At 41.5% G+C, this 125,272-nt stretch overlaps 3 protein-coding genes and 3 long non-coding RNA genes across 6 annotated transcripts; 2 read left to right on the forward strand and 4 right to left on the reverse strand.

Annotated features, from left to right (window-relative positions):
* The first annotated feature begins 25,868 nt into the window (after positions 1-25,868).
* LOC142776765 (uncharacterized) lies at positions 25,869-31,779 on the forward strand. The gene is made up of 2 exons (XR_012887792.1): positions 25,869-26,244; positions 30,429-31,779. It is a non-coding gene; the product is annotated as an uncharacterized LOC142776765 (long non-coding RNA).
* Positions 31,780-33,731: 1,952 nt separating this feature from the next.
* LOC142776766 (uncharacterized) lies at positions 33,732-48,004 on the reverse strand. Its single transcript, XR_012887793.1, has 3 exons — positions 47,784-48,004; positions 35,658-35,798; positions 33,732-34,938 (listed from the first exon to the last, which is right to left on the reverse strand). It is a non-coding gene; the product is annotated as an uncharacterized LOC142776766 (long non-coding RNA).
* Positions 48,005-57,707: 9,703 nt separating this feature from the next.
* LOC119162410 (uncharacterized) lies at positions 57,708-90,421 on the forward strand. The gene is made up of 3 exons (XR_012887791.1): positions 57,708-59,477; positions 63,539-63,752; positions 90,237-90,421. It is a non-coding gene; the product is annotated as an uncharacterized LOC119162410 (long non-coding RNA).
* On the reverse strand, positions 63,763-66,328 carry LOC142776764 (uncharacterized). The gene is made up of 2 exons (XM_075881064.1): positions 64,256-66,328; positions 63,763-63,830 (listed from the first exon to the last, which is right to left on the reverse strand). The coding sequence occupies exon 1, from the start codon at positions 65,048-65,050 to the stop codon at positions 64,463-64,465; it is 588 nt and encodes a 195-aa protein (XP_075737179.1). The 5' UTR covers positions 65,051-66,328; the 3' UTR covers positions 63,763-63,830; positions 64,256-64,462.
* LOC142776763 (uncharacterized) lies at positions 70,575-83,886 on the reverse strand. Its single transcript, XM_075881063.1, has 3 exons — positions 83,721-83,886; positions 74,912-75,399; positions 70,575-71,041 (listed from the first exon to the last, which is right to left on the reverse strand). The coding sequence occupies exons 1-3, from the start codon at positions 83,741-83,743 to the stop codon at positions 70,719-70,721; spliced, it is 834 nt and encodes a 277-aa protein (XP_075737178.1). The 5' UTR covers positions 83,744-83,886; the 3' UTR covers positions 70,575-70,718.
* LOC142776762 (uncharacterized) lies at positions 86,328-88,874 on the reverse strand. The gene is made up of 2 exons (XM_075881062.1): positions 88,312-88,874; positions 86,328-87,614 (listed from the first exon to the last, which is right to left on the reverse strand). Exons 1-2 carry the CDS (start codon positions 88,434-88,436, stop codon positions 86,741-86,743), a joined length of 999 nt encoding a protein of 332 aa, XP_075737177.1. The 5' UTR covers positions 88,437-88,874; the 3' UTR covers positions 86,328-86,740.
* Positions 90,422-125,272: the final 34,851 nt, after the last annotated feature.

Genomic DNA, 125,272 nt, shown 5'->3' on the forward strand with positions numbered 1-125,272 from the left:
CTATATTGCTGCTATTTTTCTGTCATACAAGCATCCAGAAATCTTGCCGAAATGTTCTGTTTGCATTTCTTCCAGGTAGCGGCGCAAGGGGTGGGCTCGGTGGAGCTGGAGCTCCCCCCCCCCCCTCAATTTTCACCCGCCCCCGTTGCCCCTCTCAAGAGGGAACATAGTCACAACACAATGGCTAAGTTCCCTGCCTCCCTGCCCACCCTAAAGGAACTCACTTATTATGGGTGCCCCACCGGTAAAGTAATCTTGACGCTTCCCCTGATTTATTTCTTTGTGTTGTTGCGCTATGCATAAATACTGTAAGAAAATGCTTGCTCTGGGGAGGGTATAATATGCCTATATTTTTCGAGGACTAAAGTTTTTTTTTTACTTTTTATGAGAAAAAACACGGCCTTAAGAAAATCGGAATTTGGGTTCACATTGAGACGCTATTTACACTACGTGGGTCTCCAAGTGAAAATTAACTTTACGGTATACCTCAATCTGGAGCAAACAAACAGCTTTATGTGGCAAGTGTTATCACTGGGCTATTCCATGCCATCTCTTCAAACCTTGGCGCTAGACCATTAGAGATTAGCTTTAAAACAACGGAGGATCATCTATTTATAAAGCAAGAGGTTTTCACCTGAAATGTTTCTTGACATACATTTTTCAGTACCGTAAGACGCATGTTTTCGCAAAGCTTCAAGCTTGTTTTCGCAAAGCTTGAAGCTTGACTCGTAAAATGTATTGCCAAAAAATCCATTCTACATTCTCAATAAAATTTTTGCTATCTCACTGCTATATTATAATAGACAAAAGTTTGTCCAAGTGAACAGGGGTGTCTTTTTAACTTGAAATAATTTTACGAACCCTTTCACGGGTGTTTATAGCTGGCTTAAGGAAGAGAAATATGGCCCATATGGCAGATTTTTTTCATAGACAGATAATAGTGAAATGAAATAGATTGTATTAACGAATTGTCAAGTAGTTTTTTGGTAGATGAAAAATAATTTTAAACGTACGTAATACAAAATAGTGTGTACAACTGGCGACAAAATTTGCTAAAAAATCTTTTCGCAAGTTTAACATTGACGTGGTCCAAGTAAAACTATACTGAACAGTCGATCTAGTAGTGATTTTTATTGCGTACTGACTGACAGTTTTGTTTACATTTTGTTTCAGGTGAGAAAATTATTTACTTATTATCTTCGGCTTATCTTAGTTATCTATGTGCTTGCACGTGTTCATACCTTGTAACAATGGAACCTAGCATTGAGTACACGCTGCGTGGAAATGAGGAGCATTTAGAGGACATATTGACTTTGTTCGGGCTGATTGGAGTGATTTATTAGAGAGTATTAGCTTGGGTTCCTATCAAAATGCCGAAAATCAAGACACCAATTTATTAAAAGGTCGAATGTGAGAAAGTTGGAAAATTTAAATGCCATAAAATCGAAACACCCAAACAGTGAATGCTGGAAAATCAAAGTGCTCAAAAGACATATCGCCGAAAATTCCTTGAATCATGCACGCGAATACCCCCGATTCGGAGGGAAATGGACGAAGATGTGGCGGAGTGTGTTCCCAAAAAGGAAAACCAATACTTTGTTGCAGTTGTGGTTATGTTTATGTGTTTGACAAGAAGGTGTATTCTAGGCACTATTGGAGGTGCGAGAAGTGAGGAGACTGCAACTGCAGAGTGGCTACCGACCTTCCTGTAGAAGGTACTCGCATGGCAATCTCGAATAAAGTGATCTACGACAGCCATGCACTTTCGGCCTGTTGCTAACATGAAGAGGAAGCAAGCCAGACTCGAAGACATCGTCAAGGGAGTGACAAACCCACCGTTTACAGAGCAAGAAACAAGCGTTACCCAAAATCGCTTGATGCTGCTCTGGGCAACCCGGACAATGACGACGTTTCAAGTTTTCGGCAACGAATTGCACACAAGCTGTTTGCGATCAGCAAGAAATCACTCTGATGTGCGATTGGAGGTGGAAAAGTATATAGTTTGCAAATAGCAAAGTATGAAGTATTGAGATAAATGTAAAGGGACAACTGGAAATGAGGGCGAAAGAGTGGGCTGGCGTAACCTCTAATTTATCTAGATACTTCATCTGCCAGTGTAGCTAGGTGACGCAGACATTTTGATATTTCGGTGTTTGAATGGTTCGGTGTTTAGATTTTTTGACATTTTACACTTTCGGTATCTTGTATAACCGGCTTTTTTATTTTTCGATGTTCTAAATTCCGGCATTCTAATAGTTCGTCCTTTTGATTTTCGGCGTTGCGAGCGCCACATTATCTAGCTTTAGTCAACAAAAAATACGAACCCTACCCGGGTGCATTTAAACCACGTGCAGCTCTCCGCTTACTGGGAAGTGATACCAACCTGTGCGACAAAAGCAAAGAATCCGTAAAAATAAAAAAAAAAAAGTGTTGCATGGCAGAGAAGCCACAGTTATGAACTAACTCAATAGTATTTGAGTGACCATGTTTAATTACCCAGTAATAATGTGTTGGTTTATAATTGCAACTTATCCGTCGCGAAGCATACCTTTTTTATTTTCGTGGATTCTTTGCTTGATCGATGTTCTCCATCAATTTTTAAATCTTCTGGTGTAATTAACGAGGTGCTTGACACGTATCCTTTCACGGTGTTAGGAGTGGTTCACGTGGTGCTCTCTAAAAGTATTCGAATTCCTCGTTGACGAAAGCTAATACTTGCACGAAAATAATTTAAATAAGTACTTTAGAGAGCTGGATATGCTGTCTAGATTATTCTCGCGTCCGCTGAGCTTGCATCTAATGCTAGGATGCATTGCTTAAAGTATAAACTAACCCCTTTCATGTAAACACATGCGAGGACTCAGATCAGCAAAACGCCAATTCAAAATTGCCAATTCCCTAAAAACAAAAAAAACAAAAGCTTTTTGAAAAAAACTTGCAGTCGGTACACAGGGCAGGCTGCTATTTCTGTCTGGACACATCTATGTTAACTTTAGAGCCTAACGCGGCGCGTCATTGGCTCAACACCTTTCTGCAGAACACCACAGTCTAGATGGTCATGGTCTACACGTCCTTCAATTAGCATAAGTGGTCTCTTACAATGTGCTTTACTTTTCCAAGTGTGTCAGGTGTATATAGTCTTCTATGCAGCCCCTAGAATAGGTTTAATTAATGGACTCATTGAAGAAGAGATACAAGAAGGTTTTCTTTTTGTACCAGCACCGAACAGCAGATCGGCACTACTGCCGTGTGTTCGTTCCACATAGCACCACTCAGTGAATAGACAAACGCCATGATAAAAAATACCAATGGGCAAAGTGGTTTAACCCAACACCCTCAAAACTAGAGGGTTTCGTTTGACTCACTTTGACGTGACTAGTGTTACTATAGGTTCAGCCAACAGCAGCCGTACAGACAATAGCATAGAGGCTTTTACGTGCCGTCTTCGCGCTCGCGATGGTCAAAAGTTATATGCAACATCTGTGCACCGGGCCCCAGTGCATAGACAGGGGTTTCAGCAAAAATATGTCACATCTTTTAATCAAAATATGCCGGAGGGAAAATGTCTGGTGATCGAATGCTTGGTAGTATTTCGAAAATCCTGTCACTGCGTTTATATGGCCTATTGTACGCCATTCTATAGAAGCGGCAGTGGGGCTTACCATTCATGAACCATGGAAAAACACCGACAGAGAACAAGTACTCCCACGTGCGAGCTTAGTTTAAAAAAAATGTTGGAGCGATTTCCTTTTTCTTGGCGCATCATTCAGGAGTATCAATTCCAGAAGTCATGCGCGGCGAATAAATATTTGTAGTACTTTAACCCAAAGATATGCGACTAACAACCGCCTCATGCCTCAGCTATATATTGAAAATTTACTAGAATTACAAGACTTTAAAAGAAAACAAGCTGTCGCATACACTGCACGCCTTTTTATAGTCGATGCACGTTACGTACGACATTGCGACCACTACCAATTCTCTCTCGGAGTGAAACTGTGCGTGTTTGTGCGCGTGTGTCTGTAGAAGATGTTGAGATCGGCCTTCATGACTCGGTGCCGCTTGGATGCGGGGGACGATTGCAGCTAAGCCTACCCTGATTTGTTTCGGGTCAACGCTCTCGAGGTGCGCCACAACAGTCATACTTCGACAGTCACACTTCGAATTCTTCAACACAACACGACAGTCATACTTCGAATTCTTTAGGGTTGTTGGCTCCCCTCATCAAAAACTCTTTGGACACGCCTGACTGACTGACGGCCTAGAAAGAGCTGTTGGAAATCGAGGCTGCTTGATTTGTTCGACGTGCCAAGAGATGCGCTGAACAATTAGCCATAGCCAAGAGCTTGAGATCCGTCGTCAGGTATGTTGCCCACACTCTGTGGTGCTTTCAAGTCTTCCATTCCCAGAGGCCGTAGCCTACCTAGCACTGCAGACCCTATTCTGCACGTGCGATGCAACGTTATTGCACTCTGCTGTGCTGTGCGTATTGTCGCATTGTGACCTATGTTGTGCTTCTCTCTCGCCGTGTGACAATGTGAGTGGGCCCGGCGAAACCGCAGTCGGCAGAGCTCTGAACATGCGTTCTTTATTGTGCTTTCAGGCACTACTGCTATCCGTCGTATCGGCGGCACCAACTTCGGACACGCAACGACCAGCTACAGAGGCTATCACGACAGCGACTGACAGTGCAGATTACAGCTACCGCCGCATAACACTGGATCCAGTCAGCGCCACCACGGGAGCCTGGGGAGTGACGTCACCAGTGAAGCTGCTTATATACCCGACGCTGATGACCGAAAACTTCAGTGGGCCCGGCGAAACCGCAGTCGGCAGAGCTCTGAACATGCGTTCTTTATTGTGCTTTCAGGCACTACTGCTATCCGTCGTATCGGCGGCACCAACTTCGGACACGCAACGACCAGCTACAGAGGCTATCACGACAGCGACTGACAGTGCAGATTACAGCTACCGCCGCATAACACTGGATCCAGTCAGCGCCACCACGGGAGCCTGGGGAGTGACGTCACCAGTGAAGCTGCTTATATACCCGACGCTGATGACCGAAAACTTCAGTGGGCCCGGCGAAACCGCAGTCGGCAGAGCTCTGAACATGCGTTCTTTATTGTGCTTTCAGGCACTACTGCTATCCGTCGTATCGGCGGCACCAACTTCGGACACGCAACGACCAGCTACAGAGGCTATCACGACAGCGACTGACAGTGCAGATTACAGCTACCGCCGCATAACACTGGATCCAGTCAGCGCCACCACGGGAGCCTGGGGAGTGACGTCACCAGTGAAGCTGCTTATATACCCGACGCTGATGACCGAAAACTTCAGTGGGCCCGGCGAAACCGCAGTCGGCAGAGCTCTGAACATGCGTTCTTTATTGTACTTTCAGGTTAGTTATTACTGTTCATACAAGAGTGACGATCGATGCATTTTGATTGTGCCGTGCCCACATAGACTTCTGAGAATTTTATTGCAGTGTTTTCATGTCTGTAAACTTTTGCTCTGCGGGGACGTTGAAGAAAACCCTGGTCCTGATGTCGCTAAGATGCTTCAAACGCTTATAGACGGACAGAAGGCTATACGAAACGACTTGGCTGACGTCATAAAAATACTAGATGAAACTGATAAAAACATAGTCCCTGACGGACAGACTATCGCAAGTGGAAAAAGAAATTAAGGAAGTAACAAAGAAGACTAATGCTATGGCTAGCTCCAATGTAAACCTAGGGGAAATTCAAGAAACTATGAGAGCGCACCAAAAAAAGTTGGTGGAACTGGAAGACCGGAGTAGAAGATCTAATCTTGTAGTGTTTGGAATTAAAGAAACCAAAGACGAAACACCCGAGACGCTCAGGCAGAAAGTTGTTAAGGAAATAATTGAAGACAAGCTTGGGGTTTGCTGTTCGTCTGTCGCGCGAATACATAGACTAGGAAAGACGTCATCAAACCGTCCAGTCATCTTGTACTTTCAAAATTACTTGGAAAAACAAGAAGTCTTACGTAAATCAGGGAAGTCGAAAGGAAGTCGTACATTCCTTCAAAACGACTTCTCTGTTGAAACGCGAAGGAAACGAAAGAACTTGTGGCAAAGTGCTAAAACAGATAAAGAGAACGGAAAGAAGGTTTCCTTAGTGAACGACAGGCCGCGTATTGATAATTCATTCTATGTTTGGAGCGATGCCTCAAACGGACGTGTTTTGTTAAAGCAAATGGCTGATGTACAGGATGACAGATATCTATGCCAGGTGCCACAGCAACTGCGCATCCTCTCTCTGAATGCAAGAAGTATTGTAAATAAAATAGATGAACTAGAATTGCTGCTGCTTAGTTACAATGCACAACTTGTTGTAATCTCTGAAACGTGGCTTTCAGACAAAATAAGTAGTGACGAAATTGTACCACCAGGTTACAAGTTGTACAGACGAGATCGAGTTTCAAGAGGTGGTGGTGTTGCGGTTGTAGCGAAAGAAAATATAGCTGTTACTTTCATGGACCAGATTCCAAACCATGAAAGTTTATTTTTAAATGTAAAAATATTGGGTTTCACATTCCTGCTTTGCGCAGTTTATCGGCCACCTGATGCCGCTGATTCGTATCTTGAAGAATTGTATGATTTCCTGTTGCCGCATCGAAATCGTAATGTTATTATTACTGGTGATTTTAATCTGCCCGACATAGATTGGAAGCAATTTAGATCGGAAAAATATGCAACCTGCAATGTTGTATTAGATATACTTTTAGCAATGAACCTCGACCAAGTTGTACAGGAACCAACTCGAGAAAACGCAGTACTAGATCTTTTCTTTATTAGTCAAAAGTTTTCAAACGGAACACTTACCATAGAGCCCGGCATTTCAGACCATAGGTTACTGTTATTTTCCTGGAGTGCTCCACATGCTGCTAGTGCTAGAATTGCCTCATTAGCGTACATACGTGACTATGTACGTGCTGATGATGAAAGTATTATTGATTATATGGAAAGAAAATTAGTATACCATGACTTTGAAGATGTTCATTTTTTGTGGCAGAGGTTTAAGGAAGTTGTAAATCATTGTACGGAACACTTTGTACCCATGAAAAGAGTCAGAAAAGGGCGTCGCAACCCTTGGATCAGCCGCGAGATCATTCAGATCAAACGAAAATTAAAAAGACTCTGTAAGCAGCATAAGACCGGAACACAAACATTTCGAGAGCTTAAACATTCCTTAACCGCTAAGATTGCCCTAGCAAAGGGAAAGTATTTCAAGACCACACTTCCAGAGTACATTAAGAACGATCCACAGAAGTTCTGGCGTTTTCTTTCCAACCGTAAAGATTGCATAAAAGAAGTTAAACTTGATGGAGAACTAGTGACGGATGAGGCGGTAATAGCCAAGTGCTTTAACGAATATTTTCAGAGCGTATTTATTAACGATAGCGACACTACAGCGACATCTGTGTCCAATTCTTCTATCGGAGATGTTCCCGTGGTGTCGGTGGAGGGTGTTCTGAAAATGCTACGTAATCTAAAAATTAGAAAAAGTGCTGGACCAGATGGTCTTTCTAATGTATTTCTAAACCGTTATGCTGAACAAATAGCAGAATACATGACGAGAATATTCCAAGTGTCATTACAGTCTGGGGATGTACCAGAGGATTGGCACAATGCCAGAGTAGTGCCTATCCACAAAAAAGATGACAAATGCATTGTAGGAAACTATCTACCAGTGTCTGTCACATGTACATCATGCAAGTTTCTTGAGCACATTGTAGCCGGTGAAATTCTTGATTTTTTAACAATGAATAACATTCTGTCTCAGCATCAGCACAGTTTTAGGCGAGGAATGTCGACTGTTACTCAGCTCGTAACTACAGTCCACGAATTCGCAGCAATACTAGACAGATCTGGACAGGTAGATGTGCTCCTACTAGATTTCTGTAAGGCATTCGATAAAGTTTCACATGCGAAGTTGCTTCACAAACTAAGTGTTCTTGGGCTTCCTCAATACCTTGTTAATTGGATTACTGCATATCTGCGAAAAAGATCACAATTTGTAGACATAAATGGCTGTTTATCACCTACTTTGGCAGTTCTGTCTGGAGTACCACAGGGCAGTGTGCTCGGTCCGTTGCTATTTATTATTTTCATAAACGATATAACAGAAATATTACCGGAATCAGTTAGCATAAGGTTATTTGCAGATGACTGCATTATATTCAAAGAAATAAATTCAATTAACGATCACGAAGTTCTCCAGGAATCACTTTTGAAAATAGATCAGTGGTGTGGGGACTCTAAAATGCAATTAAATGCTTCAAAGTCAGTGCTACTCCGCATCTCAAGAAAACAGCAACCAAGCGTATTCGAATACCGCCTAAATCAGTCAGTGATTCCGCAGGTTACGCAATACCGGTATTTAGGCGTCACACTGACCAACGATTTAACGTGGACGGCTCATATAACAGATATTAGCTCCTCGGCGTTTCGTAAACTATGCGTTCTTAGACGCAAAATTAAGGACACGCCTTCTAATATCAAGCTTTTGGCGTATTTAGCGTTAGTAAGGCCAAAACTGGAATACGCATGTGCGCTTTGGGACCCATATACAAAAAAAGACATTCACCAGCTCGAGAGAATTCAAAGGAAAGCAGTTCGCTTTATTTTTGGAAAGTATAGGAGACACGAGGCTATCTCAGAGCTAATGCAGAATAATCAGATTACGCCCCTGGAAACACGTAGGAAGATAGCACGTTTATTTTTCCTGCAGAGCATTCTGTGCAAAAGGATGAATATAACGCCACCGTCATTTCTAGGGCAGTTGACATCAAGAAGAACGCGTCACACGTCGACCCATGCATTGAAGCCTATATTTGCTCGTACTGTTGCTTTTTATAATAGTTTTTTTCCGAGAACTATATCGGAATGGAATAGTCTACCAGAGTTCGTCGTTCAAGCACACGATTTTCATCACTGTCTAGAGGAATATTTGTTAGTGAACATATGATTCCAGGGTTTTTTTTTATGCGCCTTTTCATTTGCGTTTACTTTGTAACCTTACCTATGAACGCGTTATTGTAGTGCCGCTTGCACATGCAATTGTTCGTCTGTCTATTCAACCTTTTTTTGAGTGTGTAAATTCTGGATACGCTTGTTCACGTTGATGTCGGTGATATGTATGCCCCTCCTGCTTTGGGCCGGCACTCGGCCCGCAGTATGATGAAATAATGAAATAAATAAAAAAATTAAACGTGCATCCTCTCCCTTTCCTTGGTTGAAAAGAAGGCAGTGTTTGAATTTCTCTCTCTTTTTCCCTCTCTCGTTTTTTTTTATCCTTATACGCTGCGCCTTGCTCCCTGCTGGGCTGCAGAAATTAGGCGCCTTCTTCTAACCACTACCTCCCCCCCACCTCCCCTTTGGCGCACGGAGATGAAGACGACAATTTCTTTGGACTGCCTTCAGGCACTGCGCTGTGCTGGACTGAATGGATACGCAGTCTATCAGTTTACAGTAATCTGCAAGGCGGCTTTCCTGTAAGACTTGTTTTCCAAACTCTCGTTCACAGACTACCTTTCTCCCTCATTGTGCCTTTACCTCTCCGAATTCCAGCGAATGCACGCGAGTACAACAAAATGTTACCTCTCCAAATTCCAGCGAAGGCAAGCGAGCACAGCAAGATTTCAAAAAGGGGAATGGCAAAAACCAATTGCGCGAGAAAAGTAGTGTGTGAACAAGAGTTTTTGGTTGAAAAACTAACATTACAGAAAATATGCCTTGCAGATTATTGCAAACTGTCCATTGTTTTCTCCTGCAGAGAATTTTAGGAAGACCAGGGATTAAAACGTGAGCACCGAGACGCTCTGAATCAGCTCTCAGAAGCTCCCATCAAGCTTCCATGATGCTACCATCAACATATAGTATTACGCTACCTTTAGTGTGTAAATAGTGTATATAAACGTTCCTCTTATCAGCCCCGGCTAGTCTGCTCGACTTCTACTCGGGACTTGGCTAGCTCCTTCGAATACATCACGAGCAAGCAAAGCAAAAGGGCACGGAGTTGAACAGGCGAAAATGTGCGACATCCCATCGCTTTATTACGTGACATATTCGTTCTCCGCTGCATTCGCCCACTCGTGTCCGCCAATAACGCTCCAGTTTTTATAGCGACGACACACCGTTGATTGCGGTCACGTCATTGAATATCAATTAAACACCGGTTGCATTATTTATTTGCAAAATACTTCACCATAAAGTATGGTGAAGTAATTTATTACTTGGCCACCTGAGGAGCTTTCTAACTTGACTTACTTTTTTATCAAGACCTGAATATAATGTTAAGATTTATTTGGTTTATTCTGAGCCTTACCTTCGCAACAAAAGTACATCACCACTGTCCGCGACAATTATTCTTCATCTCTCCCAGTGCCAGTAGGTCCGTTCAAGTTATGTAATGAAAACCTGTTTGCTGGGCTATGGCATATATGACATGTCGCTCAAGTGTCTGTCTCCGCATTAATTGACGAATACAGCCGTCTTTTGTAAACTTTCTACTGGCAAGTTTTTTTATTTTATTTTGTTCTTTTTAAAACTGGGGGTCTCAAACAAGCTTATTACGCCGCTCACCACTGGATAGTTGTTGTTACGCGTGGCGCCTGGGCCGACGGGGGACAGCGGCGTTCTTTGTTCATCAAACAAGTCACCGAAGGGCTGCCAGCCTGCTGTCCGCCGTGTATTGCCCTTCTTAGCCGGGAAGTGAGGTGGCAATCCGACAACAGAATACGTTCGACGAGACGATCACAATGGTTTCTTGGTGTCACAGGTGCAGTCACGGCGCAATCAAAGACGTTGACTCACTTGAGCGAGTGTGAGCGGCACCGTCAGAAATGGTGTGTGTGTCCCGTGATTCAACAGCGCATTCTGGACCCATCCCCTCAGATTTAGTCAAAACGCACACTTTATAATGAGCCACCCAGCTCATTCACAAGAGATCTCACGCCCTGTCTGTACATAATGTAATAAATTCTCTGTTAAGTTTGCCATCCTACTCCTGAGTGCACATACGTTTTCTTTTTTGTCTCTCAACACCTCCTTTCTTGCCCCTGTTTCCTCACCCCCAGTGCGGGGCAGCAAACCGGATGCCAAGATCTGGATAATCCCCCACCCTTCTTTCTCTTTCTCTCTCTTGCCATCTTACTGCCTTTGCATCTTCATCCCGGATATCCGATGACTGGAAAGGGTAATACCAACAGAGGTTAAAGAATAAAACATATATGGTGAATATTTTCTGCAGCATGTTCAGACGCTGCATATGAGTGATTATCCGCGAAAATTATTAACTTTAACACCGCGGACAGGTGATGATATGCCCTGAGTAGGTTCAAGCATATATTATGCCTCGACGCTTTTAATCTTCATTAAACTTCTCCCTTTCGATTTCATCCTTCGGGGCTTTGTGTAGTTCTTCTAACGCGCTGCAATCGTGCTGCACTGCTAGCACTTAATTTCTTCTGTATATACGCCCTGTTTCGGGCCCGATCATAGACTGTCATCTTGAACTGATAATAATGCCGTTTTGCATCCGTATGAATATTCGAATAGTGCTACGGTGAACTCGCACGCATCAAAACGCTGGGCCAGTACATTCAACGTCGTATGACCATAATCATTGCTAATTACGACATAGAAAACCAGCGAAAATTGCTTTTAAGCCTAAAATGGTAGCGTCTATGCTTTACTGTAACTGTTACATTTATTTTTTGACAATTTGTCCAATATGTAATTTCATGCAGCTGCCGTCGAACTTGTGCCGATGTTTATAGTTGTACTCTCGGTCTCTGAAGCTAGGTGAAGATAACTAACAAGTAACAAGCCTGGTTTTTACCGGCTACATAAAATGTGAAACAAAGCTATATATCAAGATGAAAAAGAAAAAGGCAAATCTGTGAAAAGTCAGTACTGGCGCATAAATGGCGCGCTGATTGCGCCGATGAAAAACGTAGGCGGCAGCGGCGCGCCGATCAGTTCACGTAGAGGTGTGCGCCGACTGGTCGGCGCGCCGCCGCCGAGAGTTTTCGCCACGCCGCCGCCGCCGACGTTTTTCATCGGCGCGCCATTTATGCGCCAGCACTGACTTTTCACAGATTTGTCTTCTTTTTCATCTTGATTCATAGCTTCGTTTCACATTTTATGTAGCCAGTAAAAATCAGGCTTCTTAGTTATCTTCATCCAGCTTCAGAAACCGAGAGTACCACTATGAACAGCGGCACAAGTTCAGCGGCCGCTGCATGAAATGACATATTGGACAAATTGACAAAAAATAAGTGTAACAGTCACAGTAAAGCATATACACTGCCATCTTAAGCTTAAAAGCAATTTTTGCTGTTTTTTGTGTCGTAATTAGCTATGATTATGGTCATACGACGTTGAATGTAGTGGCCCAGCGTTTTGATGCGTTAGAGTTCACCATAGCCCTATTCGAATATTCATACGGATGCAAATTGGCATCATTATCAATCCAAGGTGGCAGCCTGTTATTGTGCCCGAAACAGTTCGTATATACAGAAGAAATGAAGTGGTAGCAGTGCAGCGCGTTAGATGAAGAACTACATAAAGCCCCGAAGGATGAAATCGAAAGGTAGAAGTTTAATGAAGATTAAAAGCGTCGAGTCTAAATACATGCTCGAAGCTACTCAGGGTACATCAGCACCTGTCCGCGGTGTTAAAGTTGATAATTTTCGAGGGTGACCACTTATATGCAGCGTCTGAACATGCAGAAAATATTCACCATCTGTTTTATTCTTTAACTTATCTATTTGTACCGGCCTTTTAAGACACTGGATATCCGGGATGAAGATACCAAGGCAGTAAGATGGCAAGAGAGAGAAAGGAAGACTGGGGGATTAACCATATCTTGGCATCCGGTTTGCTGCCCAGCACTGTGGGGGGGGGGGGGGGGTGAGAAATAGGGGCAAGAAAGAGCGTGTAGAGAGACAGAAAGGAAAACGCATGTGCACTCAGGAGTAAGACAGCAAACTTAACAGAGGATTTATTACATTCTGTACAGACAGGGCGAGAGATCTCTTGCGAATGAGCTGGGTGGCTCACTACAAAGTGTGCGTTTTGACTGAATGAGGGAATGGGTGAATGCGCTGTTGAATCACGAGACATACACACCATTTCTGACGGTGCCGCTCACGCTCGCTCAAGTCAAGATCTTTGGGGAGTGGCCACCACACTGCACCTGTGACACCAAAAAACCATTGTGGTCGTCTCGTCGAACGTCTTATGGTGTCGGAATGCCACCTCACTTCCCGGCTAAGATGGACAGTACACGGCGGACAGCAGGCTGGCAGCCCTTCGGTGACTTGTTTGATGAACAAAGAACGCGGCCCTCCCCCGTCGGCCCAAGCGCCGCGTGTAACAACGGTGATCTAGTGGTGAGAAGCGGCTAATAAGCTTGTCTGAGAGCACCAGTTTTAAATATAACAAAACGAAATTAAAAAAAAAACTTGCCAGTAGAGACTTTACAAAAGACGGCTGGATTCATCAAAAACGCAGAGACCGAAATCTGAGTGACATGTCATATATGACATAGTCCAGCAAACTGGTTTTCATCACGTAACTTGAACGGACCTACTGGCACTGGGAGAGGTTAAGAATGATTGTCACTGACAGATGCACTTCTGTTGCGAAGGTAATGCTCAAAATCAACCAAATAAAACTTAACATTACATTCAAGTCTTGATAAAAAAAGTAAGTCAAGTTCGAAAGCTCCTTAGGGGGCCAAATAATAAATTACTTCACCATACTTTATGAAGAAGTAATTTGCAAATAAATAATGCAACTGCTGTTTAATTTACATTCAATGACGTGACCGCAATCAACGGTGTGTCGTCGCTATAAAAACTGGAAAGTTATATGTGGGCATGATCGGACGAATGCGGCGGAGAACGAATAGTTCACGTAATAAAAGCGATGTGATGTTGCACATTTTCATCTTAACAACTCCGTGCCCTTTTGCTTGCTCGTGATGTATTCGAAGGAGCTAGCCAAGTGTCAAGTAGAAGTCAAGCAGAGTAGCCGGTGCTGATTAGAGCAACGTTTATATACACTATTTACACACTAAAGGTAGCGTAATACTATATGTTGATGGCAGCATCATGGAAGCTTGATGAGAGCTTCCGAGAGCTGGTTCAGAACGTCTCGGGGCTCGCGTTTAAAGCCGCGGTCTTCCTAAAATTCTCTGCTGGAGAAAACAATGGACAGTTTGCAATAATCTGCAAGGCAGCTTTTCTGTAAGGTTAGTTTTCCAACCAAAAACTCTCGTTCACAGACTGCTTTTCTCGCTCATTTTGTTTTTGCCATTCACCTTTTTGAGATATTGTTGTGCTCGCGTGCCTTCGCTGGAATTTGGAGAGGTGACATTTTGTTGTACTCGCGTGCTCGCGTGCATTCGCTAGAATTCGAAAAGGTAAAGGCACAATGAGGGAGAAAAGCAGTCTGTGAACGAGAGTTTTTGGTTGGAAAATAAACCTTATAGAAAAGCCGCCTTGCATATCACTGTAAACGGACAGACTGCATGTCCATTCAGTCCAGGGCAGTTCAAAGAAATGGCCGTCTTCATCTCCGTCCCCCACATGGTGGGGGTAGTGGTTAGAAGAAGGCGCTTAATTTCTGCAGCCCAGCAGGGAGCACGGTGCAGCGAATAAGGGTAAAAAAAAAACGAGAGGGAGAAAGAGAGAGAAAGTCAAAGACTGCCTTCTTTTCAACCCAGGAAAGGGAGATTGTGCACGTTCAGTTCGTTACATGGTGAGGGAGAAGCACAACGTAGGTCACAGCAGAGTGCAATAACGTTGCATCGCACGTACAGAATAGGGTCTGTAGCGCTAGGCAGGCTATGGGCTCTGGGAATGGAAGACTTGAACAAGTACTCCCGTAACGTTGCGAAATAGTAACGTTGGTTAAACCAACGTTACTAGATAGCTTCAGTTGTAAAACTCTCCCCATGCGCCGTGCGCCGCCGGCGTCTCCGTTTCTCGGCGTGCCGCGAGAGGGCGGGACCGCCGCATTTTGCTCTACCCGGCCGCTGCTCATCGCGTGCAACCGCTCATTTTGTTTCCAGCCAAAGAAGCAAGGTCACCATTGTAGCTACGTCATTTAGTGGCTCTAGTAATTATGGCCACTCGAAGACGAAACTTCCCAATTGTCTCGACGTCCTTTTTGGAATGGTACCTTTTCCATGTCTTGCCCTGACAACAGTTAGCTTTACCAAACGCCACCAAGAAGCGACATTTCTGCAAAAGGCGAAATAGCTTTAATTGAAAGAATTATTGAGTCAATTGACTGACGAAGTTAAACCAGCTTACATGTCAATAAGCATAATGTTCTTTTCAGCAATTTATTGGTTTTCACAGTGCACACTTTACGGCAGACACAAAGTAGAAAAATATATGCAACGTTTTTTTTTTTTAAATTTACAATCAACTCCACACCTTTTTTGCTTGAGGTGAATATTGCTACAATATACCAAAGCATGTTAAGAGAAACAAAGTAAGTAATGAATAGATACATGCAAGCATTTTTATTTACAAATCAACTCCACATCTTTTTTGCTTACGGTGAATATGGCTACGGAATACGAAATCATGTTGACAGAAAAAAAGTAATGAATAGATACATGTATGCAAGGTTGTTTTTTTTTTTCATTTACAACAAACTCTACAACTTTGCCAGCGTACTTACAGCAGCTTAGCGCGTTTGCGCGCCGACTTGACCTGCACATTCAAGGCACGCTCTCGCTGAAGGAATCTATAATAGAAATGCATGCGCGTCACCAAAAAAAAAAAAAGCTCCTTATCCGCACGCGGGATGGCCTTATTCCAAAGCGAGCGAAGCGTCGCATTTTTGGGAGCCGAGAAGAAGTGCCTGTCCGTGTTGTTCTTGTTGCTGCTGTAGCCACTGGTACACCCGGGAACGAAGCAGGTCGGCATTGTCGGCCTCAGCCTCACATGCAGAGGCCCACAGCAATAAAATACAGTCGCTGGAAAATCACTAAATGTGCCACTCGAACGGCATCACTCATTCAGCACTTCTGAAAACGACCACGCGAACAAGAAACGCCGGAGACCGGGGCACCGAATGCGCCGGCTACTGCGGCGCATAAGCGAAACCGCCTGCGAGCGCCCCGGCAACCGAGCCGGTTGCGACTGCAGCGCCACAGAGAGAAAGATCGGTGGCGGTTCCGGGCAGTACCGGCCAGTTTTACAACTGAAAATAATCTAGTAACGTTGGGTTAAACCATGCACTTTGCTCATTGCTATTTTTCATCATGGCGTTTGTCTGTTCACTGAGTGGTGCTATGTGGAGCACGCGGCAGTAGTGCCGATGTGCTTTTTGGTGCTGGTACAAAAAGAAAACTAGCTAGCTTGTATCTCTTCTTCAATGAGTCCTTCAATTAAACCTATTCTAGGGGGCTGCATAGAAGACTATACGCATGACGCAGTTGGAAAAATAAAGCACGTTGTAAGAGACCGCTTCTGCTAATTGAAGGACTTGTAGACCATCAGCATCTAGACTGTGGTGTTCTGCAGAAAGATGTTGAGCCAATGACACGCCGCATTAGGTTCTAAATTCAACATTGATGTGTCCAGAGCGCATTTGCTAGCAGCCTGCCCTGTGTACCGACTGTAAGTTTTTTTTTTTTCAAAAAAGCTTTTTTTGTTTTTAGTCAGCTAGACAATATTGAATTGGCGTTCAACTAATATCAGTCCTCGCATGTGTTTATATTAAGGTGGTTGGTTGTGGTGGTTCCTAGCATTAAGTGGAATCCTAGCATCAAGTACAAGCTGAGTGGACGCGAGAAACATCTAGACAGTATATAGAGCTCTCTAAGTACTTATTCAAATTATTTCCGCGCAAGTATTAGCTTTGGTCATCGAGGAATTCGAATACTTTTAGAGTGCACCACGTGGATCTCTTGTCACACTGTGAAGGAATACTGACGTGTAAAGCACCTCGTCAATTACACCCAAAGATTTATAAATTGATAGAGCACAACGATGAAGCAAAGAATCCACGAAAATAAAAAGGTATGCTTCGCGGCGGATAAGTTGAAATTATAAACCAACACATGATTACTGGTTAATTAAACATGGTCCCTCAAATACTATTCAGTTAATTCATAATTGTGACTTTGCTATGCAACAATTTTTTTCATGGATTATTTGCTTTTGTCGCGCAGGTTGGTATCACTTATCGGTAAGCGGAGCGCCGCACGTGGTTTAAATGCACCTGGGTAGAGTTCGCATTTTGTGTTGACTAAAGCTATAATAATGTGGCACTCGAAACGCCGAAAATCGAAATGAAGAACTATTGGAATGCCGAAAGTTAGTACACCAAAAAATCGAAAAGCCGATTAAACAAGATACCGAAAGTGTAATATGTCAATGGCGCTGTTCTCTCTTCTCTTCTGCTCTTCCTGCTTCACGATATGTTTTTTGCGCCTCAGTCTTCTGCACCAAGTCAAAAAATCAAAACACCTAACTACCGAAACGCCGAAATATCAAAATGTCTGCGCCACCTAGCTATACAGGAAGATGAGGTACGTATACCTAAATTAGAGGTTACGCCAGCACACTCTTTCACCCTCATTTCCAGTTGTCCCTTTACACTTATCTCAAGCCTTCATACAAATAGCAAACTATATATTTTCCACCTCCAATCGCACATCAGAGTGATTTCTTGCTTATCGCAAACAGCTTGTGTGCAATTCGTTGTCGAAAAATTGAAACGTCGTCAGGGTTGCCCAGAGCAGCATCAAGCGATTTTGCAAAAAGAACGCAAACAGAGAATTTCGGCAAGATTTCTGGATGCTTGTATGACAGAAAATTAGCAGCAATATTGTTCAGCTTTTAACACCTGGAACAAACGATTTTGCTAAACATGAAAACCAAATTCGCCATTCAAACGAGCAAGGTTATAGTAAATTTTGCAAACAACACTCAGACTACACCCTGCGGAATACGGAAAGATCCCATGTACGGCATAGGTTGGCAAAATAAATGGAACTCACTCAGACAAACTCAATAACCATATATAAAAATATTTTGCTTTGGACTCACTCGGACTAAAAATGAGTGATATTCGACGTGGTCCGACTCATACAATAAACGTCGAAGGAGCACCATTAAAAAACACATGTGAAAGAATTGCGATTGCCAAGCAACTTATTTATATATATATATATATATATATATATATATATATATATATATATATATATAATCTTTCAACATACAAAAACAAGTTATTTCCGTGCCTCTACATATTAATATTAAAGAGAAACCTAACATAACATGCAATTTCCGCGACAGGCACATGCGCGCTGATAGCACTATATACAATGAGTACCACATGAATTGGCTGCTGTAAATACCTGTGCTGTTTTGAAATTTGTTGATACTATGCTGGTCAATATATTCGCCTACGCTTGTAATTTGGTCATTGTGGGGAATGGTGTAATATAAAATTTTTGCAGCATAAAATCTGAGAACCATGACTTGACAGGGTCGCGTTCTTTAAAAAGTCTGTTACCTGTCCCGAGTTTCAAATCAGGTAAGGTGCATTTATGGTTCATCATTCATCAAGTCTTCCTGCAAAACACTGCACGAAAAACTTGTCTTCATTGTATGCTCTGGTGTTAGTGCACATGTAAGTGTTATCCTACATAAGCTGAGTCTTTCGACAATACCTCATCACTTGCAATACAACGCCTGTGTTTGCGTCTTTTTAGGTGGGCATGATTGTGTTGTATTGTATGCAGCTTCCTCAAAAGGAAAATAATGCCCAGGTCGTTAGCTACCTGCTGCAAGAAATAAAAAACAAGATGCAACATTTTTTTTTCGTTCAGTACTCCTCCTTCCCCCCCCCCCCCCCACACACACACGCACACAGGAGCTATAAGCGTCCAAGAAGGAACAGGGGCTGTTAACGGTTGCGCACCTGTCATTGCTCTAAATCTTTCGGTGTGAGGGAAGTTGTCGGAGCAGCGAGGATATAATGTACGACAGGAATCAAAGGTGAACATTCGGCATAAGCCTGTCTGTTTTGGATAGAAACTGAAGGAAAGACAACTTCAACCAAAATATATTTAAGGAAAAAAAAAACCCGATGTTTCGAAGCTGGTCCGGCTTCTTCTTTAGGGGTGAGGGATTGGCTTCAAAAGGTCGTTTTTTTTAATATGTTTTGGTTGGACTTTTCTCATTACTTCTATGTACGAATAGAAGTGGGGATGGTGGTAAAGGAAAGGGTTGCCCCAGTGGCTTTCGCAATACTTCATTAGGCAAAATATCTTCTCTTTTCAACTTGCTGTGTAATCTCCTTGCCTTCTCATGACTCTCGGCTAAGCTTTGTTTTGTGCTCGGCAGCTCAGGGTGAGGTGACTTTCCGCGAACCTTACCTTCTTTCCAAACCAGTTACTGCATGCAAGCTTCCCCTGAATGGATGAATATGTGGTTGAAGAAAAGGAAAAAAAGACACTATCTTTCCTTGCGAGACCACGGCTCACTCGCTTCAAGGAAAAGGGAGAGTAGAGAAAAGAGTTTAGAAGTAGGTAGGAGGAGAAGGTTTAGAAGAACGTGACGGCCATGGCTGCTAGAGCAGAGAGAGAATAGGGGCCGTAGGCAGGGATGTCCGAGTCTTACGACTCGGAAATGTGGAGCTGCAACCCCATACGCACATACCTATGGTCATTCCCACGAGAAAAAAATGTTCTGAATCACCTTTCTTGGGCAAGAATACAGAAAAGTAGCTAAACGAAAAAACTAAAATAAATAAAGAAATAACCGATAATCTAACCACCAATTGTCACCACAGCTGCGGAAGGAAAGAAGGAAAAACGTAATCCGTGACCTTGGCACCAGCGGCTAAAGAGAGGCATTTATTCGCAGAACACTGCGTATAAGAAAAGACACAAGAAACACGACACCATTGCACCGCAACGACGCCGCGTGTTGACCCAACTTGAGCTCTGGGAACAGCGAACGGAGTGCAACGGCGGAACACTGCGAGACCACTCGCCACAAGTTTGCGCCATGCATACCAGTCCCAACGGCATGGTGTACAGCTCGTTGGGTTGTATTGTAGTCTTTCTGAATTCCTTGAAGTGCACAAAGAGCGCAAAAGGTTGAGTACGAGGAACTTGAACATAGAAAACGACTTTGCCATCAAGCTTTGTGCAGTGTCGATAGTTATAGCGCGAGAACAAAACGACGACACAGAGACAAGAAGGACACGAAGGGCTCGTGTCTTTCGTGTCCTTCTTGTCTCTGTGTCGTCGTTTTGTTCTCGCGCTATAACTATCGTCATGCCATACCAACTAGCCCAAGCTGTCACACTTCTAAATTTTGCAGTGTGTAGGGGACGAACGCAGCGACGGGTGACGAACGACAGGAATTCAGTTCTTGTGGGCTTCAGAAATGACTATGAATGGAAACGTTTTTGAATGGGAATGAAAAAAAAAATCTTCAAAAACATGGGTGTTGCTATGTCGGTACAACAGAACTGCAGGCCTGTTGGAAAAAGATGGCAGCAATATCTCATAAAGAGACTGGAGAATTAAAAGCCTCTCTGATTGCCGAGAAATAACAGAATTCTTCAATCACGTTACAGCTTGAATAAATTTATTTCCACGAGTGATGAAGGATCACGTATGGCATGAACAGTGCGTTTCTGCCTCCTTCCTTCTTGAAATATGGCCGCGACAATTTTCATGGTAACCTAAATTACGCAGCCACTGTTTATTTGGTAGCAAATGACATGACAAAAACCCATGATCTGCGTCATCGCTACATTTTAACAAAACTTGAAATCCTGCCAGATGGCGCATTGCTATCGGGAAATTTCGAGCGCTATAACTAATGGTTCCACACGACGTTCACAAGCATCCGTCCTGTCTCTCTCGGTCTTGTTAACGTCTCGTTTGGCGCTCAAAACTTTCCCAATCGCCACAATTATTCAAAAAAAAAACTGAAGTGGCATCTGAGGGCACAAGCAGTTCAACGCAATAGAAAAACAGAACGGGTGCTCGATTGCTTGCGAATTGTGCTGCTTTCTCGTCTTTGAAGCCACAATAATAATTAAACCGGAGCTTAGCACTCATTCTTCGTTGATTAGGTACATAATCATAGATCAAGCTCAGTGTGGATTCCAATGTTACGTAATAAAGGTGACCTGAAGTCGCACTATGCGTCACAACATGCTGCAGAACCCTATTCCATGCCTTCGTACCGTCATGCTCGTTTAATACGAACGTTTGTAGATTGGACTACAGAAACAACATTAAAGACCGAGAATCATTTAATTCTTCCGTTCGTTAGTAACGCCCTTCGTTATGCATTCTTCTGTTCTTTGGGAGCAGGTCACGTGAGTTTTGTAGCATGAATCAACATAAATTGCTGTTTCTATTTTACCACAGTCACCGAACGGTGTACTCCATAATCATCACCTGCATTAAACTTCGTTCCAGCACAATGTATACAATCCTCAATTACGTCGAAAAAAAAAATACGGGTTTCACGCAAAGAATTTCCTAATGCTTCGTTAGATATTCAACCGTTAAATTTAAAAATAGCACCACTGTGAACGGGATTAACTCCATGACCAAATTTCACTGCAAAAAGGGCTCGAATAACTGCACTTTGCAGGTATGCAATATACATTGCATGAGGTTTTAGATGTGTGGTGACATCATTAGTTCAGGTTACATTGTGTAGAATTAGCATATTAGTCACGTTTACTATGCTTTTTAATGTTAATATTTCACCTCATCAGTTATTTAGTGATGGCCATTTCATTTCCACATCTTTAATGAGAGTTATGAATAGTTGATATCCAAGCATTTTTTTTAAGATGTAAGACTGGTTTTTATCAAACGACCAAGCCTAGAACGAGTTCCGGGGAGGGGGGAGATATGAACAGTCTTATAATTTGAAAAATAAAATTTCCGGCTTTACAAGCCGGAACGTCAATACGACAACAAGGCACGCCATCTTGGGTGGTTTTAAATATTCGGAACCATAGGTCAGCAAAATTAATGGAGCCCACATAGACTCACTCAGTAAATGTTCTTTTATCTTAGGACTCGTTATAGGGCCCAGCCTATTGCCGGAACTTCAGTCACATATAGGTGACCAAAAAAATTTTTCTCTGCAAAACATTTTCGCAATAGACTGCTTTCAATAGAGTAAATCAGCCCGACATTTTTCGAATACACCTGAGATAGTCGCCAGAACGCCTTGGACGTTTGGCGTGGAATGACCGATCAAACTTCACGTCAATACCTATCACTTTTCGTCTCCACTGTCTCTTTCCAAGTTCGCGTTCTTCCTTTCTTGACATTCAACTTCACAGTAATTTAACAAATCCGCATCATATAGAAGAAAATAGCTTGTGGTATACGCATCTCAAATCAAACTTGGGCGTGCACTTACGCCCCATCTCACTGTTTTGTATCGAACATTTCATCGTTCTCATTTCACTTACGGTATTGCCACGTGGTTGCTACGTCAAAGAATATGGTACGTGGGTTGCTCAAGACGACACTTTAATGAGTGAACATGTGCATAGTAAAGTGCAAAGTACTAGAAATTCGTGCTTTACACAGATAGTGGTAATCAGAGCATTGGTCGTTGCTAATATGATCTGCGCGAAGGTACGTCGCCATTTATACACGTAGCATCCATATCGTAGGTGTCTCAAGCTTATCAGAAGATTCTAAAATAATCTAGAGTTTTCGCCGACAGCCAAGCGTCCTTTGCGCAAGGCAATTGATTAATATGTGGTGTTTAACGTTTCAAAACCACCACATGATTATGAGAGATGCTGTATCGTGAAGGACTCCAGAAATTTTGGCAACCTGGGGTTCTTTAACGTGCACCCAAATCGCAGCGCATGAACCTACAGCATTTTCGCCTCTATCGAAAATAAAGCAGCCGCAGGTGGGACTTGATCCCGCGACCTGCGGGTCAGCAGCCGAGTACCTTAGCTACTGCACCACTACGGCAGTGCCTTTGCGCAAGACAGTGACATAAAAATACAAGCGAGCGTGGCAGTATAATAATGTTGCGATAAAATTTCAGCAGATGCAACATGTTTCACTGTGGATGCCATTTTCATACAGAACCGTCAGCGGGTGGCCACGCGTTGCAAGGTGGATCGACGTCTTTGGGTATTTTGAGTAGGCTAAATTTCTACCTAAAACATACGGCGTGACGACAGCCCACACGTTGACTGTAAACTTTAACGAAACGAAGTGCACGCTTCGGTGGGATGATATGCATATCATTAAGAAGCTGTTGTGTATTTTTCAAAGGTCGAGACCATCAATGGTCAAGCAAACCTTCACTATCACGTGCTGGATGAAAGGAATATATTCATGTAATGTTTACAGCCAGCTTATAGACCGCAATAACAACTAACGGTGTGGGCCGACATCACTCGTGTAAGTCTATTTAGTGATGTATCCGTTACAGTAAAAATAACTAAATACCTCACTCGTTACTCTAATAAGAAAAAGGGGAACGTTTCACGGCTCCACGTTATATAAATACATAAAAAAGGTAACGCATTACCGTTACCGTAACCGAAAAAAACATAACGAATGTTACCTCTGCCGTAGCTCCGAAGTCATCAGTTTTAATCAATGTGTCTTTGCTGCTGAAACCCACAAGGAGAATTTTTAAAACTCAACTTTATGTTTCACACATACTAACCCAAGCAAGGATTATACTCAAAATGTTCAATTAACGAGAATTATTTGTTCAAATGTACTGAATCTTAGCAATGTTATATATAAGCTTAATGATGCCTGCACATGTGATGGCTTCTGACTCTGCAGGGACACAGGATGAAACCATTTTTTTTTTTTCATTGGAGGATTACACTCAAAGTGAGGTTCAATAATCCACGGTATTCAAAAAGAAACTATTACTGAACTCTCAAGAAATTTACAAATATCGGCCTTTTTTTGATCCTTCAGCACCTGCAATAAAGCAAGTCGAAATCGGCACTGTTGGTCCTAGCCACCGGAATGGCCCGCCACGCACCAGTATGCAATCACGGAGGCCTACGGAGGCCTACATTGGTGTCTTTTTATTAGAGAGGTGGGGGGGGGGGATCGGGAAATGTCATGGGGAAAAGGGGGGACACTTGCAAGTTTGTGACACCAGATGTGCCTTGCAGAGATGTAAGTCTAGAAAAATCACGTCTTGCAACACACATCTTGCAATAGCAGCCTTTTTTTTTAATATGTTGCAGGTTTTATTTTTGTTTATATAAGAATTTAAATCATGCCTAGAAATCAAATATACAAACGAACATAGGTTCCAGCACTCGTAATTGCATTCTTCTATTGAGTCTTTTCCGGAACAAGTCGAGAGTGGCAGTTGCTATTTCGATTGTCTCACACATCTGATGGGTATTGAGCACGTGTACACGCTATGAAAAAGCATTGGAAAGTTGAATGTTTTATACATACTTATCAAGCATTTTTATTTGTGACGTTTTTAAGAGAAATTTTAATGGGGCCCACTTGCAGGGGGTGTCCCCCTCCCCTGACCAAACACCAAAGGTCGGGGAGTCAACGTTGTCTGCAGGCGTGGTCAACGGACGCCCAGCTCGTGACCAGTATGGGCTGTGTATCTGAGCAAATATTGCATTTGCTCTCATCTGCACATATGACCATCGACAGGTTTTTGTCTTGGGGGGATGCAAACCCTTCTTTCAACTTGCATCACGACTGAGGGAGCGGGTCGTGTTGGTGTCGCTAGAGTGGGTAGCAAGTGCTGGTGGAGCTTGAAGGGTTCAAGTGTCCATGTTGCATCACCCGCCTCGCCCACGCCCATGTCTCCACTTCATTCATTGAACACCGCACTGAGAAATAGTTGAATAAATGCGCAGATTTGTTTCCTTCCGCATCCTATACCACTGCATAAAAGATTCTGACATTGTGAAAAAAAGGTATTTTGATTCGTTTCAAGGAAAGTTACATTTAAAGCATGACAGATACTCAGAAAAGTGGTTTCATGCAATCGCAACAAGAAAACTCGAAGCAGAGGTGCTTCTTTTTTTTGCAGCGTACAGTGTAAATGTAAGATCGGATTCGGAAAAAGTGAAATGAGTGACGTGTGTCACTGCTTGCTCATTGTTCAATGAAAGAAGGTTTCATAAAGTATGACGTAGCCAACAACAGCAACAAACTGCTGCATCTTAAATTTAAAAAAAAAGCAAAGTGCTGCACACTTACGGTAGAACATAGACACAGATTGAAATACGCGTTATTTTTTATGAAGGCAAAATAAAAACTACTTTACAAAACGCTTTGCATTCATCGGGATGTCGACACATCTGTGTAGTGTCATTTATGCTATTTGGATGAAAATCTCTGAATTTCAACGAATTCAGTAACCTGTGGCAGAAGAGTCTTTTGAATTTTCAGTTTAGGTTTCTGCGCCGCCGACGCCGCCGCCGACGACGAAAATTGTCCGCACGCCGCCGCCGATGAAAAAACCGGCGTGCGCCGACAACGCCGCCGCCGCCGACTCTGGACGACCCCCACGCCGCCGCCGGTCGAAATCGCCTCGGCGCACACCTCTAGGTTCACGTTGGCGGCAGCAGCGCGCCGACCAGTCGGCGCACACCTCTAACCCTGACGCGAGTTTACAAAAACGAGCAAATAGAGCCCCCCCCCCCCACAATGCACCGCGGCTCAGCGCTCTTGGAGGCTATGCATTTCCGCCGGCCTAACTGTGTCATCGCGCTGTCGCTCCCCGCACTTTCGCACTTTCATTCGCTCGCAGGATTGCCGCGTTTGCTGCCACCGGGTGGCACGAACCTTTTCGAGGCAAAACGGTTCGGTTCACCCAATAGCCGCTTAAAACCGGCTTGACTTGGTTGAAAACGTATGAATAGACGGCGACAGAATCGCCGTGTTGGACATTTTTTGGGGGACGTTTAGGTGGTGGGAACGAAAGGTCTAAGGTTCCTCACTAGCTTGTGAGGATCTTTACCGTGCGGTGGTTATTTATGCGTGGTCTTTGCTTGGCCGGGAGCCTCATGCATTCGTGAGAACCGCCTCTGCGCATGAATACGTGGTCTCGTTCTGTAATACTGTCTATAAGCAATGTGGTAACGACTTGCCCGATCATGAACACCGTGTGTTATGCTATTTGTGGATGTATGCCGTACGTGTATGTCTGGTAAGTGCGTGTGTAGCGTAAGGATCGATGTGTCGCTTCGGTGAAGTGTATGCTTGCGCCAAAACTTTCATTGAAGCTTCTTCTTGCGTAACTGCGTGAGACAGATACGAAATGCACAAGTTGGAAGCGATGGACTATTACCAGGCGTTCACACGACGTTATTTTCCAAGTGGCTTAAATATGTTGTCGCCGAATACGATAATCGGTTTTCTAAGCTATGTCTTTTCTTGTGGGTGTATACAAAGAAAAAAAAAAGAAATAAAGTTGGAGATATGCTGGGAGCACTATAAATATTCGCTCAAAATTGCCACCTTAAGCGTCTTCTTAAAATTAAACAGTGCCGCAAGGCAGTCGTGCCTTGCGGTGAAGTGCACGCTGTGTATTGCGGTAAAGCATACATATTGCGCGCGCTCGTGTTTAAATTGGATATGTAGCACTGACATTGGGCCTCGTGTGTGCACCTAAATTGTACACGCGCTATCCTCTGCCTCATCAGTGACGATGCGGCAGTCAGTATCGTCATCATCTTCAGCTTGTGTAACAAGCCCAGAACAATTTACCTAGTAAAATACATTTTGTGGCAGGCAATTCGCAAGGCATTCAAATTTTAGTTCATTGCAGGATTAATTCAAGATTGTTAAATGGCACCTTCAAATAAACGAAACATGCATATGAGAGGCTTCAGTCGTACTTCAAAATTTGTGCCATGCCTCAAATTGAAAATGATTATAAAGGAAATATATGCTAAGTCTGGGTGTAGATTACCATTCACATTTCAATTGCCATTCATATTTTAGAAACTTAGAAAATTTGTAGCTCATGTCTTCTTATTGAGTAAGCACGAAAATAACTGTTGAAGGCCGTACGACGTAGGTGTTGAAGAATGGTCTACAATTACTCACACAGTTTGCAAGAAATAAATCTTTGAAACCTATGTCGTGCCAAAACTAAGTGAAGGGTGGTTAGAGGAAACTGGTTATGACCCGACATAATAACGCATGTTCGAACGTCTTATATGGGCTGCTTGTTGGCAAAACGGGGTGGTAATTAGGTAAGTGCCTGCAGGGATCTGCGCCAAGAGATGAAACTTGCTACATCTTTTTCATAAATTTCATTATTTGTGTCAAGCATGCATGCACTCTTCGTTGTTGTGTTCTCTCAGGGTGCAAGTATATGGCATACGCTTGAAATCCATACGTTACCCCTGCGATTTGAAGATGTTATCACAGTGGACATGAACGTGCAATGTAGTTGAAAACGTTGCTGGGCACCAACTTTCTTAACAATCTGAACCCGCTTATACTACAAAAGTTACCATGTGACTTCAGCCAAATAGTTTCTAACTGTTGTGGTTACTGTCAGATAAAAGTAATAATGAGCTAGTTGTGCTTGGACAATAGTCTTGCTTTACTGTATTAAAATACACTAATTTAGTACCTGCATATAGAACTGACCACTTATTTTTTTTTATTTGTGGTCCTATTTGTTACAGTTTACTTTCAAAATATTTCATACAAGGTGGTTAAGTTTTAAGTCCATACAGTGGGCAAATTTTATCAGCAGTACCGCATGCTGTACAATCACTTTTACTTCTCCTAGAAAGCATGGTGTTCCACTATTCCGGTATGTCTCGGCTGGGCTTCTCGACCTCGACGACTGTACATGTCAAACAGTTTGCCAAGTGTAACTACTTACTCCCCCCATAACTCTAAATTTTGTCGAGCCATAATAAATAGTTGGCAGTAAGAACCAGTTACAAAACCCTTTTTTTATGAAGTGCTCTTTAATCAGGGACCTAACAATTCTGTACATAAACGATGACAGCAACCACTTCTCCACAGATTGAACGATTAGGTTGTACTCATAAAAGCATTAATATAATCAGACTCTTTTTTTTTTTTGGAAAGTCAATACAATGCATAAATAGTCTTACCAGTCTGTGATTCAATATTCTAGCTAAACTATCGTTGAAAGCCAGAGTCATTTACAAATGCCATGTGAATTCCCGGAAAGCGCTAGGTAGCTTTATATAAATTGGGGATGTCTGCAAAAAAGCAAAAAGCCTACGTTTATGTTGAGCAGAAGTCCAAGTGAAGATGCATGCATATGTTCATGAACTAGTTCCCTGTAACATGTGGTGCAACAGCTCTAGCTTAAAAGCTTCAGGCAGCTTTTATGCTGCTCCAAAAAAATTTTAGTTGCACCACAAGCTCCGGATATGCCTTTCATGAGTCACGTCACTGTGCCTGTTGAGTCTTTAAAAAAACAGGTTTGAAAGGGATGCTAAAAACTTTTTTTGAAGGGGTGAGTAGCAGAGAGCATTAATTTATTAAAGTCTTCAATTTTATTATGTTAGCTCTGAGGCTTGCAGGTATGTTAAATCAGCATGGTCATATGAGTAACACCTCATAGGTCAATAATTTTTGGGTTGACAGCAAGGTATGAAGAGACAGGATTATGAAAATTGCAGAAGTAGAAGTAATGAAGTTGTCGAGAAGACTTTGTTAACAGTACAATTACAGGCTTCACGCACAATTGGCTTTCCAGCAGGGTGAATTTACTTTTGCTGATGCTTCCGATGGCATCATTGCACTTATAAGCACTGGTTTTATGCACTGCACGTGACGATCTTGTTTTTTCAAGGTTTATGTACTGATTAAAAAGTATAAAATCAAGAAACTTACATGCTGTCTTAAGGCATAATCAGGCTCACCATAGAGGTAATTGGTGACATTTTAGTGAGTTGTATGTGGGAGGTCTGTGTACATAACATCATAGTAATCTTGCAATGCTGTAGCTTTATTTGTGTAACGAGTGAAGCTCCTTTTCCTGTTAAAAATTTCTGCCAAGCAAACAAGTTCCAACAGTAGCATTTGCTTTGGGTAAAGCAGGTGGCAAGAGTGAGCTTATTCAGAAGCCCTTCAAGAGTACCCACTAAAGAAATTAGTACCTATAGGGCAAAAATTCCAGTGCACCAAGAAGGGCAAGGGAGGACGGTGCAGGTTAACATTTCAGGAGGGCATCTTCTGGACATCATCCTTCTCTAGCCACAAGCTTGTATGGCCAATGTTTAGCAGACTCCTACTAACATAAACTAGGTATAAATGTTGCTTCTCTATTGCAAGATGACACACCATATACCTATTGAGAGTCTCCTCACCACAAGCCCTTACATTAGCCTAAAAATATTTTTTTCTACGGTGCCCTTTTTTTTGTCGTAAACAGTTTTCTGAAGCAACAATATGCACATTGTGACAGTCTAGCTGGTGACCACAGAGATGGCTCCCGCCATCACGATGTATACTCCACTCAAAATGTAAGACACTGCAAAATCATAGTCCGGTGTGCGTGCATACGACCTTGAACATGCAAGCAGTGACCACTTCTCTTGTGTTCTCTGCACTGGCGCATGCTTGTTGCACACCAGTTCAAGATTGTGACAGTGAAATTAGTTCTGGCAATGCTGTCTCAGAGGTACACCCTTAGGAACACCATGGTGGAGCGAGCAGAGATTCATATCAAATGTAGTAATAAACTGGCAACACCATGGTGATATAAGCACACTTGCATTAATTTATTACATTTTTATTGAGGCAGACATCACACAGCTAAGCCTAGTTGTGATCTCTTTTCATTATTGTCTACATAGTTTTCCCGTTGGTCACAGCACAGGAAGAAAAATTTCTCTGTGGGAGCACCATATTTTAAGCTTGCATGACTCCAATGAAGCACTGTGTGAACAGATATATTGAAAATGTCAATACTTCGGGTCCTATAAATGGTGAATTGGTTGTCACATTCAGCCGGTGATCCTGCAGGAGCTTTAGCATATACTCTAAGGTCATTTTGCATCAACAATGCCACATACAATAGTTTAAAAATGGTTGTTAATGGGCAAGATGATGCATAGCTTCAGGGAGGTAATTAAGCTAAGGGGGAAAATTATAGATGCCTAAGCACCACTGGAAAAATGAAAAAGCACAGAAAAAGAGCATCGGTCGCAGCTGAACTACAGAAAATATTTACACTGCATCACACATTCGCATCGTCTAGAATTTCCCCTAATAATGTTATACCAACCTGCCTAGCAGCAAGTACTTCCAAGGTAATAAAGTGCAGAATGACACTTGCATAAGACAGGGAACAGGACGCGAGTTAACTGCCATCTATCTTTGTTTGTGCAGGGTGTCTACCAACCTGGGAAAGTCGGGGAATTGGGGCCTTGCTGGAAAACTGCAGGAACTTTGGTAAAACCTGGCTAATTCATGGAAACTGGCGGCAGTCTGTGCCACCATCACAAAAATAAGCATTACCATTGATCAATAATCAAAAAGTCACTCCTTCGACTGCAACTACAGTGAACAGCTAGAAGAGGCCTAAAAAAAGGCAATGCATAACTGTTTCTTCTTAGTGTACAAACAAAAGGATACACCGACCAAAATAACACAAAGTTTACAGATGTTTAGGCACCTGATATTGTTCTGAATGACAGCCATAAGAAAGGTACATCGTATTTAAGTATGACTAGGTGCGTGATGTAAGCACCAAAAGTATATGGTCAGCGTTCCATAAATCTTATTGAGTATATGTGCAGCTGTGTGAATGTGCAGGGATTCCAGGTGCTGGCATGATGCAAGCTTGTTTTCTTCGACCAGAACACGGTTGCTTGACCAGTCAATTTGAAAGCCTGTATATTCCGCATGTTCAGCGAAGGCATCCAAGGCCACCCATCATTTGGTGACTTCATTTTGAACTGTTGTGTTGTTTAACTCTTTCATTGAAATCACAGGTCTCATAGACTGACATGTTGTCACACTCGTGGCAGATTACAGTGTAAAGAAGACTACAGAAAGTTCGCTCGGCAGCTTATTCTTCCCATTGACTAAAACATTCCTTAGCTTCCACGTTGGTACATGCACTATTTTGATGTATGTTCCTTCTACATATCACATATCATATCTGACTTTCCAAGCACAGCATTTCTCACATCGGTAAATTTGTGCATATTTGTCGTGGCCACAAATTTGGCTTGGCTTGAAGGCCTTTTAGTTTGGTGCTTATGTTAGAACTGCCATCACTAGAGGTTTGGTGGGCTATGTCTTGCCTAGTATAATATTATTGCTATTATTATTATTATTGGCGATGCAGCTGCAAACGTCCTCTGCTATGCACTTATTGCAGATATTTCAAGAGTAGCACACTGTCTTCTCATTTCATTTCCTTGAGATGGTGTTATTAAATCCATGAGTATTTTTTATCATTATGTTCATAGAAGAGTACGTAAATGAAGGTAACCAAAACACGCAACTTAGCTTCACAAAAAAAGCCTACTGGCTTTTTCAGCTTGCCTTTGTTGTACATAGCCTAGTTACTCCTCACAACGGTGTTCATGCTGTCTGAGACGCATCTGGAAGCTAAGTTGCATGTTTTGGTTGCTGACAAGGAAGGCTTCTTTTAAACTCTAGATGGCTCTATGTATAATGATAAGGTAGCCACTGGTTTGGAAAAAAGCTGAATAAATCATTTTCTGAGCAACTGCAGCCAATCAATTTATGTGGATGGACATGCATCTTCACTTTCACATGCAAAGTCTGGTGTTCCCCAGGGATCAATCATGGGACCAGTTTTGTTTCTCATTTACATCAACGACATTGGACATGGTTTGTCATCTACTATCAAATTATTTACATACAACTACATCATTTATAGAAAAATTGACAGTACCCAAGCTAACGAGTCATTATATTTGGACCCTAATAAACTCGCATTTTGGTGTCACCATGGCAAATTAACACTTCCAAAACGAAGACCATGACGTTTACAAGAGCACATAAAACAGAAATGAGTCAATATGAAATTCAAGCTCTCCCCATTGAAAAAGTATCCCTATTTAAGTATCTTGGAATTCATTTATCTTCTGACCTGCCTTAGAATAAGCGCATCGATATCATAACTAGTGAGGGGTCAAAAGCACTTGGATTTATTCAAAGAAACCTTTACTTGGTGAACTATACCTCTAGAATGCTAGCATACACTACACTTGTCCGTTCAAAGATAGAATGTGCATCCATTATCTAGAACCCACATCAATCATATCTCATCGATTAACTAGAATTAAAATAAAATGAAGCAGCAGGATTTATCACCAAGTGGTATTCTCGCAACTGCAGCACTACATATATTACGCACTCACTTTCATTACCCCTTCTTGAAAAACGCAGACTGTCGTCACTGTTGTTGCATTTTCGTACATTTTATCATAGTAAATGTGCCTTCATGAAGCTTGTACAAACACACCTCATAATATTTTGAAACATATTGATCACCAATTCAAAATACACCCTTTTTTGGCACGCACAATTATGTATCAACACTCACCATTACTTCGAAGCACACATTACTGGAACACACTGCCAAGCAACATCGCTTGATTCATTGATCGTGCCACCTTTGTAAACCAATTCAATATTTTCTTGGACATATGACTTACCTATCTGTGTGAGTTTGTAAGTGCATGTATGTGCTTATTTTTACTCTTCTTTCATTGTAAATATATTTCCTCCTTAAAGATGATAGTCTTGCTTGAGATACTCCAATGCAAAAATTTTGGTCAGTCAGCAAAAAGGCTCAAGTACGACCACATCCACAGCATCCACCAGTATTGCTCAAGTTTCTGCGTTCATACTTGTACGATTGTCAATAAAAAGCAAATTTTGAGCATATTTGAGGCACAATATCAACACGTCGATATTGTGCACTGTGTTTATTTACACTAGAAAAGGTATAAATAAGTAATTCTAAGCGCTGCAGCTGACAATGCGACGCTTCGCATGGAAAGGCGAGTCTCCTACGCTTTGCTAAGACGATACTGTGCTGCTACCTGTCTTGAAATCTACAAAATATGGCCTCCAAGATTGCACGCATGCTGCGTGCTGCGTGCTCGCTATAACAAAGGCCATCCTTTCGTTTTCTGAAATTACCGCCAGATGGCACTCATGTCTCACGCAACACCTCTAGGATCCCATTCACCAGTTTTCTCGTGCAAAACATCAAATAAATATTTCTGTCTATTCACTCTTTTCAGGCGGAATACAATAGTCTTTCGACGACATTTTTGGTCAAATATGCAGATAGGGGGCAATTTTTTTCATGGCAATTTTCTGTATATATATATTTTTTGCACTATAGCTGTGTCTCTCTTATTGAGTTTTCATTCCTGCCACAATTTTTTTTTCCTTTTGCATCTTTGTCTATGGAACTGTATTTTACATTGTTTACCACTTTAATTTTATAATGGCAATGTTCTGATTATCAAATTTATTGTATAACTAAAACCCCCTGCGTAATGCCTGAATGGGCCTTTAGGGTATATATTAATAAAAAAAAGTGTTGATGCACAAAGCGGGTGACTGAACGAATAAGTTTATGCCCTGTCACTAACGCTTAATCAGGAACATGTAGCGGCAAGTGTGAAAAAAGCAAAAAGGTAAAAACTATCAGTTTTTATTCCAGTGAAGATTCATGTTGCCACTAAGAGCTGTTGTTTCAGAAAAAGACACTTGGTAAATAAATGTTTCAGAGTATATTCAAAGAAATTCGGAGCGTTTGAAGACTTGTGATCCGCTAAGAATTACTAACTCAGAATCTATCATCTTATCACTAAGGGAACAACCTTCTTTGTGCCGTAATGCATGCGGTATAGACGTAAAAAATTTATATTATTGTTTGCCCCAATGTGAAGATTTGAAGTGTATAAAGCAGTGCATGAGAGAAGATAATGATGAGTTGTTGTTTCAGTGCCAGTGTGGCATCTCTATTGCGTCGTTTTTAGAGCTCATGCAGGCCACCTAAATTCTACCGTTGTGTCTTGGAAGGGAAATAATTTTGTCCAAAAATCTGATATCTGCATTGAATCATAAATATACCTGTAATTAGTTATATTTTTTTTGGGTATGTAGACGGGCAGCTGCAAAAGCATTTGAATTGGTTATCATCACACGCTGTTTGATATGTCCATGACTTCTTAGTTCTACTGGACATTAACAATTGCTCTTTACTGGTTGCTAATATAAAGGAAGATGTTAAGGAAAACGAAATGTCAGCATTTCACTTTGGAGTTTCAAAAAATTGATGAGCTACAGTTTCTTGATTTAAGACAGGCTTTCGTCAAAGATCACATATATAGCAATACCAACCTAGATTCATAAAGCCAATTCTAAATTTCAATTCTGGCCACTCAAAACCATACAGGGAGTCATTGCATCAACTGTGCTGGGTGCCGCTCTTCAGAAGTTACGCGAGCACCTTATGGCGCATGCATTTTTTATGCACAAGTTGCTCGCCTTGCAAATTCTGGCTTTCTGGGTGAAGGATTTGCTCCTTGTCGGAAAAACTTATTTCAAAGATCGAGAAGTTTTATCATTGTGATTCAAGTGCACTAGAAATTAGCAAGAAGAAGAGGCAGGCAGTTATCCTATACCTACACAGGATAGCACATGGTTTGAAAAATGTTGGTGCTCGTTATTGCATAAACATGTCATTCTCAGCACGTAATAAAGTGCATAATGTGTGTACTTTGGTGGATAGAGCATTGTGTCAGCAGCCAGGGAAAGGGAACAAATGTGTCTCCAGTCATGTCCACAGATATGCTCCTTGCACTACTGGCGTGGTTCATGGGATTCCACTGTCTTGCAGCTGCAAATATTTAGGTGAAATGGGGCATTACATAAGCGTGTGCTTAAGAGAGCATGGGCTAATGCTATCAGATGCTAAAATCACGCCTAATTTGGCAGCTCGTTGTAGGCCATGTGGATGTGTGCTCAGGGCTGGGCAGAGATGCCCGAAAAAGTATTCTGGAATGCAGATATCGAAATGCGTGGTTTGGAAGCATAAAATACAGATACTGAGATAAATTTGTAATTCATGTGACAGGATATTTCAGAGATACGTTTGCAAAAAGACAAAAAAGTATTCCAGAATACATATACTAAAATACTTTTGTCTATGTCGGGGATAGTTATACTCCATACAAACATTTGTTATGTGCAGCACATTGAAACTTGCAAATGAAATTGATTTATTATATTTTCGGCATTCTCCGAGTGTCAATAAGGCACTACAAAGGATGCTTACACTGCACATAATTGTTAATAACCACATATTTACAGATATCAGTTGCAATAAAAAACTATGCCATATGAGAGCATCAGTCACACGCATTGTACACTGAAATCCGGAACTCAACAGCAACACTATTAGTTATGCTAGAAGGAGCATAGTTCAAGCGAAGTGCTGGAACCATAAACAAACGAACTTCCAGTTGAAGGTGTAGTGTTTTCTAGAAACATCTTAGAAAAGGCAGAAAGAATTAAGAACGGACAAAACAAGGAATGCGAAAGGAAACTCAAAAAGACCTTTTTCAAATCGCTGTTTGGCCATGCTGGCGTTTTTCAGAAATGCTCTGCAGAAAGAAGTATCGTAGATGGCACATGGCACCAAATTCTCTTTGGGTGGTTTGTGGCTTCCGCAATAAGCTCCAGTTTTTCAAATGGGTGCTGCAAAAGAAAAGTGGAAAAAAGAGAAAAACAAACACTACTCATTCGATTGGCATGAGGAAATACATTTAAAAAATGGCGCCCATTGTGCAGTATACAATACTCCTCACAATGAAAATATCTGTGCTAGAATTCAATATAGCAGTATAACATTGTTGTCACGCTGAAGCAGGCCATCATTCAAACACATCATGGGATGCGAGTAGCAAAGCAACTAGCTCGCTTTCAAGAAGGTAGGAGTCAGTTTCGCCCTCAGCAGAAATGTAGAAATGGTGGGTGCATATCTTGCCGTGGACTGCCAAGGTCACAGCAGAAATTTTTTTCCCCATTGTCAACACTTCTCAGCTCATTTACAAAAAAAAAAAAAGTAACAAGATACTCGTGTCCTGGATAGTATCGCGATACATGCGATACGCCGTGAAAGTATTTCACTACTGAGATACAAATACATTTTTTAAAAGTGCCTCGATACAGCAATACAGACACTCAAAAGTATCTCTTAAGTACTATTGCGATACTACCCAGCCCTGTGTGTGCCCCACTTGTAGAAAACAAATATCAAATATTGACATGTTGATTAGCGCATGTGTGAAGTAGCCAAAGCATTTTCATTAGATCTAACAACAAGTGCACAAGTATTTCATGTAACACTCGTCTAGATGAAGAACATAAGGTCTTAGAGAAGACATGAATCATTCTGTGTTGTAACAAATGTGTACATGTGCATAGTTTTGATGAGTCAATATTTTCTATATATGTTCTTTCCTTTTCCAAATAAATTTCAGTTGTGAAATCAGCACTGTGACCCTCTCTGACTGCTTCTAACCCGTTCCTTTGTAAAATATTCTACAGTGAACACTCAGCAATTTGCCTAACTCACGATTCTGCATCTTTTATTTACCTATGGAATCGGGGAAGCAGTTGCGGTCTGACAGATTCCTTTTTTCCACACCATATTCAAACATCAGCGCTTCAAACGCTACCGCAGCTTTTATTGCAGGTGTCTGAGTACTTTGATTGTGCTCCACGTGTCAGAACCCAGAGAAATAAAACACCAACAAGCATGTGTGCATTGTGTAAAAAAGAAAAAGAGAGTGAAAGAAAGGATAAAGTAAATTTTGCTGTACAGTTTCGTTGTTGCGACATTGTTGTTAGTCGTTGTCAAGACAAGGTCGCATAAAATACGTAAGTACTCCTTTTTGCTGAAAAGTATATTTTAGACATGTACAAATGAGACGGGGATGCAAATCATTAGTAAATACAGCAGTCTAGATCAAGGTAATCTAATCCAATCCTAAATTGCCTGCAGGCTATAACCATTATAATGAACTAGAATGTGCTCCAGTAAGCCAACTGGCCGGGCTGTTGCATCCTTGTTTTATACGCATGCCACGAGATAGCGCCACCTTTACGTTTCATAGCAGCATTGGCTGCACTGTTGGACTATCGCAGGCTCCTTCAAACTTGCAGCTACAGTTGATTTTATTTGTGTGGTTGTGTTCTGGTTGTTCCAAAAAACCAAACAGCCAACTTCCTCAGTGCCTGGGTCGCAAGTTTTGTTTTGACCAGATACACACATTTTTTCATATTTACCACATACACTCACAACATTATGAGTGTGTGTGTAAAAATGTGTTCATTTGTTTTATATGAGTGCCTCTTATTTTATTTTTTTTACTGCTAAAGTGTTCTTTCCACCGCACATTTTCCAAGAAGACATTATGGTCATGGAGTTTGCTTTTAATCTATGTGAAAAACCTGGAAAAATCACTACATTTGAAAAAAATTAAATTGATAAATACCCTGTTGCTTTGCTAGCAAGTATGTTAGGAAACAGACACATGTGCAGTATGGAAGTGTGCAATGTCACAGTCATGTATTGTCAAGAAACGTCACATACTTACGCTTGAAATACTTTTCTGACCTTCCAAGTTTCAACAGATGTGTCAATGACACATCACTTCTTTCCTAGGATGAAATGCTTTCAAGAGTCCTATCAGGACCCCTGCCTGTGATCTTTTTCAGGTATTTAATATGAACTGACATGCCCTAATGCTTGCATACTTACACAACAATCTGTCAAATTTTCCATACACTCTTAACAGCCTGTAAATTCCCTCCTAACAACACCCCCTCCACTCTTCCAGTATAGGCCAAAAGGGTCATTAGGTATTTACAATACCATGCTTGTGGAACATTACTATCTATGAGTCTTACAATTGTTTGGTGAAAAAAATTAGGGGACCCTCAAGGTTTGAGTAGAACACAACAGTGATATCCTATCCCTAGTGCATACTCCAACCACCTAGTGCATACTTTTTGCAGGGTAACATTGCTTGAAAAGTTCATACTGCAGATTATTACTACGTAATCAATGTTTAAAGTGGCTTGTGCTAGTAAGGGTTTCGCATATAGTTGCAGTCTGCGTAATGGATTTCTAAATGGTGGCTAAGCGAGCTTGTTGATACGTACACATAGTTACTTCGAAGAGCGCAGAGATGGGACACAGGATAGACCACGCAATACAAGTACTGTGTAGTATGCTTTAAACCACGAGCAACTATGTGCATGAAATGTTTTTAAACTTGATATGCACCCAGTACATGGTCCTAGGAGAATACTCCAGTAGCACTTGTGCCTTTTGTTTTTTGTGGCTGCTTTAAACAACGAAGTCATTATGATAATCACACGTTCTGATGGCCAGTGGCAATGCACATTTGTACCATGAAATACTGCGATATTACATATTGTATTGTGAAGCGTGTATACTAGACGCGTGTATTTGTAAAGCATGAAAATTATTTTTGAGCAGGCACGTGGCTTTGTGGTAGAATGCCTGCTTGCCACACAAGCAGCTTGGCTTCTATTCTCACTCAGACCTAGAAGGTTTTATTTGCTATTCTTTTTATTTCCACGTTTTTATATAATAGACCAGATGTAAAGTGAACATGGAGAATTTCATGCACCAAAAAAATGCCAACACTGCAGCTGTACAGGTGGAATCACACTTGTCCAGAGCAGTGGAGCGCATGGCTCTTGTTAGTGACGGCTTCTACGTCACCTTAGCTACATGCTTCTGTTCACGCTTAAATTATCGCACAAAGGCCTAGCACGCCGTATGCCATGTTAGATATTCATACGACGTCGGCATTAACATATTTCTGCAGAAAACAGCAACTGAAGCGGTCGGCTGGGTGTTTTAGACAAGTGTGATTCGATCTCCAGAAATATTAAGTGATTTAACACTCCAAATTTAATTTTGTTGTGTTCAATTCAACAGTCATGATTTGTAAAACTGTACATGCCCAGAGTGTTTCAGTGCTATAGCTATGTTTGTGCAGGATTTCGCATGTGCTTTGTTGATTCTTTGCGGTGATATAGAATCAAACCCAGGTCCTACCACCGAAGAATTGCTCACTGAGATTCTAGCGGGGCAAAAGGTGATACAGAAAAGGCTCGATGAAATTGAACAGAAATTTAAGGTTGTCGACTCGACAGCCTCTCTTATTAAAGAGGTCTCCTCAGTCACCCACCTTCTGGACAAGAAAGTGAAGGACATGGAAAAAAAGTTAGTCGACCTTGAGGACCGCGGGAGAAGAAACAACCTTTTGGTGTTCGGCGTTCCAGAAAAACAGAATGAAACACAAGCAGACCTTGAGCAAAGTGTTGTGAAAGGTATTTTCGAAGAGGTACTAGGCACAAAAATAACGTCTATCGAAAGGATTCATAGGATAGGCCGTAGTCATAGTCGCAAACCTCGGCCTGTAATCCTAAAGTTATTTGACTACCGCGAAAAGATTAATGTTTTGAAAAACGGCTATAAGTTAAAAGGACAGCGAACTTCTATAGCAGAGGATTTTTCCGCGTGCACTAGACAGAAAAGAAGAAACCTGTGGGAGAGCACAACTGACATCAGAAAGTCTGGTAAAAAAGTTAAGCTGATTCACGATAAAATTAAAATTGAAAACAATCTTTTTGAATGGGATGACAGCCAAAAAATGAGAGTTCTTGTTCAGCGCAAGAATACTAGAAACGAACAGTGACCAGCGGTCGTTAATAAACCATTCCTTTGCCTCCAGTTTAATGCTCGCAGTATTGTGAATAAAGTTGACGTGCTGGAAAGTGTTATTCTCTCGTATAAACCTCAGGTAGTCGTAATTACGGAAACTTGGTTGCACAATGATATATCCGATTCTGAAATCGTCCCGCCAGGCTACGCTATCCTTCGTAATGATAGAAGCTCCCGAGGGGGAGGAGTTGCCATTCTTTACCAAGATACGTTACATATAAACAGACTTTCCCCTATAGCTGGTGTTGAATGTGTCATCGCTAAAATATGCCTGAATGAATGCAGCTTAGTAGTAGGTGGATTTTACCGCCCCCCAAATGACAACAGTACATTCTTCGAGAAACTAAACCAATTCTTATGTGACAACGTCGTCCACATCAATAATTTTTTGATAGCTGGTGACTTCAATCTGCCATCCATTGATTGGAGTAACGAAATTCCGGAGCCTCTTAGCACTGTTGCAGAACAGTTAACTGATCTAGTTTTCTTTCATAACCTTTCTCAGTTAGTCAAAGAGCCAACTCGCATCAGCAACTCAGCGAATTCTATCCTAGACCTTTTTCTCGTTAGCAGAAACCTGCTTAGTAAAGAACCCGTAGTTGCCGTTCTCGATGAAATATCGGATCATAAGTTGATTACATTGACACTGAATCTTGGCCATGTGCCTAAAAAGAAAAACGAAGTGCGTGTTGTCCCGGTTTTCGCACGTGCAAATGACGTGGGCATTTTGGATGCAATGGATGAATCGTTCTCAAATTTTCTTTCTTTCTATCAATCAAGTGATTGCAGTATCGATGAGTTATGGCTATTTTTCAAAAATCTCGTTCTTAAGTGTATCAAAGATTTTGTCCCTATGAAAAGTAAAAGCATAAAAAAATTTTCAAAACCATGGCTTACTAAGGAAGTTGTTCGCCTTGAGCGCAAAGCGAAAAGGATAAGAAAAACGTGCCGGCAACGCCCCTCTCCTGCGAATGTATCGAAACTGTGTGCCATACGCTTGGCTCTTAGGGACAGTATCGCTGAAGCTAAAAATTACTACTTCAACGTGACATTAAAAAACTTTCTCTACACGGCTCCGGCTAAATTCTGGAGACATTTTTCCTCAAAGCAAAAATCGCAGTTAAACCTTACTGTGAACGGTGGCAACGTGTCGGATAAACTACAATTAGCATCGACTTTTAACCGCTTTTTCTGCTCCGTATTTGTACAGGATGATGCTAGTGACCCATCTTTCATTCCTGCAAAAGATGCTCCGTCTATAAGTGATATTTTTGTGTCCGAAGAAGGTGTGCTGTCACTGTTGTTAAAATTGGACACAAAGAAAACTCCTGGAATTGACGGCATACCCAACACCTTTTTAGTCAGGTACGCTGAATGGTGCTCCAAGTACTTATGTTTAATATTTAAAAAATCGATCTCAGAAGCTCAACTACCAACAGAATGGAAGTACAGTAAAATTATTCCGATACCGAAAGGTGGGGACTCGCGCCAAGTAACTTGTTACAGGCCAATCTCCCTACTGTGCTCCTGCTCAAAGACGCTAGAGCACATAATTTTCGCGCACATATCGTCGTTTCTGGAAAAGAACAACCTTATTGATAATAGGCAACATGGTTTTCGCAAAGGTAAATCTACAGTGACGGCACTCCTTGAAACCGTGCATGATTTTGCTGCTGCTATTGATGCTCAATCTCAAATAGACGTGATTTTTTTGGATTTCCAAAAAGCTTTTGATTGTGTTTCGCATTCAAAACTAATAATAAAGGTTAGGGCAATTCTAAAGAATACTGCATTAGTATCGTGGATAGAGGCCTACTTGCGCCACAGACAGCAATGTGTTTCAATTGATAATGTTTGCTCAACTCCTGCAGCTGTCGGGTCGGGCGTTCCACAAGGGTCGGTGTTGGGGCCGTTATTCTTCCTAATATTTATAAATGACATAGTTGACCAGGTACCGGTCAAAATTAAACTATTCGCAGATGACTGCGTAATTTATCACAGAATTGACAACCTTCATGACCACGTCCAACTAAAAGAAGCTCTTCAGCACGTTGAGAAATGGTGTGAAACCTGGCAAATGAAAATTAACCCCCAAAAGACCGTTCTCATGAGGATAACTAGAAAGAATTCACCGCTACAGCTTAGCTACAGCTTAAATGGAAGCGTATTATCCAAAGTAAAATCTTTTAAATACCTAGGTGTCATACTCACATCGGATCTTCGGTGGAATGAGCACATTTCTTACATAAAGAAAAAAGCAGTAACTAAACTAGGATACTTAAGACGAACTTTGCGCCAAGCTCCTCAAGATATGAAGCTATTAGCCTATAAAACGTTTATCCGACCAATAATCGAATACGCATCGATAGTATGGGACCCTCACACGAAAAGGAACATTGTCCACTTGGAAAGTGTTCAAAGAAAATCGGTACGCTTTATTTTTAATATGTACAGCTGGCGGACATCGGCAAGTACGTTAGTGGAAAGGGCTGAATTGGAACCCCTGGAATTACGACGCCACACGGAAAGACTAGGGTACCTATACAAAATTTATCATAATAAAATAGGAATAGAAAGGGATCATTTCATTCAACCTGTAAGTAAGCGAATCACACGTTCTCATCACTCAAAAAAACTACGAGACTATAACTGCCGAACAGATGTATTTCACAACACATTTTTCCCACGAACAGTAAGGGAATGGAACGAGCTCCCAGCCGATGTCGTGGAACGCATGACCACAGCAGATTTCATTTCAACACTTCAGGCTCATTTGACGACTGTGTAAATGTACGAGTTTACTAATCTTCTTTGTATATGTTCACTTGTGTGTTTCTACTTTTATGTATCGTCACCTTATATGTAAGGAAATACATATATTCTTTTATTCCATGTATGTATTACTGGCATTTAGAATATAATGGTTACAGTGTAGTTACCTACTGCTGTGATGATCGATATAACTGATGATATTATTGCTGTAGAAGAGTACCTAGTGTGAAGCATGCCGTTATCGCTTTCTTTTGCGCAGTATGTATATATATCATCTTTGTATTCCCACTCCTGCTTACAGCCTTTTTTAGGCTAGCAGTATTTTGCAAATAAATAAATAAATAAATAAATATGTTTTAAAAGTTTACTAATGTTTTAAAATGTTAAGTACACCAAAATAAAAGAAAACTTGTGCAACAGTATGATACACAGCATCCGCCCTGGCACATTAAAAGAAAAAAGACTTGAGAAGTTGTGTAGCGCAGCTCCAGGAATGTGCTTGTACCAATGAATACTTACCCTTTCTTAACGGTTCTGTGGATTTCGAGGGCCTGATTATTTCCTACGGCCAATCAATTTTTTTAATGTACATTTCTTTTATGTCACTGGAAAGCTCGTAATTCAGAATATCTAATCACGCATTGGCAACACAAAAAAGGCAATGAAACAGTTTTCACCAACCGTTGTTGCTGATGGAGTCTTATATGCAACACATGTTGAAAACAGTGGCCTACAGCTGTTCACTGCATTGGTACCAAATTCTGCCATGACAGAGTGCATGAGCAAAGTGCTGGAGAAATGGTGTGTGCATGCACTGTGGTTCAATGCAGGTTTTTTGTTGCTGTGGAGGAAGCTCCACTGCTGAGCATCAATTTCTTAACCTTTTGATGGTTAATAGGATGAATGCATCCCACTTTTTCCTCAGTAAAACTTTCTCTGCCACTTTAAGTTGCCATCAGCACAATGCCTTCCAGTTGTGGTGTACCAGAAACATTAAGGAAACTGAGAAACTATATATTGCACATTTACAATGCATGTATCAGTGATACGTTCAGTTTAAAATCTTTCATTCTGTTAATATTTTTTTTCAGCCGGTGTCATATTGCGTACCAGGTAGCTAAAGTTTCAAATTTATGGTATTCTTCTGCTCAGATTTTTTAAAGAATTTTAGCATGCAACTATAGATTTTCTTTCTAAATTGCAAAAATTATATCTGCCTAAAATCATTGTGGAAGTGCACTCGAATGAAAAATGATGAAGCAATTCCTTGCATAGCCTAACAACATAGCATACATGCATAACTGTTTTTTCATGTTTGATGGATGCCACAAAACAGCACATTCTTTGATATTTTTTATCATTATGAGGAGAGGCGATGAGACCAAAAGCTGTGGCTAAGACACTGTTGCTAAAATTTCGTGCCAAAGGAAAAATATGGCAAAATTGCTGCTTCACACAGCCAGGAAGCCAAAGAGAACACGAATTTTCAAGATCATCAAATCATGCAAGATATATGAGAAAAGCAAATATGTCACACCTGAATAGAGTTCACGAATATGATGCAGCATTTGTTAACACACTTACAGCATTCAGTGCATTGACACCACGTCAAAGTGGCTTGCCATGATTCATTACCACAATTTTAATTATTTGCGAAAATGCAGGCTTAACTAAGATGTTCGCCCTTATTCATTGCAGATACAAGACAAGACATGCGTAGACACAGCTTCGTTAAATGTGAATGAAAAGCAATATTCTCCTTTTTCTTTATTTTCATATGAATGCGTGCACTCATCTATGCCTGCTGTTTTCTCCTTGTTTTCGACGAGTTTCAATATTATCGCCACCTACCGACAAGACAGACACAAGCTGAAAGGGTACGTGTATGTGAAGACCTTGGGACAGAGCCGCTAGACTCAATGCCACAGGCAGAGGCGCAGAATTGCGTAGAAAATCTGAAATTAAGGTTCACTGGAATTTTTCTCCCACAGTTTTAGAAGTGTTCCTCTGTACTGCTTTCATTGGGCCTTTTTGGGCAAGAAATTTGGCAGCAGAATTACAGCTTAGTGCCCTTATGAGACAATGTGACATGTGTTGCCCCACTTATTCAAAGATGCTTCATGGGTCGATGAGCCACATGCGTCCCACTTTTTTCTCATAAACTGATGGCCATATTTTAGTGAAGATTGTGTCACACTATTTTTAGGCATGAAGTTCTGCAAATTTCTGTTATTATGTGAAAAATATCGATGAATTCACAAAGGGTAAGTTAAATTGCATAATAAGCAAAATTGAAAGTGAGAATGCAATATATATACTATATAATTTTAAGCCAGACTAACGATTGTCTGAGCTGCAGCAGGCAACGTGCAGAAATTCTCCAGAACTCGATACTAAGCTTTTGCCACGAAGCGGTGTAATGGCACAGCTGCTGTGATTTTCAAACACTATTTCAAAATACATATACAACTCAAATTACTCAAGAGAAAGGAAGCTTGACTTTATCATACTTCTGCATGTTTCCAAATAAAGATCTATTTACACTTCCTGGCCACTTAATTGCTGTACCCCTAAACAGACATAAAAGTGAAAACCATGACATTTGGTAGTCTAACAATGGACCTAGGGATTTCAACATCACACCAATGTGATTTGGAATAAGCTGCAAAAGCTTATTCAATCAGTCGTACATTGTTACGCTTTTATGCCAGTTTTAACGCGATAGTTTTAAAAATCTCGTGGGCATCGTTGATTGTGAGTGATGAACCTTGTGAGCAACCGGAAAAATCAAGAAAGATGCAAATAAAATAAGTAATAAAAAATTTCCCAGTTTGCGGGAGGATTAAGCCCAGGCCATTTGCATGGCAAGCAGGCGTTCTACCGCACAGCCACACATCTGCTTGGAAATTAAGGAAAATAACTTCATCTGCTTGAAAATGCAGTGAAAATAATGTTAGGCTTTACAAACACATGTGTCCTGTATACTGCCTTCACAATTCAATATATAATATCACAGTAATATTTCTTGATACAAGTGTGCATTGTAATCAGGCATCAGAACATGTGATTATCTTAAGGACATCATAGTTAAAAGGTGGCCAGCCATAACAAAACGCACACATTTTGCTGCACACATTTTCTTCAGACCACATAGTGAGTGCATACCAAGTTCGAAAATATTTCATGCACCAAGTGCTTGAAGTACGCACTAGGGCCAGGGTATCATTATCGTGTTCAATTCTTGAAAGCGAACCTTAAGGGTCGCCCAATTTCCTATGATGCAGCTGTGATATCGGGTTGACGTCAACTGTTGCTAGGTGCCATGCACTGAAGTTGATTTATGCAGCAGCGTCCAGGACTACCATCCTCACTAGCACCAGCACTTCATACCAGCTTATTGATTCTGGTGTTCCTAATGCTCAAGTTCATGTTTGCATCATTGCACAAGTGCAAACAACTGGTTATATAAACACTTGGAATTCTTCAATGTATGTCTGTGTGTGGAACATTTGGACGTATATTTGGCATAATTTCATGACGTGCCGCTATAAAAAAATCACAACATGGTCACGCTAAGCATGTCTCCGCATGCTTCGCATAATGTCGATTCCGGAGCTACGTGGAATATGCTGAATTTTTCAGAAATATCCTTGGGCAAGACGTACTTTCGGCACGAATCTTGACATAAGTATGTGTCAGTTTTTTACAAGAAAATGTAACTCTTAGAAATGCCGATTACCATATTTTTAATTGTATAGTCAGTGTACTTAACATTTTAAGCAGTACTTTCTTTTATATTCACACAAAACACAGCTGTAGTGTATGCCTCATAGTTGAGGAAAATGCTGGCAAAGCACAACTTGCACTTTTGCAGTTAAGACAACATAACTTAAAGGCCCACTGAACGTTTGTGTTATGCATGGTGTACTACTAAGTTATTACCGTTACTTCGTGCGATCAGGCTGACATTATGATCTGTGCATGATACAGCTCCTCAGCTGCACGGTAGTGATTTTCATTGCAAAGCTGTTTTCTGGCACGACAGGCATGAGAATTTTGGGACAGAATGTGACAACGAGCATGTACGCTAAATCTGAGTGTGCCGTCGATTCAGTCGATCTGTGTATAGGAGCGAAAATTTAGCCAGGTAACGGTAAAAAAGTGACACAGGGAAAAAACGAGGAGCCCTCAAAAATGAGGGCGAGAGAAGTTCAATGTGCGTGTGCCTCCTTCTTTCTCTCTTTTCTTCTCTCTTTCTCTTTGAGAGCTCGCCTTTTTTTTCTTGCTCTGTTTCCTGTTTTATCTTTCCTCTTTGTTTTCTTTTCTGCCTTTGGATGCATCACTTTCTACATTCTTTCCTTTCCAGGTGAAAATACTCCACGGTTTCAGTTCACTTTAACTGAAACCATGGCTCTATACAGCTGGGACTAAGTACAAGCCAACACATTAGCAACATGTTCCAGTTGGTCCAAGCATGAACCACTCGAGACTGAAAATGAAACCAGCTGGCCTGGAAATGGAATCAGCTGGAATCATTTGTTATAATGAAACCAGTTGGTGTGAATTATTATTATTATTATTATTATTATTATTATTATTATTATTATTATTATTATTATTATTATTATTATTATTATTATTATTATTATTATTATTATTATTATTATTATTATTATCATCATCTTCCTTATGGCCATTCTATTCATCCCAGAATAGCTGTAGTGCAAGGCAAATAAGTGATAAGGCACATTGCCTTCATGATGGTTTTTTTTTTGTGCATCTAATGCTGACAACATTTACAGTTAATTGTATGCCAGTACAAGTTTCATTTCAAAAAGGCACAGGGTATTTCAAGCATTGCAAACAACTAAAAAACAGTTTGTGTAAAGCACCGGACATATGCACAACCAAATATTGCGGTGTGTTGCATCGAAGTTTAAACGGGCGGGCACTCCCTTACCTCCTATTGCCTAGCACCTCTCTGCCAGAGGAGGACATGGCACTGCAATTTATAGAAAGGCATAAAGCTACTCTGAAAAGGTCTAACTCCTTTGCCTCATACTGCCATCACCTGATCTTTTGGAGATAAGGTAAGGTTGCATAAAAAACAGGTAGCCGTGCATCAGTCATTCCCTAATACGTACCTCCTTCAAAAATCCAAAACATCCCCGGGATGTCCTGTAATGACGAAAATATTCTTGTCTTGTAGGGTGTGCCACAAGACTGGCTGATATATCTGAGTCCATTAAATGCAGTTAAAATATGTAGGTCTTTGTAAGGACATTATAAATACTGCCTTGAACAGTGTAACAGTGAAATACAGATTTAATGAGTAAACTGCAAATCAAGTGCAATGTTATCAATGCAATAATAATAATAATGAATGAATGAATATATTACAGTGCAGTCCACTTATAACGATACCACATATAACGATATATCGGTTATAACGATGGGTCGACTTAACAGTCTCATTTTATGCATTGGGGCTATGGGGAAAAAAACCATATATAACGATATGTTATCCACCGCATATCGGATACAACGATGAAAAGTTTGCCGTGGACGGCATGTTTCATTCAGAATAATCGTAACATTTAGATTGATAAGTTCCTCTGAAACGAACTATGCCGAGACAAGACGAAAAGTTAGCGTAGGCGAGTACGTATCTGCCGCCACTGCAGCACAGCGCCGGCAGCGCGTCCCGGCCGTTCAAAAAGCCGAGGAGAGCATCGCGAGTTGGCGCGACGCGCTACAGATGGCGCCAGCTGTGTCACGTTTTGCGCCTCGCCGCGCGTCGACCGCGGAGAGGCTGAGAGAATTAAAAAAAAAAATGCGAAAAGCAAAGCGCCGCGCTCCGCGGCTCCCCGCCTTCTACAACGGCAAGCCGGCAAGCTACTCGTAGCTTGCCGAACGAAAGCGGGAAAGAGAGAGAAAAAAAAAAAAGCGAAAAGCAAAGCGGCGTGGCGGCATCGGTACCTCTGGCTGTGCTTTCTTCCTCCCACTGCTCCCACCCCGCCGTCGGTCAGTCTCTCTTCCTCAGCGAACCCGTGATGCGTTCTTCGGAGTAAGAAATAAAGTCTTGTTTTTGACATCCTACTATCTACAATATTTATTAATTGGTGAAAATAGCGAAATGAAGCCTGGAGCTACAAAAGGTACGTCCGGCGACGAGTTTTTGGCGGCAGTCCAGATATAACGATCACCGGTTATAACGATCATATTTTTAGGTTTTCTCGATATCGTTATAAGTGGACTGCACTGTACTAACATGATTATAATAGTATTGTGGGGTTTACACATACAATGTAACTAATTGCAAGGATTAAAAGGGGGTGCACAGGAAGGCAATGAGGTATATTTATAACAAATTCAATCTAACGAATTCTCCTACTGAGTTGCAAACGAAAGCTGGTCTATTAACACTACAAGGTAGGGCAAAAATAGCGAAACTAAAGATTTTGTCTCAACTAATTCATAGTGACATAAACATCGACACGTCAAAAGTAATTTTTTTGTGTCATTTTAAGTTAACACCTTACAGGAACTCACAAACACATAATAAATACACTTTTAAATCAAGTTGCTATAAATATTCATACTTCCCCCAAACTATAAAAGAATGTAAACCAAATAAGTCCTTTTGGTACTGATGCCTCATCTTTCACTGTGTCCTTAGATATGGTACAAGCATCACGCATAACCGAGAGGAGAGAAAACAAAGAAAGAAAGGCAGTATTTGCTGAACAGTATATTAGACAGCGCTTTCTTAAGAATTACATAGAAACTGCAGTTGGGTAAAGATAACTAGATGGCGCTGTACCCCTACTCTCAGATTGGCTGCATGGGGGGCTGTGCCTGGATATGCATAGAATGAGCGGATCTCTCAGTGTCCTTTATAGTCACCATACGTAGTGGATCGTTGGTGGGGCATGAACGAAGCAGAGTGGCGGGCACGTTAAAGACGCTTGCGCTCGGCTCCTTTGGCACGCGTCTCATCGGTGTTACCCATGCGTCATCTGCATTCTCAAACGCGATCGAACGCATAGACGCATGCATGGACGGACGCTTCACCCCACTCATCATCAATCACTCCATGAATATGCTGTAATTTTTTTAACTTTCTTTTTTTCTTCTGGAATTTAAAAATTTATTATTATTTTTCCTCATTTTAGCTTGCACATATGTTGTAATACCACTACTAATATTATATTCTAACAAAGCTTATTCAGCAGCTAAGTACCTCTAAATCACCCTACATTTCATACAACACTACGCAGTATAGATTTAAAACTACGCTTCAAAGTTAGACTCCACTTATTTACTCATAAATTGTGCCATTCTCTTGATGGAGTGATTCATAGACTGAATTATTTTAGAATTTTCCAACACATTTGACAAGGTCAGTCATAAACATTTACTTTAAAATTAAGTCATCTGGACCTTGGCACTACCGAACAAAGTTTAGTACTTTGAATGCTTCGCATGAAATTGAACTCACTTTGTGCTCAGCTAAGCCCAGCTTATTTCTCATTTTAACTGCCAATGCCCTTTTCTTGCTATCATCTAAATTTCGTCATGATTTGCTGATAATAGTGTTGTCATTTGTGAAATTACTAACAGAAACTATTTGTACCACATGTTATAGATATATTGCTAAAAAAATAGGCTGGAATTAATCTGAAACTCCAGCCCTAACTATAAAGTTAGTGCGGGATAAATACCATATTCTTTCGTCACGATCGTAAAAATTCACGTGGCGGAGGCATACTCATCGCCACTAAAAAAGAACTATCATGCTCTCTAATCAACACATCTTCACAACTAGAATCATTATGGGTAATATGCCGTGCCCCTCCCGAAGCAATAATACTTGGCGTATGCTATAGGCCCCCTCGAACTGACCCAGACTTCTCCCGCAAACTTAACGAAATCTTATCCCAGCTAACTAATAAACACCCTAACGCACGTGTTCTGCTTTATGGGGATTTTAACTTTCCCTCCATTAATTGGCTCAATCAGGATTCACCAACCTTGGGGAAATACTGAAGCAAGAGAATTCGTCGATGTTTGCCTCAATTTTAACCTCCAACAGGTAACCGAACTAACGCACGTCACTAGTGAATCCTCAAACATTTTAGACCTGGTATTAACAAATAGCCTCGAAAGCTTAAAATCTATTGCATACTTACGTGAAATTAGCGATCACAAAGTCATCCATACCATATTTAACTTCACCCCAAAAATACGCTCCATTTTCCGCAAAACGATTCACTTGTATGATAAGGGTAATTATGAATTAATTAATCGTGAATTACGAGATTTCCTACCATACTTCGAACTCAATCTCGGTTCCTGTTCTCTCAATGACAGCTGGCTAATGCTTAAGGACAAGATAACTGACTTGACTGATAAATTCATCCCCACAGTGAGCTTTACTGCCAATAAAAATAAACCATGGTTTTCCACAAGTTTGAAAACATTTGAAAATAAAAAAAGCGCCTCTTCCGAGCTGCGAAGTTTAATGGTAATGCGTGCGCATGGGGCAAGTACTATGCTGCGGAAGATGCTTATTATGCTGAAATTAGAAAAGCGAAACAGACATTCTATCACAATGATTTAACTAAAATTCTGAAATCTAACCCTAGAAAATTCTCGGAAATCATAAACCTGCAACTAACACGAGACATCAGACAGTTACTAACATTTCTGATCAAACTACACTCCAACAGGATCTGGATCTCGTGCAACAGTGGTGTGATCTTTAGTTAATGAAGCTTAACCCTACTAAATGCAAACTCGCCTCATTTCAACGCCAGCGTAATCCTTTATCATTCTCATACCTAATCTCTAATTCCGCTATCGAACAAGTTCAGTCATAAATACCTAGGCGTCACCTTAACATCTGACCTTTCCTGGAACACTCACATAAACAACATCATATCATCCGCAAACAGACCCCTCGGTTTCCTAAAGCGTCATTTGCGTCACGCACCACTAGACATAAAACTTATGGCTTACAAATCGCTCATCAGACCTAAACTAGAATATGCAGCGCCCATCTGGAGCCCGCACCAGATATACCTAATAAACGAAATAGAATCTGTACAAAATCGCGCCACTAGGTTCATTCACTCTTCATATTCATACGAAATAAGCATATCATCCCTAAAACATGACAATGATATTGATAATCTTTCTGTGCATCACCGCATCGTTAGCCTCTGTTTGTTTCACAAGTTCTTTCACAGTTCCCTCAATCAAGCACCTTACATTATCCCACCAACGCGCATATCTCACCGCACAACTCATTCTTATTCAATTGCATGCGCACGCGCTCGCACTACTACTTTTGCTGCCTCATTTTTTCTTCGCACAGCAGTGGACTGGAATGGCCTTCCCCATGACATTGCAGCCATCACGTGTTCATCAACGTTTGCGCAAAACATAAATACATATTGCTTGTCAGAAGATCACTCTCTGTAACCTCCATTTGTTAACCTACCCCTTATGTAATACCCCCTCACCGGGGTCTTTAAGGTAATAAAGTGAAGTGAAGTGAAAGTTAGCACTTAATGTTAACGTACAATCAAACCAAAACATGTGCACGCATGTGCCTTTAACACATTTTGTAAACAGATTTGTCCAATGCCTATGAACAAGCCTTACCAATGCCTTTTGGCCTGTTTGACACTTCAGGGCCTTCGATGCACTGTAAGGGCACAAGAAAACTTGTGGGTCTTAAAAGTGACTTGTTTCAAGACTTTGCAATATGATGGTTAATTGAAAGTGATAAAATACTGAAGTTGATAAATGAGTTAGTTGTGGTGTCTTGTATAATAATATGCATACTCTTAAAAAAAGAAGCAAGCATGCAAATTACTAAATTCATAATGAAAACATAATGACATTAGTGGAAGATTGGTTGTTGTGGTAACTCACCTGTAGTTCGATCGTAATTATGGAATATGAATGTTTAACTATCTTGAGTTTTAATGAACTGGCATTTAGTTTGTGAATAACAGTATGCTAAAGAGCATGTACATATTCTTGTTTGGTTGTACAACAACAGCGTTAGGAAATATTTTTAAAGAATGAGTGGTACAAAATTTGTGGCACAAGCAAGAACATTATTAGCATTGCTCATTTTGTAGCCAGCCTGGACATTCGAGAATAATTTTTACAGACATCTGCCCAGCCAAGTATTTAAAATTACCAAGGATGTTTCAATGGATGACTACATAATAATTGCACCTGCATGCATGAGCTTTTGTCTCTCAAGTTTCATGCACGTGCTTCGTCATGGCAGAGCATGGTGCAAATACACCCAATGGTTGTCAGTCACTGTTTGGTACACAAGTTGCGCAGCAAAACGAATTTGAAATAATATTTAATACAAAATGTTTCATTGCTATTTCACAGTTGATGTATTATTTCCCTTGCAATATAAAAACAAGTACATCAAATACTGGCTGTATCTCCCTTTGCAGCTATGATAAGGGCTCCTAGAAATCTTAAAAGTAGGAATCGAGTATCTGGCGAAAACATCAAGCCCTTAAAATCTACAGAAGTGTTAAGAAAGGGTAAGTGACAATTGTATAGGTAGCAAAATTACTTTCCTAGAGCGAAGCAGCCAGCTGCACTAGATAAGCTGTCATGTTTAATGCGTATAACCTGCCAGGGATGAAACTTATGATACTTTTACACATTTTCGCTTTATTTCAGTGCACTTAACATTTTAAATTTTATTAAACTAGTAAAAAATGTTTAGTTCTACAAATAATGGCGACTGAATCAAATAGAACAGTATTCAACTTGGTATGTGAAATCGTAAAATATTTTGCACACTCTTCGAATTTGGCAGTTGCAGAATTTCCCTGGGACACATACTTCTCCATATGGGCTTTACATGTTTTATAGAGAAAGCTTATGGGCCATCATCGTGAAATAATTTTTTCAATTAAGCCATCATAGCAAGTGTGGTACTTCATTTGTTTTTTGCAAAGCAGTTGTAGGGTTCACATATCTCTATTTTCAAGAAATATGAAGTGAATGAATGAAAGTATAGTTAGGCAGCTAACTGAATGATATAATGACCCTTATGGACTATGACCACTGGAAGCGTGGAGCGTGTGTTGTTACACGTGAACTTACAGGCTGTTAAGGATAGATAGACGAATATGGCTGACTGTGTGTAAGTATTAGGGCATATCAGTTGAGATTAAATACCAGACAAAGATTATAGCCAGCAGTCCTGATAGATGTGAACTATTGGAAGCAGTTCAAGCTGGAAAAGAAGTGGTGTATTTAATTGTGACACATTTGTTGAAACTTTGAAAACCAGGAAAATTTCTCGAGCAGGCAATGTTAAGTGATGTTTTTGATGACTGTGACATTGCACACTGTCACTCTTCACATGTGTCTGTTTCCTTATATATTTTCTACCAAAGCCACAAACAAAGATAGATGGCAGTTAACTCGCGTCCTGTTCCCTGCCTTATGCAAGTGTCATTCTGCACTTTATTACCTTAGAAGTACTTGCTGCTAGGCAGGTTGGTATGACATTATTAGGGAAAATTCTAGATGATGCGAATGTGTGGTGCAGTGTAAATATTTTCTGTAGTTCAGCTGCAACCGATGCTCTTCTTCTGTGCTTTTTCATTTTTCCAGTGGTGCTTAGGCATCTATAATTTTCCCCCTTAGCTTAATTACCTCCCTGAAGCTATGCATCATCTTGCCCATTAACAACCATAGTTAAACTATTGTATGTGGCATTGTTGATGCAAAATGACCTTAGAGTATATGCTAAAGCTCCTGCAGGATCACCGGCTGAATGTGACAACCAATTCACCATTTATAGGACCCGAAGTATTGACATTTTCAATATATCTGTTCGCACAGTGCTTCATTGGAGTCATGCAAGCTTAAAATATGGTGCTCCCACAGAGAAATTTTTCTTCCTGTGCTGTGACCAACGGGAAAACTATGTAGACAATAATGAAAAGAGATCACAACTAGGCTTATAGATGGCAGTTAACTCGCGTCCTGTTCCCTGCCTTATGCAAGTGTCATTCTGCACTTTATTACCTTAGAAGTACTTGCTGCTAGGCAGGTTGGTATAACATTATTAGGGAAAATTCTAGATGATGCGAATGTGTGGTGCAGTGTAAATATTTTCTGTAGTTCAGCTGCAACCGATGCTCTTTTTCTGTGCTTTTTCATTTTTCCAGTGGTGCTTAGGCATCTATAATTTTCCCCCTTAGCTTAATTACCTCCCTGAAGCTATGCATCATCTTGCCCATTAACAACCATAGTTAAACTATTGTATGTGGCATTGTTGATGCAAAATGACCTTAGAGTATATGCTAAAGCTCCTGCAGGATCACCGGCTGAATGTGACAACCAATTCACCATTTATAGGACCCGAAGTATTGACATTTTCAATATATCTGTTCGCACAGTGCTTCATTGGAGTCATGCAAGCTTAAAATATGGTGCTCCCACAGAGAAATTTTTCTTCCTGTGCTGTGACCAACGGGAAAACTATGTAGACAATAATGAAAAGAGATCACAACTAGGCTTAGCTGTGTGATGTCTGCCTCAATAAAAATGTAATAAATTAATGCAAGTGTGCTTATATCACCATGGTGTTGCCAGTTTATTACTACATTTGATATGAATCTCTGCTCGCTCCACCATGGTGTTCCTAAGGGTGTACCTCTGAGACAGCATTGCCAGAACTAATTTCACTGTCACAATCTTGAACTGGTGTGCAACAAGCATGCGCCAGTGCAGAGAACACAAGAGAAGTGGTCACTGCTTGCATGTTCAAGGTCGTATGCACGCACACCGGACTATGATTTTGCAGTGTCTTACATTTTGAGTGGAGTATACATCGTGATGGCGGGAGCCATCTCTGTGGTCACCAGCTAGACTGTCACAATGTGCATATTGTTGCTTCAGAAAACTGTTTACGACAAAAAAAGGGCACCGTAGAAAAAAATATTTTTAGGCTATTGTAAGGGCTTGTGGTGAGGAGACTCTCAATAGGTATATGGTGTGTCATCTTGCAATAGAGAAGCAACATTTTTACCTAGTTTATGTTAGTAGTAGTCTGCTAAACATTGGCCATACAAGCTTGTGGCTAGAGAAGGATGATGTCCAGAAGATGCCCTCCTGAAATGTTAACCTGCACCATCCTCCCTTGCCCTTCTTGGTGCACTGGAATTTTTGCCCTATAGGTACTAATTCCTTTAGTGGGTACTCTTGAAGGGCTTCTGAATAAGCTCACTCTTACCACCAGCTTTACCCAAGGGCAAATCCTACTGTTGGAACTTGTTTGCTTGGCAGAAATTTTTGACAGGAAAAGAAGCTTCACTCGTTACACAAATAAAGCTACAGCATTGCAAGATTACTATGATGTTATGTACACAGACCTCCCACATACAACTAACTAAAATCTCACCACTTACCTCTATGGTGAGCCTGATTATGCCTTAAGACAGCATGTAAGTTTCTTGATTCTATACCTTTTAATCAGTACATGAACCTTGAAAAAACAAGATCATCACGTGCAGTCCGTAAAACCAGTGCTTATGAACTGCAATGATGCCATCGAAAGCATCAGCGAAAGTAAATGCACCCTGCTGGAAAACAAATTCTGCATGAAGCCTGTAATTGTACTGTTAACAAAGTCTTCTCGACAACTTCATTATGTCTATTTCTGCAATTTGCATAATCCTGTTTCATACATGCCTTGCTGTTCACCCTATAATTATTGACCTCTGAGTGTTACTCAAGTGACCATGCTCATTTAACATACCTGCAAGCCTCAGTGCTAACCTAATGAAATTGGAGACTTTAATAAAGTAATGCTCTCTAATGCTCACCCCTTCAAAAAAAGTTTTTAGCATCCCCTGAAAACCTATTCTTTAAAAATTTGATCATCAGAGATGCGATGTATCTCCACACCTGATGACAGACATTTGTTCAATTACAGCCACATTATAACAACAAGCAGCCTTTGTAAGATGCGTGAACACGTGCCATCATCCCAGGTCAACATGTTTCCTGAAACCAGCTTGCTCTTAGTTATGCGACAGAATGGTTTTCATAAATCATTTTCTTGCTAAGCTCAACTTGCCCCATGACAAACTGTGTGTTTAATTTTAGACCATTCTTGGGGAGCTATTTTTCTTAATAACTAAAGAAAGCCCGATAAAGTGAAGCATGAGCTTTTAAAAGGAAATTTGCAAAACATGCACAATCGTCTCCAATACCTAGCCTGAGTATATATTTCACTAATAATGATCATTTTCATTTTAGAGCACATATCTGATGGCACAAAATCTGGAGTACCAAGGAGTCTGTCACAGGTATCTCTCACTTCTTTATTAGAGGTCATGCAACAATTTTAAATTATTCATGCAATATACTAGAAGTTTACTGCAGTGTGAATCACTTGCCACAATTAAAAAAAATAATTATGGGGGGAACATATGGACTCTTTACAAAGGTTGAAGTTGGTGCTGATGCCGTCTGTCGCATGACCAGTAATGAGACAAAGCACGGCGCATCGTATTAGGCCTAATAGCAGTGCTACGATTCCATTCCACACACACACGCGCGCATAATGTGTGCTTTACTGCAATACACTGCAAGCACTTCACCCCATGACACTGGTGTATTGCGGCAATGTTAACTTTTAAAAAGACCTTTACGGGTTAGCAATTGAAGCTCGACAATGCTCCCAGCAATTAAATTTCTATTTTATTACATTTTTTCATTGTTATACACTTGCCTAAACTAGTGTTGCCAGCCGTCCCGAATTTCGCAGTCGAATTCCGAATTTCGCAGTCGGGACAAATGTCCCCGATTTTTTCCGGACTGTTCAGTAAATGAAAAAAAAAAAGAAACGTTTTGCGTTATAAAAGGCATGCCAAGTAACGAGCGTCCGTCTGATCACATAGACAAAGAAATGTTGCTGTGGTTAGCTGCAAGGAACTTTAAACACTTCAGCTGAACTTTAGCGTCAACTTTTACTAGAGCATTCTAGAGGGAGAGGAAGTGTCACGAAGAGCACATAGCAAAATTTAGTGCCACATCAAGAGACCGACGCAATGAAGAGAAGAAATAACGGATTTGTTTGGAAGGCACCGCAACAAAGAAAACTAATTTCCTCACCCACACACAACTACCTTCACTGTTGGTTACCCCAATCTAAACACACACTGCTAAGCAAACAAATTGCCATCATCTGCGACTGCTTAATAAAGCCACTCGGACAAGAACGTTCTCTAATTCCAACTTGTGCATTCCGTATCTCTCTCGCGCATTTACGCAAGAACAAGCTTCAATGAAAGCGTTGGCACAGTATATACTTCCTCCCAAGTGACACGTCCAGCTGTTTGATCGGTCCTCAAGCAACACGCATGCACCTACCATACATCCGCGTAGTACATGCATCAGACAAATATTCACAAATCGCGTTCCAAAGGCCTTTATTTTATGCTCATTGTCATTGCTTGTAGATTTGGTGGCAAACACTTCGGGCTGGTAGGTGTTAATTCTGTGCTTCGGGCGAATGACGTTCACTACTCGATAAGCACGGCGACATCACAGGAATTAAGAAAAGCGGCAGCGACTTGCGTATGAATCACTTTCTAACAACAGAAAGCGACCACGACCCCACGGGCATAGGCGCTTCTCGCCATTTCAAACAGATTACAGTCCAATCCAACACCAACATCGGAGAAAAAAACATCACGACTAGAATACGATGAACCCGCCACAGACTGTGTGTCACAAGCTAGTGAGGAACTCTACCTGAACCACAGAATAAAGAACGCCCAAATCGCCTGAAAAATGTTTTTTAACACACCGATTCTAACGCCATCTATTCATACACTTTAAGCCAAGTCAAGCCGGTTTTAAGCGGCTATTGGGTGAACCGAACCGTTTTGCCTCGAAAAGGTTCGTGCCACCGGGGGAACCGAAACACTTCCACGGTTGTGCCTTCGCGATCTCCGACATCAGCGTAGCTCCCGCCGACTGGTTTGCCCTCCGCGGGCTCCTGACGCCGTGCAGCTCTCGCATTGTGGCACCCCGCCCTTGGACTGCTTCGACCGGATCCCCACTTTCCTATCTCCTTCTTTTTCTCTCGCTTGGCTGTCTTCTTCTCCGTCTATTTTCCTTCTATTCTTTTTATCCCTCCTTCCCCCTTCCCCTATAAGGCACTGCGCCGTGTCGCCCGAAGGCAGACAGAAATTAGGTGCCTTTTTCCTCTTCATTCTAACCACTACCACCACCACTTTCGCATAGTGTTGCCGGAGGCTGCTGCAGCAGCTAGCGTGGGGTCGCGCTCGCGGGAAGGAAGCCCTGCCAAGGCATATGGCCTTGCAATCGGATGCTCGCGAAGTAATCGTGTGCGGCTCGTCTGACCGAACGCGCTGCGCTAAGTTAGATACTCGTGAATAAAGCGGGTGCCCCCACCTCTCACTGCCGAAAAGCCGCGCCATTCAGGACGCAGTGAAGCCGAGTCGCCGCTACGCCTGTTGCCAAAGTGCTCGGAAGGAAACCTTGCGCCGAGTAGGATACTCGCGAAAGAAGCGTGTGCGCCCACATCCCACTGAACGAACGCCCTACGCCGAGTTGGATACTCATGAAGAAAGCGTGTGCCCCTCCTTTCACTGCCGAGTCGCAAAGCCGCGCCGTTCAGGATGCATTGAAGCCGAGTCGACTGACTACGCCCAGTGCCACCTGTATAAAAATCTGCTACGCCTGATACACCTAGGCCTGCTGCGAAAAACGCCACACCGGAGATTACTGCACTCCACTTGGTGAGTTTTTGTTGATTCTCAGCATGCGGTTATTGAAAGCGGGTTTCTGATACTGTCGTTTTTAATAAGGCTACGAACTGTGCTCGGGCAGCAAGGACAGAAATGTAGTGGTGATACATGCGTGCGATCGTAAAATCCTTGAAAGCCTGCGCGCAAACTTTGTCGTGCGTCACTACCACACTGTTGAAGCTGAAAGGAAAGCATGGAGCCTCAAGATATTGTCTTTAGTCGAACTAATTTAACACAAGAGAATTAAACTTATTAAAGAGCTCTTCGCGGATGTTTTTTTTTTTTTCATGGCTTCACTGCAATACGGCCCCGTGTTCAGGTGAAGGCAAGTTAGACTCGCAGTTATCCTCGCCCGTTTGTGGTTGTCGCTTTTTTTTCGCCCCCTGTGTATTATGTGACCTGAAAATAATCTGCCACCCTTCTCTATGAAACTGTCGAGTGCACTCCATGCGGCTCTACTCTGCGTGATGTCTCCTTTGAGAGGTTTCAATAAAAGAATGTATTAGGGCGAAGCTTACTAAAATCACAGCTGCCAACTGTTGTAACCACTATACCCATGCAAAAATAAATATGCAATACATGAGATAACAATTTATTAACATGAAAACTGTCCCATGAGAGAACACTGAAGGTATTTACAGGAGAATGGCACAACAAAGATAGCACTTTATGCGTCAAGCACAGACGTACGTGGATGTATACATTGGTGAGTTCATGTATGAGCAGACATGGTAATAACTTTGAAAAACAAAATGAACTCTGCTTGCAGTGCAAGCTGAAGGAAAAATGAGAAGGGAGACAGGAAAGAGCGTACTCTTTCCTGTCCCCCTTCTCGTTTTTCCTTCAGCTTGCACTGCAAGCAGAGTTTTCAAGTATGAAACCAACTAGTCTGTAAAGAAGTATTGATACAAAAAACACAAAGTCTTTGTTAGAATTTTAGTGGAAGCGGCATGGCAGGCACGTATATTAAATGGACACTGTCGACACGATGCTGTCATGCCAATATGTGTAAAGCACACAGATGCAGCATGGTGCACACACAGGCAATATCAATTTGACTTTCTGTTGACCAGAAAGCACTATACTGCACTTAGGCTCAGTCATCTTGAGACTAGAGTAGGGCGCTGTTGTTTTGAGCTAAAATTGAAAATGCAAGTGGCACATCGGTACTAAAAATGTGGGCTCGGTAGTTAGCCATCATATAATGGTGCACTGGATGATGTGGTGTTCACAGAAGGGCATACTATTGCTGACAGCACAGGTAGTTTGCCAGGTTAACACATAAGTGTGCATTGCAGGGAACTTGGTGGTGACAAGTGGTGTTCTGGTACCGTTTTTTACATTGAGTGATGTGGGCCGACAGCACTGAGGACCAACCCACCACATCTAGTGGCGACCTGCAGGTTGCGTCATTGAAATCCCGGCCGCGGTGCCAGTCTCGATGCAGCACATTGGAATGGAAGAAAAAGGATGAGCGCACTATACAATGGGACGGCGTGTCATAACACAAAATAGCTCAATCGGCCGCTATCAAGCAAGGTATCGAATAAGAATAAACAGCAATCAACAAAATGGAGAGGGTGAAATAAAGGAAACAATGCTAAGTTGTCAAAACACTGTAATGTTGCTAATTAGACGAGTAGGAGCAAGAAAAGTACGGTTAAAGTCTAGAAACGCACGGGACTACACTTTCTGGAAGCTGATAGCAGTTTCTTGAGGTGCCTTCTGGGAGAACCTCATAGGGTACTTCAGTGATTCGCTGTAAAACCTTGTAAGGCCCGAAATAGAATCATAGCCCAAAAACCTTCTCCAAAAATATGTATGTGCCCCAACGGGTGTTTCATAAGTGATATTGTTACTGGTAGATGACAGAAAACAGGTATATTTACAATATTTACAGTCACAGTAATGCGGGTAAAAACAACTAAGATAGCGAGAGCAGGCACCACCTAGTCCTTCACTTTTTCGTCCTCTCTATGTGAGCGGCACATAACGTTACCCTCCGGGGGTGAAGGCACTGATTCGGTGCAGTCAGAGAAAGACGGTATAGTGGTGGTTATTATACATGTGCGTTGCGGCAGCCCGGTGTATGACATGGCTTCAGACGTACAACGTAAACAATGTTGGTATGGGGTTGAGTCGAGGAGGACAAAGACAATTCAATTTCTTATCTCACGTCGGTCACTTGGCGGCACACAGGGTACGGTTCGGAGGGCGGGAACAGTAGCTTTGTAAAAAGCTCAATACAGCGTGCTGGAGACCACAGCACAGGAATCCTGGAGAAAAGTGGGTGTTTGTATGACTGCTCTCGTAACGAAATTGTTGGCCCGTTTGCGAGTCGGTTAGCCGAACGCACACAAGTTGACGTGTATGGTCGGCATGGGCTTTAGCTTATTGAGCATATTCAGTGGGTGGGCATGTTGAAGGAGGCATCATTGGTGTCCATAGGCAACATTGGATTTCAGCCAAATAAAATAAAGGCGAACAGCCAGCTGCCTCGTGTTACGACATATATGTTGCACAAGACTAAGACATCTTGTGTGTAAACCATGTACGGCTCCGTTGAGGTTCGGGCACGGCACGAGAGTTCTTTATGTTGGCGTGCAGAGGGCTTTCCGAAAAGGTGTTTCATTTTTTTGTCTACATACGTCTTTTTTTTTTTGTTACGTACGTTTACATTCTCCTCGTGTGTGTCGAACTACACACTGGCCCTACCCCTGACGTTTGCAAGCATCAAAGTCGAATCCCAGCAATTGGTCTTGCTGCTGCACTCTTAGTTGGCCAGCCACTTCTCCACGTGACCGTTATCAGTCCCGCAGAAGGGGCCTGGGTCTCGGAGGTGGGTCACGACAACGTGACTGGGTGCATTCGGCATAGCGAGGGCTGGATCAGCAGAATTGTCTGCCGGCGTGATGGACCGTCCAAGAATACGTCCGCTGCGAAGTTCTGTTGTGTGCTCCTGATGTGCCCAGCACCTCCACCAAAGGTGTTACGGAGAGATGACAGAAAACGAGTGTACTTACAATATTCACAGTAACAGTACTGCGGGTAAAAACAACCACGGTGGCCAGGACAGGCACCACCTAGTCTTCTCACTTCTTCGTTTTCTAGGTAAGCGGTACATAACAATACTGTCAGTGTCGTGGTTTTAGGACATTAACCCGCCCGCCCCTCAAAAAAACACAATTGAAGACCTCATAACTCCTGACGGTAAGGCGAAACAAAAGTCACTCATGGTGGAATAGCACAATGTTACTGCATAACATTGATGAGTATCTGATTGTGACTTGTAAGGGCCACACCTGGTGGATCCAAGGGACTAGTGGGATTAGTGGGCACCATTCTTTAACATCAGCTTTGACAAGGCTGTATGCATGATACTGAGGTAGTAGTGCAGAGCCAAATGCATATGCTTGTGGCTAAGGTGACCAATTCTAAGGTTATGATATTACAGCTAATGCGAGGAGTCGTTCTCGCTTCGGTTCAATGAAAGATGAAGCATCAAGTGCAGCGGTGGCGGTGAGCTACTCCTCCGCTTAGATTTAGGTACACTTTAAAGAATCCCACATGGCCTAATTTGATCCCAAGTCTCACCCACTGTGGGCCCCGTCGCGGTGGTCTAGTGGCTAAAATACTTGGCTGCTGACCCGCAGGCCGTGGGATTGAATCCCGGCTGCGGTGACTACATTTCCGATGGAGGCGGAAATAATGTAGGCCACTGTGCCCAGATTTGGGAGCCCGTTAAACAACCCCAGGTGGTCGAAATTTCCGGAGCCCTCCACTACGGCGTCTCTCATAATCATATGGTGGTTTTGGGATGTTAAACCCCACATATCATCAGTCGCCCACTGCGGTGTGCTTCACAATCATATCATCGTTTCGCCACTTAAAACGCTAGAAATTATGTTTGAAACTAAGTTGGCTCTGTGCCTAGAACTGTCGTGCGCCCAGTTGGTGGGAGGCAGCTGCCATTCAGTGCAGCCTTGCACCAGGCACATTTTTCTCTATGTTGTGGCTCAAAGAATTGGGCCTCTTCTTTGCTTTCTTGGCAGCTGGCTCAACTGCTGGGTGCCCTGTAGGGACCCTCTTGGACCCCCTTGTAAGCCCTGGCCGATGCCTAGCAGTGCTGGTCGGTTGCAACCTTATGTGACGGGCCCGGCGACGTCTTGCTGAAGCGGTAGCCTTGAGTGCCAGCATCAGTCCTGTCCCATCGCTGCTGTTCTGAACACGAGCAAGCTCCTCTCCAAGGCCCTTCACGATATCAAGGTAAGCTGGATTGTGTGCATTCATAGAATGCACACGCCACAACTGGACCTCGAGGAACTCTTATGCATGCTCTTGGGCCTGCACCAAAAGTGGTGAAAGAAATATACTTCACGTGTACCGCACAACAACAAGAACTGCACAATTATTTTGCTCCTCTCTAACTGGAGACAACTGCTCGGGAATAAAGTTCAAGCTGAGGAGTCAGTTTAAGTCAAGTTTTTCCTGTCACCTGTTTTGACTATTCTGCTAGTGGAAGTGCTGCTAATACCAACAATTGGTGACCTGTAGTCCCAAACATGGAACAATACGACACCGGTAGTGTTAAAATCTTGAAATCGCCCTCAGAATGATGACATCCACCAATATGAAATTGTAAATTCGTTAGTGCGGTGGAGCACAATAATAAGCTTACAAGAATAAAAGAAGCCTTGACTACTGTTCAGTAGCATTCCCTATGTTTAATTGAAAAGTATTTCAGGGCCCTTTCAAGGGGCTTGTCCTACCTGAGCAAGTTGGGCCGCATCAGGCACCGACGGTACAGGTGCGACGTGTGTGGCCTCTTGCGTGCTGGTGCCTTGCATTGGTTGGAGTTTGTCTGGCTCCTCCTGCTGGGCACTGGTATCTTCCGTGGTTCTGGCACTACTGCTGGGCTCCTCCTCTTGGAAGGGTTCGAAAAATATCCTGGGGGGACACTTTTCGCCCAGGGCCAGCTATCCCAGTTGGTAGCGGTTGTCAGTACTCGGTGCCGGAGCATTTGGAAACAGTCCTCTGTACTTTTTCTGCACCAAAGCCTGGTGCTGACAAAATGCACCTTGCTTACCAAAAAGACACGTGCATAATCCTATTTCTGCATAGTCTTCATAACTGGAGCTGGGGTGGGTGGCACTAGGCACAATGTACTGTCCCTGGCCTACCACTTGTATGGCCTCTGCTGCGTCTTTTGGCATTCTAGACAGCAGCCGCTTGCACAGCTGTTGATGGGCTGGAACACGGCTATAGGCGTGGCGGAGGATATGGCTTTCAAAGTATTTCTCCCACACCAGAGCCACCAAGTCTACGAGTGCGACTGCGTTAAATGCTTTGACTCTGTTCAGTATAATGTCTTTGAGCACGCGTATGGTTGCCTCCGCAAAATTGTTGGTGTTGTGGCCCCTTGCCAACACGTCCAAACGGTAGAGCTGCACCCACTCTTCTTGTTGGCACAAGAATGTCAGAACTCTAGACACGAAGGCCTCGTGTTGTAGGGACTTCAGTTCGGCAGTGGCAGCTTCAAGTTTTTCTGCTGTGTCTGCATACATGACCTGTAGATAGCAGGAAATTTTTCAATGAGGTGCTCGTATTTGCATATTTTCACTTTTTTTAAACTGCACCATAATGGAGATTCATTAGCCTGCTTCACTGTCTGCATTGAAGTCACTTTGTGATCTGCACATGCTTGCCCCAGTTCAAAGGGTCAGTAAACAACCCCCAAGGACCAAAAATCAAAAATATGTGCACCTTTGCTCCGTGAACATGCTGCCTCAAGGATTTTGCGAATGCTCTATTAAGGAATTCACAAGGGTTAGAACATTGGTTTCAGCTAGTTTCAAATATTCGCGCGGTCTCGCCACCCTTCTCTTTCAAAGGGAGGAAAAAGCGTAGCCTGCCGTCGTGACTGGTTTAACCCAATCGATGAGCTGCGTGCTTAGTCAAGTCGCCAGTCGGCGAATTTGTGTCACTGCGCATGAAAGGAGGATTGGTCAGGTGTAGGAAAGGAGCGCGGGAATCGTTTTTCAAGATAGAGGCTGTGCACGGTGCGCAGCGCTGTAATCTGGAAATTGATTGCCGCGGTCTGCTCTACGAATTGCCAAGCGGTGGTCCATAAAAGTTGATGCTGCTGACATTTTCTGTACGCTTGTGCGAATAGGGAATTTTAGGTTCGAAGTGAATTCGAAGCGAATAGTGATTTTAGTCAAATAATTTCTAATTGAATTGTAGTAGTATATATATTGCGTATTATAAACAAAAACGGGCATATTTGTCATGGCCAAACAAACTTGCACAGATCTTTAAAACTTGAAACAGGGCCTATGCAAACGCCATTTTTTTTTATCAAAGAAAGTGGCAACAACTTTGAATTGTACAGCATTCGACTTTTGGTACAGTCCAAGTAATAGCCAGTAAAATATGCTGCGTTTTTTTTTTTTTTACTTAGTGCATATAAGTCTGTGTAACGAGCTTTTCAACTGAAAACAAAAAAAGCAGAATCGATGTCAGGGTAATTCTTTATTAAAACTTTGAAGTGGGGCTTTGCTGCAGCGCGAATTTCTCTTGATTACGTGTTTTGACTGCTTAGCACCAATTCACTGCAGTGAAACCACTTTTACATGTGGTCTATATGCTTGGGTAAATGTTTTCATGGTTTAGCATCCCTCCACTGCCGTGAAACCACCTTTACAGAGTGTTACATGTGGACTAATATGCACCTATTTGTTCGTTTCGAATAATTCAAAATTTTCAACAATTTAACTTCGATTCAAAGCAAATTTGATTACTGCAGTATTCATTTGAATATTCGAAGCATTTGAATATTTGTACAAGCCTAATTTTATGGCATTTGAAATCATTTGAACCCACCAGACGTTTACTGGTGTACTTTTTGAATGTGATTAAAATGGACACAAATGCTGTCAGCATTGTCATCTGCAAATTAGGGCATCTTGTGCGCCATACACTCCAAATTATGTCACGAGGAAGTGAAGGTAATTCATGAACTAGCTTTGCACTTGCATGACAGCTGTGCTTTTTATACACCTATGCTGCAATGCCAGTGCCATCATGTTGGAAACACGAAACGAATGCCAGAATAGCAGACCATTGTGAATTTGTTCACTAAGTGCAGATGCAACAAATGCACCTCGTATCTTAGAGCTAGAGTTACAGCTAGATAGCAAAAAAGCTTGCCAGCTGGAAGGCAGGCATGAATCGTCTCCTCTGATCTTTGTCGACAGAGTTGTGAGATGTCGTCAGCCAGCGCCACTCCGCTTGTGCCACATGAAAATGGCACAAAAGCTGCCTTGCTGACGGGCATGTCTGCTGCAGGGCGGCCTTCTTGGCACTTGAATTGTCACTCATGAGTACCTGTGGGGCCTGGCAGACAATGCAATAAAGTTGAAAGCTGTTCATAGTTATAAAGGCATAGAAAAGTCGTGGATGTTGTGAGAACATTTTTGGTGGGTGAATCTAAAAATATAAATAGCCTTGGCTAATAATTTTCTATTGAATTTGAGTTCTCTATTTGCTTTTTAATAAATTATAAAGAGCAGTAACATTTATGGTAAGTTTCAAAGTTAAAGACAAGTGTAAATTTGCATCTGTTACCAGTATTTCAAAAAGAGGAGAAAGTGTGGGCAATAGGTCGCCGAACTCACTCATTGGCCAACTCACACGAACTCACTCAGACTCACATTATGAGTCTGAGTCTGGATAAGCAATATTTTTGTGAGTTGAAGTATGAGAGAGTTAGTTTGAAGAAAATTTTAGTGAGTGTGAGTCCGAGTGGGTTAGGCTAAGCAAAATTTGGAGAGTCCAAGTCCGAGTGAGTCTAAAGCGCAAAATATATTTCTTGAGCGAGTTCCACTTTCTTTTGCCGACTTGAGGTTCTACCTAGACATTTTCAGCATTACTCAGCCTTACCTAGATTCACATTTATACTCACATCTATTCACAGGTATTCCAAAGCAGTGTTGTTCATACACCGTTTCAATATTTATTAATTAGATGTGTGAATTATACAAGGGGGCACCTTCACAGTCCCGAACTAAGTCTTCCAGGGAATTTCTTGACTATTATACCTTATCATCTCCTCCAAGAAAAATGACTTTACTGGTTTGGAAGCACTTGGAACTCGTTTTCGAAGATGCTGTGTGAAGCGGCACCAAGAAGAGCACCGATTACGTCAGATATTGGTGTTAAAGAGCATTAACACCACAATCAAAGAAGCTAATTCTAGGCTGATGAACTCATGAGTAGACTCAGTAGTACTCACTCACACAGGTCCAACCGTGAGGCTGAGTGCGTGCGGTTGAGTAATGTTTTGGTGAGTTTGAGTCTGAGTGAGTCCGGCTTAAGAACCTGTATGGGACTGTACAAAAGCTTACAGTATTGTTAAATAAATAAATATGTGTGAACGAGAGTTTGAGTGAGTTCAGCTCAGAAAAATTTTTGTGAGTCTGAGTAAAATGAGTGCAAAGTTCATAATACAAGGTCCGTTTGATTTACCTGCACCAATTGAAACCGGTTCACGGCTGTTCATGCAAAGTTCAGAAATTGTGAAGCGCAAGTTCAGTGGTGCAGGCACAGTGCAACACCCAAAACAAATGACGATGTGCTGATGCAGGCCTTATTTCTGTTCGCTTAGTTAACACCGTTAAGCTAACACTGACCGATGACAAAATGATTATGCATACAGTTTATGAGGCACAAACTTCTTTGCAAAAAACGCATCGTGTTAGTGGAGGCAGGTACAGTGCCTACACCAAAGTGTTGCGTCGTCTGCTCAGCTGTACGCGCGGCTGCACCAAACCGGCACTGTCAGTGTGGGAGAGGCGGGAAAGTCGTGAACCAGCGCTCTACCTCTTCTGCACCTTTAGAAATGAATGGCAGGGTTCAGAGGGCGTCAATGCTGCACCGCTGAAACGAATGGCAAGGCGCAGAACATCGTGAACTGGTTCACGTGGTGCAGGCAAATTTAACAGCCTGATATATTTCATGAATGAGCCTGAGTGAGTTCCACAAGTTATGCCGACCTATGGTGTGGGCACGTGTTTTAGCTGGAGAAATGCTTATCTAGCCTGAGTGCAATGCACAGAACAGGCACACTTCACCCACAATGATGGTGTCACATGGAAAGAATAGAATTCATAGCCAAATGTATGATGATGATGAGAGCATGTAGGTGATTTCTATAAATGCCCACAAGGACCACAAAGGCCCTCTCCTGTGGCTTAGTCTGTGCAGTAATATTTACTTTTGTTTTTGTCACAAATAATTTCTGTCCTGGTACAACTTTTTTTTTTTGGTCCAGCTTAATGGGGCTATTTGCTATTGTGCCATTACTTACACTATGCGAATTCAGAAATGTCTTCAAAAGTAGTTACAGAAGTTCCATAGGAAACTACAGGTTTTCCCGCTCACTTTGATCCAAGTGGCAGCTTAGATAATCTGCATGCCGTTGAAATAATCTGAGCGCCAACCTCTTTAATACATGTGCCAAACATTTAATCCAAGCCCCAACATATTTAATCCAAGCGCCAACTCAATCAGGCCGCGTGCTAGTGATTTTAATCCAAGTGCCACAGTGTTTAATCCAATCGCCAATGGCTTCAATTCAGGTGCCAGTCAGTTTAATCCATGCACAAAAAGCACAATACGGGGCTTAAAAATGGCAGTGCATTTGAAATGCAGTTTCTACAATATAAATACTATAGTCGGAAAATAGAATAAATCATTATTATTAGTATTCGCTGCTAGTATTCGTGGAAACAAAAATTCAGTGGTTCGCTTGAGCCATGTTTGGAGTGCTTATACTGTGCTATGTACAAGTTTGTAGATGAGTGCTTGGCCCGGGTGGAGTCATTTTAATAGCAACGAAAGAAAAAAGCAAGAATATTTTGTGTTCGTCAAAAAAGCTCATAATTAGATTTGTATAGCATTACATGTCTGGGCCAGGTCATGTAATGCGGCAGACATAATATTGTTATTGGAGTGCCGGGATGCATAACAAGATATGAAGAACTTGACTGTGGGCAGTGATGAGTCAGAAACAGGTACATGCTCAATACATTAGGGGGCCATCACAGGGCAGAGCAAATTAGAAATAATTTAAGAGGCTTTCGTCCTGCAGGGCACATAAGACGTAAACTCGTGACCCTGATGTGGAAAACGGAAGTCATATTTTATATTCATATTAGTTGTTATCTTTTTATTCAAACAAAATTATGTGTATTCGATGAACGCGTGTTTCAAGCAAACACGCTTCAGGAGTACTAGCGTCGTCTTTTGCATGAAAACAGGAGTATCTCCTTTGATGCTTTTATAAAAAACTTAATTCCACATGAACCGAAACAAATACAACTTCAGTTTTAAATGGTTGTTTCTGATTTCAAGAACGAATGAATATCAAATCAAATCAAACTTTATTTATTTACCAAACAAAAACTGGAGGGTCGCCAAGGCTCAAAGCCGCGAGAAGGGCTTGAAAAAGGCCCTGGTGACCATCTGTCTATCACCGTTATCACCGGGCTGAGCAGACGACTGCGAATGCCTCAGTGAATAAGTAGCCGACACGAATCTATGCATATGCGATGGTGTACATGGTTAGCCAGAATAATGCAGTAGCGACGAACCATAGACTAACATGGACTCTATGAGCAAATACTTTTAGTACCCATAAATGCAATTAACACACACTGTTCTTTTTTTATTTTGAAGCTATGACACCAAAATGTTTGGAGGAAATAGCAATGCACACTTCATTTCATAAGCGCAAGCATGTATAGGCGAAGGAAAAGTTCTTCCTGTGACTTCATGTTTACGTTATTCTCACATTTCTACTGTATAAAGTGGCAAACTTGTGTTTCTAGTGCATGGATTAAAATCACTGGCACTTTAATTAGTCATTGCAAATTGGATTAAACTCATTGGCATGCGGCCTCATTGAGTTGGCACTTGGATTAAATGTTTGGCACATGGATTGAATAGCTCGGCGCTCAGGTTATTTCAATGGCGTGCAAGTTATTTAAGCTGGCACTTGGATTAAAGTGGGTGGGAAAACCTGTAGTTCGGTTATTGAATTATATTCAAGCAACGCATTGAGCACTGGCCTCTACATTTTCTTCACTAGTTGCTCTTGTAAGTTTGCGTTAACAACTCTATTGTAGAGCATTGGGATGGCATTAATACATAGCAATTCACTGCGCACAAAATTTACAATTTTGTGCCTACTTCCTTATTTACTGGTTGGCATCCAAAGCATTGAGGATGGGCTTCCTTGAGGAGCTTGAAAGCAGCCAGGTAGCCATCGGTGCTCTGCTCCTTGTGAATTAGTACTGTGAGTGAGACAGCACCAGCCTTGGTCGCAGTCAGCACCACTGTTACTGTGCATTTGGTGGTGTCGCATGAGGCAGTCGAATCGACAAAGACGATCTCCCTTGCCAGCTCGAGGTTATGAGCTCGTCGCATGATGGGGGTAACCACGACCACTGCCCAGCAGGCACTGCTGCCACCACGGGTCACACTTATGTGAGTGCCTGGAAAGTTATGTGGAATGGCAGGTTGTCTTTTAAGAACAATCTTCTGGTGCATGACTTTTGCTGGCCATTTTGCTCTCTGTACAGTGCAAAGTGTTCCTGTAAAATAATTTTTAGTTCTAGCTTCACCTTGCCTTTTAAAAACGTCCTGCAGGCTTTTTTCAAGCAATCATAACATTACCTCATTGTCGGAGTTTGTTGCCTCACAAATCAATAGCAGCAAAAATATTTGGACTCCCTGAAGTACGAGTGGAGTTCAGGTTTACTGCAAGCCTTTTGTACTTCATTTATTGATTCTCCACGAGCACACTGTAAGCTACACAGTGATTAATGACAAAGGGGAATAAGCTACATCAGCGAGCATTGTTACATATTAGTATCAGATAGAGCAGGGAAGATGAGCAAAATCAAGAGAGCATGGACCCGTGCAGGTGCCTGCATTCCCTTATAAATGCGGAGCATTTCTTTGCGTACTGCATGCACTTTCGGTATCTTATCTATCTATATATTTATCTATCTAAGCCCTGCCGCGGTGGTCTTGTGGCCAAGGTACTCGGCTGCTGTCCCACAGGGCGCGGGATCGAATCCTGGTTGCGGTAATGGCATCTATCTATTATCTATCTATATCTATCTATCTATCTAATCTATCTATCTAGCCGCTTATTCTGGGTGCTCTCGTGATAATCTCCTTAACTTGGTGGGAACCTAAATTAGTATGAGAGGGTTTGATGATTATGACACCCTGTTCAAAACACAAATAACATTACATACATTGTAAAACACTTCTTGTTAAACAGTTAAACAGTGGCACATACCTGCGGGTGGGTATGTGCCACAGCTGTTTGACACTTGGTATCTACCCAAAAACAACAAGAACACACATGGGCCATTGTAACGCCTGGACGTTAAAGGGACCTTGAAACACCTTTTTAAGTAACCATGGAATGGATTCACTAAAAGAGCTTATTGCTTCACGAATTCAACGCTGCAAAAATTTTAAGAATACGTCCAGTATGAGCGGACTCGCAAAGATTTGTCATGTTGCAATCGCATTCGCTCTGCTCTCATCCCGGCGAAAGCTCTGGGAGCCAAGCATGGCATGGGCAAAAAAAAAAAAAAAACGTCACACATGCCTTTTGTCACTGAAGACTTTTTCTTTGTTTTGTTTTTTTTTTTTTTTTCGCTTTGAAATACGTGGCTTTTTCTGTGTGATCGCGAGCGCACGCCGGGACAAGTTGCGGTCCTCGCGGCGATCCCTGTAAGGACCGAGCGCGCCATGTTAAAATCGGCGAATGGCTGATAGATGGCCTTTGAATGATTTTTCAGCTTCCTCCGTCATTTGTTGAAACGAGAGAAAGCAATATTTAGCTGACTTTGATCATTTATTTATTGCGAATTCTAAGCCGCGTGCTGCACTATAATATTTAGCTCACGTGTTCTCGGGAGCCTCTTCTACCAATTGGCAACATTTTCTGGCCATGCTCAAAAAGTGTTGCAGGGCCTCTTAAGACAAAACTGACAGCGGCAGCGTTGACTCGACAAACGCAAAGAAAAATGTCAGGGTGCCAGCAGGGCCCCGCCGCGGTGGTCTAGTGGCTAAGGTACTCGGCTGCTGACTTGCACGTCGCGGAATCGAATTCTGGCTGCGACGGCTGCATTTTCGATGCAGGCAAAAATGTTGTAGGCTCATGTGCTCAGATTAGGGTGCACGTTAAAGAACCCCAGGTGTTCGAAATTTCCGAAGCCCTCCACTACAGCGTCTCTCATAATCATATGGTGGTTTTGGGACGTTAAACTCCACATATTAATCTATCAGGGTGCCAGCAGGAGTCGAACCGAAGCATAATGCGAGGCAATCAAGAATTCTACCACGGAGCCATGCTAGATCTCGGAACTATTTTTCAAATAGACCGTAATGTTCGTGAAACGTCAAATGTGGTTGCAGTGCTGGCTATGCAATCTCATAAAGATTACATATTTACTCCTATGCTACAACCTTTATGTTGTGTGAACGTCCATTGTAGTTAGGTGCCATGCGCAGAAGTGGATTTATGTACCAGTGTCCAGGGCTACCATCCTTGCGAGCACAAACCCTTCATATCAGCTTATCGCTTCTGGTGTTGCTAATATTCATGTTACTGATGGCACCATTGTGCAGGTGCAAACACCTGGTTATAGAAACATCTGCAAATGTTCAATATGCATCTGTTCCTGCAACATTTGTACATATATTTAGCATCATTTCATAACATGTCACTGAAGAAAAAAAATTACAACACGGCCACCTTCCCTCCGCATGCTTCACATAATGTTGATTGCCAAAGTACATGGGATCTGCTGAATTTTTTTGTTAGTTTCGCATCTGTCAAATAAGGTGTTCTCTGGTTTGGCTCTACTTCTCAGTCTTCAACGGTATGGCGCCAGGACCAGGATAAGATAGGTATAAGACACCTGACCATCTTCCTGAACAGTAAGAGCGATTGGTGCCACCAAGCGAGGCAGAATGTGCCGCTAGGCGGAATGTGCCGCCATGCGAACGAACAGGAAGAAAGCGGAGCAAGCTGTTCAAAGAAACATATCAAGCCGTTCATCCAGTGATCAACATATGTCATAATTCAGTGTTCGTGCGGCTGTGCGTCTGTGGCACAGACTGGGCGGTGCATCAGTTATAGGCCTTGCAAACATGTCAATTCATGTAAAGATTGGTGTTTGTAGTAATTTAGCCACACATTGTGCTAGGCATGGGTGCAGCATGCCTCCGTCTGTCGGATGTTACAGTCCTAAAATGCTGTTGTCAAAGGCTCGCACGGGAGATATTTGAGGCTTTTACCATCCACCAAAGGGGCCATAGATGTGTGAGCACTCCACTACTTAATCTGTTTGAAAAAAAAAATCAATTTGATGTGATGCACATGACTGAAGATTTGTAATCTAACCATTTTTTTTTTGTATCCGCGTATCCTTGATTTTGTCGATTAAAATTTCAGTTGGCAGTCAGCGGCCATTTTTGTATCGCCTTCCTTTGTCCCGTTCTTGCGCTTTACGCTTCTTTTATTTTTTTGTTTTCTCCCAAGTTTAAATGGCCTCTCTAGATTGACCTGTGTGGCTGACACTCTGTACAGCTCTGGTTGCTGCTGCTTTCATGCTTTCTGAAATTTCAACATTTCCTTTTTAATGACATTTACAACCAATCCTTTCAACTAACAGCCAAGAAGGACAAAATGCCTTTAATGTTTTATATTTCACAATTTGTTTCCATGGTCTGACTCGCGAGCTTCATTAATGCTGGTTCCCTGTGAATTGATGCTCATGCAACGTGTCAGTTGTTCTAGGTTGCCAACTAATGCCTTGAAACAAAAACCTTTTAAAAATGTGTCAGTGTCACTTTCAAAGAAAATAAATAGCGTTTTCGTTATTTTTTTGATCTGGTCATGTATATGTTCTTCTTTCCCCCTTTCTTTTTCATCATTTTGGTTTTCCTATCAATCTGATCTGGTTTTCTGGTTTTGCCACTTGAAACTCCGACCACCTGTGCACCTCTTGGGCTTTAAGTTTGCCATACTCAAGGTTACTCCAAGTATTTAATGTTTCTGATTTCACAGGAACATAAATTCATCATAAAGTTTTGGGTTTCAAAGTAACAAGTACATAATTTCTTACTTCCCAAGCAAATAATGGTAAATGTATGCTCTGACTGGCAGGTGCAACGTACAACCAAGCCACTGGCATGAATCACAAGTAGATGAGGCTTTGTGCTGAATGTGTCTGTAATTTGTCATAGCTACAACTTGACCATTCACACTTAGAAAATGAGTGCTTACGAATAATGTTTTACGTAGAGGACAGATTCTCCCACAAATTTAGACATACCTTGAGCTGCATACAAAGAAGCCTTTTCCTCCAGTTTCAGCACAGGGTCGATGTGAGTACCACCAAAACAGGCCTCCCTCCAAACGCTGTGCCAGTGGTAGACTGTTCTTTGAGGCGGATTTAAAGCCGCATTGGCCAGCTTTGCTGGGCCATCATCTTCCATAGAGAGCTTGCTCTCATGCAGTCTCCTTGCTTCACTTGGGGTCATGCCTTCGCTGAAGTAACACAGGAATGTTTGCCTTGTTGACCTGGTGCCCCGAAGTAGCCGCAGAGCATCCGCTGAGTCGGTGCTGTGGCTGTGCCTGTCGTCGATTCGTATCACTGCAGAAAGAGGCACCTCTCTCTGCAGATACTTGTCCCTGTGTTTGGTGTTAAACGTGAACAGTTTTATTTTTACGTCAACTTTGGCCATGCACTTGGCATTGCGTGGGCCACTCTTCTTGTTCTTGGTGTGATGCTGGCAGCGCCAAATTTTGTGAAAAGCCATCCTGCATGACACACATGGGTGCAAATGGGGATAAGCTCTTTTATAATGCACTGCTTTGTAAAATATAATTATCTAAGTAAGAATAACTAGAAGTACAAAACTCTTTTCACAGTTGCACTGCTGTAATAGCTATACTTTTATCACATTTGCAGCTGGCTGCTTGTATGTTGCATTCTGTGCAATGGCATGGCACCGTACGTATGAGCACCATATGAGTGGTTGTCACACATTTGACTGGGGAACCCCAGAGGTGCTTCAGCCGCCATGCCATCATGAAGATGATGGTAGTGTTGAGCAATCGTTTGTCTCGGTACACGCCAGGAGACGACACTGTTCATAGCCCCATCAGTGCAGGCGTAATTGGCAACTGGGGTGGCCTTAGAACATGTCCAGACTAGAGGGAATATGTGCACAAGCTTACCATGGCTGTGCACCCACAAGGCTACATTTATAGCAGTGGTCTCACGAGACATTAGATAGACGTTAAGGGTAAATATCAAGTTGGCGTAGATTGCTGAAGTAGCGGTCCACAAACGTCGTAGTGCTACTTCGATGCCAAGGAAATACTGACTTTGAAATAAGATCATGTTTGAGTGATCCGCACGGTGTTATTGCGCTTCAAATTGCCCTCCTGAAAAAATGGGGCTCCTGACATAGTTGTTTTGCTCAACATTACCCGACTTTACTGCACGGCCGCCGATGCTAGTACCAGCAAAGCAAGAGTAGCTGGAGCCACAGAAGCAGCAATGGCCATTGAAGCTTACCGCGATAAGTGTTGTTTGTGAACCTTGCAATGAGACATTGGCTTGCGACACTGGTGCAGAGGCATGCCACTCAGCCACTTCAAGTATAGGGTTAGTTTTGCAGCACTCAGTGGAAAGTCGCATTAGTTACTTTGCTGCAGTTTAAGTGGCATATACTGTTCAGGCATCAGGTCACCGGCATGTGCATTGTTTTCTTTTGTTGAACTTTCGGTCGCAGCAACTTTTTTAATTTGATCTGCAGTGGCGGTCGGGCTTGGCAAAAATGGTCATTTTACGCTTTCTCATGCAAACACACACAGACAGCCGGAGAAAAAACCCGATTGCAGCATCACAGCTGTTTAAGTCTCTCGTAGACCGCCTCGCTTGCCTCCGTGCACCGCCTTGACAGCGCGCTCCTGCAAGTGGCCGGTGCTATGAGGGTGAGGCATTCATAAACAAGAAGAAGCATACTGTGCGGTTACACGAGGCATTCTGTCCCCAACTTGCATGGGCATGCGTTCCAGCATTTATTTTATTGGTTGAAGGAGCACGCAGCTATATTTTCTTGTTAATAAACCAGCAATGAGCTAGGGAAAGTTCATAGCCTTGGTCTTTAGCTCATTCTTTATTATGATGAGGTGAACTTATGCAAGGCTGCCTTTAAACCTAACGAGGCGAGTTTATGAAACGTACCCTTGCCTTTTCTCATACTGAAACTTTTTTTCCTAATTAAAGAGGGCCTTGTAGTGTTACGAAAGGTGTGGGAATACAAGTCTAGTCTGGCAAGAGGCTACCAGTATTTTTAGAGGGGCACTTACATCATCATGTATCATAAGTGTCCTGAACACAGCATGTTTGGAATATTAGAAAAACAGTGCCACAGTGCTGCTGTTTTTTCCCTTACATTCATATCAACAGTGCCACTGCAATGCTGATAAAAGGAAGAAGTGTTACTTGTAGGCACAAATAAAGAGAAGGCAATCGTACCATCTCCGTCCCTTTGTGGTGTGACGAATTAAAATTATAGCAATAAGCATGTCTGTAAGGTGTTGATATGGCAAACAAAACATTTCATGCCACTTTTTCACCCAGATTGAAAAGACTTTTTTTTTTTGCACAGACATTTAAAAGGACTATCACTATATTCATAAATCCATCTAAGCAGCAGTTTGAAGACACTGAATATGAATATGACATAGAGCTCAGTAAGCATAAAATACCAGCACTGCAATCAACATATTATTATTATACAAGTGATGCAACACTTAATCCCATCTGTTAATATACAGGCATAGTGCAATCAGGCATGATGACATGCGCAAGCACGCATGCGAGCTGAGAAGCAGCAGAGGTGGGGAAATGGCTTGCATTTCTTAACCCTTTGCGGTTACAGAAAAAATGATAAATCACGTGGCCAGCCAGTGAAGGCAGAAAAGAAGACTACGTTTGAACACATTCATGTTTGCGTAATGGCTTTTGGCCGAGTTTCTCATTACCCATTCGTGTCTTGACATCTGCAGCAGTGCAATCCCAAACAGAAGCCATTCTGTGAATTTTGGGTGTCATAAAAACAAAATTCTAGCCACACAAATGTATTCGGAGGTTTATTTGCCCTTTAATTATGCATGAGTACATGTGCTGTATAATTACGAGTACCTGTGTAATTGCTTATGTCTTAGAAAAAAATTTTAGGGGCAATTATCTAGCATCTTTTAGAAGTCCAGTGGTTAACTGGAACACTTTTAATCAGGAGGCCTTGTTGCACATGAAAAAATAAATATTTATGGTGACCTTACAGTAGCGTTGCGGAGTCTGAATGAGGAGCAGAACTGAGTGGTGTTTTTTGTTTTTCGTTATTTCTTTCTACCTTATTTTTCTTTCTATTACTTTCTTTTCCCTTTCTCTGTGCTTCTTTCTCTTTGTTTTTTTTTATTTCTCTCTTTCTCTTGTCTTGCTGTCAGTTCTTCCTGTCTCTTTTGGTCTGTTGCTCTCTTTCTATCTTTTTACGTCTTTATTTCCTTTAGTTCTTTTTATTTTCCTGTTTCATTTTATGGCTGGCTGCCTTTCTCTTCCCCTGTCTCGTGTTTCACAAGCTCCACTTCACCAAGCAGAGTTTTCATTTTAATGGTCACACCTGCTGTATTTAGTAGTGGGGCTTGCCCGAATACTGTAGCGCATACCCACCTGCGGTTTTCTGCAAACACAAAGTTTTTACAGCTGGCTTAAAAGCCAACTCTGAAGATTTTTCAATCATATCAAGGTAATGGTGTTTGTACGTTTCTGAGACAATAGCTGAAATTCTCAGAAAATTGGAAAAAGCTTTTAATAAGCAAAAAGGCGCAATACTGAAACACAACCAAGCGCACGGTCTACGCATGACACCCTATTTGGTAAGAACCAGAAGTCGCATATTGATCCCGCTGGCGCAGAGTATGAAAACTGTGAAAGCCAGGCCAGCAAAGTGCCAGCCAAACACCACAGAGGAAGGAAGGAATCTTTTTCGTACCAAACACTGCCGCTAGATTTGCCCAGCCGTCGTACTTCACGTTCGTTCTGACTTTGGGTGGCTTGAAGCTGCTTTGTCATGAAACAACAAACGGCAAATGTTTGGCAGTTACGCTTCACCACCTTAATCGTTTAGGCTTACCATTTCACATCGGGTCACGAAATGAAAAACTGTTTGTTCTTTCCTTCGAAACAGTACTATAACACAGGAATAAACAAAGACACAAGTTTGTCCGCCACCTGCAAGCAAATAGGTGTTCTGCAAGCAGGAAGAGTTGGCAAATAAGTGTTTTACTCATGATTCTCATGGTCGCCGAACGATCGTACTGCTAGAGTCTCCTCTAGTTCATTTTAGGACACTCTGACTTCAGTTGACATGCCAAATGTGATGTTACATGAACAGTGTTGCCATTAATTATGGCAAGTCAGTTGATCATTTCGAGGCAAGCCTAAAAATTTATTTGCAAACAATCAGTGCATCTCTCAATCCTGTCATTCGGCATAAATGACAAAAATCTGCGAAGGAACGTACCCACCGAATTCTATTGAGATCCATTGATGTCAAAAAATCACCGGAGTTGATCTTTAAATAGCTGAGCTGTTAAAACATACTCCATTTTCATTTTGTTGCATCCTCTGTGCCTATTTATAAATCTCCCAACAAACAAGGTGGCCTTCAGATTACTGCCCAAACATGATGCGACGGCTTCTATGATCAGCTCAGTACAGTATGTTATGGTCACTCTCAGTGATGTGATCAACGAAGCAGTTTCAGTGTAGTTTTTTTTCTTCTGGGAATGCTAAGCTACTTGCAGCGGGAGCGAGCGAACATCGCCGCATATTGTGACGGCCGCGGTAACATTGCCCATCACGGGCTGTCAAATCAGCCAGTGGCCGTCCACTTTGAGTTTATGGCACGGTTAGGTTGATGGCATCATTGGGGGGAGAGAAAAGCGAACGATTTAAAGGTGTTTAAGAATTGTAAATTCTGTTTCACATGCTGCGCTATGTTTGGCTCACATGCTCTGAGGAGCCTAGACTACCGATTTGCAGCACAATTGAATATGATATGCAAGTAGGCACGTAGAGGACACGGGACAAAGCGCGTTTTTTCGCCATGGTGAAAATTGGTCGAGCACTCGTGTTTCGATCGCCTACCACTTTTTTTTTCGCCAAAAGACTGTGAAAACAACATCTTGGCGCACGCTCAGCGTTAATTGTGCCTTTTCTTTCGAAATGTTTCAGTATGTAGCAGTTTTCACATCTCGGCGCAATTGCCGCAGCAACCTCATCACCCCAAATGGAGTTGCCGCCATGACATCAATAAAATCGCCTTGTATCGTGGCGCGGAATTTCGAAACTATGATTTCAGCTGTAAGCCCTGTGTAAATGATCGCTCAAACGGCTGTAGTGCAGTAAATGGCATCGACAAGACAACCCACTTTTCCCTAACACTCTGGACGCGCCAGACAATCCAAGAAGTGTTGGTCCGTACGCTGTACGCTTCCATCCATTCATTGACGACGTCTTCGTCGACCAAGTTCGCTCGGAACACGGACTCGTTTTCAGTAGACTGCTGGTCGTCTCTTACGACCTCAAGTGGCTGACGCATCTCCTCTATTGTGCCTCGACATTGTGCAACAACGCGATCGGCACTCGTAGAAACTTGACGGTCACAACCACAGTGGTAGGACGAACTTCGTGGAGCGATCACCTTCGTGGACTGCACGGGTGGACTGGGTCAGTGGTCTCACGTCACTGCCGATCCAGCATGCACACTGTGGCCAGTGATGTTTCATTCTACGTCGAAGAATTTCCATTCATAGACATGAAAATTCCCCATTTCGAAGATATTTCCCTGTTAACGTTGACGAAAGTTCCAGCATATTTCCCTGCATAACAGTACTAATTTCCGCCCTCATCTACGCAAACGCTATAATTACACATGTATGACGTACTGGCCACTTTTGAAATCATGACTAGCCCATCCGCTGCCGCACAACAAAGCCATGGCATATTCATTCATACAGTGATAGTACACTGCACATCGCGGGCTTCGAGTCTAACACCAATAATGAACTAGAAATCGCTTCGCGTATATCAAATCTCAAGGGTTCTGCTAGCGTGGTGCATGCACCAGAACCGATTACAGCAGATGAAGGCGCACTGTGACCGCTAATTATCGGTCGTCATATGAGAATTTAACCATTCCTGAAATACCCTGCAATATCGCAAAGATTCCTTTTGGCTCAAAATGACAGGTGAAAATTCCCCGATAAAGCAAAAATTTCCTGCACGGAACATCACTGAGTGGCTGCACCTGTGAGACATACTTCACCGTGTGTAACCGCTTTGAAAGGTGGTTTCACTGCCGCATAGGTTCTCTGTGCGGTGAAACCAACCACTTTGGTGATATTCGCACTGCCGTGAAGCAACCTTTCAAGACTGAGTTAGGTTATAGTGCCTGCAACCCTGTTAATTTTAAACAGCGAAGTTCATTGGACATTTGTATTTATAGTGGGATCATATCATATCATCCATCTATATTAAAACACTTGTGGGCTCTTATCGCAATAAGAACAAAAATTTATTGAGAAAACTGAGTTCATGTGTGTTACCAAAAAAAAATCAAGCAATGCTTTATACCGCATGGCACAAGCAATGAGGTGGCACCTCGCTTCCAATTTTCTTCGTCTATTTGAATAGAACCATCATATGCATTATTTATAAATTTGTCGTACTGTTCTTGGGTCATCTCTATTCTCAAAATGTATATTCTGAATTTCCTTTGTTTTGGAAATTTTGGGTATACAGTGTTTTTATTTCGTTACTTGATAAGACAGATGTTTGGGCTAGTTGGTGATAGGGAATCAACATATTTGTACAGCGCAAGACTACGAGTAGTTACGACGTAACTACAGAAGAAGAGACAAGGACAGAAAGAGCGCTGACTTCAACTGAAATTTTATTAACGAAAATGCTGGAAATATATACTCATGACGGAACACTACCGCGCAATGTATTGCATCACAGCAAGACAATCATCATCTCATTATATGGTTACAACGCCACAGCTCAGCACAAGTTCACAATCAATTGTGTCAAAGCCAGAAACTCGCTTTCTTTTTTAGTCAGAGCAAGCGAAGGCAGGCTGATACATCGATCACCCAACATTTGTATTTAATTGGCCTCCATAATCTCTCGTGTTAGCTGCTGACGGTGTTTGGCTACAACAGTGCACTTCTCGAAGTGTTGGAAGGCGCTATTAAGTTTAAAAGCTTGTTATATGGGCCAAGTAGGAAACCTTTAAACACAAATATTTTACTGTGTACAACTTGCAATGTAGTCATATTTAAATCATACATTTAATAGAAACTTGCTTCCACTTTGCTTCAGCCCAATAAAGCGTAAGTCAGAAAAACTTTTGGAGCTTGCTCAGACTCGAACTCAATAAACATTTTTGGGAGCCGTACTCACTATCACGAAAATTTGTTCAACCGGACTCGCTCAGACTCGCTGTCTTTTTCGACCACAATGCCAGTGCTTTTTAACACCGAAATTTCACATAATCGATGCTCTTCTTTGCACCTTTTCATATGGTGCCTTCGAATACGAGTTACGAGTGCTTGTAAACCAGTAAGGTCATTTTTATTGAAAGAGATGACAGTGCAATATGTATTTGTCACCAACTTCCTTTTGTTGTCAATGGTAAGGGAAAGGTCAAGGCCTTCCACCATGTAATTCATGCCACTGATCAATAAATATTCAAATGGTATATAAAAGACACGGCTTTGAAATATGTGAGCATTAACGCGAGTATGAACGCTGATCTAGGTAAAGCAGATAGTAATGCTGAAGACGAGCACATATGACCATAGCTTGCCAAACAAAAATTGAACTCAGATTCCCTCAGGAAATGTATCTTGCACTTTGGACTCGCTCGGACTCAGAATCGCCAAAATTTTCCAGAGACAGACTCATTTGGACGCACACTCACACAAATGTTAAACTGAACTCTCTCATTATGAGACTAGCGCCTCGATCCGAGTTAGAGTGAGTAGACTCTGAAGTGAGTTCGCTGATATCTACAAGAAAGAGACATTCCTGGTATAAGAGCAGAAAAGGACACTGTTAAGAGGCGAGGAAATCACACAAGCGCATGTGATATTCGTACAAGCCTGTGCTTATTCGTAAAATTCTTAAGGTTATTGGATTATAATAAAAATGCTTGATTTTAAATGATTCAATCAAATTACTACTTTTTCAACCTCACATAACTATTTGCCTATCACTAAACCTTGCAGTTCTTGCTTCTTCTGGCTGTTTCGGACAGGTGCGTGGAAGAAGTTGTGGCCGAAAATCACATGCATGTTTTCTGACAGGGCGAACTGTTGGAGGCCTATATTTTTCAATCAAATGTTGAATGGTAGAACTGAAGATTACCAAGCATATACAAGCTATCTTGTCAGGTTTCATGCATATTCGGAATTCGCTGTGAGGAGGGCTCGACATTTGTAATCGATTTCCAGCATTTCTAGTGCAATGAAGCTGTAATGTTCTGGTACAATTTTTTTAAAGGGACTGTCTACTGCACAGAACTTTTTGCTCATTGTGGTGCGAATGAGAAGCATATTTTTGTACTATATAAAAGGAGTAATTTTGATGTTGAAAATCTACAAAGCAACTACTGGCACCACCCAGCAGCGATGTGGTTCTATTTATCCACACAGAAATGCTTGCAAGTAGGCTGATTTTGCTTAAAAACAAACATGTTTAACTTGAAATTGCATTTCATTCACTTGACGCAACTTTAGACTGCACAAAAGAGTATTTTTGCTTGTTTTATCACGTGTTCAAAGAGGTACCGTGGCACTGCCGGCGAGACGGTCGCGTGCTTGCCTACGGCAGAGAAAAGCGAGTGCTGCGTCTGGCGCCACTCTCAAAAAAAAAAAGAAATCTTCGGCAAGTATTAGCACAACTGATTTCAGTAAATTTTCAAACCTTGCTTGTGGGTCCCATGTCATCTAGTAATGTCGCACGAGCCTTTGTGCTTAAAGTGCACAACAGTACTTACCAAAGTTCTACATTGGAGAACATTTTGCCATCACGTTTCGCTTAATCGTGTTTCCCATGCTGGCTCTCATCCCATATTCAACGCAGAACACCTAAACACAACTGCAAGACAGCGGGGACCTTCTGCTGTTTTGTGAAGGACATTTCATGTTTGTTTTAGTTGCATGCACACTTCGCAGGAGTAAAACCACTACAGTTTGTTTCACAATGCTGGCGTACCAGTGTTGCTGGAACAAACTCTTCCCCTCAACTGTGGCGGTTTTTGAGGCTAACTAAACAAAGCTGGAGAAACTTCGGTAATACATTATCTGACAATTTCCATGCTTTATACAACCAGTACGGTGTATGTAGTATTATTGGTGAAGGCCTTGCAAAAACTGTACACGGTTTCAGTTTTAGACTTTCACACCATTGTGATCACGTCCACCAGCCATCGTTCTGGGCGTTCATCACTACGATGAAAGAAGACTGAATGCAGAATAAAAACTTTTTTTCTCAGGATTTCTACACACTTGCCAGAGAAGCCGTTGGAATGTTGGACACTTCAGACGTATGCTTTTTATTGCGGTACAAAACAGCAAAGCAGTGGAAGACTATCATAGTCACTTGAAAGTGAAAGACTTACTTGGGGTGCTGCCTTGCATTCTGGCCTTCAGAGCTTGCATTTAAATGACTGAATTACTTATGAGCCCAGACTCGGAGAGTACACTGCACTTGTTTGCGCTTGTTTCATCATTAACCTTTGCCAACACGCCCAACTGGCAGTCATCCTACTTACTTATGAGCACTAAATAAAGCTAGAATAGATTTACCGTTATTGTACCCTACCCACCAGAAGCTTCAGATGGTCTCGTCTAGCCTCTCGATGCCCATGGGGTGTGTGAAAAATGATGCAGACAGTTTTTATTTCACTTGTGTATTTATTTACTTATTTGTAAATAATAAAATCAGCAATGTTCATTTTAATGAGTTTGGTACAGTAAGAACATAATAGTAACACACTGTTATTACAAAATAATTGAACTCTCTCTTTTTTTTCTTGCAAATGGTGCTTTTATTCCTTATTGAGCCACCTTTGCTGCTTCTCAGCGCACAAGCTCTGCCATCCATTGCCGCGCACCCCCACAAGGCAGTCCTACATGCCCATGAAGCATAGAAAAATGTGAGCCATGTTAACTCAATACTGTGTGCCCACAGTTGACATGCATCTCTATGTGCAGTACCCTATAGGTGTGCTGCTTGCCGAAAATATATCTGGTAAGCTTAGTGATCAAAATTCATCACCCACAATGCACTTTTCATAGTGTTGTATGCATTATGTCTTGGGGTCCTCTTTATTGTGCTGCTTGTGTGCTTCTCTGTGCGTTCAATTTCCTGCCTTCTTTTTGACTTGTACTATAGTTCTGATACATCTAGGATTGCTGACTGTTTCCATTTCCTCATATTTCCTTGCAAAGCTTTGAGAAACTAAACTCCGTTTCATACATCAGGTGCAACGCTGTGATGGCTAGGCAAGTAGCCCGTAAAGAAAACACGAGGTGTTGCTCCGCGCGGTTTCGTAGCCGAGTGGTCTGACGCGTCGCTCCGGAGAGTTCACCGTAGTTTAGAAGTGCATGGGTTCGAATCCACGTGGTGCCATTTTTTTAAAATAATTTTTGCGAGTTCAATTCGAAATCTTTTTTTTTTTTTTTTCAGTAACTTCAACTTACTTGCACGCGGAAGTGAACTGCACGTATCTATTCATTTGTAGCATACCGTGTTGCCTTGTGAGGGCCGGAACCTGCTGAGCTGGCACCGAGGTTTGACCAGCATGGCGATTTCGTCGCGATTATACCGCATTGTCGGTTTACCTCGTTGATGTGAGCGAGTACTGCGTGCAAGATGACGTTAATTCATTGATTAGGTAGCACAGCAGCTCCAATGAGGCTGGGTTAACGACAGGTGCTCACCTTCAACTTTTGTTTTCGTCATTGCCCCGATGATCCAATTTTCTGTGCCGCTCTTTAAACGCTCAGCAGGTTATTGATTATAGCGGGCCGCCGGCAGAGAGAACCTGTTCAGTTTTAGCAAAACAGTGCGGAATCGACCTTCCACTGCATTGTGCGGTATCCCGACGCACTGCGTGCGAGTAACGAATGATATGTTATTCAGGGAAAAGGGAAGAAAGCAAATTTGTGTAGCTCGGAGTAGTGATTTTTGGCACACAAACGCATAAAACATTTCCTAGACTTGGTATTCGCCCGTTTACTGTCTTAATATATGCGACATTTTTGTGAATTGTTATGCGCGATTTATTTCTTCAGTATAATTCCAACCCATCCTCCTTCCCGCAAGTAAGAGTTCATTTTTTATCGTTCAAAAGAGAGTTTCAGCTAAGGCTGTTATTTGGCAGAAACTCTAAATTTTAATTTATGCGTCAATCGTTTTTTTTTATAAAAACCTGGATATGGCCTGTGTTTCTCGGTTGAGAAAATCTTTATGGTATAGGGTAATTCAGTGCCCAAAAATTGTACTGGTTCAAAAAGTTGGAGATTTGTTCCATACATGCATACATCCAGGGGCAATACTCATTGTGCGCGATGGACGAATATTCCAAACGGATGACGACTTTTGTGGTTTAAAAAACGCAAACTTTATTTACAGAAGAGCACCTCTGGCTGATGTCGTGGTGGGTTCCGACATCTTCTTTTTTTTTCCTTTTTTATACCAAGTTTTCACAGAGGTCATGTGACCATTCCGAACATGTCCACTTCACAACAAAACATAAATAAGGTAATTATTAGGGAGCAGTACAGTGCAGTGTCTTTCCTAGCCCGGGTCACTTGGCGACGTTAAACCCAACACACAAAATCACACGATGAGGAAGCACTCTGCTTTGTCATAATAACACAGCCTTCTTGGGGAATGAGCTCAGCACGAAGCAGCACGAGCAGGTTCGCTAGAAAGGCGTCCACAATCCAGCTCAACCAGTCGACCCTCGTGAACAAAGCCACCACTGACAGGCCGCACATTCCTCGAAAGTCAGCAAAGTTCTTCAATGCCACTCAACTCATCATCACTGAACTGAGCACCCGACTCATCGGAGGAGGAGTTGCACGAATCACAAATGCAGAAGACAAGTGGTTCGATTTCACAATCCACAATCATGTCCCGTTCCCATGCTTCAGCTTCAACTTGCTCTACATGACCGCAGCAGTTTTGCCACTTTTCCTGTTTTACAGATGCCAGTGCTTCTGGCAGAAGCTTCTCTACTTCAGCCAAAGTGAAACCCGTATTCCGTGCTGCGATGTACCCCTTTACCTGGCTCCAAACAAGCTCGATTGGGTTGAACTCGCAATGGTATGGTGGTACACGAAGCACTTCATGGCCGTGGGTAGCCGCCAGAGTGTCGATGCGGTACACAATACTGGGTGTGTTGACCTTTTGGGAAAGTTCCAGCAGTTCAGCTCTCACCATGTCCTCTGACCACGGAACACCTTTCTTTGTGAGCCAAAGCTGAATATCAGCTTTGCGCGTCGACTTGGTAGGTGCTTTCTCAAGAGCTACGCTGTGGTATGGCACATTGTCCATGACAATAACGCTATTAGGCGGAATGTTTGGCAAAAGCTTGTCGGTGAACCACTCCTCAAAGTATCTGCCATCCATCTCAGAGTGGTAGTCAGCGCTGCCCCCCTTTTTTGCTCGGAAGTAGTCAGCAGCTCCTTCGATGAAACCAGTTGCACTGCTGCCAGCATGTACGAGGATCAAACGGGCCCCTTTGCCCAAGGGTGCAGCCAATCCTGTCGTCAGACCTTTGAGGAAGGCATCTTGCGATGACTTCACAGACGTGTCCTGCCAAACGTACTCCTTCGTGTGCCCTGCGTTGACCCATGTTTCATCCAAGTAGATGATGCACCTGTACAAAGCAAAACGAACGAGCGCACGAGTTAGCGCACACAAGTAAACATACCCACAGCAGCAGCTTGAGTCTTGGCATGACCATAGTCGAAAGTACTGCAATGGACAACTTGAGCAAAAAGTACAAAAAGCATTGATATGCATATTCTATTTTCTTTGTTACCCACTCATATGCTGACTGCTCTTTCGTAAACAGCTGCTTAGCGTCAATCGAGGAAAAAAACGGTCGGCGTCAGTGCTTTCTTTAGTCGGGCTTTAATTCGGCACGTAGGTGGCATTTGGCTGTCAGTTCTGATTCATGGCAAGTTCACATGTCACACATGCGGTATTCGGTAAGAATTCATAGGCCGTCGCTATCATTTTGCACGAATGGAAACAAAAATAGACACCAAAATTCCCAACAATGCTGCCAGTAACTCGCATCTTTCATGGGAATGAGCGCTTACCGCACCAAACGGCGGAGATTTAGCGAATAACTCTCACCGATTGAGGCAAATACCCCCACCCAACAAAACAAAAGTCGTGAAATGCGACCTGCAAGCAATTACCTTGCTTAACCGTTTTCTTTTTTCCAGGTTGTAATTCAGATGTAATCCTCTCCATTACGATGATGAAGTTGCAATGCTAACATCAGGTGTTATATCAAGGCAATCTACATGTGCTGCGTAAGGAAATGTGAAAATAACGGTTCCCACCTGCCCTGTCCTCGGAATTTCTTGATCGCCCGCAAGTACCTGCGACGCCAGGCAATGATGTCACTGCGCTCGATTAGCGCAAGATTCCGTTTTCTCCTAGCAAAGGTGAAGCAGATGTCCTTCATTAGCCTCCACAAGGTGGTTTACGTGAAGTTCGGCAAGTCGTCGTCTTCGTTGACAGCCCTTATCACACTGTCCAGTGTTGGGATCTCCCTCTTGGCGTACATGCTGTGCACTTTCAGACGGATGGCATGGATTGTCAAGCTGTCATGTTTGACGGTTTGCGAGCTCGAAATCTTCACCTCGCGAGCTCGTTTTTTCGGTGACACCAAAGGCCCACGCAGACGCTCCGCCTTCAATTTCGCCACGGTACGGGGGAGATATTCCAGTGTCCTCGCTCACAACACTCAGCACTTCCCGCACAGATTTCTCCGGGAAACGCATCCTGGTACGGGCGTACACATTTGCAATTACTTGCTTCGCGTGCTTTGACAGCTTTGATGTGCGAAGCTTCGAAAAAATTCGCGCAGGAGAGGTGGTGGAGGACGCAGAGCTGGACGCCATTTTTTCGAAGCTGCCACCATGACCTACTACACTCCTGACCTGCCCAGAGAGCACCTCTTCCAGCGCCCACGTTCTAGTTCATACCTTCTGCCGCTAGGGCCGTCACCTACGAGCGGCGTGGCGCTAGGCAGCACCTGTTCACTGTCGTCTGCTTCAGCCATCGCTGTGGCAGTGCAAATCGTTCTTATTGTGCATGAATTGTGTATGAATGTGTAAAATATGGCAAATAAAGCGATATGATTCCTCGTCAGAGTTGGCTGCATTCGTGTGGACGTTTGAAGCAGAAATAGAACCGTAAAAAAAGCACACAAAGGGTCACAGTGGCAAGCAGACGGGAACTTTTCTACAAATGAAGGAAAATTTATTATGAAAATATTTCTTGAATGAAAACGTAGTCCAACGAGATAAAAAAACTATTGTTAGGCATTCATTGTTCACACTGAATCACGATGGTTCCAGACGATACGCATACACAAATTGCAGAAGATACGCAGAAACACAGTAGGTCGTGTGCAGAAACTTGCAGACGGCAGATAGCTGCAGTAGTCAGCTCTAATAGTGGCCGCGTGCAGTTTTTTTTTTTTAGATGAGCTGACACCTCAAATGTAAGTATGGTGTATTGCTGCGTGCCATATTGCAAATCGGAACAAGGCAAACAAAGTAAAGTAAATGGCAAAAACAACCATGCAGCAAGACATTTCTACGCAAATATACAGCTTTAGAAGTCAATCAACCAGTATAGCCTAACTACTAAAATGTAACACATAGCACACGTTAGCCTTTTCAGCAAAAAACAATCACACGTATAGGCAGTTTGTCACAGAAGCAGACGCATGGTATCAGTCCGTCGCCCTCCTGCCGGCCGCACAGTAGCAGACGAACAGGTTATAGGTAGCGCCACCTACGGCGAGCGATTGAACGAGAGCGGGGACACGCGCTCCCATAGGAACCCCGCTATCTGAACAGGTCAGGAGTGTAGTAGGTCATGGCTGCCACAACAAGTAAAAAAAAAAAAAACGGCGGCGCGGGTCGCGCGGAGAGCGAAAACCTGGTGCGAAAGCGACAAACATAAATTACCAACTCGCATATTTGGATTGTTTATCCGACAACACAGGCGTTTGTTTTTTAACCTGATGACAAATATGTATGCTTAGAAGTTTCCCGAGAAGCATTTATTGATTCTCGTACACTCTAAGCGACGCACTACTTTTTGGTCGCGGCAGTACACAGCGCAAACAAGAGCGCTAGCTTTGACAGCGTTGCACATGATGTATGAAACGGAGTATAGAATAAAAATTGACTTGAAAGCAGGTCGCAGAACTCGGTACTTAAAAACACTTTGGTATCTTTCCTACTTGCAGGCTGGCCACCAAAACAGTGTGAACCTCGGTGCTAAGGGCTTGAATGCCACTGGGTTGTAGTGCCACCAACAGCGAGAAGATTGCGTCGTGATGGAAAAAGAGGATGCGCGTGATCACGTGCGATGCAGCAGCAATACTGGCACGAGGGGGACAGAAAATAAAGAAAACATCGGTTGTGTGAAAAACCTGTCGAGTCTTTTTCTCACATGTGCTACACAAGGTATAGTAACGTTCTCCTCATTGTGGACATGTAATGTGATAAGGACAGCAGCTGCCCTTGTGTAGTATTTCTGAATGCTTTGTTGTTGTTACTAACACAAAGCTGTCACATAATTTAACCTTTTACTTCACTAAAATTATAAATAAACTGTAACAATTACAAGAGCAAGCCTGAAAATGTTGATACTTCATGTTACTCTGCCTGAAAAATGTTAGTTTTTGAAGCATGAAGTTGGTTTTGTTTAATCCCAAACCAGCGTCTTAAAGGAGTGCCAACCCCCTGAAATCCGACTAAGTTGGCATAAAAAGGACTAAAGCATCGCCTTTCAGTGCTTGCAAGGAATGCTGCGTGAATGTCAACTGTTTGACACGCTATGTACACACTTGTGTACACCACTTGATTTTTCTATTTGTATTTGTAGGGGCTAAGAAACATCAAAATGTATTGGCTTTCTAATCTCTTCATTTAACTTCGTTTTGCAGCATACAGTTGCATATTTATTTTTATTTTATTTGCTCTCAAAATACTTATGGCATTAATAGAGGGGACTGGTTACAAAGTAGACAAGGAAAATGCAGCATGAAAAGTTATTAAACAAAGAATAAACTCATCATTATACAATGTTAACTGTGTAAGGACAATAAACACAATACATAATTTAGCCTGTAAATACAGAGTATTAGTCTATTTTGGATGATTACAGAATACTGAGTAAAGTATATTGGAAAACAATTACTAATAGTGACATGTCTTCAGGTAGTTGGTTTCAATGTACCAATGTACAAGATGAAAACTCTGGGAGTTGCATAATGCCATGCCAACCTTATGAGGAGGTCACTGCAATGGGATATGTACTGAGGATTCAGGATTAGTTGGTCATGCAGGGTGGTATGACAGAATAATTCGTGAAATGAAGCCAAATGGGATATTTTCCAAGGGGGTGCAAAATAAGCAAGGCTTCGGCAGGATTTTATTGAAGTTATACCAGCAATGCAATTACAGTGAGAAGGTTTCAAGTGGATGGAGTTATTCTGTACAAACAAGTGAATCAAGTTGTCGTGGCAAGGGTCTCGCAGAGAAGAGGCATATTCAAGTTTGGGACGTAATAATGTTTCATATAGGAGTAGTTTTAGTGTATATCGTGGTTTTGAGATGTTGCAATGTATGTAGCCAAACTTGTAATTGGCATTATTAGTAACATATTCAGTGTGAGGTGCCTGAGGTAAGTTCAATGTGATAAGAACACCTAATTATATATATGAGCTGACCTGATTGTGTAAGACATTTACCTTGTATATTAGCAAGATGTCTGCATATCTTCTTACGCACATTTGCTTACATTTATGCATGTTTAAATCTATTTGCCTTGTGCTGCACTAAGCTGCTAGTGTTGAGGTAACATTGGAGAAATGAACTGCCATTACTACTACTTACTTTATTAAAAATTATGCAGTAATCTAAAAAAGATTAGGTAAGATCGGAGGAATGACCTGCGATTACCACTAGTTATTTTATTGATTACGCAGTAATCTAAAAAAGATTAATGTTTGAAGAAGTTGATGTCAGGCTCAAGGTTGGCGTCGGGTATCTTTTTTGGCACTGGAGCTGGGTTCATGGCTTGATGGGGGCACCCAGAACATGAAAGAAACCACCTCCACCAGATGTTGCATAGTTGTGATATGGACTAAGACAGCAGGCAGCATTTCCAAGATGAAATTTTTTGTTTGGCCATACTTCTGGCCGAGAAACAAAGTCAAAGACTACAGCAAAGCACAAGTTCAGTTTATTTTTCAGCGCACCTCGTGTTATGCCGCTATCTTTGTTGCAATAGAATATCGAGTGCCTTGAAATGTCAGTTTCACACAAGTACATACAGTTCTTCATAGGTGGTATCTGAAAGGGCTAAGAGAGCAGTTCACTTTTATTAATTTTTTTTCTTCTCTCAAGAAACCCTTGCACCACTTGGGTCGTAGCCCAATCATTCACAAAGTTTGAGACTAGCTAGTTTGTATGACGAGACCTCAATGTCGAGGTGTTTCATGCATTTGGCACTGTAGTCACTGCCTGCATTGCTCCATTTATGGTGCTGGCAACAGTGCTGTCACCAGAGGTATTTTAGGGGGAGAGAAAAACACATGCTCAGTACAATACGTGCAACAACCCTGAATGGCAGTGAAAAACTTGTGCAAAGACACATGCCATTCATGAGGCATATGAACATCGATACTTGTATAATGCCTTGCTGAATCGAAACTTCGTATAGAGAATAAATAAGAGGTGTGAGCATAACATTTCACAGCTCTGAATTTGGATATCCTCGCACTTGTCGAAATTTATATTTTGGGGCTTCTGGATTTATAGACGTCCACATCTCTTTGAGAAACATTAACTAGTATGCCAGCAGTCATCAAGCTTCTAATCTTCATAACTGCAAAAATATTAGAAATGTATGCAAAGGAATAAGCTATCTTTTATCCTCAATGCCAAAAGACATGATAAACTGGGTGTATTATGGTGTGTCTATAGGTGCTATTATGAATATTTTCATTGCATTATAAAGACTTAGCATCGATATGTACAGCTTACTGAAATGCGTGGCCTCCACATTTGACCAGCAGCTTCCGTTGGCAAGTATTTTTACATTTTCAAGGCCACTTGTGGCAGCCTCAGTTGGTCTACTTTTGTTCAGAATGCTTCTTCAAAATTAAGAAATATATTGCTTTTTCTTTTTACAACAGCTTATAAATCTTAGAGCTGGTTTACTATTTCCTCTGATTTTAACATTACATTGCAGTGAAATGCCAAGTTCATAGGCCGAAGAGGTGTATAGGCATTTTAGACAACTCGTGCAAGAGCTTTCAGAGCTTTGCAGAAAATAGACATTGCTGGCATTAACCGATATATTTGCCACCATGCCTGTGAAGGCTTTGCAAAACAATTTCCAGAATATATTTGCCTTTGCAGCATTTTCTACCTGGCATATGCTGTGTTACAAGAGGCAGTTGAACTATTTGCTGCATTGAATTTAATATCTGTTTCTAAAGTGTATACTATTGAATTGTGAAGTCTTATTGCATCTTATAATCCTTGCAGAAATCAGGCAGTCATGCACGGATGTTTATTTGAACAGGTACATGCGTAGGGACTGGCTCTCACCTATACAAGGTTGGATGATGAGGGGTCTAAGCAAGCAATGATCCTGTGATACTTCGAATGGCATTTCACCTCAGGAAAGCATTGTTTTTAAATGATGCAAAAATAAAACAAGGTGTAATTGCAAGATCCTGGGTGACTTTTATGTTCTCATAGTTTCCTAAAAGTAACTCTGCCACTGCAGTCGTTCAGATTGATTGATTTGTGGGGTTTAACGTCCCAAAACCACCATTTGATTATGAGAGACGCCGTAGTGGAGGGCTCCAGAAATTTTGACCACCTGGGGTTCTGTTACGTGCACCCAAATCTGAGTACACGGGCCTACAACATTTCCGCCTCCATCGGAGATGCAGCCGCCGCAGCCGGGAATCGAACCCGCGACCTGCGGGTCAGCAGCCGAGTACCTTAGCCACTAGACCACCGCGGTGGGGCCTGCAGTCGTTCAATTACCATGGGAATGATGGGTACTTCACAGATTTGCCTACTTTTCGTGTTTGCAGGCTTCCCATGCACTTGTGGCTGTGTTTATAGCTATGCATTGATTTTAAACCTTTGCTAAACTTTGCCTTGTGGCAAAGTGAATTCAGGCCACACGGAGCTAGAAGAACGAACATTAGACATATTCGTGTACTACCCATCCCTGCCATGCTAGCTGAAGTGCTGTGCGTTGCAGCTGCCACAGACACTAGCATCAAAGTTCTTTATGTTTCATTCAGAGCATGGTCTTTGCTTTAGAACATCCTCCAGTGTATCTCTATGCATGGTCTGCACTCCTGCTTTCATTTCAATATCGTGTGACCGCTATGCGGCACTTGTGGCCAGGTATATTTTTTTACTTGCCATCAAGTTTGCATGACTGCTTGTTGGACAAGGGCGGGTTGTAGAAAAAAAAGAGAAAAACATCATGTCGAGGTGCTCGGTCGCATATTATAACGTTGCGCGTGCCCCCACAGCTTCACGGCATTGCACATGCATGCTGCACTGAAGCGCCAAAAAAAGAAACCACGGGCGCTTTTTTCTGCAGGACGCACCAGAAAAAAAAATTGTTTTTGTTCGAACCTTACTTGCGCTGATACGCAATATTTAAGCAGCGGCGTTCTTTCGCCTTAATGATGGCGTATTATCTTGTCCGTGTAATAAACCAAGGGGCCGCGTCTGCTGCCACCGGGTGGCACAAACCTTTTCGAGGCAAAAGTGTTCGGTTCATTCAATAGCCGCTTAAAACCGGCTTGACTTGGCTGGAAACGTATGAATAGACGGCGATAGAATCGCCGTGTTGGACATTTTTTGGGGGATGTTTAGGTGGTGGGAACGAAAGGTCTAAGGTTCCTCACTAACTTGTGAGGATCTTTACCGTGCGGTAGTTATTTATCCGTGGTCTTAGCTTGGCCGGTAGCCTTATGCATTCGCGAGAACCGCCTCTGCGCATGGATACGTGGTCTCGTTCTGTAATACTGTCTATAAGCAATGTGGTAACGACTTGCCCGATCATGAACACCGTGTGTTATGCTATTTGTGGATGTATGCCGTACGTGTATGTCTGGTAAGTGCGTGTGTAGCGTAAGGATCGATGTGTCGCTTCGGTGAAGTGTATGCTTGCGCCAAAACTTTCATTGAAGCTTCTTGCGTAACTGCGTGAGACATACGAAATGCACAAGTTGGAAGCGATGGAATATTACCAGTCGTTCACACGACGTTATTTTCTAAGTAGCTTAAATATGTTGTCGCCGATTACGATAATCGGTTTTCTAAGCTATGTCTTTTCTTGTGGGTGTATACAAAGAAAAAAAAAGAAATAAAGTTGAAGATATGCTGGGAGCACTATAAATATTCGCTCAAAATTGCCACCTTAAGCGTCTTCTTAAAATTAAACAGTGCCGCAAGGCAGTCGTGCCTTGCGGTGAAGTGCACGCTGTGTATTGCGGTAAAACATACATATTGCGCGCGCTCGTGTGTAAATTGGAAATGTAGCACTGACATTGGCCCTCGAGTGTGCACCTAAATTGTACACACGCTATCCTCTGCCTCATCAGTGACGATGCGGCAGTCAGTATCGTCATCATCTTCAGGTTGTGTAATAAGCACAAAACAATTTACCTAGTAAAATATATTTTGTGGCAGGCAATTCGCAAGGCATTCAGATGTTAGTTCATTGCAGGATTAATTCAAGATTGTTAAATGGCACGTTCAAATAAACGAAACATGCATATGAGAGGCTTCAGTCGTACTTCAAAATTTGTGCCATGCCTCAAATTGAAAATGATTTAAAGGAAATGTATGCTAACACTGGGTGTAGATTACCATTCACAATTCAATTACCATTCATATTTTAGAAACTTAGAAAATTTGTAGCTCATGTTTTCCTATCGAGTAAGCACAAAAAAAAATAACTGTTGAAGAATGGTCTACAATTACTCACACAGTTTGCAAGAAATAGATCTTTGAAACGTATGTCAGGCCAGAACTAAGTGCAAGGTGGTTAGAGGAAACAGGTTATGACCCGACATAATAGCGCATGTTCGGACGTTTTACATGGGCTGCTTGTTGGCAAAATGGGGTGAGAATTAGGTAAGTGCCTGCAGGGATCTGCACCAAGAGACGAAACCTGCTACATCTTTTTCATAAATTTCATTATTTGTATCAAGCATGCGTGCACTCTTCGTTGTTGTGTTCTCTCAGGGTGCAAGTATATGGCATACGCTTGAAATCCATACGTTACCCCTGCGATTTGAAGATGTTATCACAGTGAACATGAACGTGCAATGTAGTTGAAAACGTTGCTGGGCACCAACTTTCTTAACAATCTGAACCCGCTTATACTACAAAAGTCACCACGTGACTTCAGCCAAATAGTTTCTAACTGTTGTGGTTACTGTCAGATAAAAGTAATAATGAGCTAGTTGTGCTTGGACAACAGTCTTACTTTACTGTATTAAAATACAGTAATTTAGTACCTGCATATAGAACTGACCACTTAGTTATTTTTTTTAATTTGTGGTCCTATTTGTTACAGTTTACTTTCAAAATATTTCATACAAGGTGGTTGAGTTTTAAGTCCATACAGTGGGCAAATTTTATCAGCAGTACCGCATGCTGTACAATCACTTTTACTTCTCCTAGAAAGCATGGTGTTCCACTATTCCGGTATGTCTCGGCTGGGCTTCTCGACCTCGACGACTGTACATGTCAAACAGTTTGCCAAGTGTAACTACTTACTCCCCCATAACTCTAAATTTTGTCGAGCCATAATAAATAATTGGCAGTAAGGACCAGTTACAAAACCCTTTTTTTATGAAGTGCTCATTAATCGGGGACCTAACAATTCTGTACATAAACGGTGACAGCAACCACTTCTCCACAGATTGAACGATTAGGTTGTACTAATAAAAGCATTAATATAATCAGACTCTTTTTTTTTTTGGAAAGTAAATACAATGCATAAATAGTCTTACCAGTCCGTGATTCAATATTGTAGCTAAACTATCGTTGAAAGCCAGAGTCATTTACAAATGCCATGTGAATTCCCGGAAAGTGCTAGGTAGCTTTATATAAATTGGGGATGTCTGCAAAAAAGCAAAAAGCCTACGTTTATGTTGAGCAGAAGTCCAAGTGAACATGCATGCATATGTTCATGAACTAGTTCCCTGTAACATGTGGTGCAACAGCTCTAGCTTAAAAGCTTCAGGCAACTTTTAAGCTGCTCCAAAAAGATTTTAGTTGCACCAGAAGCTCCGGATATGCCTTTCATGAGTCACGTCACTGTGCCTGTTGAGTCTTTAAAAAAACAGGTTTGAAGGGGATGCTAAAAATTTTTTTTGGAGGGGTGAGTAGCAGAGAGCATTAATTTATTAAAGTCTTCAATTTTATTATGTTAGCTCTGAGGCTTGCAGGTATGTTAAATGAGCATGGTCATATGAGTAACACCTCATAGGTCAATAATTTTTGGGTTGACAGCAAGGTATGAAGAGACAGGATTATGAAAATTGTAGAAGTAATGAAGTTGTCGAGAAGACTTTGTTAACAGTACAATTACAGGCTTCACGCACAATTTGTTTTCCAGCAGGGTGAATTTACTTTTGCTGATGCTTCCGATGGCATCATTGCACTTCATAAGCACTGGTTTTATGCACTGCACGTGACGAACTTGTTTTTTCAAGGTTTATGTACTGATTAAAAAGTATAGGATCAAGAAACTTACATGCTGTCTTAAGGCATAATCAGGCTCACCATAGAGGTAATTGGTGACATTTTAGTGAGTTGTATGTGGGAGGTCTGTGTACATAACATCATAGTAATCTTGCAATGCTGTAGCTTTATTTGTGTAACGAGTGAAGCTTCTTTTCCTGTTAAAAATTTCTGCCAAGCAAACAAGTTCCAACAGTAGCATTTGCCCTTGGGTAAAGCAGGTGGTAAGAGTGAGCTTATTCAGAAGCCCTTCAAGAGTACCCACTAAAGGAATTAGTACCTATAGGGCAAAAATTCCAGTGCACCATGAAGGGCAAGGGAGGACGGTGCAGGTTAACATTTCAGGAGGGCATCTTCTGGACATCATCCTTCTCTAGCCACAAGCTTGTATGGCCAATGTTTAGCAGATTCCTACTAACATAAACTAGGTATAAATGTTGCTTCTCTATTGTAAGATGACACACCATTTACCTTTTGAGAGTCTCCTCACCACAAGCCCTTACGTTAGCCTAAAAATATTTTTTCTATGGTGCCCTTTTTTTGTCCTAAACAGTTGTCTGAAGCAACAATATGCACATTGTGACAGTCTAGCTGGTGACCACAGAGATGGCTCCCGCCATCACGATGTATACTCCACTCAAAATGTAAGACACTGCAAAATCATAGTCCGGTGTGCGTGCACACGACCTTGAACATGCAAGCAGTGACCACTTCTCTTGTGTTCTCTGCACTGGCGCATGCTTGTTGCACACCTGTTCAAGATTGTGACAGTGAAATTAGTTCTGGCAATGCTGTCTCAGAGGTAAGACTGTGTACACCCTTAGGAACACCATGTTGGAGCGAGCAGAGATTCATATCAAATGTAGTAATAAACTGGCAACACCATGGTGATATAAGCGCACTTGCATTAATTTATTACATTTTTATTGAGACAGACATCACACAGCTAAGCCTAGTTGTGATCTCTTTTCATTATTGTCTACATAGTTTTCCCGTTAGTCACAGCACAGGAAGAAAAATTTCTCTGTGGGAGCACCATATTTTAAGCTTGCATGACTCCAATGAAGCACTGTACGAACAGATATATTGAAAATGTCAATACTTCGGGTCCTATAAATGGTGAACTGGTTGTCACATTCAGCCGGTGATCCTGCAGGAGCTTTAGCATATACTCTAAGGTCATTTTGCATCAACAATGCCACATACAATAGTTTAACAACGGTTGTTAATGGGCAAGATGATGCATAGCTTCAGGGAGGTAATTAAGCTAAGGGGGAAAATTATAGATGCCTAAGCACCACTGGAAAAATGAAAAAGCACAGAAAAAGAGCATCGGTCGCAGCTGAACTACAGAAAATATTTACACTGCACCACACATTCGCATCGTCTAGAATTTTCCCTAATAATGTTATACCAACCTGCCTAGCAGCAAGTACTTCCAAGGTAATAAAGTGCAGAATGACACTTGCATAAGACAAAGAACAGGACGCGAGTTAACTGCCATCTATCTTTGTTTGTGCTGGGTGTCTACCAACCTGGGAAAGTCGGGGAATTGGGGCCTTGCTGGAAAACTGCAGGAACTTTGGTAAAACCTGGCTAATTCATGGAAACTGGCGGCAGTCTGTGCCACCATCACAAAAATAAGCATTACCCTTGATCAATACTCAAAAAGTCACTCCTTCGACTGCAACTACAGCGAACAGCTAGAAGAGGCCTAAAAAAAAGCAGTGCATAACTGTTTCTTCTTAGTGTACAAACAAAAGGATACACCGACCAAAATAACACAAAGTTTACTGATGTTTAGGCACCTGATATTGTTCTGAATGACAGCCATAAGAAAGGTACATCGTATTTAAGTATGACTAGGTGCGTGATGTAAGCACCAAAAGTATATGGTCAGCGTTTCATAAATCTTATTGAGCATATGTGCAGCTGTGAGAATGTGCAGGGATTCCAGGTGCTGGCATGATGCAAGCTTGTTTTCTTCGACCAGAACGCGGTTGCTTGACCAGTCAATTTGAAAGCCTGTATATTCCGCATGTTCAGCGAGGGCATCCAAGGCCACCCATTATTTGGTGACTTCATTTTGAGCTGTTGTGTTGTTTAACTCTTTCATTGAAATCACAGGTCTCATAGACTGACATGTTGTCACACTCATGGCAGATTACAGTGTAAAGAAGACTACAGAAAGTTCGCTCGGCAGCTTATTCTTCCCATTGACTAAAGCATTCCTTAGCTTCCACGTTGGTACATGCACTATTTTTATGTATGTTTCTTCTACATATCACATATCATATCTGACTTTCCAAGCACAGCATTTCTCACATCGGTAAATTGGTGCATATTTTTCGTGGCCACAAATTTGGCTTGGCTTGAAGGCCTTTTAGTTTGGTGCTTATGTTAGAACTGCCATCACAAGAGGTTTGGTGGGCTATGTCTTGCCTTGTATAATATTATTGCTATTATTATTATTATTGGCGATGCAGCTGCAAACGTCCTCCGCTATGCACTTATTGCAGACATTTCAAGAGTAGCACACACTCTTCTCATTTCATTTCCTTGAGATGGTGTAATTAAATCCATGAGTATTTTTTATCATTATGTTCATAGAAGAGTATGTAAATGAAGGTAACCAAAACACGCAACTTGGCTTCACAAAAAAAGCCTACTGGCTTTTTCAGCTTGCCTTTGTTGTACATAGCCTAGTCACTCCTCACAACGGTGTTCACGCTGTCTGAGACGCATCTGGAAGCTAAGTTGCATGTTTTGGTTGCTGACAAGGAAGGCTTCTTTTAAACTCTAGATGGCTCTATGTATAATGATAAGGTAGCCACTGGTTTGGAAAAATGCTGAATAAATTATTTTCTGAGCAACTGCAGCCAATCAATTTATGTGGATGGACATGCATCTTCACTTTCACATGCAAAGTCTGGTGTTCCCCAGAGATCAATCATGGGACCAGTTTTGTTTCTCATTTACATCAACGACATTGGACATGGTTTATCATCTACCATCAGATTATTTACACACAACTACATAATTTATAGAAAAATTGACAGTACCCAAGCTAACGAGTCATTATAGTTGGACCCTAATAAACTCGCATTTTGGTGTCACCATGGCAAATTAACACTTCCAAAACGAAGGCCATGACGTTTACAAGAGCACATAAAACAGAAATGAGTCAATATGAAATTCAAGCTCTCCCCATTAAAAAAGTATCCCTATTTAAGTATCTTGGAATTCATTTATCTTCTGACCTGCCTTAGAATAAGCGCATTGATATCATAACTAGTGAGGGGTCAAAAGCACTTAGATTTATTCAAAGAAACCTTTACTTGGTGAACTATACCTCTAAAATACTAGCATACACTACACTTGTCCGTTCAAAGATAGAATATGCATCCATCATCTAGAACCCACATCAATCATATCTCATCGATTAACTAGAATTAAAATAAAATGAAGCAGCAGGATTTATCACCAAGTGGTATTCTCGCAACTGCAGCACTACAGATATTACGCACTCACTTTCATTACCCCTTCTTGAAAAACGCAGACTGTCGTCACTGTTGTTGCATTTTCGTACATTTTATCATAGTAAATGTGCCTTCATGAAGCTTGTACAAACACACCTCATAATATTTTGAAACATATTGATCACCAATTCAAAATACACCCTTTTTTGGCACGCACAATTATGTATCAACACTCACCATTACTTCGAAGCACACATCACTGGAACACACTGCCAAGCGACATCGCTTGATTCATTGATCGTGCCACCTTTGTAAACCAATTCGATATTTTCTTGGACATATGACTTACCTATCTGTGTGAGTTTGTAAGTGCATGTATGTGCTTATTTTTACTCTTCTTTCATTGTAAATATATTTCCTCCTTAAAGATGATAGTCTTGCTTGAGATACTCCAATGCAAAAATTTTGGTCTGTCAGCAAAAAGGCTCAAGTACGACCACATCCACAGCATCCACCAGTATTGCTCAAGTTTCTGCGTTCATACTTGTACGATTGTCAATAAAAAGCAAATATTGAGCATATTTGAGGCACAATATCAACACGTCGATATTGTGCACTGTGTTTATTTATACTAGAAAAGGTATAAATAAGTAATTCTAAGCGCTGCAGCTGACAATGCGACGCTTCGCATAGAAAGGCGAGTCTCCTACGCTTTGCTAAGACGATACTGTGCTGCTACCTGTCTTGAAATCTACAAAATATGGCCTCCAAGATTGCACGCATGCTGCATGCTGCGTGCTCACTATAACAAAGGCCATCCTTTCGTTTTTTAAAATTACCGCCAGATGGCACTCATGTCTCACGCAACACCTCCAGGATCCCATTCACCAGTTTTCTCGTGCAAAACATCAAATGAATATTTCTGTCTATTCACTCTTTTCAGGCGAAATACAATAGTCTTTCGACGACATTTTTGGTCAAATATGCAGATAGGGGGCAATTTTTTTCATGGCAATTTTCTGTATATATATATTTTTTGCACTATAGCTGTGTCTCTCTTATTGAGTTTTCATTCCTGCCACAATTTTTTTTTTCCTTTTGCATCTTTGTCTATGGAACTGTATTTTACATTGTTTACCACTTTAATTTTATAATGGCAATGTTCTGATTTGCAAATTTATTATATAACTAAAACCCCCTGCGTAATGCCTGAATGGGCCTTTAGGGTATATATTAATAAAAAAAAGTGTTGATGCACAAAGCGGGTGACTGAACGAATAAGTTTATGCCCTGTTACTAACGCTTAATCAGAAACATGTAGCGGCAAGTGTGAAAAAAAGCAAAAAGGTAAAAACTATCAGTTTTTATTTCAGTGAAGATTCATGTTGCCACTAAGAGCTGTTGTTTCAGAAAAAGACACTTGGTAAATAAATGTTTCAGAGTATATTCAAAGAAATTCGGAGCGTTTGAAGACTTGTGATCCGCTAAGAATTTCTAACTCGGAATCTATCATCTTATCACTAAGTGAACAACCTTCTTTGTGCCGCAATGCATTCGGTATAGACGTAAAAGATTTATATTATTGTTTGCCCCAATGTGAAGATTTGAAGTGTATAAAGCAGTGCATGAGAGAAGATAATGATGAGTTGTTGTTTCAGTGCCAGTGTGGCATCTCTATTGCGTCGTTTTTAGAGCTCATGCAGGCCACCTAAATTCTACCGTTGTGTCTTGGAAGGGAAATAATTTTGTCCAAAAATCTGGCATCTGCATTGAATCATGAATATACCTGTAATTAGTTATATTTTTCTTGGGTATGTAGACGGGCAGCTGCAAAAGCATTTGAATTGGTTATCATCACACGCTGTTTGATATGTCCATGACTTCTTCGTTCTACTGGACATTAACAATTGCTCTTTACTGGTTGCTAATATAAAGAAAGATGTTAAGGAAAACGAAATGTCAGCGTTTCACTTTGGAGTTTCAAAAAATTTATGAGCTACAGTTTCTTGATTTAAGACAGGCTTTCATCAAAGATCACATATATAGCAATACCAACCTAGATTCATAAAGCCAATTCTAAATTTTAATTCTGGCCACTCAAAACCATACAAGGAGCCATTGCATCAACTGTGCTGGGTGCCGCTCTTCAGAAGTTACGCGAGCATTATGGCGCATGCATTTGATGCACAAGTTGCTCGCCTTGCAAATTCTGGCTTTCTGGGTGACGTGATTTGCTCCTTGTCGGAAAAACTTATTTCAAAGATCGAGAAGTTTTATCATTGTGATTCAAGTGCACTAGAAATTAGCAAGAAAAAGAGGCAGGCAGTTATCCTATACATACACAGGATAGCACATGGTTTGAAAAATGTTGGTGCTCGTTATTGCATAAACATGTCATTCTCAGCACGTAATAAAGTGCATAATGTGTGTACTTTGGTGGATAGAGCATTGTGTCAGCAGCCAGGGAAAGGGAACAAATGTGTCTCCAGTCATGTCCACAGATATGCTCCTTGCACTACTGGCGTGGTTTATGGGATTCCACTGTCTTGCAGCTGCGAATATTTAGGTGAAATGGGGCATTACATAAGCGTGTGCTTAAGAGAGCATGGGCTAATGCTATCAGATGCTAAAATCACGTCTAATTTGGCAGCTCGTTTTAGGCCATGTGGATGTGTGCTCAGGGCTGGGCAGAGATGCCCGAAAAAGTATTCTGGAATGCAGATATCGAAATGCGTGGTTTGGAAGCATAAAATACAGATACTGAGATAAATTTGTAATTCATGTGACAGGATATTTCAGAGATACGTTTGCAAAAAGACAAAAAAGTATTCCAGAATACATATACTAAAATACTTTTGTCTATGTCGGGGATAGTTATACTCCATACAAACATTTGTTATGTGCAGCACATTGAAACTTGCAAATGAAATTGATTTATTATATTTTCGGCATTCTCCGAGTGTCATTAAGGCATTACAAAGGATGCTTACACTGCACATAATTGTTAATAACCACATATTTACAGATATCAATTGCAATAAAAAACTATGCCATATGAGAGCATCAGTCACACGCATTGTACACTGAAATCCGGAAGTCAACAGCAACACTATTAGTTATGCTAGAAGGAGCATAGTTCAAGCGAAGTGCTGGAACCATAAACAAACGAACTTCCAGCTGAAGGTGTAGTGTTTTCTAGAAACATCTTAGAAAAGGCAGAAAGAATTAAGAACGAACAAAACAAGGAATGCGAAAGGAAACTCAAAAAGACCGTTTTCGAATCGCTGTTTGGCCATGCTGGCGTTTTTCAGAAATGCTCTGCAGAAAGAAGTATCGTAGATGGCACATGGCACCAAATTCTCTTTGGGTAGTTTGTGGCTTCCGCAATAAGCTCCAGTTTTTCAGTTTTTCAAATGGGTGCTGCAAAAGAAAAGTGGAAAAAAAACGAGAAAAACAAACACTACTCATTCAATTGGCATGAGGAAATACATTTAAAAAATGGCGCCCATTGTGCAGTATACAATACTCCTCACAATGAAAATATCTGTGCTAGAATTCAATATAGCAGTATAACATTGTTGTCACACTGAAGCAGGCCATCATTCAAACACATCATGGGATGCGAGTAGCAAAGCAACTAGCTCGCTTTCAAGAAGGTAGGAGTCAGTTTCGCCCTCAGCAGAAATGTAGAAATGGTGGGTGCATATCTTGCCGTGGACTGCCAAGGTCACAGCAGAAATTTTTTTCCCCATTGTCAACACGTCTCAGCTCATTTACAAAAAAAGTAACAAGATACCCGTGTCCTGGATAGTATCGCGATACATGCGATACACCGTGAAAGTATTTCACTACTGAGATACAAATACATTTTTTAAAAGTGCCTCAATACAGTAATACAGACACTCAAAAGTATCTCTTAAATACTATTGCGATACTACCCAGCCCTGTGTGTGCCCCACTTGTAGAAAACAAATATCAAATATTGACATGTTGATTAGCGCATGTGTGAAGTAGCCAAAGCATTTTCATTAGATCGAACAACAAGTGCATAAGTATTTCATGTAACACTCGTCTAGATGAAGAACATAAGGTCTTAGAGAGGACATGAATCATTCTGTGTTGTAACAAATGTGTACATGTGCATAGTTTTGATGAGTCAATATTTTCTATATATGTTCTTTCCTTTTCCAAATAAATTTCAGTTGTGAAATCAGCACTGTGACCCTCTCTGACTGCTTCTAACCCGTTCCTTTGTAAAATATTCTACAGTGAACACTCACCAATTTGCCTAACTCACGATTCTGCATCTTTTATTTACCTATGGAATCGGGGAAGCAGTTGCGGTCTGACAGATTCCTTTTTTCCACCCCATATTCAAACATCAGCGCTTCAAACGCTACCGCAGCTTATATTGCAGCTGTCTGAGTACTTTGATTGTGCTCCATGTGTCAGAACCCAGAGAAATAAAACACCAACAAGCATGTGTGCATTGTGTAAAAAAAAAAGAGAGTGAAAGAAAGGAGATAAAGTAAATTTTGCTGTACAGTTTCGTTGTCGCGACATTGTTGTTAGTCGTTGTCAAGACAAGGTCGCATAAAATACGTAAGTACTCCTTTTTGCTGAAAAGTATATTTTAGACATGTACAAATGAGACGGGGATGCAAATCATTAGTAAATACAGCAGTCTAGATCAAGGTAATCTAATCCAATCCTAAATGGCCTGCAGGCTATAGCCATTATAATGAACTAGAATGTGCTCCAGTAAGCCTACTGGCCGGGCTGTTGCATCCTTGTTTTATACGAATGCCACGAAATAGCGCCACCTTTACGTTTCATAGCAGCATTGGGTGCACTGTTGGACTATCGCAGGCTCCTTCAAACTTGCAGCTACAGTTGATTTTATTTGTGTGGTTGTGTTCTGGTTGTTCCAAAAACCAAACAGCCAACTTCCTCAGTGCCTGGGTCGCAAGTTTTGTTTTGACCAGATACACACATTTTTTCATATTTACCACATACACTCACAACATTATGAGTGTGTGTGTAAAAATGTGTTCATTTGTTTTATATGAGTGCCTCTTATTTTATTTTTTTACTGCTAAAGTGTTCTTTCCACCGCACATTTTCCAAGAAGACATTATGGTCATGGAGTTTGCTTTTATTCTATGTGAAAAACCTGGAAAAATCACTACATTTGAAAAAATTTAAATTGATAAACACCCTGTTGTGGCTTTGCTAGCAAGTATGTTAGGAAACAGACACATGTGCAGTATGGAAGTGTGCAATGTCACAGTCATGTATTGTCAAGAAACGTCACATACCTACGCTTGAAATACTTTTCTGACCTTCCAAGTTTTAACAGATGTGTCAGTGACACATCACTTCTTTCCTAGGATGAAATGCTTTCACGAGTCCTATCAGGACCCCTGCCTGTGATCTTTTTCAGGTAATTAATATGAACTGACACGCCCTAATGCTTGCATACTTACACAACAATCTGTCAAATTTTCCATACACTCTTAACAGCCTGTAAATTCACTCCTAACAATACCCCCTCCACTCTTCCAGTATAGGCCAAAAGGGTGATTATTTACAATACCATGCTTGTGGAACATTACTATCTATGAATCTTACAATTGTTTGGTGAAAAAAATTAGGGGACCCTCAAGGTTTGAGTAGAACACAACAGTGATATCCTATTCCTAGTGCATACTCCAACCACCTAGTGCATACTTTTTGCAGGGTAACATTGCTTGATAAGTTCATACTGCAGATTATTACTACGTAATCAATGTTTAAAGTGGCTTGTGCTAGTAAGGGTTTCGCATATAGTTGCAGTCTGCGTAATGGATTTCTAAATGGTGGCTAAGCCAGCTTGTTGATACATACACATAGTTACTTCGAAGAGCGCAGAGATGGGACACAGGATAGAGCATGCAATACAGGTACTGTGTAGTATGCTTTAAACCACGAGCAACTATGTGCATGAAATGTTTTTAAACTTGATATGCACCCAGTACATGGTCCTAAGAGAATACTCCAGTAGCATTTGTACCTTTTGTTTTTCGTGGCTGCTTTAAACAACGAAGTCATTATGATAATCACACGTTCTAATGACCAGTGGCAATGCACATTTGTACCATGAAATACTGCGATATTACATATTCTATTGTGAAGCGTGTATACTAGATGCGTGTATTTGTAAAGCATGAAAATTATTTTTGAGCAGGCACGTGGCTTTGTGGTAGAATGCCTGCTTGCCACACAAGCAGCTTGGCTTCTATTCTCACTCAGACCTAGAAGGTTTTATTTGTTATTCTTTTTATTTCCATGTTTTTATATAATAGAGCAGATGTAAAGTGAACATGGAGAATTTCATGCACCAAAAAAGTGCCAACACTGCAGCTGTACAGGTGGAATCACACTTGTCCAGAGCAGCGGAGCGCATGGCTCTTGTTAGTGACGGCTTCTACGTCACCTTAGCTACATGCTTCTGTTCACGCTTAAATTATCGCACAAAGGCCTAGCACGCCGTATGCCATGTTAGATATTCATACGGCGTCGGCATTAACATATTTCTGCAGAAAACAGGAACTGAAGCGGTCGGCTGGGTGTTTTAGACAAGTGTGATTCGATCTCTAGAAATATTAAGTGATTTAACACTCCAAATTTAATTTTGTTGCGTTCAATTCAACAGTCATGATTTGCAAAACTGTATATGTTTTAAAGGTGTACTGTTAAGTACACCAAAATAAAAGAAAACTTGTGCAACAGTATGATACACAGCATCGGCCCTGGCACATTAAAAGAAAAAAGACTTGAGAAGTTGTGTAGCGCAGCTCCAGGAATGTGCTTGTACCAATGAATACTTACCCTTTCTTAACGGTTCTGTAGATTTCGAGGGCCTGATTATTTCCTACGGCCAATCAATTTTTTTAATGTACATTTCTTTTATGTCACTGGAAAGCTCGTAATTCAGAATGTCTAATCACGCATTGGCAACACAAAAAAGGCAATGAAACAGTTTTCACCAACCGTTGTTGCTGATGGAGTCTTATATGCACCACATGTTGAAAACAGTGGCCTACAGCTGTTCACTGCATTGGTACCAAATTCTGCCATGACAGAGTGCATGAGCAAAGTGCTGGAGAGATGGTGTGTGCATGCACTGTGGTTAAATGCAGGTTTTTTGTTGCTGTGGAGGAAGCTCCACTGCTGAGCATCAATTTCTTAATCCTTTGATGGTTAATAGAATGAATGCATCCCACTTTTTCCTCAGTAAAACTTTTTCTGCCACTTTACATTGCCATCAGCACAATGCCTTCCAGTTGTGGTGTACCAGAAACATTAAGGAAACTGAGAAACTATATATTGCACATTTACAATGCATGGTATCAGTGGTACGTTGAGTTTAAAATCTTTTATTCTGTTAATATTTTTTATTCAGCCGGTGTCATATTGCGTACCAGGTAGCTAAAGTTTCAAATTTATGGTATTTTTCTGCTCAGATTTTTTAAAGAATTTTAGCATGCAACTATAGATTTTCTTTCTAAATTGCAAAAATTATATCTGCCTAAAATCATTGTGGAAGTGCACTCGAATGAAAAATGATGAAGCAGTTCCTTGCATAGCCTAACAACATAGCATACATGCATAACTGTTTTTTCATGTTTGATGGATGCCACAAAACAGCACATTCTTTGATATTTTTTATCATTATGAGGAGAGGCAATGAGACCAAAAGCTGTGGCTAAGACACTGTTGCTAAAATTTCGTGCCAAAGGAAAAATATGGCAAAATTGCTGCTTCACACAGCCAGGAAGCCAAAGAGAACACGAATTTTCAAGATCATCAAATCATGCAAGATATATGAGAAAAGCAAATATGTCACACCTGAATAGAGTTCACGAATGTGATGCAGCATTTGTTAACACACTTACAGCATTCAGTGCATTGACACCACGTCAAAGTGGCTTGCCATGATTCATTACCACAATTTTAATTATTTGCGAAAATGCAGGCTTAACTAAGATGTTTGCCCTTATTCATTGCAGATACAAGACAAGACATGCATAGACACAGCTTCGTTAAATGTGAATGAAAAGCAATATTCTCCTTTTTCTTTATTTTCATATGAATGCGTGCACTCATCTATGCCTGTTGTTTTCTCCTTGTTTTCGCTGAGTTTCAATATTATCGCCACCTACCGACAAGACAGACACAAGCTGAAAGGGTACGTGTATGTGAAGACCTTGGGACAGAGCCGCTAGACTCAATGCCACAGGCAGAGGCGCAGAATTGCGTAGAAAATCTGAAATTAAGGTTCACTGGAATTTTTCTCCCACAGTTTTAGAAGTGTTCCTCTGTACTGCTTTCATTGGGCCTTTTTGGGCAAGAAATTTGGCAGCAGAATTACAGCTTAGTGCCCTTATGAGACAATGTGACATGTGTTGCCCCACTTATTCAAAGATGCTTCATGGGTCGATGAGCCACATGCGTCCCACTTTTTTCTCATAAACTGATGGCCATATTTTAGTGAAGATTGTGTCACACTATTTTTAGGCATGAAGTTCTGCAAATTTCTGTTATTATGTGAAAAATATCGATGAATTCACGAAGGGTAAGTTAAATTGCATAATAAGCAAAATTGAAAGTGAGAATGCAATATATATACTATATAATTTTAAGCCAGATTAACAATTGTCTGAGCTGCAGCAGGCAACATGCAGAAATTCTCCAGAACTCGATACTAAGCTTTTGCCACAAAGCAGTGTAATGGCACAGCTGCTGTGATTTTCAAACACCATTTCAAAATACATATACAACTCAAATTACTCAAGGGAAAGGGAGCTTGACTTTATCATACTTCTGCATGTTTCCAAATAAAGATCTATTTACACTTCCTGGCCAGTTAATTGCTGTACCCCTAAACAGACATAAAAGTAAAAACCATGACATTTGGTAGTCTAACAATGGACCTAGGGATTTCAACATCACACCACTGTGATTTGGCATAAGCTGCAAAAGCTTATTCAATCAGTCATACATTGTTACCCTTTTATGCCAGTTTTAACGTGATAGTTTTAAAAATCTTGTGGGCATCGTTGATTGTGAGTGATGAACCTTGTGAGCAACCGGAAAAATCAAGAAAGATGCAAATAAAATAAGTAATAAAAAATTTCCTAGTTTGCGGGAGGATCAAGCCCAGGCCGTTTGCATGGCAAGCAGGCGTTCTCCCGCACAGCCACACATCTGCTTGGAAATTAAGGAAAATAACTTCATCTGCTTGAAAATGCAGTGAAAATAATGTTAGGCTTTACAAACACATGTGTCCTGTATACTGCCTTCACAATTCAATATGTAATATCACAGTAATATTTCTTGATACAAGTGTGCATTGTAATCAGGCATCAGAACATGTGATTATCTTAAGGACATCATAGTTAAAAGGTGGCCAGCCATAACAAACGCACACATTTTGCTGCACACATTTCCTTCAGACCACATAGTGAGTGCATACCAAGTTCGAAAATATTTCATGCACCAAGTGCTTGAAGTACGCACTAGGGCCAGGGTATCATTATCGTGTTCAATTCTTGAAAGCGAACCTTAAGGGTCGCCCAATTTCCTATGATGCAGCTGTGATATCGGGTTGACGTCAACTGTTGCTAGGTGCCATGCACTGAAGTTGATTTATGCAGCAGCGTCCAGGGCTACCATCCTCACTAGCACCAGCACTTCATACCAGCTTATTGATTCTGGTGTTCCTAATGCTCAAGTTCATGTTTGCATCATTGCACAAGTGCAAACAACTAGTTATATAAACACTTGGAATTCTTCAATGTATGTCTGTGTGTGGAACATTTGGACGTATATTTGGCATAATTTCATGACGTGCCGCTATAAAAAAATCACAACATGGTCACGCTAAGCATGTCTCCGCATGCTTCGCATAATGTCGATTCCGGAGCTACGTGGAATATGCTGAATTTTTCAGAAATATCCTTGGGCAAGACGTACTTTCGGCAGGAATCTTGACATAAGTATGTGTCAGTTTTTTACAAGAAAATGTAACTCTTAGAAATGCCGATTATCATATCTTTAATTGTATAGTCAGTGTACTTAACATTTTAAGCAGTACTTTCTTTTACATTCACACAAAACACAGCTGTAGTGTATGCCTCATAGTTGAGGAAAATGCTGGCAAAGCACAACTTGCACTTTTGCAGTTAAGACAACATAACTTAAAGGCCCACTGAACGTTTGTGTTATGCATGGTGTACTACTAAGTTATTACCGTTACTTCGTGCGATCAGGCTGACATTATGATCTGTGCATGATACAGCTCCTCAGCTGCACGATAGTGATTTTCATTGCAAAGCTGTTTTCTGGCACGACAGGCATGAGAATTTTAGGACAGAATGTGACAACGAGCATGTACGCTAAATCTGAGTGTGCCGTCGATTCAGTCGATCTGTGTATAGGAGCGAAAATTTAGCCAGGTAACGGTAAAAAAGTGACACAGGGAAAAAACGAGGAGCCCTCAAAAATGAGGGCGAGAGAAGTTCAGTGTGCGTGTGCCTCCTTCTTTCTCTCTTTTCTTCTCTCTTTCTCTTTGAGAGCTCGCCTTTTTTTTCTTGCTCTGTTCCCTGTTTTATCTTTCCTCTTTGTTTTCTTTTCTGCCTTTAGATGCATCACTTTCTACATTCTTTTCTTTCCAGGTGAAAATACTCCACGGTTTCAGTTCACTTTAACTGAAACCATGGCTGTATACAGCTGGGACTAAGTACAAGCCAACACATTAGCAACATGTTCCAGTTGGTCCCAGCATGAACCACTCGAGACTGAAAATGAAACCAGCTGGCCTGGAAATGGAATCAGCTGGAATCATTTGTTATAATGAAACCAGTTGGTGTGAATTATTATTATTATTATTATTATTATTATTATTATTATTATTATTATTATTATTATTATTATTATTATTATTATTATTATTATTATTATTATTATTATCTTCCTCATGGCCATTCTCTTCATCCCAGAATAGCTGTAGTGCAAGGCAAATAAGTGATAAGGCACATTGCCTTCATGATGGTTTTTTTTTTTTTGTACATCTAATGCTGACAACATTTACAGTTAATTGTATGCCAGTATAAGTTTCATTTCAAAAAGGCACAGGGTATTTCAAGCATTGCAAACAACTAAAGAACAGTTTGTGTAAAGCACAGGACATATGCACAACCAAATATTGCTGTGTGCTGCATCGAAGTTTAAACGGGCGGGCACTCCCTTACCTCCTATTGCCTAGCACCTCTCTGCCAGAGGAGGACATGGCACTGCAATTTATAGAAAGGCATAAAGCTACTCTGAAAAGGTCTAACTCCTTTGCCTCATACTGCCATCACCTGATCTTTTGGAGATAAGGTAAGGTTGCATAAAAAACAGGTAGCCGTGCATCAGTCATTCCCTAATACATACCTCCTTCAAAAATCCAAAACATCCCCGGGATGTCCTGTAATGACGAAAATATTCTTGTCTTGTAGGGTGTGCCACAAGACTGGCTGATATATCTGAGTCCATTAAATGCAGTTAAAATATGTAGGTCTTTGTAAGGACATTATAAATACTGCCTTGAACAGTGTAACAGTGAAATACAGATTTAATGAGTAAACTGCAAATCAAGTGCAATGTTATCAATGCAATAATAATAATAATAATAATAATAATGAATGAATGAATGAATGAATATATTACTAACATGATTATAATAGTATTGTGGGGTTTACGCATACAAAGTAACTAATTGCAAGGATTAAAAGGGGGTGCACAGGAAGGCAATGAAGTATATTTATAACAAATTCAATCTAACGAATTCTCCTACTGAGTTGCAAACGAAAGCTGGTCTATTAACACTACCAGGTAGGGCAAAAATAGCAAAACTAAAGATTTTGTTTCAATTAATTCATAGTGACATAAACATCGACACGTCAAAAGTAATTTTTTTCTGTCATTTTAAGTTAACACCTTACAGGAACTCACAAACACATAATAAGTACACTTTTAAATCAAGTTGCTATAAATATTCATACTTCCCCCAAACCATAAAAGAATGTAAACCAAATGAGTCCTTTTGGTACTGATGCCTCATCTTTCACTGTGTGCTTAGATATGGTACAAGCATCACGCATAACCGAGAGGAGAGAAAACAAAGAAAGGAAGGCAGTATTTGCCGAACAGTATATTAGACAGCGCTTTCTTAAGAATTACATAGAAACTGCAGTTGGTTAAAGATAACTAGATGGCGCTGTACCCCTACTCTCAGATTGGCTGCATGGGGGGCTGTGCCTGGATATGCATAGAATGAGCGGATCTCTCAGTGTCCTTTATAGTCACCATACGTAGTGGATCGTTGGTGGGGCATGAACGAAGCAGAGTGGCAGGCACGTTGAAGACGCTTGCGCTCGGCTCCTTTGGCACGCGTCTCATCGGTGTTACCCATGCGTCATCTGCATTCTCAAACGCGATCGAACGCATAGACGCATGCATGGACGGACGCTTCACCCCACTCATCATCAATCACTCCATGAATATGCTGTAATTTTTTTAATTTTCTTTTTTCTTCTGGAATTTAAAAATTTATTATTATTTTTTCTCATTTTACCTTGCACATATGTTGTAATACCACTACTAATATTATATTCTAACAAAGCTTATTCAGCAGCTAAGTACCTCTATATCACCCTACATTTCATACAACACTACGCAGTATAGATTTAAAACTACACTTCAAAGTTAGACTCCACTTATTTACTCATAAATTGTGCCATTCTCTTGATGGAGTGATTCATAGACTGAATTATTTTAGAATTTTCTAACACATTTGACAAGGTCAGTCATACACATTTACTTTAAAATTAAGTCATCTGGACCTTGGCACTACCGAACAAAGTTTAGTACTTTGAATGCTTCGCATGAAATTGAACTCACTTTGTGCTCAGCTAAGCCCAGCTTATTTCTCATTTTAACTGCCAATGCCCTTTTCTTGCTATCATCTAAATTTCGTCATGATTTGCTGATAATAGTGTTGTCATTTGTGAAATTACTAACAGAAACTATTTGTACCACATGTTATAGATATATTGCTAAAAAAATAGGCTGGAATTAATCTGAAACTCCAGCCCTAACTATAAAGTTAGTGCGGGATAAATACCATATTCCTTTGTCACGATCGTAAAAATTCACATGGCGGAGGCATACTTATCGCCACTAAAAAAGAACTATCATGCTCTCTAATCAACACATCTTCACAACTAGAATCATTATGGGTAATATGCCGTGCCCCTCCCGAAGCAATAATACTTGGCGTATGCTATAGGCCCCCTCGAACTGACCCAGACTTCCCCCGCAAACTTAACGAAATCTTATCCCAGCTAACTAATAAACACCCTAACGCACGTGTTCTGCTTTATGTGGATTTTAACTTTCCCTCCATTAATTGGCTCAATCAGGTTTCACCAACCTCGGGAAATACTGAAGCAAGAGAATTCGTCGATGTTTGCCTCAACTTTAACCTCCAACAGGTAACCGAACTAACGCACGTCACTAGTGAATCCTCAAACATTTTAGACCTGGTATTAACAAATAGCCCCGAAAGCTTAAAATCTATTGCATACTTACGTGAAATCAGCGATCACAAAGTCATCCATACCATATTTAACTTCACCCCAAAAATACGCTCCATTTTCCGCAAAACGATTCAGTTGCATGATAAGGGTAATTATGAATTAATTAATCGTGAATTACGAGATTTACTACCATACTTCGAACTCAATCTCGGTTCCTGTTCTCTCAATGACAGCTGGCTAATGCTTAAGGACAAGATAACTGACTTGACTAATAAATTCATCCCCACAGTGAGCTTTACTGCCAATAAAAATAAACCATGGTTTTCCACAAGTTTGAAAACATTTGAAAATAAAAAAAGCGCCTCTTCCGAGCTGCGAAGTTTAATGGTAATTCGTGCGCAAGGGGCAAGTAGTATGCTGCGGAAGATGCTTATTATGCTGAAATTAGAAAAGCGAAACAGACATTCTATCACAATGATTTAACTAAAATTCTGAAACCTAATCCTAGGAAATTCTCAGAAATCATAAACCTGCAACTAACACGAGACATCGCGCTTACAAGCGATAAAAATGAAGACGTAAGCGACACTGTTTGTGCCAATATCTTTAACACCGCGTTCTCATCAGTGTTCACTAAAGAAGCCAACGTACCGTTTCTTACGCCACCTGCTACGACATTACCAGTGATGGACCCTGTTGTGTTATCCGTTAGTGGCATTTCATCACTCATTGACAAATTAAAACTTTCATCATCAGCTGGCGTAGACAATATTAACTCTAAATTGTTAAAAAATACTAAGGAAATTATTGCAGTGTACTTTTCGATGATGTTCTCATTGTCACTAGAAACAGGAATTTTACCAGACGACTGGATGGAGGGAAAGGTCATTCCAGTCCACAAATCAGGTAACAGACAGTCCCCCCTAAATTATTGACCCATCTCTCTAACAAGCGTCCCCTGCAAAATCATGGAACATATCATATAATTACACATCATGAACTTTCTTGACACCAACAATTTTTTTCATTTTTCCCAACACGGATTTCGTAAATCATTATCCAGTGAATCCCAACTTGCTATATTTATTCATGATATACACTCTTCTCTCGACCATCACTTTCAGACCGATTCAATCTTTCTCGACTTCGCAAAAGCCTTTGATAAGGTACCGCACAAACGCCTACTGTTAAAACTTTCCCAGCTGAACCTGCACCCCAACATTCTTGCATGGACCACACAATTTCTTACTAACCGCTCTCAGTTCGTCTCCATTAAAAATACCCGTTCTAGCTCCCTCCCAGTAACATCCGGCGTCCCCCAAGGATTTGTACTCGCACCCCTCTTGTTCCTAATATATATTAATGATCTTCCTGTTCATGTATCTTCCCATATCCGTTTATTTGCCAACGACTGTGTCATCTATCGCACAGTTACTAACATTTCTGATCAAACTACACTCCAACAGGATCTGGATCTCGTGCAACAGTGGTGTGATCTTTAGTTAATGAAGCTTAACCCTACTGAATGCAAACTCGCCTCAATTCAACGCCAGCGTAATCCTTTATCATTCTCATACCTTATCTCTAATTCCGCTATCGAACAAGTTCAGTCATAAATACCTAGGCGTCACCTTAACATCTAACCTTTCCTGAAACACTCACATAAACAACATCATATCATCCGCGAACAGACCCCTCGGTTTCTTAAAGCGTCATTTGCGTCACGCACCACTAGACATAAAACTTCTGGCTTACAAATCGCTCATCAGACCTAAACTAGAATATGCAGCGCCCATCTGGAGCCCGCACCAGATATACCTAATAAACGAAATAGAATCTGTACAAAATCGTGCCACTAGGTTCATTCACTCTTCACATTCATACGAAATAAGCATATCATCCCTAAAACATGACATTGATATTGATAATCTTTCTGTGCATCACCGCATCGCCAGCCTCTGTTTGTTTCACAAGTTCTTTCACAGTTCCCTCAATCAAGCACCTTACATTATCCCACCAACGCGCATATCTCACCACACAACCCATTCTTATTCAATCGCATGCGCACGCGCTCGCACTACTACTTTTGCTGCCTCATTTTTTCTTCGCACAGCAGTGGACTGGAATGGCCTTCCCCATGACATTGCAGCCATCACGTGTTCATCAACGTTTGCGCAAAACATAAATACATATTGCTTGTCAGAAGATCACTCTCTGTAACCTCCATTTGTTAACCTACCCCTTATGTAATACCCCCTCACCGGGGTCTTTAAGGTAATAAAGTGAAGTGAAGTGAAAGTTAGCAATGCTAACCACATGCTTGGCTTGTGCGAGAAATGTCGCACCACTCCTTCCTTTCTTAATGTTAACGTACAATCAAACCAAAACATGTGCACGCATGTGCCTTTAACACATTTTGTAAACAGAGTTGTCCAATGCCTATGAACAAGCCTTACCAATGCCTTTTGGCCTGTTTGACACTTCAGGGCCTTCGATGCACTGTAAGGGCACAAGAAAACTTGTGGGTTTTAAAAGTGACTTGTTTCAAGACTTTGCAATATGATGGTTAATTGAAAGTGATAAAATACTGAAGTTGATAAATGAGTTAGTTGTGGTGTCTTGTATAATAATATGCATACTCTTAAAAAAAGAAGCAAGCATGCAAATTACTAAATTCATAATGAAAACATAATGACATTAGTGGAAGATTGGTTGTTGTGGTAACTCACCTGTAGTTCGATCGTAATTATGGAATATGAATGTTTAACTATCTTGAGTTTTAATGAACTGGCATTTAGTTTGTGAATAACAGTATGCTAAAGAGCATGTACATATTCTTGTTTGGTTGTACAACAACAGCGTTAGGAAATATTTTTAAAGAATGAGTGGTACAAAATTTGTGGCACAAGCAAGAACATTATTAGCATTGTTCATTTTGTAGCCAGCCTGGACATTCGAGAATAATTTTTACAGACATCTGCCCAGCCAAGTATTTAAAATTACCAAGGATGTTTCAATGGATGACTACATAATAATTGCACCTGCATGCATGAGCTTTTGTCTCTCAAGTTTCATGCACGTGCTTCGTCATGGCAGAGCATGGTGCAAATACACCCAATGGTTGTCAGTCACTGTTTGGTACACAAGTTGCGCAGCAAAACGAATTTGAAATAATATTTAACACAAAATGTTTCATTGCTATTTCCTAGTTGATGTATTATTTCCATTGCAATATAAAAACAAGTACATCAAATACTGGCTTTATCTGCCTTTGCAGCTATGATAAGGACTCCTAAAAATCTTAAAAGTAGGAATCGAGTATCTGGCGAAAACATCAAGCCCTTAAAATCTACAGAAGTGTTAAGAAAGGGTAAATGACAATTGTATAGGTAGCAAAATTACTTTCCTAGAGCGAAGCAGCTAGCTGCACTAGATAAGCTGTCATGTTTAATGCGTATAACCTGCCAGGGATGAAACTTATGATACTTTTACACATTTTCGCTTTATTTCAGTGCACTTAGCATTTTAAATTTTATTAAACTAGTAAAAAATGTTTAGTTCTACAAATAATGGCGACTGAATCAAATAGAACAGTATTCAACTTGGTATGTGAAATCGTAGAATATTTTGCACACTCTTCGAATTTGGCCGTTGCAGAATTTCCCTGGGATGCATACTTCTCCATATGGGCTTTACATGTTTTCTAGAGAAAGCTTCTGGGCCATCATCGTGAAATAATTTTTTTAATTAAGCCATCATAGCAAGTGTGGTACTTCATTTGTTTTTTGCAAAGCAGTTGTAGGGTTCACATATCTCTATATTCAAGAAATATGAAGTGAATGAATGAAAGTATATTTAGGCAGCTGAATGATATAATGACCCGTATGGACTATGACCACTGGAAGGGTGGAGCGTGTGTTGTTACACGTGAACTTACAGGCTGTTAAGGGTAGATAGACAAATATGGCTGATTGTGTGTAAGTATTAGGGCATGTCAGTTCAGATTAAATACCAGACAAAGATTACAGGCAGCAGTCCTGATAGATGTGAACTATTGGAAGCAGTTCAAGCTGGAAAAGAAGTGGTGTATTTAATTGTGACACATTTGTTGAAACTTTGAAAACCAGAAAAATTTCTCGAGCAGGCAATGTTAAGTGATGTTTTTGATGACTGTGACATTGCACACTGTCACTCTTCACATGTGTCTGTTTCCTTATATATTTTCTACCAAAGCCACAAACAAAGATAGATGGCAGTTAACTCGCGTCCTGTTCCCTGTCTTATGCAAGTGTCATTCTGCACTTTATTACCTTAGAAGTACTTGCTGCTAGGCAGGTTGGTATAACGTTATTAGAGAAAATTCTAGACGAAGCGAATGTGTGGTGCAGTGTAAATATTTTCTGTAGTTCAGCTATGACCGATGCTCTTTTTCTGTGCTTTTTCATTTTTCCAGTGGTGCTTAGGCATCTATAATTTTCCCCCTTAGCTTAATTACCTCCCTGAAGCTATGCATCATCTTGCCCATTAACAACCATGGTTAAACTATTGTATGTGGCATTGTTGATGCAAAATGACCTTAGAGTATATGCTAAAGCTCTTGCAGGATCACCGGCTGAATGTGACAACCAGTTCACCATTTATAGGACCCGAAGTATTGACATTTTCAATATATCTGTTCGCACAGTGCTTCATTGGAGTCATGCAAGCTTAAAATATGGTGCTCCCACAGAGAAATTTTTCTTCCTGTGCTGTGACCAACGGGAAAACTATGTAGACAATAATGAAAAGAGATCACAACTAGGCTTAGCTGTGTGATGTCTGCCTCAATAAAAATGTAATAAATTAATGCAAGTGTGCTTATATCACCATGGTGTTGCCAGTTTATTACTACATTTGACATGAATCTCTGCTCGCTCCACCATGGTGTTCCTAAGGGCGTACACAGTCTTACCTCTGAGACAGCATTGCCAGAACTAATTTCATTGTCACAATCTTGAACAGGTGTGCAACAAGCATGCGCCAGTGCAGAGAACACTAGAGAAGTGGTCACTGCTTGCATGTTCAAGGTCGTATGCACGCACACCGGACTAGGATTTTGCAGTGTCTTGCATTTTGAGTGGAGTATACTTTGTGATGGCGGGAGCCATCTCTGTGGTCACCAGCTAGACTGTCACAATGTGCATATTGTTGCTTCAGACAACTGTTTAGGACAAAAAAAGGGCACCGTAGAAAAAAATATTTTTAGGCTAATGTAAGGGCTTGTGGTGCGGAGACTCTCAAAAGGTATATGGTGTGTCATCTTGCAATAGAGAAGCAACATTTATACCTAGTTTATGTTAGTAGGAGTCTGCTAAACATTAGCCATACAAGCTTGTGGCTAGAGAAGGATGATGTCCAGAAGATGCCCTCCTGAAATGTTAACCTGCACCGTCCTCCCTTGCCCTTCTTGGTGCACTGAAATTTTTGCCCTATAGGTACTAATTCCTTTAGTGGGTACTCTTGAAGGGTTTCTGAATAAGCTCACTCTTACCACCAGCTTTACCCAAGGGCAAATCCTACTGTTGGAACTTGTTTGCTTGGCAGAAATTTTTAACAGGAAAAGAAGCTTCACTCATTACACAAATAAAGCTACAGCATTGCAAGATTACTATGATGTTATCTACACAGACCTCCCACATATAAATCACTAAAATGTCACCACTTACCTTTATGGTCAGCCTGATTATGCCTTAAGACAGCATGTAAGTTTCTTGATCCTATACTTTTTAATCAGTACATGAACCTTGAAAAAACAAGATCATCACGTGCAGTCCATAAAACCAGTGCTTATGAACTGCCATGATGCCATCGAAAGCATTAGCAAAAGTAAATTCACCCTGCTGGAAAGCAAATTTTCCATGAAGCCTGTAAATGTACTGTTAACAAAGTCTTCTCGAACCTTTAATTTTGTCTATTTCTGCAATTTGCATAATCCTGTTTCATACACACCTTGCTGTTCACCCTATAATTATTGACCTCTGAGTGTTACTCAAGTGACCATGCTCATTTAACATACCTGCAAGCCTCAGTGCTAACCTAATGAAATTGGAGACTTTAATAAAGTAATGCTCTCTTATGCTCACCCCTTCAAAAAAGTTTTTATCATCCCCTGAAAACCCATTCTTTAAAAACTTGATCATCAGAGATTCGATGTATCTCCACACCTGATGACAGACATTTGTCCAATTAGAGCCACATTATAACAACAAGCAGCCTTTGTAGGATGCTTGAACACGTGCCATCATCTCAGGTCAACATGTTTCCTGAAACCACCTTGCTCTTAGTTATGCGACAGAATGGTTTTCATAAATCATTTTGTTGCTAAGCTCAACTTGCCTCATGACAAACTGTGTGTTTAATTTTAGACTATTCTTGGGGAGCTATTTTTCTTAATAACTAAAGAAAACCCGATAAAGTGAAGCATGAGCTTTTAAAAGGAAATTTGCAAAACATGCACAATCATCTCCAAAACCTAGCCTGAGTATATCTTTCAATAATAATGATCATTTTCATTTTAGAGCACATATCTGATGGCACAAAATCTGGAGTACCAAGGAGTCTGTCACAGGTATTTTTTTCTTCTTTATTGGGGGCCATGCAACAATTTTAAATTATTCATGCGATATACTAGAAGTTTACTGCAGTGTGAATCACTTGCCACGATTAAAAAAAAATAATTATGGGGGGAACATATAGACTCTTTACAAAGCTTGAAGTTGGTGCTGATGCCGTCTGTCGCATGACCAGTAGTGAGACAAAGCACGGCGCATCGCATTAGGCCTAATAGCAGTGCTACGCTTCCATTTCACACACACACACGCGTGCGTTATGTATGCTTTACTGCAATACACTGCAAGCACTTCACCCCATGACACTGGTGTATTGCGGCAATGCTAACTTTTAAAAAGACCATTATGGGTTAGCAATTGAAGCTCGACAATGCTCCCAGCAATGAAATTTCTATTTTATAACATTTTTTTCATTGTTATACACTTGCCTAAACTAGTGTTACCAGCCGTCCCGAATTTCGCAGTCGAATTCCGAATTTCGCAGTCGGGACAAATGTCCCCGATTTTTTCCGGACTGTTCAGTAAATTAAAAAAAAAAAGAAACGTTTTGCGTTATAAAAGGCATGCTAAGTAACGAGCGTCCGTCTGATCACATAGACAAAGAAATGTTGCTGTGGTTAGCTGCAAGGAACTTTAAACACTTCAGCTGAACTTTAGCGTCAACTTTTACTAGAGCATTCTAGAGCGAGAGGAAGTGTCACGAAGAGCACATAGCAAAATTTAGTGCCACATCAAGAGACCGACGCAATGAAGAGAAGAAATAACGGATTTGTTTGGAAGGCACCGCAACAAAGAAAACTAATTTCCTTACCCACACACAACTACCTTCACTGTTGGTTACCCCAATCTAAACACACACTGCTAAGCAAACAAATTGCCATCATCTGCGACTGCTTAATAAAGCCACTCGGACAAGAACGTTCTCTAATTCCAACTTGTGCATTCCGTATCTATCTCGCGCATTTACGCAAGAACAAGCTTCAAGGAAAGCGTTGGCACAGTATATACTTCCTCCCAAGTGACACCAGCTGTTTGATCGGTCCTCAAGCAACACGCATGCACCTACCATACATCCGCGTAGTACATGCATCAGACAAATATTCACAAATCGCGTTCCAAAGGCCTTTATTTTATGCTCGTTGTCATTGCTTGTAGATTTGGTGGCAAACACTTCGGGCTGGTAGGTGTTAATTCTGTGCTTCGGGCGAATGACGTTAACTACTCGATAAGCACGGCGACATCACAGGAATTAAGAAAAGCAGCAGCGACTTGCGTATGAATCACTTTCTAACAACAGAAAGCGACCACGACCCCACGGGCAGAGGCGCTTCTCGCCATTTCAAACAGATTACAGTCCAATCCAACACCAACATCGGAGAAAAAAACATCACGACTAGAATACGATGAACCCGCCACAGACTGTGTGTCACAAGCTAGCGAGGAACTCTACCTGAACCACAGAATAAAGAACGCCCAAATCGCCTGAAAAGTGTTTTTTTAACACACCGATTCTAGCGCCATCTATTCATACACTTTAGGCCAAGTCAAGCCGGTTTTAAGCGGCTATTCGGTGAACCGAACCGTTTTGCCTCGAAAAGGTTGATGCCACCGGAGGAGCCGAAACACTTCCAAACCAAGGAGGCGTTGGATATACGAACGGGCGAGGCCGGAAGCTTTACTTGTTTTAAGCCGCACAATGGCGTTTGGAAGGTCTTCGGGTTGCATGGCATGTTCTTTATTCATAATGCGTAGCTTAGAAGTCAGTGCTGATCATCAGCTAAAGCTAATTAACGCTGAAGTGGCGACCGCGACGTAGCGGAGTGAGATTTTTCCGAAACTCCCTTTCTGACCAGCGAGGAGGCAAGGCTTGCAACAAGTACGTCGTCGCGTCGTTTTGTGTTGATTGCATACGACTTAGTAAACATCCAAACTTAGATCGTTGATAACAGGCCGGCAAAACTTTGGGCAGAGCGAGGAGTGAAGCGCAGCGGCGATACAAGGCGCGCACACTGCTTGAAACATGAACGATTGCGAGATGTCAATCGTAGAGGGTTTTCCTTTTCTTGATCACATCGTTCCAGTGCCCACTTGCGTCATGAACGAGTCGGCTTTCGGTTGCGAGAGGCGACAGGTGGGCGCACACGATTTCTTCGCGAGTATCCAACTCGGCAAGGTTCTATTTGGCGTTGCATAAATCTGTTGCCATACTTTGGGGTGGTTGTTGCCAGACTGCCGCTAAATTTGGCAGAAAATTTTTTTTCTGTGGTTGTGGCTTCTCCGTAAGAGTTTGGTGCTATCCGCGGTGCACTTCTTGGCTGAAAACTTTTCTCCTGTAATTGTGGCTTCTCCGTAAGAGTTTGGTGCTATCCGCGGTGAATTTTGCGAGTGCATGAGCGACGCTGGCCGTTTTAATTAACGGAATATACCGCGCCTAGCAGAAGTCGAGCGCGGCGCTGCCGTGCAATTAAGAGGCCGTTTTAATTCCGTTTTAATTAACGGAATATACCGTGCCTAGCAGAAGTCGAGCGCGGTGCTGCCGTGCAATTAAGAGGCCGTTTCAATTCCGTTTTAATTAACGGAATGGACCGAGCCTAGCAGAAGTCGAGCGCGGCGCTGCCGTGCAATTAAGAGGCCGTTTTAATTCCGTTTTAATTAACGGAATATACCGCGCCTAGCAGAAGTCGAGCGCGGCGCTGCCGTGCAATTAAGAGGCCGTTTTAATTAACGGAATATACCGCGCCTAGCAGAAGTCGAGCGCGGCGCTGCCGTGCAATTAAGAGGCCGTTTTAATTCCGTTTTAATTAACGGAATATACCGCGCCTAGCAGAAGTCGAGCGCGGCGCTGCCGTGCAATTAAGAGGCCGTTTTAATTAACGGAATGAACCTCCCATTACAGAAGTCGAGGCGCGTTCTCTTGCTGTGTGCGCAGCTGTGCGATTAAGATATCGCGTCTCAGTATTAGGGATTACGGGGAAAACTGATTAGAGTCGCAGGAGGGGATGCGCTGCCCCCCTTCCCCCTTACTTTTCTTTTTTTTTCTCTCTCAGCTGATCGTGTCGCGTCGACCGCGCGCTACGATGGGGGACGCTACGCTTCCCCTAGCTGTGTCAGCACAAGACACATCGTTCGGACTCGTATATACATGTGATGAATAAGCGTTCCAAGGCTGGTTAATCGGAGTACGTCGGATATGCTACAGCTATGTACGCCTGGAAGGCTTCTTTATCGAAGCAGATGGAGTGAACTAAGCGCGACTTGCGCGTACCTGTAAATGGGACCCAGCCGACGAGCCGCCGTCGCTTACAGGGCCCCACCCACAATAAGCACAAACTACCAAAATTCCAAATAATGATTGTGTATTGTTTCTCAGCTCAAGAGTTTAGTATACAAGAAGAATAAAATGACATAATAAACATAATAATGACAATAATAATAATACAACATAATGAAAACGTAAGAAGAAAATGACATAATAATAAAACATAAGAATAAAATGACATAATAAACATAATAATGACAATAATAATGCAACATAATGAAAACATAAGAATAAAATGACATAATAAACATAATAGTGACAATAATAATAATACAATATAATGAAAACATAATAATAAAATGAGATAATATTAAAACATAAACATAAGAATAAAATGACAATATGTCTCACAACGCACTCATTATAATTAAACCGGATACCGGCGAGCAATTACCTCCATTAATCGAAGAAAAGGGTCTTTCACGTTGGGACGTGCGTTAATTGATT

This window comes from Rhipicephalus microplus, chromosome X (assembly GCF_043290135.1).
Source record: "Rhipicephalus microplus isolate Deutch F79 chromosome X, USDA_Rmic, whole genome shotgun sequence".
In the NCBI taxonomy this organism is placed as follows: domain Eukaryota; kingdom Metazoa; phylum Arthropoda; class Arachnida; order Ixodida; family Ixodidae; genus Rhipicephalus; species Rhipicephalus microplus.

Excerpts from the sequence above, each read along its gene's own strand:
- LOC142776763 (XM_075881063.1), bottom strand. The coding sequence starts at position 83,743 with ATGTTCTCCAATGTAGAACTTTG. Across the intron at positions 75,400-83,720 it reads TTCTCCAATGTAGAACTTTG|GATGGCTTTTCACAAAATTT; the intron begins GTAAGTACTGTT and ends TGTGTCATGCAG. Across the intron at positions 71,042-74,911 it reads TTCTTTGTATGCAGCTCAAG|GCACTCACATAAGTGTGACC; the intron begins GTATGTCTAAAT and ends ATAACTTTCCAG.
- LOC142776762 (XM_075881062.1), bottom strand. The coding sequence starts at position 88,436 with ATGAAGGACATCTGCTTCACCTTTGCTAGGAGAAAACGGAATCTTGCG. Across the intron at positions 87,615-88,311 it reads AAATTCCGAGGACAGGGCAG|GTGCATCATCTACTTGGATG; the intron begins GTGGGAACCGTT and ends TGCTTTGTACAG.
- LOC142776764 (XM_075881064.1), bottom strand. The coding sequence starts at position 65,050 with ATGTATGCAGACACAGCAGAAAAACTTGAAGCTGCCACTGCCGAACTG.